Consider the following 136803-nt stretch of genomic DNA (forward strand, 5'->3'; position numbering starts at 1 on the left):
TTAAACACTCTGGCTATTTTGTTTTAACTCTGTCCGCAATAGTCTGACCACAGATAAATATACAAATCGTGCTTACTGAGGACTGCATTAATTTCTTACAGAAAATACTGTGTTCTCTTACAAGATGTTTCCCAGACCGTGAACAACTCGGGAACAGTAATTGATAGTTGGAGGAACTCACTGATTTGGTTTGTCGAAGGCCATCAGTTAAGGGAACGTACGACTCCAGCCCCTAAGGGGCGCTGTCTTCGCCCAACGACCAGCGAGACCCGCGGTCATATGAAAACGTTTGTGGGTGGCCTCGGCTCTCGGGACTGGAAGACGCAGGCGGAGTCCCCGCCCCACTCTGGGCGCACGCGCATGCGCCCGCCGGGCCCCGCCCCATGCCACTCCAGCTCCCACCTCCGTTCAGGTAGGGGGCAGTGTGCGGGGGAGGGGCGTCGCCTGGGGGCGGGGCTGGAGCGGGAGTCTCAAGTGTTGCGGCTCCTTTGTTGGAGGCCCAACTTCCAATCCAGCCGGGAGCAGTTTCTGAGGCTGCCGGTTCTGGGGTGGAGGCAATTGCTGGGTCCGGGAGCAGCACGCTCCCTCTCCTTTATGTCGCATGCGTCCAGGGGTCGCCCCTGCACTTGGGCCCCCGTCCATTCGCAGCCGGAGTCGGGTGTCCCGGGTAGCTTGAGGACACGGGGCTGGGCAGGTGCCGAGAGCCCGCCGCCTCGCTCCCTCCTCCCTGTTCTTGCCGCTTGGCCCCACCCCGCCTGGCCGAGCCACTCGGCGCCGGAAGCGAGGGGCCTCCGGGGCCTACGTGTGGCACCCTGCTCCGCTTGCGCCCACGCCTTCTGCTCCAATTGCTTTCCCAACCTAGCGGCAAAGCCGGGGGCGTGTTGCCGGGGCCCTGGGAAGCGGGGCGCATGGGCACTGTGCCTGGAGTCCGTCTCTGCGCCTTCCCGCCCACGGGGCGTCCGGTCACGGTCCCTGAAGCCCCAGCCTGCCAGACCGGAACCCAAACTGACGTCAAGGGTAAAGGCGACCAGAGGCATCTGAGTGGCACAACCAGGACCCCTGCCCCTAGTGGGGCTTTCGGTGTGCAACCGAAAGTGGGTCCTGAGCAGGGAACTTCCTTCCCCCGCCCCTTGCTTACGGTTCTGCAACTGTCAAGAAACAGTTACACCCTACCGTGTGCTAAGCATCAGGAGTTACAGGGCTTGAGGTCAGCTCCGGAAGACTTGAAAGTGAGGTTGTTGGGGGTAGGTGTCTGAGTGTGTGTGTGCGTGTGTAGAAACTAACCCAGAACCTAGTGCAGTGCCTCTCAACCAGTAAGTCCTAATAAACCTTCGCGGAATGAATGAGAAGGTAGGTGGATGAGGGAGCCGGGCTAGAGAGGGCAGCTCTACTCATCCCAACCCTGCCTCCCCTGAGCGCAAGCCGACAAAAATAATTAGGTTAAGCCTTTAATCACAGCTGGTTTCACGGGCAGGAGGACAGGGAAGAGCCGGGAAAGACAGCAATCCTGGGGACACACGGTGCTGGCCTGGCTCATGGACACTGCCTCCCTCTCGGACGCCCTCCGGGCCCCCACAGCGTGGGCGTCAGTAATCTCCTGTTTTCTTGTCTCCCTCAGGACACCGGGTTCCCTAGGAGCCGCCCCAGGCTTAATGATTGTCCAGAAGGTGCCTATAAAGGGAGGCTGGGTGGAGGAGGGAGCAGAAAAAGCCCAACTCAGCAGATCTGAGCACTTGAGAGACTCAATCAGGAGCCGTGGTCAGAGGCTCTGTGTCCCGGCCAGTAGGGCCTGCTCTTTCCCACCATGGCGGCCCGAGGCTACGGCTATTACCGCACTGTGATCTTCTCGGCCATGTTTGGAGGCTACAGCCTGTACTACTTCAACCGCAAGACCTTCTCTTTTGTCATGCCGTCGCTGGTGGAGGAGGTCCCTCTGGACAAGGATGACTTGGGTGAGCCCTGGCAGGGCAGGGAGGGGTGAGCCCAGGAACACAGGACCAGCAGGACAAGTTGGGTGTTTGTGCAGTGTGGTGGGTACAGGCATGTAGTGTGTGTGGAGTGTCTGCACAGCAGATGCCAGGGCACAGTGCATGTGCCGGATGAGGCGGCTCTGAGATCCATGTCTGTGGGCACAGGTAAAGGACTATGGGTATGGTCTAAGCATGTCTGAGGGCTGCTTATCTGGTGTGTGTGTGTGTGTGTGTGTGTGTGTGTGAATGTCCGCCTGTGACTAACATGTGTCCCCAGAGGCACTGTGTGTTAGAGGGATTCTGAGCACGGTTTCTGCATCTGTGTGGGTGCAGGCTAAGACCACAGGGTGAGTGCTGGCCACTGACATTGTGAGCACTGGGAACTGCGGAATTGGTGCAATGACTCCATGTGGCCTAGCAGGCTACCCTTCGGGAGGAATAAGGTCCCTGACTCTAATTCTAAGCCTTTTGCCCCATGTTCTGAGGTGGGGCAACAGAACTGCCAGAGAGCCTGGGTTGGCATCCACGGTGAGGGAGAAATCAGGCATATGAGAATCCCATGGAGGAGGGCTGTCCTGCCCCCTGACAGCTGCTGCTGGAACTCTCCAAGAGGCTGAAAAGTCATGGGTCAGCCTGGGGCTAGTGCTGATGGAGAGGCGGGAGGAGTAGCCTGGCTCCATGAATGAATGTCACTATTCCAACACAGGCCCCTCCTATTCCTCTTGGAAGGAACCAGTCTCACCCTGCCAGGCACCTCTACACACCTGACCCCATGCCTTCCTCCCCCCTCCTGTGCCTCTGCCCTGGCCCCTAACCCCCCAGGTGTCCTGCTCCCTGCTCCCCTCCCCTGCAGGGCTCATCACGAGCAGCCAGTCGGCAGCCTACGCCATCAGCAAGTTTGTGAGCGGGGTGCTCTCTGACCAGATGAGTGCTCGCTGGCTCTTTTCTTCCGGGCTTCTCCTGGTTGGCCTGGTCAACGTAGTCTTTTCCTGGAGCTCCGCAGTACCCGTCTTTGCTGCTCTCTGGTTCCTCAATGGCCTGGCACAGGGGCTGGGCTGGCCCCCATGTGGCAAGGTCCTGCGGAAGGTGAGTGTCTGCTTCCAAGCAGCCGGTTCACCTAAAGAGCATGTGGGCACCCTGGCACCTCCACCCGCAACCAGAGCAGGTTCCTCAGGCGTTCCAGTTCCAGCTCCAGTCCAGCTCCTCTTGCTTGTCAAGATATTTTAGGAGGCTGAACGTGGTGGGATCAGGTGGCAGATGAGGGAATTGGCCCTGCCAAGTAGAAGAGCCCTCTCCCTCATCCCTGTAATGTGAGCTTCTGGGTCTGCCCCACCTGACCCTCACCTTCAATATGGACTGTAGGCTGAGCAACTACTCTGTCCCCCTCTGCCCCACAGTGGTTTGAGCCATCTCAATTTGGCACTTGGTGGGCCGTCCTATCAACCAGCATGAACCTGGCTGGAGGGCTGGGCCCCATCCTGGCAACCATCCTCGCCCAGAGCTATAGCTGGCGCAGCACGCTGGCCCTGTCTGGGGCACTGTGTGTGGTTGTCTCCTTCCTCTGTCTCCTGCTCATCCACAATGAACCTGCTGATGTTGGACTCCGCAACCTGGACCCCACCCCCTCCAAGGGCAAGAAGGGTGAGTACGCACTAAAGCCGACCCCTAGGGAACCTTCATTCATCATTCGCCTGGCAGACTTTCATTGAGGACTGGCTGTATGCCGGGCCCTGTACTAGCTAATGGATGTCGGGATGGTGATGGAGAGTGGGTGAGGAGTAAATAAAACTCCATCCTGGGAGGCAGTTAAGTACCGGACAAGTGGCAGAGCCAACAAATGCTATGACTCATGTTATAGCCTAGTCCTTCCTTACAAGAGAGCCAGAGTTCCCTGTGTGGACAGCATCCTAAGCTTAAGTGGCTTGGGTGCTTTCCTCCATCCCCGCTGGTCCTCAGGTTCTCTTTCATTCGTTGAGACTTGCAGTGGAGAAGAGAGGGCAGAACAGTGGGTGAGGGGGACCTTCCTGCTGATCCTTGGCTATGTGGACGGACTCTGCCCCTATGGCTAGTTAATGTGTGGTGGGGGCAGGGCAGCCTGAGCAGCGTCCTGAAGCCTGGCCTCCTCCCACCCCCAGGCTCCCTGAAGGAGGAGAGTACCTTACAGCAGCTGCTGCTGACCCCCTACCTGTGGGTGCTCTCCACTGGCTACCTTGTGGTGTTTGGAGTAAAGACGTGCTGTACTGACTGGGGCCAGTTCTTCCTTATCCAGGAGAGAGGACAGTCAGCCCTCGTGGGTGAGACAAGTGTTGGGATGGGGCAGGCCTAGGGAGCAGGAGCCAATGCAGGGGATGGGAAATTCAGACCCGCTTCCCTTTATCCTTTCTTCTTTCCCTGAGGCTGGGCAGTACTCAGGCAGCTGTGGCCAGTCACCCTTGGGGACCTTGTACCTCTCTGGGTTTAAGTCAGTCTGGGGCAACCCCACGGTGTAACACCTTTCCACCCTTCCTTTCCCTCTTCCCACCACAACTCCCCACTGCAGGCAGCTCCTACATGAGTGCCCTGGAGGTTGGGGGCCTTGTAGGCAGCATCGCAGCTGGCTACCTGTCAGACCGGGCCATGGCCAAGGTGAGTGGGCAGAAGGGACAGGAAGGAGGAGGGTCCCTTTAAATCTTCCCAGCAGGACTGGGACAGGCACCAGAGAGGTAGGAGCCCTGGGGCACAGGCAGCTTGGCATATGCTGGTTTAGGTTGGGTGAGGTGGGAATGATTCCAGGCTACTCTTCTTTGCTGGGGATGTGGAGATGAGGCTCTTGGGGGAAAGGGTTTTAACTGATGTCAAGGAGAGCCAGAGTTTCTCTCCGCCTAGCTTCTCCACAGCCCCAGGGAAACTGGGGTTGGGGAAGGACTGGATGCAGTCTGCCACCGCGTGTCCCCAAGCCTGCCCCAAGTGGAGGAAGGGATGTTGTGGAGTTTGGCCTCAGAACATAATAAGCAGGTCCCAGGGCCTCCCAGAGCTGCCCTGGGCCAAGAACTGCAATGGGATTGCCAAAGACCTGTCAGCAGAGGTCTGCCGTGTCAGCGTCCAGGGGTGAGGGTTCTCTGCTGCTCCTGGGGCCTGATGTTGCTTGACTGTGTCCACAGGCACGGTTGTCCATGTACGGGAGCCCCCGCCATGGCTTGCTGCTGTTCATGATGGCTGGCATGACAGCGTCCATGTACCTCTTCCGGGTAACTGTGACCAGTGACTCCCCCAAGGTAAATAAACAGGGACTGGCCCACATCAGGGACAAGGATGAGAAAGCAAGGGCCACTGACTCTGTCTCCCTCTCCCTGGTCTTTCTCCGCTTCTGATTGCCCTTTTCAGTCGTTTGTACCTCCATTCCCCTCCTCTGTACTCTGATGCCCCTCCTTGACTCTGGGCCTGGTTTCTTCTCCTCTCTATGCTCCTCTAGGATGTTGCCTTCTGGACTCCGGCTCTTCACCCTCTCGCTGAGCTCACAGGCTTTACAGAGCATGAGGTGCCCTATCTTTATCTCTGGTTTTCTCTGGTTTCCTCTTGGTGTGTCTCACCTTTGTCCTACCGCCTCTGCCTTGCCCTTAGCCAATCCAGCTTGCACAGATCCTGAGGAGACAGCATCTCACTTGGAGGGATGGCTCCTGAACCTCCCTCCCCTACCTGCACAGGCCCGTGTTGGCTGAATGTGGCGCCCACTCCTCTAGCTCTGCAGTCAGCTGTGCTGGGAAGTGGTGTGTGTGGGAGTCACTTACTGTCTGCTTTTACTACAATTATTTGTTCCTGGGGCCAAGCATTCCTCTATCCAATGGCAGGGGTAGGTAGGCAGGAGGCTTTCTCAGACTTTAAATGCTACACTGCACTGCCCTTGCAGCTCTGGATCCTGGTGTTGGGAGCTGTGTTTGGTTTCTCCTCTTATGGCCCCATTGCCTTGTTCGGAGTTATAGCCAATGAGAGTGCCCCTCCCAACTTGTGTGGCACCTCCCATGCCATTGTGGGACTCATGGCCAATGGTAAGTGATACCCCCGCTGATGCCTCGCACACAAGCCAGCTAGGGGCTGGAACAAGCCCCATTGGCTCTATCCTCACAATGACTCAGGCTCTTCCCCTCCTCCCTGACAGTGGGCGGCTTTCTGGCTGGGTTGCCCTTCAGCACCATTGCGAAGCATTACAGCTGGAGCACGGCGTTCTGGGTGGCTGAAGTGATCTGTGCAGCCAGCACAGGTGCCTTCTTCCTTCTACGAAACATCCGCACCAAGATGGGCCGAGTGCCCAAGAAGGCTGAGTGAAGACAGTGCAGGCTCTGGAGCATCCTGTCCCACTTGTGGCCTCTCCCCTCCATGGGGGTGGGGGGAGGGAGGGGACTATCTGACTAGCACCTTTGACTTTCCCTTTCTGCTCCTTTTCCCTCACCCAAGTGGCGCTGTAAGTTATCAGTGGCTAATGAGGTCCCAGCTTCCCATCTGATCTCTATTTAAAAGACAACCTTTGTTCTTGGACTCCATTAGCTCCTATTTCCTGGCTTCAAAGAGGAAACCCCTGCACTCAGGGAGTCTCCTGTATCCTTCTCCCTCTCTTGGGCCCTGCCCTGTCCCCATCCCACCCCATCCTCACCTGAGGTGAGGCTCCTCCTGCCGCAGCAGGGCAGCAATGGCCCAGGACTTCTGCCCTGAGGCCTCTCAGCAGGGGGCAACTGCTCCTGCCAATACCTTGGACTCCATGGGAAGAGGGTCACTCTCACCAATACCCAGGGTACAGTAGGGGGGTATGGATGGGAGAGTAGAAAGACTTGTTATAGAAAATTAAAACTAGATTTGATACTAAACCCTGTCAGTGAGTCATTCTTTCAAAAAGGGTAGTACAGGGACTTCCCTGGTGGGGCAGTGGTTAAGACTCCGTGCTCCCAATGCAGGGGGCCCGGGTTCGATCCCTGGCCAAGGCACTAGATCCCACATGCATGCTGCAACTACGAGTTTGCATGCCACAACTAAGGAGCCCGCCTGCTGCAACTAAGACCTGGCACAACCAAATAGAGAAATAAATAAAATAAATATTTTTAAAAAAATAGAGTACTTCTCAAAAAAAAAAAAGTGGAGGTAATACAAGCCAGAGATAGATTTTTTGGGAAATACTCCCTTAATACCTGCTTTTTCCACCCCAGAAGAGAGAGACTTCATTCTCCTGGAAGGGAAAGCTAAAGTGTAGATGGACTCCTTTAAGCTCATGTCTCTACCGCCTTCAACTTCATACTGCGTAATTCAATGAACATTTTGAAGATGAAACTACTGGGTGCCAGGCAGGTTAAGTAATTTGATGGAGGGAGATAACAGTGTAGTCAGAAAGCCTGGGTTCAAACTCAGTCTGCTGTAACTAGCTTTGAGACTTTGAGGCAGACAGTTTGTACATTGCTTGCTGAAGCTCATCCGTAATAGAAACAGAAGGTACCCCCTGAGGTAAGGGAGAGGATTAAGTGAGATAAAGCAGTAAAACATGGCTGTAGGGCTTCCCTGGTGGCGCAGCGGTTGAGAATCTGCCTGCCGATGCAGGGGACACGGGTTAGAGCCCTGGTCTGGGAAGTTCCCACATGCCGCGGAGCGACTAGCTCCGTGAGCCACAATTACTGAGCCTGCGCGTCTGGAGCGTGCGCTCCGCAACAAGAGAGGCCGCGGTAGTGAGAGGCCCGCGCACTGCGATGAAGAGTGGCCCCCGCTTGCCACAACTAGAGAAAGCCCTCGCACAGAAACGAGGAGCCAACACAGCCATAAATAAACAAATAAATAAATAAAATTTGAAAAAAAAAAAAAAAAACATGGCTGTAAGCACTTGACAAATATTCCATCATCATTTCATTATCATCATCACCACCATACCCACCACCTAGGAAGTCAGTAGCGATTCTGGAACTAGGACCAAGGCTCCTGATTCAAAGTCCCATGTTCATTCATTCACTTAATGAACATATATTTGTTTTGTTTTCTACTAGAACATAGTATCTCATTTTCCCAGAATTCCCTTATCATTCCTGTCTCCCCTCCTGAGGCTTTTCCCCCAAACCATCAATTAGGATAGCAAACACTGAGATCAAAGGAATGTTTATTATAGCATTTATGGGCCTACCTCCTTCATAAATAATCTGTACAGAGTTGGGAAGTAGGACCATGACAGATACAGGAGGAAAGAGAGCATGGTATTAAGGCTCGGGCATCGGCACATGTCATCAGGCTCAGCAACCTCCCATTTTCAAGTGCACTAACAAATGCCGCTGGGCTCGCCATCGGAGTGGAAACAGCAGGACCCCTGTTGCAGGATCTCTCAAGAATATGCGGGGAGTGGGGGAGGGGTCCACTGCAGGTTCAGCCTAAGACCCAGGTCCAAAAGTTCCAGCCTTCTCTGCCACCTCCAGGGCTAACTTCAGGTTCTGGTCAAACAGCTCACACCTAGGCCAGACCCAGGAAGCACAAATAAGGACAAAGTGTGAGGCCTGGCTCTCTCCCCACCTTGGGTGCAGAGGCAGAGCCAGTGGAAACTCTGCTTGAAGAAAGACATAAACCCCAAGGAAAGTCTTTGGCTTCTCCAAAAAATAAGTAAGTAAAAGGCTAGTTACTTTTGTTTTATTTAAAAATAACTCTAGGGCTTCCCTGGTGGCGCAGTGGTTGAGACTCTGCCTGCCGATGCAGGGGACACGGGTTCGTGCCCCGGTCTGGGAGGATCCCACATGCCGCGGAGCGCCTGGGCCTGTGAGCCATGGCCGCTAAGCCTGTGCGTCCGGAGCCTGTGCTCCGCAGCGGGAGAGGCCACAACAGTGAGAGGCCCGTGTACCACAAAAAAAAGACAAAAAATAACCCCTATTACACTTCAAAATGACATTGGGGAAAAGCACACAGGGAGGGGGAACAAGGAGGCTTGGACCAGAATCTGGGAAGTGGGGCCACATACCTGATGGGCATTTCCAGGGAGTAAAATGGATTCTTCAGGGCAAAGTCTGAGTAAATCTCATAAATCTTTCGGAGAAGAGAATCTATCCCAGCCTGCCTAGGATCCGCCAGCACCACAAACTTTATCCCTGGAGAGGGACCAGTAATGATTACCAAAGGGTAGAGAATGCAGCAAATAATGCTGTCCTTTGTTTGTACAGCACTTTCATATGCCCACTTAAATGTTATCCTTATTGCTACATAAAGCACGAAAAGCAAGATTTTGAATCTACAGGTGAGAGCAGAGAAGTGAAATGACTTTGTTGCATCAGTTGCTGACTGAGTGACCAGGCTTTGGGTCCTAGCCCTGTCGCTTACTTCTGGCCTGGGGGCCCCTCAGCAGAAAGTGCCAGGCAAGGAACAAACTCAGGCAGTTTTCAATGATCTGCCTTCAGCGAGTGATGCAATGACAGTCACGATCCAAAGGTCATTTCCATTTCACATTCAAATTTCATTTTGGAACAACACACCTTCCAAAACGTGTGCAACATGAGATAACATTAAGGTGAGTTTTATCTGTGGACAGGATGATGCTCAGTGGCATGGACAAAACAGATTAAATATTGCCTTTAGATTCACAAAACAAGTAACTGTCTGTGCGGTTGTCCCAGAAAAGGCTGACCAACACTCCCTTGCTTACCAAACCCAACTTGGGCCAATCCGTTCTCCCAACCTGCCCCATCGCATCCCCTTGACCTATCTAGAGATGCGTACCTGTCAATGTCTGGAAGCAGTGCAGTTTGAATGTGTCTGTCTCCAGCATCTCAATGCCTGAGCTGCCCTGTTCAGGAGACAGCTGGGAGCCGATTGCGAACAGCCTATTTGCAAAGGAGGCAAAGTTGGGAATGCACCTCATTGCTATAAGGAAGAAGTGCTTCTCGAACTTTTCCGCTGAAATGACCCTTATCTTCTGAAGAGTTCAAATTACAGCTTGAGATAGTCAGAAGCAGCAGTGTGAACTGCCTGGCAGCAGTATCAAAATTACTTAAAATTTTATTTGAATTCTGCATGTATTCTACATTCATACTTTGCTACAAAACATTGTACATTGAAAACTTTGGGTGAAATTAACACTCTGGGACTATGTGCCACGTTTACTCACCCCGTGACTATGCATATCCAGCACATCTCATACCATAATTGACAGCAAGAAAAGATCTTAAAGATCATTTAGCTCAATTGCCTTACTTTAAAGATGAAGAAACTTAAGACTCAGAAAAGAGAAGGTGACTTAAGCAAACAAAATCACACCACTGCCAGCATTACCTACAGCCTAGTCATACTGGATCAATTCTTTTCATGACACAAGAACTGAGGATTTAGAAGGAGGAAGGTAAGCACCGCCGCTCAGGAAGTCTCTGAGTGCAGAAACACACTAATCCAGCCAGCCTATGAGCCAAGTGCAGAACGACAAAATCTAGGAAGGGTTGTGAGACTTACGAGTGGAACATGGAGGCCAGCATGAGCTTCTCATTGGAGGTGAGGCGAGGCCGGCCGAATCGAATGGACACCGGGTAGTTAGCAGGGTTGCCCAGGTACTCCAGCACCTCTTTCCCATCGGCCGTGTACTTGCCGCTCACATCCACACCATTGATGGCCAGCACTGCGTGGCCCACTGCAGAGCCGAGGCTAAGCGTCAACGAAGCCTCAGCTTGGAGATCCCATCAAGGCGACAATGGACCCGGCCCCAATTCCTCACCCCCTCCGCCCCCAGCCCAGAGACACCGGCCCACAACGGCGGCACCGGACCCCGCCCCCCAGGCCCGAGCCTAACCCACCCCGGATGCCGTCGCGCTGGCCGAAGGCAACCAGCACACGATCGTCATGCAGTTTGAGCAGCAGATCAAGCGGGTAACTGAAAGTTTTCTCAGCCTCGGCCCGTGGCGCGTAGCTGTCCAACTGGTAAATGAGGCCTCCAGCTTTGTTCACCACAAACACACTGAAAATCGCCATCGCTGCCGCCGCTACTGCGGGACTGCCTCCCCCTCCCGGCCCCGCCCCGGAACCGCAGCACAGGACCTGCCCCCGGCGCCCCGGCCGCTCGTTCCCTCTCGACCCGGGAGCGCGGCACGCTGCGGCGCTTGCGCACTTGGAGCACGCCTGGCTGTCAGTAACGCTGGGAGGTTAGCTGTCGGGATCTAGAAAATTGTTTTCCGTCCCTTTTCCCAGGTTTTTAGTGTCACGAAACAGTAACGTGTGACTGCCTCACAACTAGTCGCAAAGCGCAAAAGGTAGGGGCAGCCTCGCGTGCCTCCGGCTGCAGGGTAAGCTCGCACTGCCCGCAGCCAGTTCCGGGCCTGAGTCAGGCCTGCGCCTCCGGACTTCCTCCGCGCGGTCCCGCCCCTTACCCCGGAAGCACTCGCTGCAGGCGGAGGTTTCTGGGCTTCTTCGCTAGACACACTTCCTTTTCGTCAGACATCTTAGGGAGGCGAGGTGGTGGCAGTTGCTTTCCCGGCTTCGCTATGGTGAGAGCTCTGTTCGGGGACAGCCGGCGTGGTTTCGGGAGCCGGCGGTGCCGGCGCGCATTTGGGGCGGGATGGGAGGAGGGCCCCCAGAACTTCCGGGCCTCGTGTCGAGGCGGGCGGGCTATTGCTTCCTCCATGTGCTCCGTCAGTGGAGTCTGGGCGGGGGGGTGAGGTGGAGCGCAGGGGTAGGGGGAGCGTGGGGCTGCCTTGAGACCTGGCAGTATTCCCGCTTTTCTTCTGTAGCCGCCCAAGGATGACAAGAAGAAGAAAGATGCCGGAAAGTCGGCCAAGAAAGACAAAGACCCAGTGAACAAGTCTGGGGGTAAAGCCAAAAAGAAGGTAGGAGTCAGTCGCTTGAACGTTGAGGGAGGCTGCGGGCACCCGTCCCTTATCGATATATTAAGTGACACCTAGCAGATGGCTTGTAAGGTTGTGGGGTCTAGAGTCAGGTTATTACAGCTTATGCTCTCATCAGCATTCTGTTTTTTCGTTATTTGGAGAATGGGGTCATATACGCTGTTTAGAAATTAGATGTGTACAGAGCATTTATTTTGATACGCAGCACATAGTGTTATTTTAGTTGGTTCCGTGGGGCTCAGTCAGTATCTGAAAGTCTCAATAATAGGTTCCCCTCCCCCCCCCCGCCCCCAACCAGATGTGTCTTTGATGCCCTTAACGACGACCAGGGTCTCTTTTTGCTTTGAATTCTGGCTTTCTAATTATTTGAATCTTAATTTGCAGAGTTTCTGCAAATTCTGCATTTCATAGATTTCTGCAGGCCAAGGAATAGAGCCACTCTCTCAGTATAGCCGTACAACCAAGTAACAGTTCTTTGAGGCAGGTTGTTCCAGAGGAGGGAAGAATAGAGCACTGATTTTTTTTTTTTTTTTTTTGGTGAGCAGAAGTGGTCCAAAGGCAAAGTTCGGGACAAGCTCAATAACCTAGTCTTGTTTGACAAAGCAACATATGACAAACTCTGTAAAGAAGTTCCCAACTATAAGCTTATAACTCCAGCTGTCGTCTCTGAGAGACTGAAGATTCGTGGCTCCCTGGCCAGGGCAGCCTTGCAGGAGCTGCTTAGTAAAGGTGAGAGGGGTGTGTTGTACTGATTTGTATGCTTTTGCACCTTAAATTGGCCTGACCGTGCTAGCCATCTTAAATGCAATAGGTGGTTGTTAGTAATGTAATTCTAACATGTTATCTAGGTTATTGGTTAGTGCCCAATAATGGAAACAGTGATTTTCAAGTTATAGTAAAGTGCTGTGAAGGTGGCCATCCCAAGAGCAGGTGGTGAGTCCCTTGTTTTAAAAGGGTAAGTCAAATTAGATTATAACCAAGAAATGTAGGCATGCCTCCTAAACTCACGCTTAAAATTCAGCATTTCTCTTTTGGGATGGAATATAAAACAGATATTTCTAGTGTCTTATTAAGTATTTCATAGTACTATTGTGTGAAAACTTTATGCTTTCTTTCTAGGACTTATTAAACTGGTTTCAAAGCACAGAGCTCAAGTAATTTACACCAGAAATACTAAGGGTGGAGATGCTCCAGCTGCTGGTGAAGATGCATGAACAGGTGAGCAAGAACCCAGGGGTTCATGGTGTAGGAAGTATGCATCCCTTCACGAGGCTCTATAGTTCTGATTCTTGGATTTTTTTTTTTTTTTACAGGTCCCACTAGCTGTATATTTGGAAAAATAAAACTTTATTAAATCAAATAAATGGGCATGTCTGTTTCCTAAGAAAGGCAGTTACAAAGGATAATAGTAGGTATCGGCTTGTTGATTTGGCTTTGAGCATTATGGTGGTTGAAAATGTATTAGGAAACCATTAACTTTTCTTTTTATGTGACTGCTGTTTGTTTCTTGCTGCGGCTTCAGTTTTGAATTGATGCCTGAAAGGAAATGAAGGGTTAGCAGGACGAAGGGTGAGATCTCCAAGGGGGAGTGGGTTGGGGTCCTGACACTGGGCCCATACCTGGATTGCCAGCGGCGTCCATTATTCCAGACCCGGCCAAAAGAGGGCAGCCAGCCTGCACCGGTACTGGAGTTATGATCAAAGTTGGCCCCAACTCTGTCTGGTGGGAGTTTCTTCAATTTCTGTTTTTCCTCTACAATAAGCAGTTTTATTTGAGTAGGAAGACTTAAAGAACCCATCACTATTTCTGAATTAGTTAACTTACTTTCTTTGAGAAACTCTTCATAGGAGGGTCCTATTTGTTGGTTCCCAGAGCTACAGTCCTCATCTTGGACCATCCAGGGAGGTGTGGCACCTGGAAAAGGAAGACCCTTTAAGTAGAAATGAAAGCACTTAAAAAAAAGTTTTTAACCTTCAGGCTGTTGTGGAACATAGCTAGCTATAAGTTCCTACCTAATTGAAAATTATAAATGTTTATAAACAAAACCCAGGAATTCTGGACCATGGGAAGTTGAGGGGCCTAGGCTAATTTAAAAGGTGCTGATACTTAATAGCTGTATCAGTACAGCTGTATCAATATAGCAATACATGCCTGACAAACTACACACATTTGAAGTGTGCAATTTGAAATGTCTGGGATGAAATCACCACCACCATGTATCCTTGTGCCCCTTTAAAATATTTTCTAGCACACTTCCCTTATACCCCTCTTCCCAGGCAGCCACTGGTGTGCTTTCTGTTGCTATAGGTTTGCGTTTTCCGTAATGTTGTATAAATGGCATATATTATGTACCCTTGTGTACCTTTTAGCATAGTTACTTTGAGGTTTTTGTGTTACACGTGTTTTCAATCGTTCCTTCTTTGTTACTATTTTTTGAAGTGTTCATTGGCTGAGGCACATTGGGATTTTTTTTCAACTTTTAAAGAAGCTGCCAAACTGTTTTCCAAAGTAGTTACGCCAGTTTGCATCCCCACCAGCAGTGTATGAGAGCGCCTGCATATATAAATGGGCAGCCTTTAGCCGTTTTTAATTCTTTGGCCACGCCACGTGGCATATGGTATTGTTCCCTGACCAGGGATTAAATGCGTGCTCCCTGCATTGAGAGTGTGGAGCCTTAACCACTGGACCGCCAGGGAAGTCCTAGTTTCAGCCATTTTGATGAGCATCTTTTTATATGCCTTTATTGAGTGTTGAGAGAGGTTTTCATATATTGAGAATACACATCCTTCATCAGATGCTGCTTTACTTTGCTTTAGTTTGTTACGCTTTAGTTTGTTATGCTAAAGTTTGTAATCTTCCATTTTTCAAGCAAAGTACTTTTTCCCTTAGTTGAAATACAAGGAGACGAGTGGCTGTAGCATGGCTAATGCCATGGTGGGCAGTGTGTACGGTATAGAGACTTCTCTGGCCCTCAATTGCAACGAGTTTTATTTTTAAAATTTATTTTATTGAAGTATAGTTGATTTACAATGTTGTGTTAATTTCTGCTGTACAGCAAAGCGACTCAGTTATATATGTATTCTTTTTCATATTCTTTTCCATAACAGTTTATCACAGGATATTAAATATAGTTCCCTCTGCTATACAGTAGGACCTTGTTGTTTATACTCTTTATTTTCACTATTAAGTGTATTATTTTAAAAAACACTTTAACACACACTCATATAGTGGTTGAACAAAAACCCTTATAAGAATTACCATGTCAGGGGCTTCCCTGGTGGCGCAGTGGTTGAGAGTTTGCCTGCCGATGTAGGGGACACGGGTTCGTGCCCCGGTCTGGGAAGATCCCACATGCCACGGAGCGGCTGGGCCTCTGAGCCATGGCCGCTGAGCCTGCGCGTCTGGAGCCTGTGCTCCGCAACGGCAGAGGCCACAATAGTGAGGCCCGCGTACAGCAAAAAAAAAAAAAAAAAAAAGAATTACCATGTCTGACATTTTCTAAGTTTAAAACACCTTAGATCTGAAAGTTTAAAAAAAAAAAAATCCGGTAAACAGGTGAATGTACATCTGTTACTTTCCTGAGTTACTCAGACACATTTGACTTATGTGTCTTCGATACCCTTCTACCAGTGAAAAGGCCTAGAACTCAGGTGTGTCTCAAAGATCCCAAGTTGACTGACAGTGCTGTATCTTAATCAACTTTATTCTTTAAAAAAAAAAAAAGCTTCTTACAGTTTGAGAAATACTGCTGTGGGTCTTACCTGAGTGGATGTTACCAATTCCTGGTGTATCCTGTAGTTGGAAATGGGAAAAAATCATAAGAAAGCCAAGAGATGATAGGATACTCATAGCCTAGAGGAAGAAATTTTACTGGAGGTGGATGGAACCACTGCCATGACGCTAGTTCTGCACTGGGTTGATGTTAAATCTTACAGAGCACAGCAAATCACTGAAAGACAGTCTTGCCCTCACCAGACTCAAGGTCTTAGTAGCAGAGATGTCCAAAAATAAGTGCCTACTAGATGGTAGGTAAACGAAACCCTTTTCTTACAGAGCATACATACTACTGGGAAAGAGAAGTATGAATTACACAAATTACATTCACAGCTTTTTACATGGGGCTACATCCATTAATAACAGTTTTCCATGAAAAAGTGACATTCAAGCTAAGAGCTGAAGGAAGGTGAGGGTTAAGTAGATGGTGAGAGAAGGAAAGCACATCATTTAAGACAATGGCAATTACATGTTCAAAAGCAAGGAGGAGCACAGTGCAGCTGGAGGATAGAATGTAAGATAGCAGGTGATGCGATTATTTTCTGTTGTGTTTGGGACAAGATTGCAGTAGTAGGAATTGTTCCAAGGTGGAATAGAGACCAGCTTGTATTCAGGAGATAAAATAGGTGACATACTCATTGAGGGAATGTAAAAAATGAAAGGAGGAGATGAGGATCTGCATCTGCAGTTAATGGAGACACAGGAGTGGTGGCGTGGCTTCAGGTGCCTGTGGGGCATCTATAAATGTCCCGTATTGAGCTGGAACTGGATTCTGCACAGGATGAGATTTAGGAGTTGGTACTTCTATGTGGCAATTGGGGCAGTGTGTGGATAAGATCACCATGGAGGGTGATGAAAAAGTCTAAGAACATGATACTATGGGATAGGGCAGCAAGAGGGAAAAGCCTGCTAAGACAGGAAAGGCCAGAATACACAGAAAAGCCAGGAGAGGTGGGTGTCCTGGGAACTGAGGGGGCACTGGCCCTTTCCCAACTTTCGTATCCATTGTACCTGATGATGGCCAATGAATGTCAGCGGTTGTCCTGTCTCCATCCAGTCAAGCTCTGGGGCTGGTGGCAGGTCCACATAGGAGGGCTGCTGTGAGGTGGAGGCTACTTGGCTGAAAAAGACAAAGAGGAGCCAGGCTGGCAGACAAGGTCCTTGAGCCATGAGGATAGCAAAGATGAGATTTGTTCCCTTTTCCCAGCCAAAGTTACAGAATGTTCTAAGAGATGTCAGAATTCCCAATAAGAGGTTTCCTAACAGTCTTACCTGTTTGTCCCTTTCCAGCTTCCAGGTGCCGAAGAGCCCTCTTCCGGGTCTGGCACTGTCTGAGGCTGAGTTTGATTCAGGAAAAATAAATGTGTCTAGAATGCTTAAGAATTTGCCTAGGCCATGCTCCCACCCTCCAGAAGTAAACAAATTGACATACTGAGGGTACTGCCCATATCTTGCAAACTTCCCTCCCTCCCTCCCTGCCTCCCTTCCCCCAGCCTGGCCCACATCATCTCCACTGACAAAGGCCTGCACCCTGGTGGGCAGGTAAGGGAATTCAAGCCGAGCAGATAAAGCATGGAGTCCATGAATTCTCATAAGAAGAGCTGGTAGGTGAAATGTTGGACCTGGGAGAAGCAGGAATCAGTGGATTTGGATACTGCTCTGGCTCCTCCGAGGGAAACCAACCTCTAAGACAGACCGAACCACCTCCTGCCGGCTGTGCTCCACCTCACGGATCTGAGCTGCCATCTGTGGGAGAGAGGCTGCTTAGTACAAAATGGTGGTGGGGGGGGGGGCTGGGTCCTTCAGAGGCCTTTCCTTTAACTCACCTCTTTAATCACTTCATCCTCTTTTTCCTCATAGGAATCCAGACTTTTCACCATGGACTTCTTGAATCTAAAAAGAAAAAGGGCAAGTCCCGGTCAGTTGTGAAAAGATCCTCAGTAGATCATTTTTCTCTGAATTTTGGGTAGTGTCAAACTCCCAGAAACAAAATAGTACAATGAACACCCATGTACCTCTCCCCGAGATTCACTGTAAACATTTCGCCATACTGGCTCCAGTTTGCTTATAAACACATTGCCTTTCTGCCAAGAACATGAGACTTAATTCTAAATTTTTCAGCATCTCCTGGGAACAGGAACAGCCTATGAAACCATTACCATACTTAAGAGAATCAATTTCCCTTTATTGATGTCCAAATTGTCCCATATTTGGGGCAACAATATATTTGCAGTTGTTTTTATCCTACAATACAAAGGTATCCGAATAACACCAATGCTGCTATCAGCAATAAGACTACTAAGCAAAGCTCAAGGTTTCTTTGCAGTTCGTTAGTCCTCAGAAAACCTAAGGGTGTACAGTCAGGTTTTTGTGTTCAAATGCTACTTGAATTCTTACTCTTTCATCATTGTTATCAACTGATATATAATTAATATAACTGTCTTTGTTTGCCTAATTTTATTATTATTTTTTGAAACTATAACTAGAGGACATTTCTCTGTTTTTCACTCAGACTGTCTTGAGGACGTAACTAGACTGCATCACCACCCCCCGCCCCGATTGGAAGAAGGGTTCTTAGTACAGTGAATGTTAGATACGAACAGTTTGAAGGACTGGAACCAACAGTAACTGACAAAAACCAACTTCCATCTAAATCATCATGAAAATGTTTTAAGTTAGAAAGGGAGGGGGAGAAGGGGGCAAAAGGAGTTTGATTGAACAAGATCCTCACATTTCATCTAATACATTCAACCCTGGCTAGCGTATACCAAAATGGAAACTGGATTACTATAATAAAAACTTCTTCTACAGCACTCTGTGCACACCTGTGTTCCAAGCCCACCCCCATCCCCCTAATGCTTCCAAACTCAACTATATGATGAAGGAGCGTATAAATCTCTCTAATCCAGTCTTTGTTATAAGGCTGGTATGTCTGGGTATCAGCTCAGTAAACAAGGCAGCTGAGGTCTTCCAGGTCATCAGTAAAATCAAATAACTGATACCATACGTGATAGGGGGGCTGTTGGGATTCACTGTCTTCAGATGTTCTTCATACATTACACAAACACCTTCCATGCATTCATTCACAGATTCATAGCATAAGTTCTGCCTTCTGGCCTCTTGGTAGGCTGTACCAGCAAAATGGTGTGAGACATGTCGCCAAACTCTTGCAGCCGCTGCCGACTACTCTGCCGACGCCGCCACTGCACACGAGCTTATAGCCTTTTTGCCTAATTTTAATATGTAAAACGTTTATGTAGGGGAATGGCTCTATCAAGGTGCCCTGGCAGCCTTGCATGTATCCTTACAGGCAAAGCCTTGAACTGCAGCTTATCAGAGTTTTGGCTGAAGGTCTGCGTGATCCTCCTGGAACACAAGAGGACAGGAGGCCTGAAAGGAACTGCTAGGAGGCCATCTCCCACTCGTCTCCCTATCTCTCATGGGAGACCATTATGAAACAGTTTCTCATCAACTCTCAGTTCTGATGGGGTATGGGACTTTGTGCTCTCAGGTTTGAGCTGTAGATATAAAAGCACGTAGCTGCAGTCTAGACTTGGCTCCCCAGCAAAAGTATCGCACAGCTCACACTGCAGTCACCCAGCCCTATTTGTATCAGTATGGTCCTTTTTGGTGTGTTGGACAACCTGGGAAGCTGGCACTTCGGGCTTACTCTTTTCACTGCCTATGTAACAAACTGCCTGAATCTAAAAGTAGCTTACTGTGGGACTTTCCTGGTGGTCCAGTGGTTAAGAATCCCCCTTCCAATGCAGGGGACTTGGGTTTGATCCCTGGTCGGGGAACTAAGATCCCACATGCTGCAACTACTGAGTCCATACGTGCCACAACTAGAGTGCCCACGTGCTCTGGAGCCTGCACGCACCAGAACTAGAGAGAAGCCTGCGTGCTGCAATGAAGATCCTGCATGCCGGCACTAAGACCCGATGCAGCCAAATAAAAAGACTAATCTTTTAAAATAATGATTAGGACTTCCCTGGTGGCGCAGTGGTTAAGAATCCGCCTGCCAAAAAAAAAAAAAGAATCCGCCTGCCAATGCAGCGGACACGGGTTTGAGCCCTGGTCTGGGAAGATCCCACATGCCACGGAGCAACTAAGCCTGTGCACCACAACTACTGAGCCTGTGCTCTAGAGCCTGCGAGCCACAGCGACTGAAGCCTGCACACCTAAAGCCTGTGCTCCACAACAAGAGAAGCCACTACAGTGAGAAGCCCGTGCATGCACCGCAATGAACAGTAGCCCCCACTTGCCGCAACTAGAGAAAGTCTGCGTGCAGCAACAAAGACCAGACGCAGCCAAAAATAAATTTTTTTATTAAAAAAAAAGATTAAATAATAAAAGTGGCTCATTGTATCTTTACTGGTCAAATCAGTCAGGCTTGGCCTGGCCTTGTGTGAGCTTGAAATTTATAAAGCTCAAAAGTCAAATTATATTTAAATAAAAAGTTCAAAGAGTCCATCCTCATAATTCTCAATTATAACCTTTGCTGCTCAACTATCCTTTATTCACCCACCAAAAACCATATGGAGCTGAGCCAGGGTGTGAGGAGTGAGTGGCCTCAGTTTCTTATCTCCTCCCAGTCTGAACCACAGATTTTAAGGCAAGGTGGTGGGATTTAGGCATTTCTTATTTCCTCATTATTCTCCACATTGGGTAGAAAGAAATAACAAACACCATGTGTTTTCTTAACTTTGGCTTTGGGATCCCCTTGGGTTCCACACTCCACAATCTCAATATGGTCCCAATAAAAGTGATGATGTGAGGCTGCCTGAGTCCTCTTCCTGAGGCAGTCAGGGCTCACTCCCTCTCTGTGCTGTCCAGCTTCCTACAATCCGGTTCCTTGGGGTCCTCCGAGGCCAGTTAAAATAGAGTCCAAAACTATTAAAAGTGGGCACTGGGTGAGCACCAGTTTCTTGCACACTATAAAAAGCATCTTCTGCTCCTAAAGAACCTTAGTAGTTTCTGTGTCATACATTTAAGTAGTTGATTATGGTCAGCTTTAATTATACACTATCCTCTATTTGCTAAATACATTGTAAATCCCCCCCCAACTAGATTATAAACCTTTCAAGGACTCTGTCATATTTCTTTTGTGTCCAATATGGTGCCTAGGATAATGAGTGCTACAAAGACAATGGTTACTAATGAAGTCCTTACTAAACTTCCCAAGCAGTAGAAGAAGCTCCAGTACCTGACACAGGCCCAGAGAATCCACACTCTGCTACTTCATCATGTGAAGTAGTGACTTACCGTGCATAATCCTGGGGGGAGATCAAAAACTTCTCTTTCATCTGGAACTCAGCCTTGTTCTCCCACCAGAATCTGTTGGTTGCTTTCTTGTGCTCTGGACTGAGAATGGAAAGGACAAGTAATCTCAATGATAGACTGCAGAATATTACACAGATATCTAGGCATTAGATAAATAATGCAAACTGACATCTGGGTTTCTGTCTCTGTGCAAGGCTGAGAGAATACTGATAGTAGTCTCTTCAAGATCTCCAGTCTCCCCCTTCCAATAAAAATGTGAGAATCTGAGAGGAAGTGATGGGAGGGAACCTTGATTGAACCTGCCCAGCTGACTTTCCCAGCTAGACCACCAACACCACTGGGACCATGGCAGCCGTAAGCCCGCTACCTTCAAGGCTGGCAATGCCTACAAGATGACTCAATCAAATCACAAAAGCGTTCTTCCTCTCACCCACCCTAAATCCTCCCTCCCACAAACGTACACGACTGTTGTATGCGGCTCCCGGCCCGGAGCTCACCTGGCCAGATGCTCCAGCAGCCCCCCATGCAGCACGGTCAGGTTTCCGTGGCTCAGGTGTTTCCTCACCTCACAGCCGCAGCACAGGCACCAGCAGCACCGCTCGTGCTCGGGCACGTAACGCTCCACCTGAGCGGCGCGGACGGCCTTGCGGGCGGCCTCCACCTGCCGCGGAGAGGGTACCAAGGGGAAGAGGCTAAGTAGGACCCCGGCGGGACCCCCAGATCCCACCCCCTCGGGCCCTCACAGCCCCGCCCCCATTCCCGCCCCGTCCTGTCCAGGGTTTCCTCCAGCCTCGCGTCCGCACCTGAGGCAGAAGCCGCTCCAAAGCCACCTTCAGCTGCCGCTGGTGCTTGCGACTGTAGACGTGTCCGCGGCCGCAGAAGAAGGTCTGGCGGCAAACAGGGCAGCGCTCCGCCGGCGCCATCTACCCAGGACCAGGGAATCCGCAACGCGCAGCCTCTTCTTCGCCGTCTGGTGACCTCTGACCCCCTCAGGGGCGGGGCGAACCCAGCGGCCCCAGCGGCCCCCGCGGCCCCCAGCGGCCGGCAGGCGCCACTGCAAGTCCTACTACGGTTGCGCGGGTTTTTCTCTGGGAACCCTCATTGCGCACAAACCCAGCCCGTCGCCAGTACCGCCAAATGCAGTCTGGCTGGAAAAGGTGAGGGGAAGGAGCGCACGCGACAGTTAGGGGGGACCGCGCACGTATCTGGACACCGACAAGGACCCGTAGAGACAATGTAACATAATCGTAACTAGTATTTATAGGGTGCTCAGTGGGGGTCCAGAGCTTTACCTTAACTACCTCAGGTAATCTTCACACTAGCCCTGTGTGGTATCCTGTTATTACTGGCATTTTACAAGCGGGAAACTGAGGCGTGAAGGAGGAGGTAAGTTTGTGGAAGGTTGCACAGGTATAAAGCGGCAGAGGCATTGCCAGCAGGCTGTAGGGAACACAAGCTGAAGGCCTAATCTATGACCTGATCACGCTCATACCCCACAGGGGTGATCTGAACGTTGCTCCTGTAAAGCTGTAAAGGGAAAGCTATAAAGGGTGCAGTCACTGCTGAGGGTTAGCAGACGTGTTTAATCTGTAAACGTGCTAAACTAGTGGAACTTTATTCTCTACAAGCCATTTCTCCCAGAGTCAACAGCCTTCCTGTCTGTCCTGCTCCCTTAGCACCTAAGGTGAATTGCTCCCTCCCAGGGCTGAAATCCCCAGACTGTAATCTCCACCCTAGAACTCCCTCCAAAAAGCCTGGGGCCTGGCCCACACCTTAACTTATAGGATGTGCAAACAGAGCTGGCACAAAGTCCCCAGCTTCCCTTACATTTGTTACCTGTATTGGTGCATTAACCTGGATGGGTTACAATGTCTGTGGGCATATCCAGTCAACTCTACATAATTCAGACCCAGAAAGTAGCCAGACTCCCCTTCAGACCTTGACTTCCTGATGGAGCTTCCCTTTAGACTCAGGCCTTTGCCAGATGTGATGTATTTTGATGACCTTGCAGTTCTCAGTTCCTTGACCTCTCATCACTCCCCTGGACCTTGTCCACCAAAAATTGCTCCAGACTCTGAAGTTCTACTCTGACCACCGTCTTCCATCCTCCTGTGTGGACTTACCTTCCATCTGGTCTTTAACTGCAGGGAGACCTCCTTTCCTGAATATGAGTACTCTTATCCAGTCACTTGGAAAATTATTCATCATATGCCAGCTACTAAATGCTTTGCTCTAGGCCAGGTTTAAAAATTTAAAAAACCTTTAGAGTGTGGCCTCCAGGTCAGCAGCATCAGCATCTGGGAGCTTGTTAGAAATGCAAATTATTGGGCCCCACCCCAGAACTACTGAATAGGAAACTCCGGAGTGGGTCCCGGCAATCTGTGGTTTAATGAGCCCTTCAGGTGATTCTGATGCTCAGTCAAGTTTGAGAATCACTGGTCTAGGTCTGAGGTCCTCTTGACTTCGCTTTACCCATTGGATCCCAGGAATACTTCCACCACACTCTCACGGCAACATATTACTTCACTTGACCTACAAAGACCTCTCATTCTGTCACACCCCAACCATCCCATCTGTTTCCGTCATTTGTCCCAAAGCTGCTTTAGAGTAGTCTATACCATCTGCTTAAACGCCTAACTTTTCAGCCCTCTGCAATTTGGCTTTTGAAACTGTTTCCCTAAAGTCTTCCGTTACTGAGTATTCATTCGGCTGCCATCTGAACTAGACTGTGTGAATGGAACTCAATTTCTTCCTCTTCAGATCATCCCGTTTTCATGCTCCCAGTGAATGATAACCACTAAACTAAAGCCTGGAGTTTTGGGGTAAGTTATCTTTTTTTTAACTTATTTTAATTTATTTTTGGCTGTGTTGGGTCTTCGTTTCTGTGTGCAGGCTTTCTCTAGTTGCGGCGAGCGGGGGCTACTCTTCGTTGCGATGCGCGGGCTTCTCATTGCAGTGGCTTCTCTTGTTGCGGAGCATGGGCTCTAGGTGCACGGGCTTCACTTATTGTGTCTCGTGGGCTCTAGAGTGCAGGCTCAGTAGTTGTGGCGCACGGGCTTTGTTGCTCCGCGGCCTGTGGGATCTCCCAGACCAGGGAAGGGCTCGAATCGGTGTCCCCTGCATTGGCAGGCAGATTCTTAACCACTGCGCCATCAGGGAAGTCCCTACAGTAAGTTATCTTTGATTCTCCCTTTCACTTAGTCCCCACATCCACCCTGTGCAAGCTGTCTTACTGGATTTCTGAGATGTCTAAAATCTGTTCTCCACCTTTTATACTCATAGACCATACCTTATTTCATTTCCCTACCTTTCTTGCTTAGATTCATGTAAAATCTTTCTGACTGGTTTCCAGGTGTCTGGTGTATTTCACCTCCATTTATCCTCCACACGCTGGTCTTAAGGTAGTCTCTAAAATGACTTTCCTGATTAATTTAATGTCTCTAAGTTGCCTTCAGGAAATATCTAAATTTCACAACATGGATTTTACACTAAGTCTCCTAACCTCCTTTTCAGTCTTGTGTCCCACACTCCCCCACTCCCCCCCACCCTCCCCCCCCAGCTATTGCTCCTCCAGGCAATATTCCTGCAGTCCTGTTGCTCCTATGCACTTTAGCATCTCCAGCCCTTGGTTCCCTCTGCCTAGAATTTACTTCTTTCCAGCTCTGCCTGATAAGTTCTTTCTATTATATAGGGCTCTGAAATATGAACTAGAATGGAATTTCCACAAGGCTGGTGACTTTGTCTGGAACATGGTAAGCTCTCAATCTAGTCATAAGCTCTTAGATCAATTCATGATTGAATGAATGAAATGTCACCCCTTTTGTGAAGCCTACCAGAGTGGATCCTGCAGAATTAATTTTTCCATTCCAAGGTCCTTTGCCCATCATCTTGTCGTTTTGTTTAGTAGTCAGTTGAAAACTCAATAGTTAAAAAGCTCTTCAAGTGCAGGGACTGTGTCTTGATCATACCTGACTCAGTAGAACTAGCAGAAAGGGATCTTCTATGAATATTTGTCAAATTAAGTTAAAATCATCAAAACTCCAGACACCCTGGTGTTAACATGCCCATGGGGTGGGAGTCTGTGCTGGGAAGGAGCCTCAGAAGCATGCAGCTAACAGCCTGCTAATTATGTTGCAGGAAGGGGGACCGCTTCCAGGGCCCAAGAGTGGGCTCTTGTCTAACACTCGGAAATGAATTGTCTGAGGAGATACATGTACTGACGAAGCAGAAGACATTATTGGGAAGGGGCCCCCAGGTGGAGAGGAGCAGGGTAAGGGAACCCAGAACTGCTCTGCCACGTGGCTCGCAGTCTCATGTTTCATGGTAATGGGGTTAGTTTTCAGGGTTGTCTCTGGCCAATCATCTTTCTTGGCCTATATTTGGTCTGACTCAGGGTCCTTCCTGGTGGTGCATGCATCTCTCAGCCAAGATGGATTCCAGTGCAAAGGATTCTGAGAGCTTGGTAGGACAATATTATGGGCTGGCGTCTCCTCCCTCCTTTTGGCCCCTCCCAGATTCTCCTGGTTAGTTTTCAGTGGCAGCACCCTGTTCCTTATTGGGAACTCCTGTTGTGAGACAACTCATGCAAGTGGTTATCATTGTGCCTGGCCAAGGTGGGTGGTATCAGTCAATGGTTCCCTAACAATTAGAGTATCAAACTACAAAACAGGCTAGTGAATAGCTTTATTTATTTAAAAATTCTAAAAAGAAATTTCTTATTAAAAAAGAAAAAAAAAAACCTGTACCAAAGCTATAAATAAAAAGGGGGACTTCCTTGGTGGTCCAGTGGCTAAGACTCTGCACTCCCAATGCCTGGGGCCCAGGTTCAATCTCTGGTCAGGGAACTATATCCCACATGCTGCAACTAAGAGTCCGCATGCCGCAACTAAAGATCCTGCGTGCTGCAACTAAGGCCCAGCACAGCCAAATAAATACATATTTTTAAAATAAATAAATAAAAAGGGATTGGCCTCCATATCTTTTTGCCACCCGCCAATCCCCAAAGATGACTATTACTGATACCTGTTTTCTTTAAGACATTTTCTGTGTGTAGACAGCATACTTATATGTATATATATATATATATAGTTTCTGTCACATTTGGAATCATATCGAACATACTGTTCTGCTACTGTTTGTTTTTTTAGCCCTAAAAATGTATTATGAATATCTTTCTACACCAGTACTTTGAGTATGATTTAAATACTGTCTATATCCCCCTGATTCTCAAATGTATTTACGTCTTCAGCTCAGGCTTATCTTCTGAACTCCAGACTTACAACAATTATCAACTTGACATAACCACCCTGATGTCTCACACATTCTAAACACAAAACTGCTCAAACCTGCTGCCCCTTCTCATCATTCATCCAATCATTCAAACCAAAAACCTCAGAGTCATTATTTTCTCCTCCTACATCTAGTCAATACTGTTGACGTGTTGATTCTGCCTCCAAGCTATATCATCAAATCAGGCTGCTTCTCTCCATTTCTACTGCCACCTGGATTCTGCAGTCACCTCCCTACAGGCCTTCCTGCTTCCATGTTTGCCCCCTCCAAGCCACTTTCAATAAGTGGCTGAGCATCATTTAAAAAATAAAAGGGAGTTGGACTTCCCTGGTGGCACAGTGGTTAAGAATCCGCTTGCCAATGCAGGGGACATCACTTCCGGAGAAGAGCTAGCTGTTGTTTTCCAGACCTGGAAAAAAGACCCTGTACTAACTTCTCCTGTGAGAAGTCTTCCCCAGTTCCTCTCACGCTAATTGCCCTCTTCTCTGTGCTTCCAGAGAACAAGGAATCTGCCTGTTAGGGAAGTTACTAGTGACAAGTCCTAGCAAACAGAGCATTCTAACTACCTAATGGGCCCCATGCTAGGCTCTGGGGTTTGGACATGAACGGAACTTATTCCATTGTATCGTCCTCACTGGTTGCCAAGGTCACTGAGGATGAGCGCCTCTGGGACAGGGACTATATCTTTTTTTTTTTTTTTTCTGTGGTACACGGGCCTCTCACTGTTGTGGCCTCTCCTGTTGCGGAGCACAGGCTCCGGATGCGCAGGCTCAGTGGCCATGGCTCACGGGCCCAGCCCCTCCGCGGCATGTGGGATCTTCCCGGACCGGGGCACGAGCCCGTATCCCCTGCATCGGCAGGCGGACTCTCAACCACTGCGCCACCAGGGAAGCCCCAGGGACTATATCTTATACGTTGCTTGGTTTGGTGGTTTTCTACTTCATCAGCCTTAACACCCTAGGAATGGAGCAAATACTCTGTAAGACCGTCTTTACCACCCTGAAATGAACCATACTGATAAAATAACCTACCTACACATACAATTAAAAAAAAAAAATCAAGCTGTAATGCTCCAACGGTAATACAACAGAAAAATAAAGGGAGAGAAATGTATAAAAATGTATTCTAGTGGATAAACTATATATATTCTTTTTTATAAATTTATTTATTTATTTTTGGCTGTGTCGGGTCTTCGTTGCTGCACATGGCTGTGGTTGCATCGAGCGGGGGCTACTCTTCGTTGCGGTGCGCGGGCTTCTCATTGAGGTGGCTTCTCTTGTTGTGGAGCACGGGCTTTAGGCACGCGGGCTTCAGTAGTTGTGGCTCACGGGCTGTAGTGCGCAGGCTCAGTAGTTGTGGCACACAGGCTTAGTTGCTCCATGGCATGTGGGACCTTCCCAGACCAGGGCTCAAATCCATGTTCCCTGCATTGGCAGGTGGATTTTTAACCACTGCGCTGCCAGGGAAGTCCGATAAACTATATTTGAAAATATGAGAGTTAAAAATGTGTAGATACTTATTGTGAATAGCTTAAAGAGATGTCATTCAAATGATTATTGAAATACTTTAAAAAATGGATATAGAGCTATTCTGATTTTTTAATTTATTAATTAATTAGTTTGCGCCAGGTTTTAGCTGTGGCTCGCTGGCTCCTTAGTTGTAGCATGCATGTGGGATCTAGTTCCCTGACCAGGGATCAAACCCGGGCCCCCTGCATTGCAAGTGCAGAGTCTTAACCACTGTGCCACCAGGGCAGTCCTGAAAATACTTTTTTCTGTATATTGGCTACCTTGAAATAGCTAAGTATTTGTTTATACATGTAGAATCCTGATGATTACAACAAATACAAACAGACCAATACAGGCAAGTGGTATTGGTGAGTTAAATACCAGAGCAACTTTGCTGTCAGTGAAGTGATTTTCCGAAATGGCAAACAACTCTCAGAAAACTTCCAAACTAAAAAAAGTACAGTCTTCCTTCACTTTACATAAGAGTTGCATTCCTGGAAAATTTAGTACATAATAAAACAACACAACAAATACTTTCTGCTTAGGTGTAAAACCGGGTTAGGTTCTTGGCTCAGCTCATTCTCAATGGCCTTTGGTATGAGGCTCAGCTCTTTAAGGTGAGACACTGCCTCCTGCACTGACACTTGACACTCCTGGGCCTGCCAATCCCCCACATCCTTGCGGCAACCACAGGACCAGTGAGAGCCCCTGGCCTAGCGCTGCTTTGGGTGCATATTCCAGAATGAATGCAAAGCTGGAGCGGGTAGAGCAGAGGTGGCTCTGGTGATGGACAAGTGACCAGGGCGAGACTGCATGTCTGTTACCAAAAACGTGCAAACCAAGCAGATGAACCGGGGCCTTTCTTCAAAGGTAAAGATTTTGGTCAGATAGGGCATGGGCCATGCTTTTCAGGAATACCATGTTTCAGAGACTAGGGAGGAGGCAGTCTGATTTTATAGTGCTCTAGACTGCAAGGGATTAAGGGCTGAATAAGTGGACAGAAATGAAGGCAACTCCTTAAATAGCTATCACACTCAACTACCTGAGAAGAATAACAGTACCTACTCCTTAGGGCCTCTGTATGGATTAAACCTGCACATGCACTTAGAATGATGTCTGGTCCAGTTGTGAGCGCTCAATGTTAATATGCCAGTCACAGGACTACACACTTTCCATTGTCCTATTTAGTTCCCAAATCAAATCTGTGTGTACTTAGAAATGTTAAGAAAACTGTGCTAAAGAAGATATAGTGAGAGATGACAGGTCATCTGCTGAGTGGGAGCAGAGTGGAGAGTCAGAGATGGAGCAAGGTCCCGGCTCCCACTGAGAGTTGCCAAGTGCTGAAAGTAAATCCAGGCCATTACTAGTCCACCAGCATCCTGGAGGAAGGAGGCGGGTCCTAACTAGACATCACAAGAAGCAAAAAAACAGCTACCATTTATTTAGAACTGGGAGCCAGGTTTGGTATGAGGCACTCTACTCCATCCCCCCCCATCTCCGTGCTGGTACAGGTACAGTACTAAGAAAGAGCCATCAGGGACTTCCCTGGCGGTCCAGTGGTTAAGACTCCACGCTTCCATTGCAGGGGGTGCGGGTTCAATCCCTGATAGGGGAACTAAGATCCCACATGCCATGCTGTGTGTCCAAAAAAAATAAAAATAAAAATTTAAAAAAGAAAGAGCCATCATTATCTCATTTTCCTGATCAAGACACTCAAGCTTAAAGAGAAAGTGGCTGCCTGAGGCAGGTTCTTCTAGAACGAGGATGCAGGAGCAGCAAGCAGCTACATCAGAGCTGAGAGCCAGTGCCCTTCTTGAGACTCACACACCACCCACGGCTACCTCTGGGGAGTAGCGATGCCCCCCTGGGACAGTGTCTGTGGCTGGAGCCATGTTTCTGTACAGGCCTGTCGTGGGGTGAGGGAAGAGCAGGAGAGGGAACGAGAAGGGTCATCTCAGCCCTGTGGGAAACCCAGCAGGAACTTCAAGCACTGTGGGAATGGCCGTGGCATCCCGACACAGCTCTGAATCTCGTTCCTTCCTTACCTGTCCCCCTGGCTTCTCCCTATCCCTCAGGTTTGAGGCTGGCAGCTGGCCTTGCCCTGGACACGGTCTCCTGCAACCAGGGAAGCCACAGCAGCCCAGCTGTGATCTGCAGCCTCTAAGGACAAGTGCTCTGGTTTCTACTGAAACCGGAAGTATGGAAGGGCCATGCCTCTCAGCTCTGAGTTCCCACCCCTCACCCCCAATGCTTAAATGAGGGAAATGAGACTTAAGCCTGGCTACTCCTTTTCTCAAGAAATTCTTTCCTTTCACCTTTCTCACTGCTCCTTCATGGCCTCCTCCAAGCGTTTTTCCTTCAACTGTTCCATAGATGATGCGTTTCCCTAGGCCTCTCCTCTTTGTCCCCAACTGATTACATCCACTCGTTTGAGTGGGTAGTGATTAGGGGGGGCCTTTTGCGGGCCTGGCTGCTTTATGCTAGCATCTCCCAAGAAAAATGGGACCTAAAGAGGGTTGAGTGTTTTGTTCCTTTGAAGAAAGAAGAGCATGGGCTCCCTTTGCTGTGCACCAGGCAACTGCCCCACCCATCAGCTCTGAGGGCATCCCATTTCCAACCTCAGAGCCCACCTCCGCCCCCACTCCTGCCCCACCCTCGGACCACAGACACACCAGGATGCTGCAGATAACTTTAATAAGGCATGGGCTGACGGATGGTTTGTGGAACTAAAGGTCGAAGAGGGAGGGCATCACATCTGTAAGGAAAGAAGTCAAAGGGATCTATCTGCCGTTTGCAGACGCTGTTCCCTAAGCCTGGAAAGCTCTCTCACGGCAAATGATCTACTTTTACTCTCTCAAGGCCCAAATGCCACCTGGTCTCCAGGAGAAGAAAAAGCCCCCTTTGCAGAGAACCTTTTATACCATGCTTCTCACATTGTGTGGTTACCATTTCCCCAGGCTGCGGGGCTGTGAGTAGGGCCAGCTGCACCTTAGCTGTTTCTCCATCAACTCCCAGCACCTCAGGTTCCGTGCTTGTGCGTGGGGGGACCCGAGGCAGGCACCACCCCAGGGTCTCAGAACACTGCTGTCCTCTCCCCTTCCTACAGAAGGTGCCGCCCCCTCCCCGTGACCCCCCCATGTGACCCTGGCTCCTTCCCTGCACGCTCGGCCTTGGGTCAGAATCTTCAGGGCCCCTCCCCTCGGCCCCACGTGTGACGAGGCCTCACACCTGGCTGACTCATACACTGTTGGATAGTTTCCAGCTGAGTGGAGGCCAAGGCGCGGGCCTCCTCTGCAAAGCGGCGGTGTCCCTCATCGGTCAACTTCCAGAGGCAGGATCGGGGCCGTGTGCTGGCGCCACCCTGCATGCTGACCGGCACTTTCTCAAAGCTGTCTCGGAAACAGAGATTGTGACGCACGGTATTCTTCCAGCCTTCAGGAGCCGTCCGGAAAAAGGGGAAATGTTGTCTGCAGACAGGGAGGAATGGCAAGGAGAGGTGTGGTCTCTCTGGGAGATGCCTTACCCTGGAGAATGTTCTCCCCGGGGGCCAGGAGCCTCAGCCCTTCTCTCACGTCGGAGAAGGGCAAGCTGGCCCACGACGCACTCTGCCAACTAAGCATGTGTCAGACCTCCACCTGGCGCAGTGCTTGTGCAGAGCCTCACCTTACAGACCCAGTTCACTGCCCCCACTCCCTGGCTCGCTTTCCTCCCTCCCTCCGAGGGCTCAGGAGTTTGACTTGCAACAGGAACAGAGCAGAAATCAGGCCAACAAGCTCCTGTCAGAGGAGTCCTGGTCAAGGAGGACGCCTCTTGAGGATTAATGCTCTGCGACTCTTCTGACAATAGAGGGAAAAGGTCCGAGAAACTCGTCATACTCATGGGTACCCGACTCTCAAAGCTCAACGTAAATCCCTTCCCAGCCCGGCTTCCCCGGGTCCTTGGGGAACAGGCTGTGCCAGGCAGTTCAGTCCAAAGGGAAGGCATGTGAGAAACTGTTGGGGAAACCAGATTTTATACTGGGTGTTCTTGAGAGGGAAGATGGGAGAATTTATGACCTGGGTGATTTTATATGTTAAGGAACTAAGGTATAAAAAGATGGGAGTTTCTTAGATGTGAAAGGAGGTGGGGTGGATATCTTCCCGTCTATGTGAGGTGTGGACACACAGTCGGGGGCAACCCAGAACCAGTGCCTGGGAAAGGAGAAGCATCCTCTCAGACCCAGATGGGGGAACTGAAGCAGCAGCCCAGGGCCTGGAAGGTATCAGAGCAGGGCCCTGCCCCCTCCCCTTCGCCCTCCTCACAGGGCCCCCGGCACATACCGAGTGAAACTGTAGATCTGTTGCACGTTGAGGCCACAGGGGGAACTGTTTCTTAATGCCAGTGCAATTAGGTGGAAGTAATTGAGAGGGGGCCGGGACCACAGCCCTCCCTCCTGGCTGTTGGCTTGCCGAAGCCTCCGACTCTGGAGGGGGGCCCTTTTGTGAGGGGACGGGAGAGCCACAGAGGAGCTGTCATCCTGGTCCTCAGCCTCCTTCTCTTCTGTGAGCTAGAGGAGTACAGAGTAGGAACTGGTCCTGACTCCACAGCCTCTACTCCAGGGGTGCAGTGGCAGGAAGGGGTGGTGGTCTAGGGCCACCATCTGGGCTTCTCCCCAACCCAGGGGCACAGCTAATTTCGGAACCCATTAACCCTTCATTAACCCTAAGAAAACAGAAGTCTGCGCATCATCCCTGTGCCCACCCTGCCTACATCCCAAGTCCCTCCCACAGCCCAGAAATCCCTACCTCCCAGTTGCTGGGGGAAGAGGCAAACCGCTTCCGAGGGGGATACTGGTCTCCAGAAAGTGATGGCGACTCCACCACTGTGGCCTGTGGGCATTTGGCAAAGTCCTTTTCTTTTGTGGGTGGCTGAGGGGAAGGGACTATGCTTGTCAGATTCTTCCCCTTACTGGGTTCTCGGACCTCCAGCTTTCCAGGGGGGAACACGATGTTGGGGTCTACCCACATCCACAGGTTGGGCTCGAAATCTGGACCTGTGCAGAGAAAAAGGATATTGAGGGCCATGGGTCATGGGCTTTGGGTGTCCCGCCCAGGCCACAGGGCCATGTCAGAGAACTCACTCCCATCTACTCACCATCTTTATCAGGGTTGGGTTTTTTTTCCAGAGGTAGTTTTGGTGGCTCAACTATTCGGAGTTTATATCTGGCAACTAGCAAAAAGAAAAGAAGAGAGTCAAAACAACCTAGGATTTTCATTTCGGCCCCTTGAAGCTTCCCTGGGAGGTGGCTATGGGCCCTGCCTGCGAAGTTATGATGCCATATTCTACTGGTTTCCCCTTACCTCTCTGACCTTTTCATTCTCCTCTGCATTCTTCTCTTCTCACCCCACATTACAGCCCCTAAACCCTCTCATTAATGCCTGTTACTTTAGTCAGTCACCATCTATAAACTCAAGGCTTACAAATCTTTATCTCTAGCCCAGACTTCTCTGCTAGCCCTTAACTAGAACTGCCCATGGGATAACCCACAGGCATTTTGAACAACATTTCTAAAACTCAACTCCGTTTTCCTGCTCTTGCTCCGCATTCCTTGTTTCAGCATATGGCCCCATCTAACCAGCTGTCCAGGCTAGATACTTGGAAATCATTCTTTTTTTTTTTTTGCCGTACGCGGGCCTCTCACTGTTGTGGCCTCTCCCGTTGTGGAGCACAGGCTCTGGACGCGCAGGCGCAGCGGCCATGGATCACGGGCCCAGCCGCTCCGCACATGTGGGATCTTCCCGGACCGGGGCACGAACCCGCATCCCCTGCATCGGCAGGCGGACTCTCAACCACTGCGCCACCGGGGAAGCCCGGAAATCATTCTTGACTCCTCTTTCCCGTACAGCCACACCCAATCAATCACCAAGTTCTACCATCCTAGTCCAAGCCTATAACCTAAAAGGTCTGCTTATCTTCTTTAACTTACCGTATTGCAGTTTGAGTGATCTTCCCAAAATGTTAATCCAATCATGCCACCCTTCAGTGTAAAATCTTTTGATGGCTTTCCATTGCCTTTGGGCCAAATCTAAATTCCTGAGATAGTCTACAAGGCCCTGGCTCCTCATTAGTGTTGAGTCATTCCTCCCAGGCTCTCCACCCATCTCCAACAGACCACATCTAGATCCTCTGCCTTCCCATAAGCTGTTCCCTTTGCTGGAAACACTCTTCCCTCTGCCTGCTTGCCTAGTTAATTGCTACTCACCCATCAGGTCTCTGTTTAAACGTCTCTCTGAAGCAGGCCTTCTCTGACTACCTGTCCAAACACTCCCGTAGCACACATTTTATTGTAACTACCTGCTTAGTGTCTATCTCCAGGTCTGTCTCCTTCACTGCCTGGCGCATGGGAGGAGCTCAACTTAACTGGATGAATGAATACATGGTGGGCTTAGAGTAAATCAGGTATATATTAGAGCTAGCTGCTCGACATGAAGCTGGCTTCTGGTCCAGTTAGGGGGAACTATCATTGTCCCCATGAGTGTCCTCATATTACAGATGAATCTAGGTTTTTGTCTGGAAAATGATGATATACTTATTAGAGAGCTCAGTAATTAGAAAGGATGCCCATTACATTGTTAATGTTCAACACAGTATTCTAAAAAGGAAAAAGTAGTAAGAGATATAAGAAAGAAAAAGGCAAAACTATATTTATTTATAGAAAAAAACAGATTAACAGAAAACCCTACAAAATCGATATATAAATTATTAGAACCAATAAGAGTCCAGCAAGTTTGCTGGATATAAGACCAACATACTAATCACCACTGTTCCTCTATACCAGCATTAAGAAACTGGAAAATAATTTTTTTTTCCAAAAAGGTGCTGTTCACAATAGCAACCAAAGTTATAATGTATCTAGGGGTTAACTCATCAAAGAATGGACCTTTATGTGAAAAAGATGTACCTACTACTTAAGGACCTAAAAAACTTCAATAAACAAAGACATATAATACATATTATAAAGATGCCAATTATCCTCAAATTAACCTATACATTTAATGCAGATATTATAACACATAAAGATTGAAAGGTGAGCTTCCCTGGTGGCGCGGTGGTTGAGAGTCTGCCTGCCGATGCAGGGGACACGGGTTCGTGCCCCGGTCCGGGAAGATCCCACATGCCACGGAGCAGCTGGGCCCGTGAGCCATGGCCGCTGAGCCTGCGCGTCCGGAGCCTGTGCTCTGCAACGGGAGAGGCCACAATAGTGAGGGCCCCGTGTACCACACACACAAAAAAAGATTGAAAGGTTCTGCACAGTAAAACTCACAAGGGAAAAAAAAAATCAATAGACAATAAACCAGAAAAAAAATCATTTCCAGAACTCTCAATTCTCTGATAGACAGCTCCTACAAATCAAAAAATAAAAGGCTAAGACAAATCTATACATGGGAAAGATACGAATCAGTATTCAGAAGGAGGGGCTACCTGAAGATGCTGAGCCTTACTAGTAATAGGAACACAATAAAAGAATGATATAATACTTTACATCAAACTGACAAGAATTATAAAAAGAGGTAATACCAAGTGTTGGCAAAGATGCAGTGAAATAGGATCCTTTATTACATCTGAATAGCAACTGGTGCTGGTGAAGAATAATCAGGCAGCACTACAATTTACTGTCTAATCCTGGATGTGTCTATTCAAGTTAATAGAAGAATTTATATACTAATTTTCATTGCTACCATCATCTACCAAATTCTTGGCCACTCCCCCTCATTTAGAGGAATTTAGTTCCTGGCTCACTGTCACTAGTGCTACTCCTGCCTTAAATCTTGGCTATTTCAATAGATACATAGATGATTATCCTAATAACCTGGGCTCTAGTTTCTTGAACTCTTCTCCTCCCAGAATTCTGCCTTCCATCCTAATGTAGACAGTCCTCACTGTCATAACCTAAACCAATAACTGCAACCTCTCCATAACCTCATTTTTGCACCATGTAAAAATGCACCACCTCCTCTTTCCAGCCATCTCTTTTGATACCAACTGATAACCCCAATCCATTGATCTATGGCTTTGGAGCACTTGTTTGGTTGGATTTAATCAGGGTGTGGTTTGGCCAAGCAAGTGTTCCAAAGCCGTAGAGAGCCAAAGGAGTCAACGGTGTGTGCAAGAGAGTAAGCCTGTTTGGGGGATTCCAGGTTAGTTACAGAGAGGACATCCCCTCTAACTCTGCTCTTTGAGAGCAGGGAAAGGGTGATGGGACCAACAGATGGGTGATCTCAGTGGGATCAAAGGATAGTGCCTCTGTCCATCTCCCTCCCCTGCTGTCTCTGACACAGGTGGCCCCATGCCTCCTCAAGGACAGTGTTTGAAATTTATTTTGGCCTCGGGAGGCTTGTGGGATCTTAGTTTCCTAACCAGGGAGCAGTGAAAGCGCCAAGTCCTAATCATTGGACGGCCAGGGAATTCCTGTCTCCTCTCTTTTCTGTTATAAATTTCTGTCTCTGGACCATTATCATCATTCAAATATGCTGTTAATTCTCTCATCTTGTTAAAAACAAGAACTTCTTTTGTCCCCGCTTTCTGTGCCAGGCCACTACTCCATATTTTTGCTTTCCTTTGAGGAAGAACTCCTCGAAAGAATTGCCTATACTTTGTCTCCACTTCCTCTCCCTTCCACACTTAAACCCTTGCCAATCAGTCTTTCTTCTCCACCACTCCACCAAAACCACTATGATCAAGGCTGCACTCCACCAAAACCATATAATCAAGGCTCTGCTTTGCTAAATCCAATAGTCAGCCCACCTCTGACCTGATCTCTCACAGCAGTGTTCCTGTCCTGTGACCACTCCTTCTTTGAAACACTTTCTTCACTTGGTTTCCAGGAAACCACAATACCAGTTTTGATTCTTAATGGTCATTTCCTCAGTTTTTTCTTGGTTTATCTCCTCTCCAATCTCTTTAGAATGGAATGCCCCCCAGGGCTCATCCTTAGTTCTTCTCTAGCCTCACCCCTTAAATGCCAGGCGTGTACCAAAGACTCTCAAAATTTGTATCTGCATACCTCTCTCCAGAATTGCAGACTTATATATCCACCAGCTTACTCAACATTTCTACTTGGATATCTAAAAAATATCTCAAACTCAGCATGTTCAGAACAGAACTCCTGATTTTCCTCCCTAAATACCCTATCAGGAGCTTACCCCATCTCACTACAAGAAAACTCCATCCTTGCACTTGACCAGCCAAAAACTCTGGAGGAGTCATCCTCTAATCTCTCTTTTTCACACCACACATCCAATCCATCAAGCGAATCCACCTGGTTCTACCTTCTCACCACATCCTCTGCCACCACCCTGGTGGTGCAGTCTGCCATCAGCTCTTGTCTGGATTACTACAGCAGCCTCCTAACTAGTCTCCTGGCTTCCCAGTCGCTCTACATTTACAGTGTACCCTCAACCCAGCAGCCACAGTGATCTTTTCAGACTATAGATCATTCAGGATCAGCTACATAATTTGCAGGGTCCAGTGCAAAAGGAAAATGTGGGCCTCCTTGTTCAAAAATTATTAAAAATCTTAAGACAGTGAGAGCAGGACGTTAAACCAAGTATAGGCACTATGCAATAGCACAGGTCACTCACTAAGCTAGCCATCATGTCACTCCTCTGTTCCAGACCTTTCAACCATGCTCATCTTACTTGGAATCAACCCTAACGCCCTCAAAGGGGAAGACGGCTCTTCCTGATCTCCGCTCCACGACCCACACCCCCTGAACTCTCCTCTTCATTTACTTTGATCCAGCCTCACTGGCCTCTTTACCGGTTCCCCCAGACATATTCCTGAGGGTTTCTACACTGGCTATTTTTTCTGCCTGGGAAACTTTTCCTCTAAGTATCCTCCGGCTCACTATCTCACCTCCTTCAACTCTGCTCTTCTTGTATGTTCCCAATGAAGACCAACCTTCATATACAATGTTCCCAATGAAGACCAACCCTATTGAAAACTGTAGCTGCCACCACCTCCCAGCCCCCATTCCTGAGCCCTCTTACCATGTCCTTTTTTCCCCCATCTCAGTTATCACCTTATAACATACCGTTTATTTATTTGTTTGTTTGTTTATTTATTTTGATGTGGATTGCCTGGTGTGGCCCCAGTAGAATGTCAGCTCCATGAAGACTTGTCTGTTTTGTTCATGATGTATCACATGAGTGTCCAGAACAGTGCCTGGCAAATTGGAGGTGCTCAATAAATATTTCTTGAATCAGTGAAGATACAAGAATGTTTGTCAGCATTACTTATGGTTGCAAAGAGTTCCAATGGAGTTTTGTCTCCATCAGTAAGGAGAATTAAAATGCAAAAACTAATGTATGCAGATGATAGATTACCACACAGCAATCAGAAATGATGAATCAGGGCTTCTCTGGTGGCGCAGTGGTTGGGAGTCCGCCTGCCGATGCAGGGGACACGGGTTCATGCCCCGGTCCGGGAAGACCCCACATGCCGCGGAGCGGCTGGGCCCGTGAGCCATGGCCGCTGAGCCTGCGCGACCGGAGCCTGTGCTCCGCAGCGGGAGAGGCCACAACAGTGAGAGGCCCGCGTACCACAAAAAAAAAAAAAAAATGATGAACCAGATTTGCATTTAGCAACTGAAATAACTCTCAAAAACAATTTGAATGAGGAAAAAAAAAAAAGCAATGAGTTTATGTAAATTAAGGTCACCTATAAAAGCAAAATAATGCTAAACAGTTTTCAAAGATACACCTATCTAAAGACATTAAATGGATTAGCGTTGATACATGGGAGTGTGGGAGGTGACAAAAGTGGGTGGGGATTGAATGAGTTAATCCAAGTACTTTGCCCAAACAGATGGCAATCATGTACCATGAATGTAGGAGGTGATTACCTCAAATCTCAACACTTGAGGACCAAACAAAAAAAGTTTTTAAAAGACAACGGTCAACTATCCATTCAGCAAATATTGAGCACCTCTAGGTGTCAGACAATGTATTAAGAGGTGGTATACAGCCACGAACAAAACCGATTTTAAAAAGATTTTAAGAGAAAGATGAACGAAAACGTAGTGTGCCCCGATGGCGTAGGCGCCGCGATGAGAAGGCCGAGAAGAGGCCTAGAAAGTTCTGGGATTTAGCCGGGGCGGGTGGGGTAGGATTGAAAGGCCGTGTTCAGGCAGGACCCCTGCCCTCCCTGGGCTTTCCATCGAGGCGGGGACTCCATTGCCCGGAAAAAGTGGGGGCGGGGTGGGAGCTCCAGAGCTCAACAAAGGGGGCGCGGGGCCCCGAACGCGACAAAGTCACGGGGCTCGCGGGAGCGAGTGGCGAGCAAGTCAAAGGCCGGGGAGCTTCCGGCCCGGCGCGCCCACGAGCCTCCGACCCTCCGCGGCGCGCCCATCCCCCACGACCCCCCTCTCGGACACTCACGGTTTTGTTCCGCTAAGGGCAGGTGCGTAGTGGTGAAGGCCAGAAAGGACTCGTTCCCCATGTCCCAGTCCAGCAATCCCGGGACCTGGCCATGGAGGCTGGCCCAGAAGTCTAGGTGCTGGAGCTTCAGGTCCACGATTAGCTAGAGGAGGGAGAGCCGGCACAGGGTGGGAGAGTCTGGAGAGACTGAGGCTGAGGCCTGGGAGGCACTTCCTCAAATACCCGCGCTCTGATTGACTTGGGTCGGAGCCCGCTCAGGTGTGCCCAGTCCAGCTGACACCCTTGCTCTCGAGCCTCCACGGAGTGCTTCTTGCCACGTCTTTCTAAGCCCCCCCCGCCCCGCCGCTTTCATTTGGGAACCTTGGGGGTCCAGAAGGGAGGTACCCCAGGCCCTCTTTCCCCTCTACATTTGCACCAAGCTCTTTTATTTAGTAAATCAGTCTACCATTGAAGAATGATCCCGTGGTGGTATTAATAGCTACTTTCTAGAAGTGTGGAAGATTTCATGGTTTATCCAAGGTTACATCTGTAAGTACATGGTGGAGATAGGATTAAATGGTGATTTTTTTATTATTTTATTTTTTTGAATGGTGATATTTAAATTTTGTTTTTCATAATTTCAAATTTACAGAAAAGTCCCAAGAATACTATAAAAAAATCCAGTATACCTAAATCCTGTAACTCACCAATTACTAACATTTCATCACATTTTTGCTTTTGTCTCCATGTATGTAAGACATACATTATTTTTTCTGAACTGTTTGAGAGTAATTTGCAGATGTCATGTCCCTTTACCCACAAATACTTGAGTGTGTATTTCCTAAAAACATGGATATTGGTTTACATAACCAGAAAATCAGAAACAAGAAAATCATCAAAATTTAACAATGATTCAATACTATGTTTAATATACACATTCTATTCAGATTTCACCAATTGTCCCAATAGTGTCCTTTATTTAATTTGTTTTCTGGTCTAGAATCCAATTCAGGATCATGCAGGGCATTTAATATTTATGTCTCTTTAGTCTCTAATCTGGAGCAGTTTCTCAGACTTTTGTTTATTTCTTTATTTTTAATTTTTTTTGAATTTTATTTATTTAGTTTTTATACAGCAGGTTCTTATTAGTTATCTATTTTATACATATTAGAGTATACATGTCAATTCCAATCTCCTAATTCATCCCACCGCCCTCCCACCAGACTTTTAAATCTTTCATAACATTTACATTTTTGAAGAGTACAGGCCATTTATTTTGTAGAATGTCCCTAATTTCCTCATAATTAGATGTGTTTTTGGCAACAATACCAGAGAAGTGATGTTGTTTCCTTCTTAGTACATCACATCAAGAGGCCCATGATGTCAGTTTGACTCATTATTTGTGGTATCCATCATGTTTCTCAACTGTGAAGTTACCTTTTTTTTTCTTTTGTAATTAGTAAGCAATTTGTGGGGAGATACTTTAAAGTGATCTAAAATCCTGTTTCTCTTCAAGTTTGGACCCACAGATTCTAGCGTCTATTTACGATTCTTGCCTAACTCAATCATTACTATCATGGGCTTGAAATGATGATTTTTATTTTTATTTTTATTTTTATTTTTGACTGTGGGATCTTAGTTCCCCAACCAGGGATTGAACCCGGGGCCACCATAACGAAAGCACTGAGTCCTAACCACTGGACCGCCAGGGAATTCCCTGATTTTTCTAAATCAATCATTCCATTTATTTAGTTGGCATTCTATTGTAAAGAAGAGCTTTTCCTTATCTCATTTTGTTTATTTGTTATCAGTATGGACTCAAAGGATTGATTCTTTTTTTTTTTTTCAAAGGATTGATTCTTGTTTTACAGAGTGGATCATAATTCAGTACTGTAATTATTTGTTTTAATTCTTAACTTGTTCAGATTTGGCCAGAGGGTGAGGCAGCCCCCTCTGGTTCCTTTGTGCATACTGGGTTTTCCCATCAGAGCTCATCCACCCTATACTGTGTTGCCTGTTGCTTGTCTACTAGACCAGATTTTTTAAAAAATTATTTATTTATTTATCTTTGGCTTCGTTGGGTGTTTGTTTCTGCACATGGGCTTTCTCTAGTTGTGGCGAGCGGGGGCTACTCTTCGTTGTGGTGTGCGGGCTTCTCATTGCAGTGGCTTCTCTCGTTGCGGAGCACAGGCTCTAGGCGTGCGGGCTTCAGTAGTTGCAGCACACGGGCTTAGTTGCTCTGTGGCCTGTGGGATCTTCCTGGACCAAGGCTCGAACCTGTGTCCCCTGCACTGGCAGGTGGATTCTTACCCACCAAGCCACCAGGAAAGTCCCAACCAGAAATTTTGAGAGTAGTACCTGGTGCATAGGAGACCCTCAATAAATATTGTTTTAACTATGGTGAAAATAACAGCTTTCTTTTAAAAAACTTAGTGGGACTCTACCTTTAATATCAATAATAACTTTTATGACAATTTACCTAATTATAAAAATAATACATGTTTGATACATAAAACTTGGAAGTATAGAAAGCACAAAGAAAAAACAATAAAATAAAAATCATTCTTGTTATCAACCAGAGATGATAATAATTACATTCTGATGTATATTATTCCAATCTTTTTCCTTATGAGTGTTTCATTTTTGTCTTATAAAAATTGTTGTTGTAATGCATCCACCCTTTTGTAGCCCTTTTTATTTTTTTTTTATTTTTATTTAGTTTTCCTTTTATTTATTTTTTAGGCTATACTGTGTGGCATGCGGTATCTTAATTCCCCAACCAGGGATCGAACCTATGCCACCTGCGTTGGGAGCACAGAGTCTTAACCACTGGAGTGCCAGGGAAGTAAGTCCCCTATAGCCCTTTTTTGGTTGTTGTTGAATTTTATTTTATTTATTTATTTTTTGTACGGCAGGTTCTTATTAGTTATCTATTTTATACTTATTAGTGTATATATGTCAATCCCAATCTCCCAGTTCATCACAGCCCCACCCCCACCCCCATAGCCCTTTTAAAATTAGTGTATCGGGCTTCCTTGGTGGCGCAGTGGTTGAGAGTCCACCTGCCGATGCAGGGGACGCGGGTTCGTGCCCCGGTCCGGGAAGATCCCACATGCCGCGGAGCGGCTGGGCCAGTGAGCCATGGCCGTTGAGCCTGCGCGTCCGGAGCCTGTGCTCCGCAATGGGAGAGGCCACAACAGTGAGAGGCCCACATACCGCAAAAAAAAAAAAAAAAAAAAAAAAAAAAAGCTAAGTTAGTGTTCGTGGAATTAATAGATATTGTTGCTCTTCTCTTCCATTGCCTCCCTCTCCCGGGCTCCTGGATTACTCTAGAAAGGGATCATTAGACCATTGTTCCAGCATCTTCTAACTCTGTGTCATTTTTTATTGTTTTTGCAGAATTTTTGGCACTTTCCTAGCCCCTGCCTTCTCTTCAGGGGCTTGTTAATTCATTTTTTCATTGTGGATACTCAGTGGATCCACTGAGTATCCACTGTGTCCCAAGCACCGCAAAGGTACTTAGGCCCTTGGGAGCAAAGCGACAACTCCCAGGGAACATAAAGTCTGGTGGGGAGAAAATTGAATAATCACATAAACATAATAATAAACATAGTAATGCTATGAAAGATGGGATAGGAGAACCCAACCTAATGGGGGGTGGAGGTCAGAGAAGGCTTCCCTGGGGAAGCTGGCTTAACTATGCAAATAAAATGGAGTGGGCGTGGGGGCAGTCTTCAGAGCAGCCTGGGCTTAAGGAATAGTCTGTGCAAAGGCACTGAGGCAAGAGGAAACACAGGACATTAGAAGGCACACGGTGAGAGCCAGAGGGGCAGTTAGGGGAGAGACCCAGGGCTGTCTTTGAAGGTCACCTCAAAGATTTTGGTCTTTACCCTAAGAGCAAGGGAAAGATCCTTAGAAGGAATATATATTGGCGAGGACACAAGTGAATGAGGATGAGCCCTCCCCGTCTTTTCCCTCCATTACCCCGCAGTACCACTCTTGCCCCCTCCGGCAGGGTTCTTCCACCTCTGCTCTCTCCTCCTAGAGACTCTTTTGCCTATTTTCCACTCCCCTTGCCCCCAGTACCCTGTCCTTGGGTCTCACCCTAGTGGCCCTCTGTCTTTTCCTGGTCAGAGCCTCTCTTTCCCCCAGCGCTTCCCCTTGCCCTGCTGGTCCCCACAAAGGCCCTCAGGGCCCCACGTGATGCACCAGCCTCGGCCTCACCCCAACCCCAGGCCCCTGCTTGGGTGGCCTGCTCTGGAAGGTGCAAAACCCACAGCCCAGGTGTGAGTCTGAGAACCCTGACTCTTGGATTCTTTTTTATTTTTAATTAATTATTTATGGCTGTGTTGGGTCTTCGTTGCTGCTCACGGGCTTTCTCTAGTTGTGTCGAGCGGGGGCTACTCTTCATTGTGGTGCGTGGGCTTCTCATTGCAGTGGCTTCTCTTGTTGTGGAGCACGGGCTCTAGGCACACGGGCATCAGTAGTTGTGGCTCACAGGCTCAGTAGTTGTGGCTCGCGGGCCCAGTAGTTGTGGCTCACAGGCTTAGTGGCTCCGCGGCATGTGGGATCCTCCCGGACCAGGGCTCAAACCCGTGTCCCCTGCATTGGCAGGAAGATTCTTAACCACTGCACCACCAGGGAGGTCCCTGACTCTTGGATTCTTATCCCATCCACCCCTTCCTGCCTCCTGGGAAAAGCAGCTTTGGGGTTCCAGGGCAGAGAGAGGACTGGGAGCAGCTGCAGCCTGGACACAGATTCTGTAGGTTCACCCCAAAGTGGAGCACATTGAAGAGAAAAACACACAGCAACATGGCATCAGGTTTTATTGTAGGAACTAAATTCACTGAGGGAAGGAAAAATTCCCATCTGTCAGGGGTAGGGATTGGTTAAAGAGGTGAAGTGGGAGGAAAACCAATTCTGACACGAGTGGGATGAGGGGAATAATAGGGAGTGTTGGGCCAAGGTGAGGCCTTAGGGGACAAGGAGGGGGACAGAGGGAGGAAAGGGCTGCAGTGGAGAGGGGGCAGGGAGGGGAGTTGATGGCACCAGAGGAGCCAGAGCCTGGCACCTGTGGCCTGGGAGCAGGCAGTCTTTTCAGCAGAGGAGACAGGAGCAAAAGCAGAGCCCTGAGCCGGGGGAATGGACGGTGCCTTGGACTTCCTGGAGGAGCCTGCTGCCTGGTGCTGTCCTCCTCACTTTTGGGCGCCCAGTGCCAGGGCGATGATGAAGCCCAGAACCAGCAGGAACATGGCTACAGAGAGCAGCACCGTGATGACCACCATGCCCCCCGTCCGGGCCATTCCCAGCCCAATAGATTCTGCCTTCCTTCCTGTCAGAAGAGAGGAGGGAGGCCGTTGTGGTCAGGAGCGGCCCCCATCCTTCCCAAGGCTCCCAGCCTAGTCCCTCATCCATTCATCCAACCAGCCATCCCTTCACCCATTTATTCACCCAACCAACCAACGACTCGTTGGAGGGATCCAGACATCCATCAAAAACACATTTACGAAGCATCTCCTATGTCAGGCACTGAGGATACAGAAATTAATCAGACACAATCGCTACCCACAAAGTTTAGCGGTGTGGGCAGATGAGTCAACAGCCACTTAAAATGCCAAGGGCTCAGTGTGAAGATAGACGTAAGCAAAGGAGCTAAGGGAACACAGGGAGAGGCAGCTGCGGGATGGAGTGGGAGGGGCCTGGAAAGCCTTTGGAGGCCCTGAGATGTTACTTACGAGGAAGTGTGGACATTGGGACCTCTCTACTGGACTCAGTGGATGCCCCCTTCGTCACTACGTAGGAAATGCTTTTGTGGTGAGATTTGGGAGAGAGAGGAGAGAATCCTCAGTGAGTATCTGGGACTTAGGGTAAGAGGGAGCCCAGGCCTCCCCCTTCACAGCTATGCCTCCTGTTGTGCCCAGGAGAGGTGCATTCTTGACCCCTTTAGCTGTGTCCTCACTCTCCCCCATGCTGACCACCTCCCACAGCTAACACCAAAGTCAGGACCCAGCTTCTTTTCCTGTAGGCCCTCCCACAGATGCCCCAGGCCAGGGTCCGGTACTTACTAGTATTTGGTTCCTGGTACTAGGTTTGTCATCTGGTATGCACTGAGCCGGGTGACCGTGAAGCCAGACCCACTGTCCACCACGCTCACCAGCTCCCTGCGTCCGCGGCATGGAGGCACCACGAAGCTAGATTTCACCACTGGGCAGGAAATTGGGGGTGTGAGGCAGGGTCAAGTTTCTGGAGACCCCAAGGAGAAGGGCAGTATTTAGAGTATGGATGGCCCAAGAAGGGGGTCAATAGGAAGGAATGAGTGGGAGGAGGGATGCCGGGTGTCCTGGGAAGGGATCTCTGGGGACTAGGGTATGCCTGGGAGGGGGCAGCAGACCTTTGCTGTCATTGGCTCTCCGGACCATCAGTGTGGCATTGCCCCCTGTGAGGTGACAGGGGGGCAGGGCAACTAGCAGGCTTTCTGTCAGCGCTGGGGACAGCAGACCAGAGAGGCTTGAGATGTTGAAGTCGGCTGGGGGGCCAGGAGGGAATACAGGTGAGGGTCAATCCCCCTCTCATCAATAGATCTGCCCCCCACCCCTGGGGGTCCTCTCTGAGGATGAAGAGTCCTATTCTGCAGTCCGTTTGCAGAACACGAGTCTTTTGCCTGTGCGACCACCAGGTGGCAGGCTTGAGCTGCAGAAGCTAGGTGCTCCACCAAGCCGTTAGACCCTGGATGCCAGGAGGGGGCAGAGCCCAACCCCACCCATATCCATAGCCTTGGACTCTTCCCCACACCTCCCTGCCTCCTGGATCTGGGAGCAGGAGTGTGCCCTGGGCCCCAGTGACTGATGCCTGGTCACTGCCATCACCAGTCCCCCAACCCCAACTGGCCAGACCAGCCCTCTTTGAGAGCCCTGGAAGGCACAGTCCCTCCTCTCCAGACCCCTGAGCCCCTCCCCACCCCGGCCAGAGATGGCAGAAACCTGCAGCCCCGGGGGCCAGGACAGCCAGCAGAATCAGGATCAAGGACAAGGTCCGAACAGGCAGAGGAGATGCCATAGCTGGGAGCTGGGGTGGGTGCTGGCAGGCTGTGGCTTCCTAAGGAAAGTGAGGCCCTCCCCCGGGGGTGTCTGATTTTGTCCTGGGGGTGGGAGGGGCTAGAGGGGAATCCTGTCCAACCTGCCCCTTGGGCCCTACAGCCTCAGGGGAGGCCCCCAGACAGGTTTTTCAGGATGGGGAGCTAACCCTCAGGCCAAGAAGGGGGAGGCCCTGGCTGGATCTTGGTGGTTTAGTCACCTGCAGAGGGGCAGGGTAACTAAGGTGGGGGGAGGAAAACCCCCTTCTTCTGGGGCACCCACGTGTAATGGCATGAGTGTCCCTGCCTCACGTGCATCTGGAGCCCAGCCTGTAGAGGACCGTTCCCCTCAGGTGGTGCGGGGCTCTTCCTAGGAGGGCGACAAGTTCTGAGTTTGCCTTAGTGTGCAGGGAGAGGAGAATAACCCTGAGGGGCTCCTGAAAGGGCCTTGGTTGGGCAGGAATGGGAGAGAAGCTGAGAGAAACAGGCAGTAGGGGGTGGGGGCAGCAGAGCGAGGGGTTCCAGTTCTTGGCATCCACTGAGGCCCAGGCCCAGAGCTCTGGGAGAGGCAGAGGGGTATGGGTGCCGGGGAGCGCACAGGGCTTCCCATTCTTCTAGAGAGTGGGACCAAGGATGCCGGGGAGGACGTCCAGTGTTCGGAGAGGTGGGCACTGACCCACCTAGTGGGGGTGGGAGTGGGCACAGTCAGCCTTGGTCAGCAACCTTTGTGAATTGTTTGAGAGTAAAGAAGAGAGAGAGGGGCTTCCCTGGTGGCGCAGTGGTTAAGAATCCGCCTGCCAATGCAGGGGACACGGGTTCGAGCCCCGGTCCGGGAAGATCCCACATGCCGCGCAGCAACTAGGCCCATGCGCCACAACTACTGAGCCCGCGAGCCACAACTACTGAAGCCCGCATGCCTAGAGCCCATGCTCTGCAACAAGAGAAGCCACCGCACTGAGAAGCCCGCACACCACAACAAAGAATAGACCCTGCTCACTGCCACTAGAGAAAGCCCCACACAGCAATGAAGACCCAATGCGGCCAAAAATAAATAAAATAAATAAATTAAAAATAAATAAATAAGGGCTTCCCTGGTGGCGCAGTGGTTGAGAGTCCGCCTGCCGATGCAGGGGACGCGGGTTCGTGCCCCGGTCCGGTTCGTGCGGAGCGGCTGGGCCCGTGAGCCATGGCCGCTGAGCCTGCGCGTCCGGAGCCTGTGCTCCGCAACGGGAGAGGCCACAACAGTGAGAGGCCCGCGTACCGCAAAAAATAATAATAATAATAAATAAATAAATAAATAAATAAATAAAAAAGAAGAGAGACCTGGTAGGAGAAAATGAAAAAGAGACACAGCTTCTCTGATGGCACCATCCGTGTTAGAGACCATCAGTGTTAGAGAGACGTGAAGGAGGAATTGTGAGTGGAGAGAAGACAAGAGGAGAAGGCACCTACCCTGAGCCCCAGGCAGGGTCTTTGGTTGCTCCACACTTACCCTCACAGCCATCCTGGGTGGTAGATGTCATTGGCTACCTTTTGTGGATGTGGAAACTGAGACTCGGCAGTAGAACCACTTGTGGAACATGGAATACTTTGTCAGGAGAGGTCGTAGACCTCCTCAGAGAGTGTTATGTGTGTCTTTCTGCTCCAGGAGCCACTCTAGCTTCCCCAGTCCTGGAAGAGGGCCGGGGTCCCGGTAGGGAAGTAAGGGGCTGGTGGGGTTGTGTCCTTACCCCCACGGTGGGAAGGTAGACTCAAGGCCTGGGGTGTGAGCAGGTGGTGACAATAAAGATAGGACTCATGGACCCAAGCAGAGTAGGAGGGCCTCAGACCAGCGCTTCTCCAAATTTAATGTGCATATGAATCACCGCGGATCTTGTTAAGATGCAGTTTCTGATTCCGTGGGTCTGAGATGGAGCCTGAAATTCCGCACTTCTAACGAGCTTCCAGGTAACGTTGATTGATGCTAGTCTGGGAGACCCACACTTTGAGTCGCCAGATGCTCTGTATTGCCTCCCCCCTCCCACGCACACGCTCTGGATCCTGTGATGGAGATCAGGAGCAGGTGTTTTTCCCCAGTCTCCCAGGACAGGCTGCCTTTGGGTGAAGAACTAAATCCTGTTTTTCCTGCACCTTGGCTTTTGTCCCCTTTTAGATCAGATCTTATCACCGTTCTACAAACTGAAAGAGGATCTTTTGCACATTGAGAACTTTGGAGAGCGGGAACAGACTAAATGGTGGAATTCCAGGGGTGAAGGATCTTCTTAGTACTCTTCAAATCCCATCACCAACTGGGAGGATGTTTACACTTGGGCTTGGAAGAGACTCCTTCCCATTTCAGTCACAAACCAGGAGGAGAAAGGAGAAGAGGTTGGGTTTATTGCAGAGTGCGTCGTGTAGGGTCCACTCCTAAGCCCCCATCCCCATCTGAAATTATGAGGGGGATGGAGTTGGGTAGGGGAGGGCAGAGCTCTGACCAGATTTTAAAAGGATAAGAGGGGCCTGTGCCTTTAAACCCTCCTTTCTCCCTCCAATCCCCCCCCTTCCCCACCCCTGGCCCTCCCCAGGTTTCTGGAGGAGCTGAGAGTTGCGTCTTCTCCCTGCCCTGCCGAGCTGCTCACTGGCTGCTCTGGAGGCTGTGCTTTGCGGTTTCCATGGAAACCATTAGTTGCTAAGCAACTGGAGCATCATCTGTGCTGAGCTCTCGCATCTAATTATCCCATCATAGCAGCCGAGAAGGGTTTGGGGAGCTGAGAGAAGGGGGAGCTCAAGCGCAGGAGCAAGAGGATAACTCTTTTAGCAGAGCAGATTCATTGACAACGCTGAAGTCATTTAAAGCCACAGCACCCTCTTCCTCTGGAGGATTTCCTCATGGCTTGGAGAAAGGGAACCAGGGCCACAAATGCCTGGAGTCTCTCTCTTGGACCCACTCTTTCTAGGCTGTCTCCCCCTTGGATTCTTGATTCTCAACTCATTCAAGTTCCCTCCCCTGCCTCCTTCCTTCCAAATCCCCTAGTCAAGACAACAAACATTTATTAAATACCAGTTATGTCCCTGGAACTGTGCTAGGCACCAGGGATATGAAGGTAAGATAAAATTTTGCCCTCAAGGAGCTCCTGATCTCTCTATTCTGCCACAAAGATTAGCTCCTAAAACAGAACTATTCTTTCTAAACTGTGGTTCTTCCTTTCTTTCTTCCTTCCTTCCTTCCTTCTTTCTTTTTAAATTGAACTGTGGTAGTTTTGCAACCAAAAGAGCTCAGATCAGAACTCAGGTCTGTCTGATATACTTAATGGTTCTCCTTCCCTGATGCCACTCTTCTGCTTCCCAGTCAATTAGAAGAACATGTCCCCTTGGTTCCATGGGCATGTCAACTTCTGATGGGGACTACTGTCCTCCTGTTGAGGAGTGATACCATATGACTTTAGGTGAGTTACTTTGAACCTTAATTTTCTCACCTGTAAAACGGGAAGACTCATTCTTTCCCATCTATCTAGTAAGATATGACAGGTGTAAATATGCTCTAAAATAAAGGTGCAGAAGGAATGTTGAGATCATTGTCAGAATCTGTAGGAGCAGACTGGGGGAAACCTTGGCGACTTGGACCTGGGGGTAAGATGCAGTGCTCACCAAATGTTGTTCTGGTGGGAAATGTCAGAGCCTCTATCCTTGAAATACTAGGCTGGAAAAAGCTGTGAGAGTAAGAAAATCTCAGTTGTTCAGTGATGGAAGACAACTGGATGCTTCTTTATTTTTTTCTAATGTTGCCTATGATACAACCACTTGCCTCAAATCTTCCAGTTTTCTGACCTTGGCCGAGTTACCTACCTAACTTCTCTGAGCTGCAGTTTCCTCTTCTGTAGAAAGGGTATAAAGTCTGTCTCACCAGGATACTATGACTATCGCTCAAGCTAATTTATTTAAGAGTGCCTAGCACAGTATCTAGTTCAATTAATATTAATTTAAGTAATTTATCTTATCCTCTCCTTTTTATTAACCCTTGGTGCAGATGAAGACTAGAGGCTCAGAGGCAATAAATAATGTTCCCAAGGTTACAGAGTGAGCAAGAAATGAGGTGGGTTAGAATTCAGAATGTGTTTTCCAACCATGTCATTGAAGCAAAGGGAGATGGTTGGGCAGGAAAGGTAGTCTGAGAGGGGAGAGTGACTGAGAGGTGGACAAGCTGTTCCTTGGATACCACAAATGCCACAGGGGTACTAGGCATGCAGGAACTGCCTTCTCACACACTTATTCATTCAGTAAACATTTGTTGAATAACTCCTCTATGGTGGGTGCTATGCTAGGTGATGAGATACAGAGATAACAAGACATAATTCCTGTTCTCAAGTTGCTGAATTTTGGAGAGTTGCAGAGTTAGCCTTCCTAAGTGGGATATTCCAAATATCCCTAAGTGGGATATTCCAAAAAGAGGGAACAGCACATGAAAAGGCTCAGAAGTGAATTATCCTGACACCTCCTGGGAACTGTGAACCATACATCTTGGCTAGAAAGAAGTATTAAAGGATGGACATGGTGAGAGCACTAGCTACTTGGTTGGGTCACCAATGGCTTTGTATGCTATGCTAAGGAGCTTGGTTTTTATGCTGAAGAAAACAGAAAGCCTTTGAGGTGCTTTACTTGCTTAAAGATCATTCTAGAAACAGTGTGGAGAATGAATTGGCAGTGGGTAAAAGACTGGTACGTTGTGTCAGCGTTGGTCTATGTGGCCAATAGAATATGACGGAAGTGATGGTAGGTCACTTCTGAGAGTAGGTCCTAAAAGACATTGCATCTTCCTCCTTGCTCTCATGGATTGCTCACCCTGGAGGGCATGGGAGCACCTCCATGGGGAGGTCCACGTGGCAAGGGATTGAGGCCTCCTGCCAAGACCCAGAGAGGAATTGAGGCCTCCAACCGACAGCCAGTGAATGAGCGAGCTTGGAGACAGAGCCCGCAGCTCCAGTCAGTCCTTCAGATGACAGTGGCCCAGGTTGGCATCTTCACTGCAACTTCATGAGACACCCGGCTAAGTCTTTCCCAGATTCCTGATTCTCAGAATAAATGTTTGCTTTTATAAGCCACTAAATTTGGGGATAGGCTGTTATGCAGTAATAGATAAATAATACCAATATCTTGGGCAAGTTAGATGAAAATGACATTTGCTCCAGCACAGCGGGGAGGTCTGGGATGAAGAGAGGGAAGGCAGGCGATGGTTAAAATCATAAATGTAGAAAAGAGTCCTTGAAGAGAGTAGTGGAAGGGAAGGACAAGACAACCAAGGACAGGATTCTGGGAAACACAGTGTCTAGAGGACAGATGGAGGGCAAGGAGCTGATGAAGGAGGAATGAGCATTAGGAGGAGAACCAGTAGAAAGTGGATGGAAGGTTTTGCAAAGGAGGTGTCAAACGGTATGAAGGTCAGGATTGAAGGCAAGGACTGATAAATGTCCCTGAGCCTAGCATCTTGAGGGGTGTGTGTGTCCTTCAGAGCAGGTTTCTGCAGGTGAGGGGGGCAGAAGCCAGACTGTGAGAGTCCAGGGATAAGTGGGAGGCAGGAGAGTTAGAACTGTGTAGACTGCTCTTTGAAGAAGCTTGGCTGGGAAGCGAAGGAGACATAACTGGAGGGAATTGGGGGTACAGAAAAGTCTCACCTGTTTTGTTTCAAAGTTAAAGATACAGGAGAGAGGGAGGTATAATTTATGGGGAGGCTCCTGGAGGAGGGAGAAGATGGGACTCAGATCAGAGGTGGAGGCATTAGCCTTTGGCCGTAGGAATGACACTTTCCAGATAGAGAAGAATGGGGGCAATGGTGCAGAGAAATCTTATACTTTGCGTGGGGGAGGGGTTGTGTTGGGAAAGGTTGGGGGATGAGAGAAGTAAGTTAAGGGAGCTCCCTCCTGAATGTCTCTGCTTTCCCTGGGAAGTAGGATACTCAGTGGCGAGAAGGGTTTGGGGCCTAGCTGTTGTGGGAGAGGAAGACACAGCTACAAACAGCCCTGAGGAAGGCTGTGTTTGGAGGTGACAGCCCAGCTCAGCGTGAGGACTACTGGTCTTCAGGGGCACGGACTGTATTAGTTAGGGTTCTCCAGAGAAACAGCACCAACAGGATGTGTATATATAGACAGATTTATTTTAAGGAATTGGCTCATGCAATTGTGGAGGCTTGGCAAATCCAAAATCTGATGGGGGAGGCCGGCAGGCTGGAGACTCAGGAAAAGAGTTGCAGTTTTTGAGTCCAAAGGCAGTCTGTTGGCTGAATTCCTTCCTTCTCATGGGGAGAGGGTAGAGGTCATCTTTGTTCCATTAGGGCCTTCAACTGATTGGATGAGACCCACCCATATTATGGGGTAATATGCTTTACTCAAAATCTGCTGATTTAAATGTTAATCTCATCCAAAAAACACCTTCACAGAAACATCCAGAATAAAGTTTGACCAGATATCTGGACAACATGGCCCAGTCAGGTTGACACATAAAATTAACCATCCTACTGACCTTGACATTTTGGGAACTGTTCAAATTACTCAACAGCTAGAGCATAGAAATGATAAAACTGTCACATTGTACTGACTCAGGGTTTCCAAGGTAGGGAAAGTTGAGGGTATTGACAAGATTCAAGGGATGGAGAATAAGATCTAGGCTAGTTTTGAGAAGGAGTGATAGATGTGACAGGAAAGAGGACTGAGCGAGCGGGTGTTCAATGAGGTCAAGGTAGAGCAAAGGTGCGGGAGAGGTAGAGGAGCAGGAGTGGGGGCCATCTAGGTGGCTGCTAAGGAGACAAAGCCAAGATCCTCACTGCAGCTGGATGGGATCAAAATGTTGCTGGGAATTCCCTGGCGGTCCAGTGGTTAGGACTTGGCACTTTCACTGCGGAGGGCCTGGGTTCATTCCCTGGTCGGGGAACTAAGATCCCACAAGCCTCGCAGTGTAGCCAAAAAAAAAAAAAAAAAAAGTTGTGAGGCCGGCAGGGGCTGAAGACCCCAGTGTCTCCAGGGTCCAGGCAGATAACAAAAGTAGTAAAGCAAGGTGAGTGAGACTGGGCCAACTAGAAAGACTGTAGCAGCCCGAGTTCCATCTACCGGGCCACCCCATGCAGCTCTGGAAGAGTTGCCTTGTGGAAGGTGGGGACCTAGTATGGCCACGCCTCCTCGCTTTTTCACGAGAAGCCACAAATCTGAATTTTTTGGTAAAATGATCTTATTTTCAAATTTTAAACTAAATATATATTAGGAAAATGCACTTTGTGAACCAAACAATATACATCTTCGAGGCCAGCTTTGCCCTCGGATCCCCAGGTGTGTCATCTGGGACACGGTGTTGGAAGGATATTTGAGGCTGAGGGCATAGAGGCTGGAGGGTGTGGAAGCAGCAAGGGGTTCAGCACAGCCAGGACCCTGGGCAGGAGGGTTTGCTGTGGAAGGGGTGGGGTACAGAAGTGAAGGAGTAATCACCCTGTGATTTCCACAGACAGGAGGAATCTCCAACAGGGTTTGAGTAGGGAAGTCGCATAATTCAATCTAGTTGTAGAAAAACTACTGAAAGGGTAGGTGGAGCTTTGATTGCGGGGTAATTAAGCCTCTCCTTAGGCTGAAGGAGAACTAATCCGTACAAGAAATAATGATGGCCCGAATTAATTTATTCAATAAATGTTTATTAAATGCCTTTGCATCAGTCACTGTGCTAAGTGCTGGACATTGATGTGAATGAGACATTGTTCTCCCTGAAATTATGGTTCAGTGGGAGATACTGAAGAGGCCACTACTCATTGCATCAGGATTTTAGTAGAAGATGTAATAATAACAGCTGTTATTTACTGAGTGCTTACAACATGCCAGATGCTGTGCTAAATCCTTTATGTATATTTTCTTGCTTGATCCTCATGACAGCCTCTGTGATGTGAGTACTGTTATTATTGTCCTCATTTTATTAATGAGGAAACTAAGATCAGACTCGCCAAAGAGGCTCCTCACAGAAGTGGCAACTTACATGGGCTTGGGTAGTCCCGAAGGGCTTCCTGGAGGAAGTGGTGAATAAGTGAAGACCTGAAGTTTGAGTAGGAGTTAGCAGTGTGAAGGCAGGGGGGTGGGGGTGGGGGTGGGGGTGGAGAGGGGAAATTGTTTTAGGCTGTAAGGGACCAAGATTAGAGAACGGGCCCATAGGAAGGTTAGAGTGGATTTTGAGGGAGTCACTGGAGAAGTAGCTGGGACCAGATGAAAAGTCTTGTAAGCCCCTTTAAGCACTTAAATTTTTATCCTAAGGCTAAAAGGAAGCCCTTGAAGGGTTTTAAACTGGAGAGTGTTGTGATCAAATTTGTATCTTATAAAGATGGTTTTTGCTGCAATGCAGAGATTGTGCTGGGTGAACAGCTGGGAGGTATTTTGGATGTCTCTGACATGCTGTTGAGATAAGATTCCAGGCAAAAGATGATAGAAGAGGAGATTTGGGGGTGATGGTTTGGCTGGGAGGGCTGTGGAGGGGGGTGGAGAGCAGAGTTAAGGGTGCGTCCTGACTAGGGCAGCTGGGTGGATGATGGCACTGTCACTAGCTGGGCATGAGTGGGGGTGGGAGGAGCAGATTTGTGGGAAGGGGATGGAGATCACTGAACTTGCTGAGCTGAGGTGCCTGGAGGACACCCAGGTGGAGGTGTATGGAGGGTGGTCGGATGCCTGATCTGGAGCTCAGGGAGGTTGTCAGCTAGGTGTGACAGCTGCAGCCTTGGAGAGAAGTACAAGCCAAGTAAGAAGACAAGGTCAAGAACAGAGCCTGGGGAACAGCAACACTATGGGCAGAGGAAAAGAGGAGCCTGCAAAGGAGAATGAGAATCTTCCCTAAAAGAAAAAAAAGCGCCAGGAGGGAGTGGTGTCCCAGGTACCCAAAGAAGAATACTTTCAGTTTGTTCCATAGCAAACTGGTGCTCAGGGAATAAAGAGCCATGACGCGTACTCCTTGGATGTGGCAAGTAGGAGTCATGGAGATTGCTTCAGACTGGGGGAACAGGTGACTGAGTGGGACTGGGCTGGCAAGAGGGTGTTGAAGGCCTGCATGTCCGGGTGTAGTTGGGCCTGGGATTCGGTGAAGGGGTGGGAGACCGGACAGCCTGGGGAGGGCAGGTGTGAAGGCGGAGGACAAGGAAGATGCTCTTCTTCTCACCCCCGGGCAGTTCCTTAGACCCTCTTGGGTCCGGAGCCTATGACAGGAACAGGGAAGGAGGGTCAGGAGGGGTGTCCTGGATGTTGGTGGCATGTGGAGGAGATGGTGTGAACTGAAGCGGTAGAAGTGAGCTGATCTGGATCAGCCTTCCCTTCAGGCCTGAGGAGGAAGGAGCTCTATCCTCTGATCCCTCTCTACAGGGGTGTGGGGCAGGGACCTGGGATCTCCAGCTTGGTGACAAGGGACGTTTTGCCCCTCTTGGGGCCAGCCATCTCTTACACACACATGGACTTCCTGGTTAGGGAGTGGCTCAAGTCAGTCCCCAGAGAGAACGGGGAGCTGTTTCAAAGTAACCAGGTAGCCACTAGGAGGAACAGCAAGGTATGATGGAAGGGCACCAGCATCCTCTCGAATCTCATTGCACCCTCGTGGCGGGGAGGGGTGGTCGTCTTGGCATAAATGCCCAGGCCATAGCCCCAACCTCTGCCTTCTCCCACCTCCCCAGGTCCCGTTTAATGATGCATCAGGTATGGTGCGCTTTGCAAAACTGTTATTTGTATAGAAGCCTTAGGGAGAGGGAGGGAAGCCACGCCCTCCTCTTCCCCCCTCCAGCCACTTTACTTGCAGAGAAGAGACCTGCAGTCAAATACCAACCCCGGGTCCCTCTGGCTCACTAGCTCAGAGACTTGCAAACCGAGAGCTGCGGGTTCCCCAGCTCCCCACGTGGCCGCGCTGTGTCTCGCAGCATCTCCCGGAAATGGCCTGGCCTCTGAGCTTCCCACACTCCCACGGTCCTCTCCACCTCAGCCCTTCCTCCCCACTCCCCCAGCCCTGAGCTCAGAGCACGCCTTCACCTCCCACTTAGCCCAGAGTCTGGCCGCTGTGGCGTTTTTGCCTCAAGTCTCCCCAACTCTCTGTATCTCTCAGAATAGAATGAGAACCTCAAACTCGTCCATCCCCCGAAGCCCCCCGCCTGCCCCGACCTGTTCCGAGGGCACAGGAAAAAGCCGGGGAATGGGACACAGGCTCTGCCAGGTAGGCAGAGGGCTAGGAGGAAAGGAAACAGCTTTGGAGCAGATGGGCCTGGCTGCACCCCACTCTGGCTGTTGCTCACCAGCTTGGGACCTTGATCTCAGTTTCCTGCCTGTCAATGGAGGCGATAAACCTACCTCTGAGGGCCGTGCTGAGGACGAAATGAAACAAGTCCTGAGATGCCCAACACAGTGTTTGGCACATAGTAGGTGTTTAAAACAAGTTCCCTCCCCTGTCTTCACTTCGGGGCTCTGATGAAGAGGTAGAATGAAAGAAATTAGGGTCGATGGAGAGAGCTCTCCCAGAGTCAAGGAGGCACACTGGGGTGGGAGTACAGCTCTGCTTCACCCAGGGTGAGGGGAGGAGAGGGAGTGCCAGAGCCCTAGGCCCTCCAGTGCTTCTGTCCTCACTGCACTCCTTGGATTGGCCTTGGGACACCCCTGGGAAAGGCATTCCTTGTGGGTGAAGGAGGTCTGGTGGGGAGGACCTGGGGTGGGGGCACTGCCTCTGGGTCTTGAGCAACACCCCTCCCCGCTCCCCCAACTCATAATCCGATTTATATTCCTACTCCCTCCTCTGGACCCGTCACCATGGCAACAGTTTTCTCAGTTGCACTTCATCAGTTTCTCGGCAAATCTTTTTTTCTTCCCTGTCCATCTCTCTTTTTCTCCTCTATCAGTCTGCCTTTCTCCATACCCATGGTGCTCACCTTTCCTACTCAACTTCTCTGTTTCTCTCTTGCACTCCCTTTGTCCCTGCCTGCTTCTGTTCAAAGCTCTCTTTCTACACCTTCCCCCCTCATCTCTCCTTTCTGAAGTCCAAGATCGTAGCAACAAGCTAGAGTCTATTGGCTGGACAAGAGCTTGAGTTCCTTCTCACGTCAGGGCAGAAAAGTGGAGAGTCATGGAGGGACACAGTTTGGGCCCCAGTGGGCTCTGCACAGAGGTCAGTGATGCGAGAGTGGATTTAAGGTCTGGTCTATCTATTCCACTCTGATCAGGAAGCAGGGAATGGGGGGCAGAGAGGGAAAGCAGGATTGGGCAGTTTCTTCTCTAGTCCCAAGTCAGAATCAGCATGGCTAGGCTTCCCTGGTGGCGCAGTGGTTAAGAATCTGCCTGCCAATGCAGGGGACATGGGTTCAAGCCCTGGTCTGGGAAGATCCCACATGCCGCGGAGCAACTAAGCCCCTGCGCCACAACTACTGAGCCTGCGCTCTAGATCCCGTGAGCCACAACTACTGAGCCCACGTGCCACAACTACTGAAGCCCGCATGCCTAGAGCCCATGCTCCACAACAAGAGAAGCCACCACAATGAGAAGCCTGCGCACCTCAATGAAGAGTAGCCCCTGCTCACTGCAACTAGAGAAAGCCAGTGCGCAGCAACGAAGACCTAACACAGCCAAAATAAATAAATAAAATAAATAATTTTTTTTAAAAAAAAAGAAGAAGAAGGATCAGCATGGCTCCGGGGGGTCCTGCATGGCACTGTCCTTGGTTCACTCCCCAACTCATCATGGGGATGCCTACCATCCTGCCTACTTCAACAACTCTAAACATGAACCCATCTTCCGCAAAGCATCACCCCTCTTTACAGTACTTCCCTGTCACTACCCAGGGTAAAAACCTCAGTGCCACCTGCGACTCCTCTCTCTCTGTCATTCTCCATATGTAGCTAGAGTCCAAGGGGTATCAATTCTTCTTTTGAAGAGGAGAATATGCTTTTATCCCTTTGCCCTTTCATCTATACCACCTGAGACTGAGTGCCCAGCAAGTCATTCGAGGCTCACACTATAGTCCCATCCTCACCTGGGCCTCCTAGAAAGGTAGTCTCCTCTAAGAAAACAAACCCATCTGAAACATGATTTTCTTCTCACCCTCTTTTTCTACTTGATTTATTGAGCACCCATTATGTATTAGGCTCTTCATATATGTCATCTCATTTAATTTTCACAGTAATCTATGAAGTAGGTATTACCCCATTTTACAGGAGAAGGAATTGATGCTAGAGTGGTTAAAGTAAGTTGTCCAAGTTCTACAACTAGTAAGCAATAGAGCTAGGACTCAAGTCCAGATCTGTGGAGTTCCACAGTTAGTGCTTTGTTTTATTTTGTTGCTATACTAGTCTGCTTCCATGTGACTCTTCTACTCAAAAACATTCTGGTTCTGCGCCTTCTGACTTTCTTATTCTTCCACTAGGCTTTTGAGGTTCATTATGATCTGACCCATTCCACCGACAACACCATGTATCTTGCTACTTCTCAATATGCCATGGATTGGTATCAACCGGGAACATTCGTGTGCTTTAGGGTTTGCCCTCATCTCTGTCCTCTTAAATATTTCTGTTAATAGTGTATATGAAAATATAGTATCACATTTCACAGATATAAGCCTGGAGGGTTAGTAAACACTTTGAAAGACAGGGTAAGGATCCAAAAATCAGCTCCATGTATATAGAATGGTAGGAAAACCTAAGAAGATGAAATGGTCAGAGATCTGTGTAAGAGCTCAGCAACACACACAGACTAGACATGTCTTAGAAGCAGTTCAGGTAAAATAGAATTGGGGTATTAGTAAGTTCAGTCTGAGTCATCAGCATACCATGGTTGCCAAAAGTTCATCCAATTTTAAGCCATATTACTAGAGATACAGTTTTTGGAATAAAGGAGAGGATTGATAGTCCTGCTTTACTCTAAGTTGGCCACTTGTCTTCGTGGGCATAACTTTAGTGAACGGGGAATGTTTAGGCTAGAGAAGAGGAGAAGAGTCTGGAGTCATTAAAGCCCAGGTATGTGAAGGGCCAGGAGGTAGTTTATGGACTAACGAGTAGAGACCACAAGGAGATAAAATTCAGCTCCAAGGAAGGAAAAACAGATGTTCGTAAATGGAATGAGTTGCCCTGGGAGGTAGGAAGCTCCCCATTACTGGAGGTGTTTGTAAAGATGTTGAAACACTGCTTGCCAGGGATGTTATCAGAGCGTTGAGCATCAGAAAGAATTGGAACTAGGTAGTTGGTCTTTGAGACCCCTTCCCGCCAAGATCGATGACTTCTCCTGTTTCTGCTCCATCTGCGCCCCTCACTGGGGCCTCTGCGCTCCCCTGTCCCTGAGGTCAGTTTCCTGTTTCTCTTCCAGGTCTGCCTGAGGATGCAACCTGCACTGGGTGCATCAGCTCCACATCTTTTAATGATTTAGCATCTTTTATTGTTCTTTAATTGTCCCCATTTTATAAGCTCCTTGAGGGCAGGTGCCTTTATTATCTGTTACAGGATTAAAAACTTACTAACCACTGACTGTTCGCAGCCTTCCTCTGCCTTGCCTCCCCTCAGCCCCAAGATAATTTTATCCCTCACCTGTTGTTGGAAATCTTGTCGTGGCCTGCTCAGTTCCAGGGCTTTCGTAACATGAAACTGGGAGAACAAGAGGTGAGAGATAAGACCTAGAGGCCGGAGACAAGTAACGTTATTTTTGTGTTAGGGAGAATCTGGGTAATGGGTGAAGGAAAAAAGAAAATAATGAAACATAAGAGGCTAAGCTAATCTTTGTAATAAGGAGAAGATGGTGGGCAAAGAGAGACAGAAAAGCTTTCTTGACTACAGAGAACAGAGAGAGGCAGAGAGAGGGGCTGATTTAGCGTTCGCAGAGAGCGATTTAACTGTTGCAAGGTGCAGCAGAATAGAAGAGGAAAGGGAATTTGAATAAGATGTGCTGAGGGTTAAGAATTGGATCACTTTCAAGAGATACAAGTAAAAATTAGGATTCCTTTTCAAAATTACTTTTGACATTTGGGCTGTGGGACCCCAGAATATATTCAGGTTATACATCCTGTAACTTTCATAGGACCCAGCATGGTATCAGGGTGAAGGAACCCCAAGCAGTACCCAGTCCTTGCAGATAGAGCAGACATGGTCCTGAGGCTGTGGAATCCTGCAAAAAGGCAGAAACGTTAAGCTTACTCCCTTACTTCAGAGTTTGAGCTTTTAAAAACACTTCCTAATCTGGGATTTCAAGTTACAAATGCCCCAGGAGTTAGAATCGGTTACGGGTCTTGACAGATGGAGAAAATGAAGCCCAGGGAAGTTAATCAGCTTGCTCAAAGTCACAGAGCAGGTTTTAGGCCTGGTTGGGACTGGGAATATGCCTGGCCCAAGGCTCTGTCCACAATCCAGGGATGCCTTTTTAGGTTGAGCCAGAGACCTACGTGCATGTAAATAAGGTCATGGAAGGAGAGGAAAGGGGGGCTGGGAGACTGGGGGTTCTGAGCACCCCTCCCTCTGTTCAGAGCCCTGCACCAGGCTCTGGGGGACATCCAGATAAGAAGGCCAAGCCTGCCTTCCCAGATCTTATGGCCTCACAGGGAAATGAGCCAGACGCAGGAAGAAGTCCAATGGAAATTTGGAAGCGAGTGCTGCAGTGGTGTCGTGGAAAGTGTCTGGACTGGGAATTAGGAGACCTGGCACCTCTTCCAGCCATCACTCACCAGCCGTGTGATTTTAGGCCAGTCCTTTCACCACTCTGTGCCTCAGTTTCCTTACCTCTGAACATTCCATCTCTTCAAAATAAAAGCTTTATAGTGCTACATACAAGAGCAAGTTAAGGAAGTTGCATTAATATATTCTGGGGGTGCTGTCCCCCAATGCTCTCCTCTCCCAGCAAAATCTCAGAAAGGCTTTTGCCTTCAGTTGACGGCAAGAATTAAATGTTCCCAGGACTCAGAACTGGCAGGCAACCCAGGCACTGAGGAGTAGGAGGTGACTTGTGTGGCCTTCTCCAGGCCCTGCCTCTGACAGCCTCTCAGGGGCTTATGAACTCTGCCTTCCATCCCCAAGCCAACCAGAGCCACGTGATTGTTTTCCTCTCAACCAACCAAGCCTTCTATTTAATTGCTATCCTCTTGATAAAAAAGAGCCTGGAGATAAGCTCATCCAACCCCCTTGTTCTTTGAAGAAACTAAGGCCCAGAGATGAGGCTGACTAGGCCAAGGTCACATACTCTTGGCCAGTCTCCTTTCTTTTTTTCTTTTTAAACAACGTTTTTATTTATTTATTTATTTATTTATTTTGGCTGTGCTGGGTCTTAGCTGCGGCATACAGGATGTTCGTTGCGGCATGCGGACTTCTTAGTTGTGGCATGCATGTGGGATCTAGTTCCCTGATCAGGGATTGAACCCAGGCGCCCTGCATTGGGAGCGCAGAGTCTTACCCACTGGACCACCAGGGAAGTCCCCAGTCTCCTTTCTTTGGAGACTTGGAGAACTTATTAGATATGGATTGTTTGGGAATGCAGACTTAGCGATCTCTTGTAACATCTGGTGAGACCCCTTGCTGGAATCCTGTTCTATACTTAGACCTCCAGTTAGATGTACTGTCTGCCTGGACAGAACCACACCTTAGGCTGGAATGTCTCAGCTCAGATGGTGCTCGCTGCAGGAAACTTTCCCAGACTCCCAAGTCCCAGATAGATGTCTCTCCAAAGTGCTCTGCAAGCCTTCGTGACACTGAATTGAATCCGCCTGTTCATGTGTCTATCCCCAACTAGAGTGAGGTCAAGTGACTTCTGTGAAGTCAAGAACTACGTCTGTCTCATTCACCAACATATACCTATCATCTAGTCCAGTGCCTGGTACGTAGTAGGTCCTCAATAGATATTTTTTTAGTGAATAAGTGGGTGAGGTTGGTCAGAGAAGGATTCTTGGAGGAGTCAAGGAATCCAAGGACAGGATTGTTCTTGCTTGGGTGAGCTGCTTATGCGAAAGGAAGCCTTAGATAGAAGATAATTGGAAATGGGGAGAGGGAAGGAAGTGAGGCAACTGGGAAAAAAGAGAAAGGAACCCTTGAAGGTCATGGCCTTCGCTAACCTGGGAAGGCTTCTGGGTAGAGGGGAGGAAGGGTCTCAGCCCTGCCTGGGATAGGAGGAAATGGTTGTGAGCACCTAGAATCTCTCAAGAGACCCTATTTATGGGGGAGAAACTCAGAAGGCAGCTTGGCTAGAGGGGAGGGAAACTGATGGGGGACCGGGTAGCTGGTAGGAGCGTTGAAGCCTGGCTAGAGGTTTGCATTTGCTGCTGGGGTCTGGAGGGAATGGGAGTTCTGGGAAGCCTGGACACAGAGAGAAAAGAAGGTGAGGGGCAGCTTCCTTCTATTGCTCCCCTTCATTCGGTTGAGACCCTGGCAGGATAGAGCCTATATCTTCTATTCCTCCTCCAGGTGTCTGGGCACCTGGGACCCACAAGTAGGGTCCCTAGGACAAAGATCTGGAAGTGACTGTGGCAGCCTGATAAGTGGGGATGGCATGGTAGGGATTGTGGGAGCTCCACCAGCCTCCCCATAGGATTCTCTTTCTCTCCAAAGGTGCTATTCCTGCAGGAGTACTCTAGCTGCCTCCAAAGTTTTTCTTTCACCAATCCCCACCTGAGCGTAGCTTTTGCCAGAGACTGCTAAGCCAGATCTAACCACCAGGGGGCAAAAGAGCAGTCCTGTGGTCGGCGTCCCTCCACTTCCCCACCAGTACACCTGAAGGCCAAGATGGGCGGTGCCTCACCTGGCTCTCACAGGGAGCCTGGGAGCTCCGTTAACCCCTTCCTGCCTAGACTGAGGTACTGCCCTCAGGCATAGTCTTTCACGGCCGAACGGGGGGCAAATCTGATGGTGGAGGAAGTGCTGCCTAGGAGAGGGGCTAGGGTGGAAGTGAAGTCAGGGTTTCCGGCTACTCGGGCCCTTGTCGTAGCTGGAGCTGGGGGAGGCTAGCATTCTCTGCCTTGGTTGCGTAGCTACCCCCACAGATGTGTGAAGGAGCCCCCTGGAGGCCAAAGAGGCCCGGGCTGCGGTCACCTGCGCGGGCCTCCCAGGCGGGATGCGGAGGAGAATGCAGAAGCAGCCACAGAACCCAGGTTTCCGGGTTCCCTGCATCCTTCTATCTGTCAGGGCTCTTTGCAGCAACTAGTGGGGGTGGTAGCAGGAGGGTGGCCAAAGGGTGGAGGAAGAGGCACAGAGGGTTGGGGTGACAGGGGAGGGTATACAGTTAAGATGTGGCAGGAGAGCGGACTGGATTACGCAGCTCTCAGGTGCCGGGTTTTGTGTGTCGTTCTTCGAGCACCAGGCAGCCTTCTAGGGCTCTGACAAGCCCAAGTTCCGAGACTGCGTTCTGGGCCACAAGGTGTTAAACTGTGGGTGGGAGTAAGGTCGGGAGTCCCTCCCTTCTTCCCTCCCTCATAGCGTCACCACTTAGGAGTCCACCGGGCTGGCGCGCAAGGAGTTAAGTCTGCCCGCAATCTGCAAGACTGGAGCCGGGGAGGGGGAGGAGGGGGGAAAGGAGGGGGTAGAGAAGGAGAAGGGGGAAGCAGACTGCGGGGAGACAGCGCCAGGAACCCCCTCCCCAGGGACCTGGCCCCAGGGCCCCCAGCCCCAAAAGAGGCCCTGCCCTCCCCGGGGTCGTGCTCTCTCCCCCCGCCCTGCCCCCGCCCTCCAGCTTTGTGTCCCCAGGAGGGTGGGCTGCAGGATTTCCAGCCAAGCCTTGGCTGCCTGCTCAGTTTTTCCAAACCCTCCAGTCGGGGAAGGCGGGAGCCCTGTCAGGATAAGAGTCCCTCCCCCACTGCCCCTGTCGGCCCCCTCTCCCAGCCTCCCTTTTCCTGCCCCCGCATCTTTTCCAAACTCCTTTCGCTGTCCGACCCTGGCCCCTGCGCCCCCTATCCCCACCTCTACTGGCTCCCAAGTTCCAAGTTCAGGTTGGAAGGGGCCAACTGGGTCCCACAATTCTGGAGAGGCGCTGGTAAAACCATACTCCGCAGGCCAACCCCGAGACCTGCGGGGCGCCGGCCGTACTCCCAGCCTGGCGCCCGCCCCATCCCAGAAAGTGGCCCCAGGGACACCAGGGAGGGTGGCCCCGGGGTCTCCCGCCCTGGAATGGAGGCGGTGCTGGGGGAGCCGGCAGAGCAGCGCGGCAGGCTCTGTGCCGCTGGTGCCAGGCCCTGGGGCAGGCTTCGAGGAGGGGCAAAGTGTTCCGAGGGCTGGCACGGTTCTGTCCAGCAGGTCTATTATATAATAATCACCATCTATCAGGAAGCCAGGCAGCTGGAGTGAGTGGGGAAGCCAGGATGCCCAGATCCACTCCTTTTCCAGGGCCCAGGAAGGTGTCTCCATCAAGATGGGGGGTGTGGCAGCAGCCCAGAAGTGAAATGAAGTGGGGGTCGAGGGGCAAGTGAGGGTCGCTGGGCAGTCCGAAGGCGGCCCCACAAGCCCCGCCGCGAAGCTGACTGACAGTGCCCTGAGCCAATGATTGAAGTCGCTGTGAGGCTCAACGTTAACCCTTTCTTGGGTCCTTGTTTGCTTTTGGGGATAGAGTCCCTTTCCAGGAACTGTTCTCTAGTCCTGAATCCCACCTGCACGAGGTCGGTGATGAGTACCAGCCGGAAGATCCTTTCGTCCTAGTCACCCCAGGTAGTAATCTCAGATAATCTGCAGCCCTAGCTCCTCCGACCCCCTACCCCCACCCCAAAAGTAAACTGTATTACAAAATGTGGTTGTGTGTGTACACTCTGTGGTTCCAGAAACAGGCCCACGTAACGCTGGCACACCCACACTGCACCACGAACAGGCTATACCCATGCCCGAACTTCCACCGACACTCGACACTCGCTGACACACCTGTGACACTCCTCGTGACACAGTGACACACAGATAGGCGGCAACACACGGTGATTCCCCGAGTTCGCCAGTAGAGGGAGCCACTCCACTCCAGCAATGGGCCACCGGCCTCTCTCTCCCCCTCGCTCACTCCAGCGTTCCACCCAGAACTCGTGGCTGCCCAGAGCTCGGGCTCCGCATCCCAACCTGGGGGAATGAGTCACAGCTCCACCCGGGGGAGTGCTCTACATGGCTGCTCCACAGGACATGCCGAATACACTTGGTTGTGTGCCACAATTAACAGACCTCTTGCAACACAGCCATCACTCACCCCTACAAACATTGTTTTCTGGACCTGCTATGAACTGGGCATCGTGCCAAACGGATCATCACAAGCCCATGCGGTTTGTGTCATGTATGTAACGGGAAACTGACCCACATAACTGGGTGGACCCTTCCCTTCAACAAGCAATCCTGTTTGAGAAATGGCCTCCTTGTCTTGTGGCTCATCTTATAGCAGGACCCTGGGGAGGGGAGAGGAGATTAAACCCTACTTCCACGGGTCAGGTACTATCCTAGGCTCTGAGATCTTTCACACCAGAGCTCAGCCTCTCTGGGCTTCAGTTTTCTTTTCCTTTAAGTGGGGGTGATACCTATCTCACAGGGTTGTGATGATTCAGTCCCTAACCCAGCTTGGTCTTGGCACAGCAGTTAATGGGCAATTGGGGAAGTTTTGTTGATTGGCTCAAAGCACGATCAAGAGATAGTGTGTATGAAAATGCTTTGTAAACTTCTATGTTAGGCACCCATAGAGGTTATTATGTTATCTTCTTTCAGGGTTTCTCCCCCTTTTTCACCTGTGCCTCCCCAGACCTTGCCCAGTGCCCAGCTGCAGACACCATCAATCCATCAAGTGAGTATTTACTGAATCCCTACTATGAACCCAGCCCTTGAGTGCTGTGGGGAATATAGAGGCATAGGAGACATGGTTTGGGCCCTCAAGAATCTTTTGGGGCAACCAGACACACGCACAGGAGAATCAAGATAAAACATACAATTAGGTACTCAGTTGGGTGGAATAGATGTAGTAGGTGTCAAGAGAGAGGGAGGTCAGTGAGAGCTAGAGCTATCTAGGGACCATTGTGAGGAGGGGCAGGGGAGAGCTCAGAGGAACCAAATAGTATGAACAAAGGGGCTTGCTAGTGCCCTTCCATGGCTGCTATTGTTGGTATTAATCCTGGGTGGGTGGGGGTAGTGGGATACAGGGAAAGTGCCCTGGGATAAGGAGACCCAAACTCTAGTCCTGGGCTTACCACTTTCTAGCTGTGTAACCCTGAGGAAGTCCTTAACTAGTGCAAGCCTTTGTTTCCTCATCAGTGTCATGGGGCCATAACATCTTTCTCACAGGTTTGTGGCAAACACTGAAATAACATGTGAAATGCTTTTAAAACACTTTATAATTTTTTTCCATTGGATCTATTCTCCTATAGGGTCTTGTGTGTGTGTGTGTGTGTGTGTGTGTGTGTGGCACTTTGAGCTTAGGATAGAGTTCTTTGGGGAGAACAAAGGTTTTACTTCCACAAACATTTTCTTAGTATCCACTCTGCGCTGCTGAGGGTTGAAGTGAAAAAGTTCAGTCTACATCCTCAGGGTCTACTAGGAAAGAGAGATGAATAAAGTGAATAAAGAGATGTTCAGTGCATAATGAATGTGGGTGGATACAATGAAGAGGGGACCCAGTAGAGAGAGAGAGAGAGAGAGAGAGGGAGAGGGAGAGAGAGGGAGAGAGAGAGAGAGGGAGAGGGAGAGGGAGAGAGAGGGAGAGAGAGAGAGAGGGAGAGAGAAAGAGAGGGAGGGAGAGGGAGAGAGAGAGAGAGAGAGAGAGAGAGAGAGAGAGAGAGAGAGAGAGTGGGAGGGAGAGGGAGAGGGAGAGGGAGAGAAAGGGAGAGAGAGAGAGAGAGAGGGAGGGAGAGAGAGAGTGTGTGAGTGAGTGTTGGGGGTTGGGGGGAGTCAACTCCCACTGCTTCCAATCAGCGTAGATAGGAGGGTAGGTTTGTCAAACCTCTCCCCAGCCTGAGATGGTGTTAGCCCGTCTCCTCCCCAGTCCTCGGGAATGGGGTGGAGAGTGGCGTAGAAGCCCCCTCCCCGCCCCCGGGCCAACCTGCCTCCCGCTAGCCGGCCGGGCGCCTTACCGAGTCAGACCACTGGGAGGCTGGGGGAGCCGGGTTGGGCGAGGAGGCGAGCGAGATGGGGGAGCTCTTATTTTGACAGGGGCCTCTCCGGGCTCTGGTATGAAGGCAGAAGGAGGCAGCCAGAGAACCCCGATGCTTATTCAGGCTGGGGAGCGGAGCCGAGTGGAGGGGCGAGCGAGGCTCCGGCAGCGCAGGGGACCCCGGGGAGGCGGCGGCGAACGGCGGAGCCAGTGGCCGGACATGCCCCGGACTCGGGGCCGCTGCACCACCGCCGCTGCCCGGAGCCAGCCGGCCGGACGCCCGCACGCCTGGGTCCCCCGGCGCCGCGCCGCCCGGGGACTGCGACCCGGACCCTCGGCGTCCGACCAACAATAAGCGCCCAGACAGCCCCTCCCCGCCCCGCGCCCGCCGTCCCCGCGGGCCTCGGGAAAAGTGAAAGGAGGAGGCGAAGGAAGGAAGGAAGGAAGGAAGGAAGGGAGGAGGAGCAGGAGCCGGAGCCGTGAGGTTCGGGGCTGAGACCCCAGCCCTGAGCCCAGGGCCGGGCGGGGGTGCGCGCTCTCCCGCCGCTGCCCGGCGACCAAGACCATGCTCCGCGGTTGGAAAGCAGGAACCCAGGCGCCCAGCGACCCCTGGATACCCACTCCCGGGCCGGGCTGGTATTGAGATCAAGGCGTCCAGGATCAAAAGATCACCACCTGACCGCCCTCCTCCTCACCTCCAACTGGCGAGCAGGAGGACCCCAATCCACCCACCGACCCTGACCTGGTCATGGCGTCCGACTCCGGCCTGGCGTGAGGACCCCCGACCCGCGCGAGGTGAGGGGAGGGCTGGGGCCGAGGGCGAAAGTCATGCCAGGCCAGCAGAGGCGTGAGGAGGGAGATCCAGTTCGAACTGGGGAGGGGGAACACAATCTGATTGTCTCTGGCCCTCTGGCACGCACCCCCAGGCTGTTTAAGGGGTCGGGGACGCCCCCAGGATTAGTGGAGGCCACTCTTGGGCCCCCAATCAGGTTGGCAGCCCCAGCGCACAGAGGGGAGGGCTTAGGGGCAGCCAGGGGACCCTGCCACCCTAGCACAGAGAACAAGGCCGGCCTTGGGCCAGCTGGAGCAGCAACTCTGCCCTGGGGGCTTCTGGGAGATGTAGTCCCCCTCACAGGCTCACCAACCCCTTGGGTCTCAGCACCCCAGCACTCCTCTCCTGGCTGATAGGAGCTTCCATAAGGAGGTACGTGGGGACTGGAGATTGCTGGGGGTCACCCTCTGCCCCCAAGCACTGCCTAGGAGCAGCGGGGGCTGTGACTGGAGGAGTCTCCCCTGCCTAGGATTCTGAGTGATGTGGGCTTGGCAGGGGGTGGGGGGGGTGGGGGGGCAGTCACACAGTTCCTTGGAGGTGTCTCTGCCTTGCTAAGCGGAGACAGCCCCTGCCTTGGTCTGGGGGAGCTCTTGGGGGAGGAATGTGAGGAAGAGAGGGGAGGCTTAGGGCTTCTTGCTTGGCTGGACTATGTCCTGTCCCAGGGCTGCTTGAATTTGAGGTCTACTCTCCCCTTCTCCCTCTGGGGAGCTGAGGAGAGTGTCCCTTACAGTCTGGGAGTCTGGAGGGTGTCCCTCTGGAGCAGTGAAGCCAGGATTGGCTTCTGTCTGTCTGTCCAGCTTCCTTCCTTCCGGGTTTTTCTGACACCCCCTCCTCCCTCCTCCTCCTGTCTGTCTGCTGCTTGGGGTGTGGGTCTGTGTCTGTGTCTGGGGGCCTCTGCTGCAGGGAGGAAAAGTGTTGCTCTGGGAGAGGTGAGCTGGCATGTGACAGAGCCCCGGGAAAGGGGCTTGGAGGCCCCCTTGATCTTTGGCCTTGGTTTCCTGTTTTACCTAGGAAAGCTGTCTTCGCACAGTATCTGCTGTAACCCTACTGATGCCTCTGGGCAGCTCTCTGAATGAGACCCGCAGGGTGGGTGGGCTTCCACTCCCCTTGCTCTCCTCCCTCCTCAGCCTCTCCAAGGTGCAGCTACTTTTTCTGGGCTGGGGCTGCCTGGCTTGTCTGCTGCCCCCCAGCACTAGCTTGGCTGCCTTCTCTGGGTCAGGACCATGATTTCATGGCCCCAGGGGAAGAGCATGTTCAGGCCCTGTCTTTCTGGTATCAGCTCTGAGGTGCCTGCTGATAGGAGCTTCAGGACAGGATGAGAATGGGAGAGAAAGGAAGGTAAGGGAATGGGGGGGGTTCTGGTATCAGGACGGAAGGTGCTGCCCTCCCTCAGCTGATCAGGTTCTGTGGCCTTGGAGAACCAGGCCTGGAAGCTCACCCTTCTGGCCACTTGCCTCTGGAGGTGTTCTGCTTACCTGTGTTGCTTCTGATTGGGGGGGGGGGGGGCAGGGGTTAATGCTGGAAGGGGTGCTCCTGAAGGGGAGAATACCTATATAACCTTGGATCCAGTGTGACTCTTGTGCTCGGGGTAGCAGGGGCCTCACGCTAGAGATGGTTTCTGGAGGTCCGTATGGAGGCTCCGAGTCTCTAATTACTGAGGTTGAGGGTCCAGGTGGGAAGAGATTACAGAGTCCTGGAGAAGGATTAGTGTTGGTGGTCCACAATTGATCACAGCAGTGGTAATGTGCGACCTAGTGAACTTGCTTATTGAGTCTGTGTTGGGCACCCGTGATTCCCTTTGGGTAGTGTCTGCCTCCCAACTTCTGGGTATTTCAGTTAAGCAGGAGCCCTGGGCCGTAGACTCAACTTCCATGAAGAGGCAGGGCAATAGCCTTCTGGGCAGAGGCCTAGTGGGTGGCAGTGTCGACTCAGCAAGGGCTGGAATGCCTGGCACCTGCTTTAGATTAAAGGAGATGCCTGCAAAGGGGGCTGCCTGCCTGTAGGGGGAGGGGCCGGGATGGAGCTGCGTGGAGCCCAGGAGTGGGGTGGAAGGAAAGGAGCAGGGTTGCAGGCAGCAGCAGCTCTGGCAGGAGTGGAGGGAGCCAGAAGTCACCCAGCTCAGCAGCCCCTCCTCCAGGGAGTCTAAGACAGGAGCTGGGGGCCGCTGCACTGCCTCTGGCGCCACCGGCTGAAGTTCTGTCCCAGCGCCCTGGGGGGGCAGCTGTGGGGAGCCAGGGTGTCTGAGTGTCCAGTCTGCCCAGGACTGGAGGAGGCCTGCAAGGAGGTAGGGGGCACTTCGGGGTTCTTTTTGGCCTGATGCCATGTTTACTCTTCTGGGGGCTCCTTGGTTGCTGGTAGTGAGGCACTCCAAGAGCCTGGGCACCCAGGGGTGACGGGGAAACGGCATCCTTTCCCTGTGCCAGGAACCCTGGGCACTGCTTGCTTGCTGACCTCGGGGGAGGGGGCAGAGGGGATGGCACCGTGGGAAAGTGGGCAGCCGTGGGAGCCAAGCGGGTACAGGCTGGGTGCTGCGGGCAGGGAGCCTCTGCCAGGCCTGCTCTCCCTGGGGTGGGGCTGGCTGTTCCAGGGACTGGCTCAACCTGTTGAGCACCTGGCTGCTCTAGCTTGGCATCTGTGCCCCTGCCTGCCAGCTCCACCAGCTGCCCACCTGTAAGCCACACTGTGGGGGCTGCCTCCAGGGATCTGGGGCGAGGAGACTCTGGCCAAGGGGCCAGGATGAAGCTGGTAGAGGCTCCTCCAGGGGCGCTAAGTTTCCCCAGGTCCCACCCTCTAACTACCATAGCTTGGGCTGGAGCCAGTTGGAGGGCCAGGTAGCCAGAGGCTAGGAGCTGAGGGGCAAGGGGAAGAAAGCTGCAGCACTAGAGGTGCTGCATGTCCCTTGGATGGGCCTCCCTGAAGGCAGCCTGGAGTTAAGGCCTGGCATTTCCTCTGCTGGGTGCCAGGGCCAGGCCTCCAGGGCCCCACCCCCAGCCTGGCTTGACCTCCCCTCCCTGGGAGAGAGCTGCCGACTTTCCCTGGAGGTTGGGGGAGGGGCAGTAAGGGCATCCTGGTGCCCTGGGAGGAGAGGGGTGACTTCCTGGATGTGGGGGTCTGTTGTAGTGCCTCAGCCTCCCGAAGAGCTCCCCTCTCTGGGAACCCAGGTAGGAAGCTCTGGCTTCCCAGGGAGATGTCCCCCACCCTGCCCTGAGTGTGGGTGGTCCTGGGTCCCCTGGAAGGCCCTTGCTGTCCTCCCACACCCTCTGACCCCTAGCTTTAGGCCTGCCTTGGGGCTCTGCTAGCTGGCGGGGAAGGGGAGCCAGCTACCACTCTGTAGGGGGGAAGGTGGCCACCACCACCCACCCACGGGTCGGGGAAGGGCCCAGGTAGGTTCCTTCGCCTTCTTTCTTCTCCAGTCAGTGGCTAAAGTGGAGGCCTCTCCTTTTCTGCCTCCTTTCCACCCCAGGCCCTCCCTGCCTGGCCCTGGGCCACCTGCCCCTCCTAACCTTGGTGTCTGGCCTAGTCCCCATGCCCAGGGGCTGGGATGCCCTCTGTCCAAGTCCCTCTTCCAATGGGCTGGTGGCCCTGCGCTGGCCTGTCTTCCCCCTCCCCTTCACTCTCCACCCTCCAGCCTCAACTGAGAATGGCCCTGAATCCAGCATTTCCAGCGTTTCGAAACCAGGATTGTTTTGAAATCCCTGAGTACTTCTCCACCCCACTGCTCTGACTCCCCTCCTCCCCACTGGCCCAGAATTTAGTCCTCTAATCTGACTTCATGTGTGTGTGTGTGTGTGTGTGTGTGTGTGTGTGTGTGAGTTTGTGTGCTAGCACATGGCCATGTGCATACTACTCTGTGTGTGTGCTTGTGTATCCCAGTGTGGGTCTGTCTTCTGTCTGTCAGTAGTTCTGTGTGACTGGCTGATGTCATTTGTGTTTCCCGAGCTCTCTTTGGCCTTCTCTGAGTATGGGAGCCTCTACGGGTCTTAAGGAGTCATTTTGGGGGAGTTTGGGTTATTTTAAAGAGGTATCCTGGATGTGTGTCTTTGGGGGTTGTGTCTGTTTCTCAGATACACGTCTGGGAGTATCTGAGGAGTATGTGTGCTCGGGATTGTGTCTCTGATGCATGTGCGTGTGTGCGTACGTGCGTGCACTCAGTGCGCTCCGCTTCTGTTGCCGCCTCTATCCTCCTCCCTCAGAACATGTCTGGGGCGCGTAGCCACAGGTCTCCCCATAGCTCCCTGGGACATGGAGTTCTCTGTCCTTTGATAGGGAGGTTTCTTGGAGCGAGGCCAAGGCTTCTGGCAGTTCTGTGGTCCTTGGAGAGAAATTGTGCAGTGGGGAGACTTTGGGATAAACTGTCCCCAAGGCTGGGCTCTCTTCCTCTGCCCTTCACGGACACCCGGCACCTTAAGGGATCCCAATACTCCCAGTCCATCCTCTTCTTGTCCTGGTGATATCGTGGGGACTGTCACAGGGCAGCCCAGTGCTCTCCAGAAAGGGCTGGGGAAAGGGAGTTAACCCTCTACCCTTGGGGTCACTTGCTTCATTGGGGACAAGAAACAGCCAGCCACATCAGACCTGGGAGCTTGGTGGCTAAAGTTCAGAAAAGTTGACTTTGCTAGCTAGGGGCAGACAGCAAAACAAGACAAGACACTCATATTTCCAGCCTGAGCAGAAGACAGAGGGGCCTGGAACGCTGGGGCGGGGGTGGGTGGTGATGTGCCACCCCAGAAATATGAAGCGTTGGTTGTGAGGCCAGCTACCATTGTAGCCTTGACCCTGGGAAGTCCTTCTTGATGTCTGACCTTAATCGTGTTTTACAGGAGGGGGGTGGGGATTGCTAAGGGGAGCTTTCTGTCTTTTTTTGCCAAAGCAAGAGTTGTGTTAGTAGAGTTATGTGTGCATGGGATGCGGGCCCTTGGAATCCCTGATGCCTCGCTGTGACTCAGTTTCCCACCCTGGGATCTCAGGCTATAATTGAATACTTGAAGCACTTGTAGCAAATCAGTGAAGAAGAGGGTTGGGGCAGGGGCTGTTTGTCGGAGTCAAGGGCCTATGGAGACAGCAGCATGCAGTGGGCAGAGAGAAAGGTTGTCTGTTTATAAACCCCCTTCCCATGGCCTCTGGTCCCAGGACTCAGTGGGCGGAAGGGAGGGGTAGAGGCACAGGTTGGCACAGTGCTCAGTGACCCAGCAGGGGGAGGGCCTTGGCGAGGAATTTTCAGTTTGTTTCTCAATCTCTGTCTCTGAGACACGCACACACACATCACTGCAGACACCTTCAGGAGATGAGCCCAGAAGAGTCACCCAGGTGGCTGCAGGGCGGGGCAGTACCAGATGGGGCCTCGTGGTACCATGTTCTGGCAGACACCCTGTGCTTGCCCCCTAGAACTGGAAGTTGAGCCCAGCAGGACCTTCCCCAACTCCCCTGTCATGTGCCTGGGAGCACCACAGGCTGGAGAGGGTTAAGTCTGGTTGGCAGGGACACCCCCCCACCCAGTGCAGTGAGAGAGAGGGAGGGGTGGTTAGCAGCTTGCTCTAGTTGGCGTCTCTCCCAGAATTCTTCGGAAAAGAACTCCCCTTTGACCCCCAGTACAAACTGAGCCCAGCCACCAGCCTCCCTCCCGCCTGCCTGTGGGAGCTTCACCCAGCCCCCTCCTACTGAACTACTAAGCCTGATTCTCTCACCCTAGGCCCTCCCAGCCAAGCCCGGTCCCCAGGGGCATCTTCAGGGGACAGGAGAGACCACATGGGGACACAGGACCCACACCATTCTTCTCCTTGACACAGGATAACCCCAGGGTGGCTGGTGCTGGAAGCTGGGGTCCTCAGGCCTCCCCATCCATCCCTCCACCCGGGTCCTCAGGCCAGGCCGTGGGAGTCCTCCCCCCTCTCCCTGTGGGCTGAGCTCTGAGGGAGCTCTAAGGCATCTCTAGCGCCTTCTCCTTTCCTGCTTGCAGGGGAGGGAGGGGGAGCTGTGCGGTGGGGCCGCTGGGTCAGGCCTGGCTCCAAGCCAATCCACAGAAGTCGTGGAGGGGGGGTGGTGTCCAAGTAGCTCAGGGACTTCCTGGAGCTGCAGGCCCGTCTGTGTGTACAAGCTTAGTGGTGTGCATGCTGGGGGTGGGGCTGGGGCTCTGGGAGGAGCAGGGGTAGAGATTGCTGGCCTGGGGCTTCTAGCTGTGACCCTCTCTCCACAGGGAGCCCCAGCCCAGATCACACCCTTGAGCCTGAGCCCGACACGCATTATCCTGAGGTGAGAGGTCTGTGTGCTTATGTGTGTCCTCACAGCCTCCTCGCTCAGCTCTGTCTGCCTCTGCCGTTGCCTCCTGCTTGGCTTTTTGTCTCGGGCGCCCTCCTCCTGGCTCTCTGCCCCCACTTCTCCTTTCATTCTCCTCCCCCCAGAGGAGAGGGTGCTGACTGCCTACAACCTGGAACCCGGTAGGGGATGGGGGCGGGGCCGGGACAGGAAGGGTTAAAGCGCCACAGCTGCTGCTCCAGTGAAAGTCCCAGCCAGGGTGGGTGGTGGGGAGCCCCAGCCTGGTCACCCCTGGAGGGCAAGATACGGTTTCCTTCCCGGGCATCCCAAGTTCTTGCTCCCCTTCGCCTGCTGGCTTTGGCCTCAGCTGGCTGAGTCAAAGCCAGGGTGGCTACCGGCCACAGTAATGTGGTTTCTGCCCTGGCCCCTAGACACACACACAGACACACAGACACACACACACACAGACACACGCACACACAGAGGCACACACAGAGACACACACGCTTTCTCCCTACTGCCACCCCCACCCCCTCCCTCCCTCCCTCCCTCCCCTCCTTCCTTACTTAGCAACAACTCCCTGAATTCACAACAAACACGCCTGCCTGTAGGCTCCTGGTCTGACTAGGGAAAGCTGGAGAAAGCGGAGGGCTGCGAGGAGGCACTTCTCCTAGACTGTCCCCAGGAGGGAGGGGCTTCGAGTCCCCCCACCCTCCCTGCTGGAGGCCACCACCCCTCAGGGACGCAGAGGAAGTGATCCTGCTCCCAACTCAGGCAATGAAAAAAGTGGGGGGCAGTGCCAGGTGTGGCTGAGCAGGTGCGGGGTGGGGGGGGCAGGGCTGGGACTCCACTCGTCACTAGTGAGTCCCACTTGACCTTTGACCCCCACCTGGAGACTCTTCCTGCCTCTGGGCCTCTCAGCAGGGGCCTGTGCTGTTGTCATGGTAACTTGCCTAGCTCCTTCCCCAGACTCTTAGGGACCAGGATGGGTGACGATGTAACAGATTGGGGGTAGTTGGGGCTGGGGTGGCCCAAGAACTCTGCTCTCAGAACCCTAGTGGGCCAGGCACCTGTGTTGAGGGGGTGGGGAGTGGTGGCCTCTCTGATCTCTTCCCTGGGCAGGAACTGTGGCCTCTAGCTAGGACCTGGTGTGCATTGGGGTTGGAGGGAGTATGGAATGAGGGGGTGAGGCACCATTCTTTCATCATAGCACAGAGGGCTGCTACCAGGGTGAACGTGTATTGTGAAATGGTTAATAGCCCAGCTGCTGGAGTGTCTGAGTTCAAATCCTGACTCTTCTAATTTTGGACTGTGTGCCTCAGGCAAATTACTCAACTTCTCTGGGCCTCGGTTTTCTTATCTGTAAAGTGGGGATAACAAGAGAACTTTCTTGTAGAGTACTAAATTAGAGGATTAAATTAAATAATGCATGTGAAGCCTTCAGGACAGCTTGATGTTACAGAGTAAATGCTCAATAAATATTAGAGATCCTCCTCGTTGTTATTATTAGTCACAGCTCTTCATAGGAACTCATGGTCCTCCTGGGGGCTTTAGCAGGGGAAGAATTGATGGGGGTGGGGAGAGTATGGACGGTGGGGAAGAGACAGCCTTTCCAACACTTCAGACTCCTAGATTCTAATACCCATCCAGACTCACCTTCTTGCTGCCTCAGTTTCCCCACTGAGGGGAAACTAACATCTTGGTTGCAAGTTTGCCGAATAGCCACGCGCCTGGAGAGGGGTCTGAGGTCTTAGGGCCTGTCTCCCTCCACATCTCCCAGCACTTCTCAGGGCTGAGCCCTCCCTCCCCCATGCTATTAGCTCAGATCAGCTGCAACACCCCTCCCACCATCCCATCCCCTGATGCTCTGTTCCTTCACCAGGCTGAACAGCCATTAAGACACTCTGTTCTTAAATGGCTTAGATGGCTGCCTCCTCTCTTTCCTGGCCTAAGGGGTCAGGGACCTTCTTTGGGGAGAAAAGTAGCAGCGTGGGGCTGTTACATGGATGGCAGCTGTTAGGCCTGCCTTGGGGCCCAGGGTCCACTGGATTCCCTGTACCCTGTCTGGGCATCTTCTCTGAGCATGGCATGGCAGTGCCCAGGCCTGTGATACGTATAGAAGCCCAGATGGGCATGCCTGGCACCTGCTGCACACAGATGGGCAGAAGCCCATCCTGAAGCCCAGAGGAGGGGTGGGGTCATATCAGCATCCAGAGGACACCCCCAGAATCCTTTCCTCTGCGGCGTGGGTGAGTGTGGGCAGGGCTGGGTAAAGCTCTGTTTCAACCCTGTGTGCCCTGGGGCAGGCCAGGGGAGAATGCTGAGTGACTCTGGGTGAGCAAGGCTCCGAAAGGCCCCGGGATGAGAGTCGGATGATGGAGGGGCTAAGGCTTGGGAACTTCTGGGTGAGGAGCCCAGCACTGGGCAGCAGGGATGGTGTGCCCACAAAGAGGGAAGCTCTGCAGATAAGTGGTTTGGTCTTCTGGGAAGTGCGTGTCCAAATCTCTGGAGAAAGTGGATTCAGATGTGGCAGAGTGCCTGGGATACGAGGGCTCTTGGGTACCTTCTCTGGCCTGGTACCAAGGTGGGTGGGCTGGAGCCCCTGGGTCTACTGACCATCTCCTTCTGGGAACAGAGGGAACACCTCCCTTCCATGGGCCTGGGAATGAGAGCTCAGTGTTGGCCTGGGCCATGCCTCACTGCTGGGCTGGCCATGCTGCTTTTGCCCAGCCCCTGGGGCCTGTTCCTTGGGCAGGCTGGGGCTATTTTTGGGATCGGGCTGGGGCTCTGGGGCTGGTTTCAGATGTTCCAATGTGAACAGGAGAAAATGGGAACAGATGGCTGGAGGGTTCCAATCAGCAGGTCCTGCTGGGAGCAGGTTATTTTTAGGGCCTTGTTAACCCTTTGGGGGCTGTGGAGCCACCCTGAGAGGGACAGCCCTCTCTAGTTGAGAAGAGCACAGGTCTTCTCTCTGGACCTCTACTTTCAGAACTGCTTGTCCCAGTTGCTCTTCTTTTCCTCTCAGACCCTCCACTCTTTAAAGAGGCCCATGGCAAGAAAGTAGGCTCCAGCTTCTGCCCAGCCCAGACCCTGCACGGAGACTGCCAAGGAGTAGGTCGGGGAGAGGGGTGGCTGGTGGAGGGGATGGGACTTGGGCCACTGTTGAAAGGAAACTCCCCTTTGCTTTTCTCCTGGGCTTTTGAGACAGCCCTGAGGCTAAGAGAGTGGATAACTGCTCTCTGGGTTCATGCTCTGGGTTTGAGTGTATGTCGATAAACCCAGTGATGCCCAGGGGAGTGCTAGCTGAGGGAGCTGGCCTCTGTGACGACAGAGAAAAAGCCAAGTTTTTGTACTTGATACCACTGGGATGATGCCCATGGGCCCCGATCCCTTGGATACTCAAGAGCAAATATCTCGAGAGTGCCATCTTTAAAATGCCAAAAATCTCGAGATTTGGCATCTTTACCAAATGCCCACGGATTTGGGTGCCATGTAGGGTGTAAAGAAGGGGACATCATGGCCAGAGGTGGTTTGTTGAGGGCCAAGTATGTCACAGGCATTCTGTTGGATGGTTTCACTACTAGTATCTCACTCGATGTATTGATCCTCATTTTGCAGATGAGGAAACTGAGGCTCAGAGGGCTGAAGGGATGGACAAGGTCCCGTCGCTCAGAAGGGGTGGGATGTGATTGGCATCCTTGTTGGCCTGACTGCAAACCCGGTTCTCATTCCACTGCATCACTCACACTGCCAGTGTCCCAGCCCCAGAGGGCGAGGCTGACAGGACTGGGCCTCCTCAGGGAGCAGGTCTATGGAATGAGTGTAGGAACGGAGGCCTGGGGTCAGGGGACCCTGCCTGGCACTGCTCTCACAATCCCTTAAGCCCTTCTTGCCTGAGGGTGCCAGGACTGACACCAGAAACCCCATTTGGCCTTCCTGTCTTCCCTGCCGGAGGATCACAGGCATACATCCTGTCTCATCAGCCCCCACCCCCACCCGTCCTGGCCCACATGCCCCTGCTTCCTGTAGGGTCACAGCAGTCTGGATGTCAATGTGGGCAGAGCCCGAGGGCCCTCCAGCTGCTGCTGGTGCCAAGAGTTTGGGCCAGGCCTGCGAAGTGAGGGCTGGGAGGATGCCTCTGACGCTGGCAGTACCTGGGGGAGAGAGCAGAGCGGGCAGGCGGGCTCTGGGTGAGGTCCCGCGCCCCATGGTGCACTGCCTGTGCCAGCAGTCTGCCCACACTCGCAACTCCCACAATGGCCCCATTGTTCCCAGCCGCCAGGCAGTCAGGCAGTTTGGAGGAGGTTCCTGGGCCACCCCTAATCCCCCCCCCCCAAAAAAAGGGCCAGATTAACCCCTTGGAGGATAGAGGCCAGGTGAGGGCCCCACAGGGAGCTACCCTGCCCATTCCTCCCTTCTGGGAATCCAGGCTTGAGACGCCACCTGCCAACACGTGTACCCAGCGACAGGGCATCTGGGGAGATCGGGGTTTCCCACAGGGTGGGGAGTAGCACCTAGACCCTCTCCCACCCCCAGGGTGGTGTAGGTGCCAGGGGGCAGGAAGTGCCAGTGGGGTGGCAGGCGGAGACCAGATATATTTGGGCCGGTGGGGCTAATTCCAGCCACCGCTGCCTGCCCTACTGGCTCCTGAGCTCCTTTCCTTCCTGTGAAACCAGAGCTGGGTTGGGCCTAGCTCAGGATTTCGGTGGATTTAAAGAGGCAGCACCACCCCTGCCAGCCTGGCTTCCTCTCCCCTTCCCGAGGTAGGGTCTGGGGCAGAGAGAGGACTGGAGAGCTGCTTGCTCCTCCCTTGCCCCAGGCTAACCCCTAGCCCTTGCCCCTGCAGGGGTACCAGGCTTTGGGCACTCCCTTCTCCCAGAGCTTTGGGTGGGTGGGGTGGGCGGGAGTGGGCTGTGGTTTCCTGTGTTGGCTGTTTGTGCCTGGCCCAGAGTGCCCGCTGCCTGCCTGGGCTTCCTGCCCTGTCTTGTTTCCTTGTGCCCCCCCTCCCCCTCCCCCCGGGGAAGGCAGCAGCCAGAGATTGGGCCGTAGCATTTGGGGGCACCCTACTGCCAGGCCGTGACTGCTTCCCAAGGCCTGGCCACTTGGGCACTGGCTACGGGAGCCAAGTGAGGTGACCTCTGGCTTGTCTAGGCAATGCCACTTGGTCTGGTGGTTTCCAGAAGGGTAGAATCCCCACCAGAAGCACCCTGTTCCAGGACCCCAGACTGCAAGGTCTGGGGCCAGGAGTTCCCATGTCCCAGCAGGGTTAGGGTTGCCTTGACATCACCCTGGGGCTGCAGGTGGGGTAGGGCTGGAAACTCCCAGACAAAATGGTTGATTTGCATGGTCTCCTTTGGCAGGAGGTGGGCGGAAGTGGGGAGAGCTGCTAGGAACCAGGGTGAGGGGAAGGCCCCCCAAGCCTGGAAGTCCCCACACAGAGGGTCCCAGAGCAACACCTTGGTTCTTTTTTTTTTTTTTTTTTTTTTTTTTTTTTTTTATGCGTTACGCGGGCCTCTCACTGTTGTGGCCTCTCCCGTTGCGGAGGACAGGCTCCGGACGCGCAGGCTCAGCGGCCATGGCTCACGGGCCCAGCCGCTCCGCGGCATGTGGGATCCTCCCAGACCGGGGCACGAACCCGTGTCCCCTGCATCGGCAGGCGGACTCTCAACCACTGCGCCACCAGGGAAGCCCCAACACCTTGGTTCTTGAGCAGATTTCCTGCTGGGCTCTGAATCCTTGACCTCCCCACCCGGCTGAGTCACCACCTCAGGAAGAGGAAGTGACCTGGGTGGTAGAGGAGAGCTTCTAGGGACCAAGGAGTCCCGACACCCAAGAGAAAGGGGACTTGGGACCTTGTTGTCTTGAGTGCTGCCTCTCCCCGAGTCAGAGGCTGAGGATCCCACCACTAATACTCCCAGCAGGTTCCTGTTCTTTCAGCTACCACAGGGTCCTAGCAGCCCACTTCCTCTCCAGAGGTGTCTGCCCACTGCGTGTGGAAGCATGGACCCTCCAAGCGTGTTCTCACTGCCTCTTTGGGATGGTTCTGAGCTGGGCAATAAGACTGGTGGGTTGGCTGGTGAACCAAGGAGAGGCTCCCAAGGTGGGGGCAGCTGGAAGTAGGCAGGTTGCCCGTTGAAGCCTTCCTGGTCTCCCTCCCCCAGCTGAGGTCAGGCGCACTTTAACCCTTAGGTCACTGCCCTCCACCCCCAACCCCGCACCCCACGTTGCACCAGGAGGGCAATATCTCAGGCAGGCTTTGTCTCAGCAGCCTCCTGGGCTCCATTCTCATAGGTCTGCCCCTGGCCTCTTCACTCAGGTGACTGGCACCTGCTCCCTGTTTGTGAGCACATGTCACTGCTCTTCCGTACCCCCTAAGAGGCAACCACAGCGCTGTGTTCCCAGAGCTCCATCCCTGTCCTTTCACCCACCTCGGGGGCTCCTGGCCTGGTGCCAGGAAGCCCCTTTACTGTTTGTTTAAAAACTGCACCCACCAGGAATCAGTTTTCCTGCTTCCCATCCCCAAGGTTTTCCAGGTCTCTTCCGGGGACTGTGAGTGCTAGAGGAGGACGGGGATCTCTGGGATCTGGGGCAGACCCCTGAGGGGCAAAGGGGGGAGGTGTGAGATGGGAAAGTCCTGACTCATCTGTACTTGACTCAGCTCGTCCTGCCGCTGGGTGGGAGCGAGGGGGTGGAGTCCTAGAGGGGAGGGCAACTCCAAGATTCTTCTGGAGAAGAGGCTCACCTGACGGGGTACCCTGGAGAGGACTAATTTTCTAACAGCCCCTTCCCAAATTATTAGATGTCCCGATATTTGAAGCTGTAAACAGAGGAAAGTGGGTGGCCTTTGCCCTGCCCCAACCCCCCGGAGGCTGGGTCCGGTGACCTGCGGCGTGTGGGAAGCCCATCTGTCTGGTGCAGGCTCAGATGAGCTGTCATGACTTGAGGGGATGACACTGCAGTGTAGAGGAAACACCACGGGAATGAGGTCTTGGTGCTGCCATGTAACGGTCATGTGACCCAGAGGCCTGTCACTTCCTTTTCCCAGATCTCAGTTTCCTCACAGTGAAATGGGGATAATAATGCTGTCGTGGCAGATGACTGGTAGTTTTGAGGATCAGCAAGGTGGTGAAGGTGGAAGCCTGGGACCCATGTCAGCCCCATAGGCCTGCCCCTAAGCCCAGGTGCCCTCCAGCTCTCCCCACCTCAGTCCCCCCAACCGCCCCCCACCACCGCACCCGACCCCGCGTGATGCAGGAGATGGGGGCTGGCAGCAGGCTGCTTCCCAGCCAGGCCCTGGACTTTGGAATCTTCCCCTGAGGAGCCTCCCTCCCTAGAGACAGAGCTGGGGTGGGGGAAGGCCAATGTGCCCTGGGGTTAAATTAGGGTTAGACTCCCACAGGGTCACTGGTGTGCCCCCCACCCCCAGGTCCCAGCCCAGCCTCCGGCAGCTCGGCAGGGAATGTGGGCAGGGAATGTGGGCCGGTGTCTGGCTGGGCCTGTCACCGGGACAAAGCTTCTGGCCCAAGACTCCTCCTCTCCCCCCACCCCTTTCTGGGATCTGCGCGGGGAGGGGGGGAACAGGGCTGGGGGCGGTCGGGTGAGGCTTCTGTGTTTGTGTAAGTCTGTTTGTTGGTGTATCTATGGCCCCGTGTGTGTGTTTCTTTGTGACTACCGGGCTCAACTTTCTATGGCTCCCTTGTGGCCGGGCCTCAGTCTTTTCATCTGTTCAGTGAGTCGATGCGCTCCCTCTCTGCCCTCTGGCCGCCTCTGGAAACATGCCCTAGGCTGCTTCTGTGCTCCTGCTTCGGCCAGCGCCTCCCTCGCCCTCCCGCACACCTCCGCGGGCCGGCGTGAGCGCGCCTCTAGTTTCCTGGGCTCCGTGCGTGTCTTTGTCTCCCCGTCCACGTGTGAGCTGCGAGGGTGTGTGAGTCAGAGTTTGGGTGCTGGTGGGTCCCAGCGCCCCTGCCTGGCGGCGCCTAGCCCTGGACCGAACCTCGGCCCCGCCGTGGCGCGCGCCAGGCCCCTCGCCGCACTTGGCCGTGGGTCTGTCCGGGCGGCGCGTGCGGGGCCGGGAGAGGCACGCTGCAGTCCTGCCCGTCGCCCGCTCCCCGGCTCGCTGGCTCGCTGGCTCTCTCGCTCGCTCGCTCGCTCGGCCTCTCCGCTCTGGCTCTGCCGAAGGGGGCGGGGTGGGGTGCTGGGGCGGGGGGAGGGGAGGCTCCTGCATTCTTGCGGTCGGGGAGGAATCTGAGCCAGCGTTACTGGTCTCCAGAAGAGCCCAGCTGCAGCCCCGGGGCCCCGCCAGCCCTCTCGCTGCCCGCCCGGGCCTGCTGGGATGGGCACGGGCTAGGCCTCGAGCTGGGGGCGGGGCATCGCCCCTACCCGCGGCCCCCTTTCCGCCTGGGCGCCCAGGGGCAGGGCTCAGAGCTGGGGGCGGGGCGCCAGGGGGTCCCCCGCCCCCCGGGTGAGGGGCGTGCCTGGGGGCGGGAGTCCCCCCAACCCCCTGGGGCCTGGCAGACCTCGCGGCCGCCCCAAGTGGGCACTTTTGCAACCCATCCTTTTAGTGAATTCTGCCCCTGTGGCCCGGGGGGGGGGGGGGGGGGGGGGGCCTTGCTAGAGACTGCAAGCTCCCTGAGGGTAAGGTGCGGGAGGAATGGGGATAGGAGCGGCCACTAGGATCCAGACCCCGACTAGTAATCCTTCCTTGCCATTCACACCCTACCCTGCCCAGTTCCCTAGTCCCAGGGCTGTTGGGTCCTCCCGTCTCCCCTCCCCTTCTCACACCCCCTCCCCAAGTCACAAGTTTTCTCTTTGGGGCTTGTTGCTGCAGTCCCTGCTCCAGTACCGAGTACCTGGCTGGGCCCTGGGCACGCACAGGGGCCGTAGCCCCACTGTGTGTGGGAACCATGAGGATCCTGGCTAACAAGACAAGGTGTGTGGGTGTCGCGGAGGGCGGGATATGTGTGTGGAGTGAGGGGAAGGGAAGGGCCCAGTGGTGATGGGACTGAACTATGCAGGCTTGGAGAGCGAGACCCCCTGAGTACCTGGCTTCCAGGCCACCGGCGGGCTAAAGGGGGGTCAGAATGGGAAGGCCTGCCCCGAGGCAGGAGCCCACAGCTTTAGTGCCTGGGCCCAGGGGACAGAGGGGAATGGCAACCAGCTAAGCCTGCTGTTCTAGTCCCTTCCAGCCCTTTCCTCTTAAAAACGGTTTGAGCAGACCCCTGCCCACCCCACTGTCGGGTCCGATGGCGCCCTCTGGCCTCAGTCTAGCTGGGGGTGGGAGCTGGAGGGAGGGGCGGTGCCTGCCTCCCTCCCCTTCTCTAGGAGAAGCCGGCAGACAGGGCCAGGCGGCAGCAGCAGGACAGCAGAGCTGAAATAAATCTGAGCTGGTGTGGAATGAGGGGGGATAAATATCCTCTCCCGTGATGTGATCTTTCCAGCGGCTATTAATAGGTCTCCGGGGAGGGGGAGGCGGTGGGGGGAGCGGGCTGGAGCTTAAAGGGCCCGCAGCCTAGGCTGCAGGAATCCTTGGCTTCAGTCTGCTTTGCACACTAGTCCCCTCCCCATTTTTTTTCCTGCTCCTGCCTGCTGGCCAGGCATACTAGTAGACCCCCTTGAGGCATTCCCCTCCTGCTCTGGGGAGCTGTCTGGACCAGTGGGTACCACTCTCTGGTGTGCTTTCCCCACTTCCCCAGGGGAATGGGGCTGGGGCAGGAGCAGTGACCCTCAGGTCCTGTGCCCCTTCCATGCTGGTGTTGGGACACATATGGCAGTTGAGGTTGGGGACCTTGGAAAGAGTCTGAAGACGGCAAACCCTTGACAAGAGGATGCTTAAGTGTTGGCCAGGTGCTAGTGGAGGGGGGTTGCCATGGAGGCTTGCAGTCTGTTGGATGCCGGGGGCTGGGGGTGGGTTGGATTCTGCCAATGTGAGGCCCTGGTTTTTGTTTGAATTGTGGGGATTGGAGGGTGGAGGGGGTTGCCCCATCTTCACTGCCCAAGGTGGAGAGGGGAATCAGCCCTTCTCTGAGGAGCCGTGGAGGGGGGTAGGGGATAGCTGGTGGTCTTAAGATGCCACTCAGCCCCCACCTCCCCTACCACTAGGTGAGGCAGGATGGGGCGATTAAAATCCAGGCATGCTACACCCCTAGCAGGATTAACTTTTCATGTCTCTTCCACCTTCTCCAGGTTACCCCACCCTAGGAGGAGAGAAGCTCCAGGGAGCCCGCCACTGTCCCCCCGCGGCCACTGCCCCCCTGCCCCAGCCAAGCCAATGCACCCAGAAAATAAGTTGACCAATCATGGCAAGACAGGGAATGGCGGGGCCCAATCCCAGCACCAGAATGTGAACCAAGGACCCACCTGCAACCTGGGCTCGAAGGGCGTGGGGGCGGGGAACCATGGGGCCAAGGCCAACCAGATCTCACCTAGCAACTCAAGTCTGAAGAACCCCCAAGCAGGGGTGCCCCCTTTCAGCTCGCTCAAGGGCAAAGTGAAGAGGGAGCGGAGCGTGTCTGTGGACTCCGGAGAGCAGCGAGAGGCTGGGACACCGTCCCTGGATTCGGAGGCCAAAGGTATCCCATTTCCTGATCCCCAAGACCCCAGCATCTTCCACAGCCCTAGACTCACACTGGGAGACCATCTTTCTAGCCCCCTTGCCTAATCCTCAACCCCCACTCCTCTCCAGCATTTATGCCTGGGACACGTTTCTCTTACCCCCATTATACCCACCCATCTGGTCATTCTCTCAGGATTGGATGGAGATGTCTCATCCTTAGGTGCCACCCATGGAGGGGCCACATAGAGTGATGGGGCCTCTGGTCGGTCAGTCTCATGCCTCTCCTGCTTTCCCACCAGAGACCCCAGAGCGGGAGAGGGAGGTGCTCTGGGGTGAGGAGCAGACCCTCACACTTCCCAGGAACCTCCTGGTATCCTGGCTGGTGGGAGCTATGGTGTAGGCACTGGGGCCTGGAAGAGGAGCAGCAGTTTCCCCCTCCCCCCCCCCAGCCCTAATTAGAACCAGTTGTGGTTGGGGATTATGCTGGGCTTGGTGCTGGGTGGGGGAGGGGAGGCAGGCAGCAGGGCTGTAGAGAGAAATCAGAAACAAATGGTGTCGTGGTGGGGGCCAAGGGCTGGCAAAGGGCCCACCATGGCCGGGGCAGTGCCCCCTGGGGTGGGGCATCTGGGAGACGGGGCTTGGGAAGGATCCCGGGGTCTCTGGGTGCTCAGGCTGACCCCTGCCTGCCTGGGCAGAAGTGGCACCCCGGAGCAAGCGTCGCTGTGTGCTGGAGCGGAAGCAGCCATACAGCGGGGACGAATGGTGCTCAGGACCGGACAGCGAGGAGGATGACAAGCCCGTTGGGGCCACCCACAGTGAGTGCCCATCACTGCCACGGTGCTGTGGCCTATGGTGCCCCCAGAGGATAGCTGCCCTGAGGGAACTTCCCTCTCCTCATCTAGGGCTTTAGAAGGCCCAGCCTGGGAAGAGGGAGCAAAGGGTCAGGAGCCCAGGCTCCTCCTCTCCCATCTCACATCTCTGACTCAGTCCCTCCCTGCACTGTGACAGCTCCGTTGCTGCCTTCCAGGTGCTCAGTGGCCCCCTCTCCCTGGGGACCAGGGTGGGGTAGGTTGAACCTCAGGTGGCCTCTCCTGGCCACATCTACACCTCCTCCCGTGAATTCTTGGCCTATGCTGCCACCTACTGGTTATTAGAGGGAGGGCGGTGAGGGTCCAGCATCACTGGGAGCTGGACAGCTGGCTCGGCTGCGCAAAGCTGTGCTAAGCCTGGGTGTGAGCTGACATTGCCTGTGTCTCTGGTGCCATTCCCTACCCTCTAATTGACTCCTGGCAAGTGCCCGGAGCGCATCACCAGGACAAGGAGTGGGTGTGGGTGGATGCCCACCCCTCTCATTCTTGCATTGATCATTATTTATTTGGGCCTGGCACTAGTGATGGGGGAGAAACGGACATACTCCTGCCCTTGGGAAGCCCATACACATTGATTTGATGCTTTCCCTCCAAGCTTATGTCTGTGTGTGGGGGGAAACAACTTAATGCGTAAGAAACTAACCAGAGAATGTTAAATTGTGAACTTGTCAGAGAATGTTAAATTGTGAACTTGTCGAAAACCAGACTGTAGAAAGAAGGAAGAAAAAAATATGCAGGATACTTTTTGCTACTTTGTTTTATTTAATCCTTATAACAGCCTTGTGAGGTAGGTGTTACTATGAGGCAGAGGAGGAAACAGACTCAGCAGATGTTTGTGGAAAGAGCAGATCATGTCCGTGGAGGTGGTGTATGGGATCAAATACTGAAGCCTCTGCAGCTGGCTGGCACTTTCAAGGTCATCTGGTCCCAGCCACCCCCCACCCCCACCCCAGGGGACTCACTGGTGGTCCACAAGCCCCTGGCCAAACCCTTCAGTGATAGATGGGGGTGGTCACTGCTTCCCAGGACAGACCCTCCTCAATTCACTTTTATAACACTAGACTGTACCATTGTAGAAACATGAAAACACAGGGAAATCAAAGAAGAAGTTGTTAACGTCCCATACCTGATACCAAGGCAAGCACTTACTGTTTTAGTTATATTGCCATTAGATTCTCGAAGGGTTCTTGATGGTAGGGCAGTATAATATAGAAGTTAAGAGCACAGACTCTGCAGTCAGACTGCCTTGGTTTATATCCTGGGTCTTCCACTTATTATCTGTGTAAATTTGGGAAAGGGCCTCAGTTTCCTCATCTGTAAAAATAACCTTTTCCTCTTAGCATTGTTGTGAGGAGTCAATGAGTTGAGACATGTAGCACACTTAGAACAGTGTTAGCTTTTTTTTTTTTTCTGGCTGCAGTGGGTCTTTGTTGCTGCACGTGGGCTTTCTCTAGTTGAGGTGAGCAGGGGCTACTGTTCGCTGCGGTGCGCGGGCTTCTCATTGTGGTGGCTTCTCTTGTTGCGGAGCATGGGCTCTAGGCTCATGGGCTTCAGTAGTTGTGGCACGTGGGCTCAGTAGTTGTGGCTTGCGGGCTCTAGAGCACAGGCTCGGTAGTTGTGGTGCACGGGCTCAGTTGCTCCGCGGCATGTGGGATCTTCCCGGACGAGGGCTCGAACCCGTGTCCCCTGCATTGGCAGGCAGATTCTTAACCACTGCGCCACCAGGGAAGTCCCCAGTGTTTAGTTTTTATTGTTATCATTGTACTAGAAGTTATTTTATTGAAATAAAGCCTGCCTCTCTCCCCATAACTCATCCCTAGGAGTCCTAGTTCTGTGTATTGAATGTGTACCTTCCTCTTCCCCAGGGCAGCCCTCACACACTGAGGTCAGCTCTCAAGTTCCCCTCCCCCCCCAAACTTCTGGCTTTGTTATTCTATGTAAAACTGGAGAGACAGGGTCCAGAGCAGGGCCGTTAAGGAGGTAGGAGTGTCAGAGAAGATTTCTTCAAGAAGAGGAGCCTGCCAGTGGGCCTGCGGGAAGGTGGCTGCTGCCCCAGCTCAAGGAAGACAACTTGGGGCAGTAGGTGCTCGCACTTACTGTCTGCAGGCCAGGCACTTGATGGCAAAGTTCCACCCACTCACTAGACCTACGAATGACCAAGCGTAGATCTTTTGTAGGCGAGGACTTACAGTCAGGGCTGTGTGACCATGGAACAAAACCTCGCTCGGTGCCGAGGATGGCCAGTCTACCCTGGCAGTGAACCCAGTATGTCAGGCTTTTGTAACTCTCTGTTTTCTAAACAGTTTTTTAGTTTGTGACATGGTTGTGAACTTGCTGTAAAAATAGATTTCTTTGACCAGCCCCTCCCTCTCCTGCAGGGCTGGAGTTAGTGTTTCCATTTTACAGATGAAGGAACTGAGGCTTAGAGAGAGGAAGCATCTTGTTCATAAGGTTGCAGAACAGTTAGTGGTAGGGCTAGAATGAAAACCATTCAGCGTTTGAATCATCAGCTGTACAAGCTCTTTGCCTTCTCCCCTCACCTGGCCAACGTGCATACACACGCACAGACCATGGCGAGGGGTCGGAGCAGGGCCACGCTCGGGGCTCTGCAGCCCCTGCCTGGTGCAGACCCTGGCTCTGCACTGCCTGGCTGTGTCACCTTGGGTGAGTAACGCCATCCCTCTGAGGCTGTCAGGTGGAGTATATGACAAGTGGAGTGTACGACAGCTTCCTCCCAGGGATGTGACAATTAGATGGACTCACATCCGTAAGCATCCGTCAGGGTGCCAAGCATGCGGGAGCCTATTCATAAGGGTCCCGTTTTCCCTCTCCCTCCTCTCCACGTGGTCTGCACAATTTCCATCCTTTTCAAAGGTCTAGGGCAAGTATAGAAACTAGACTAGTGAAAACGCCCGATTGGGGCCCCAGATGACCCTGTGGGCACGAGCTATGAAGCAGTGAGCCTCTCTGTCCCTGGGCATCTCTGGGATCGTACGGTAGCGGCAGGGCGGTGGGCGGCTGTCCCCCCACTGGATCTCCTCTCTAAATCTGGGCCTCTTTCCCTCTCCTCTCCTGTGCAGATTGTAATGTAGCAGACCCAGCCATGGCGGCCCCACAGCTGGGTCCTGGCCAAGCCGCCCAACTGCCCCTCAGTGAGAGCAGCGCACCAGGCCCCCCGCATGGGCCCCCGCCAGGCCTCCGGCCCGATGCCCCCGGGGGTGGAGGCGGGGGTGTCCCGGGAAAGCCTCCCTCACAGTTTGTGTATGTCTTCACCACCCACCTGGCCAACACGTAAGTGCCTCAGCCCTTGTTTGCCTAGCACCCCTCAGCCTGGGGTCCTGAGTGAGTGCCTGCAGGGGGCCAGGGTTGGCTTGGGTTGGGCTGGGTGAGGTTGAGGGCTCCCTCCTGCCCGCCTCTCTGAGCTGTCTGTGCCCGACCCTCCTGTGTAGGGCTGCGGAGGCAGTGCTGCAGGGCCGGGCCGACTCCATCCTCGCCTACCACCAGCAGAACGTGCCCCGTGCCAAGCTGGACCAGGTGAGTGTGTCACCTGGCCTGGGCATGGTGCTCTGTGAGCAGCGGATTGGCCAGTGCATCCCCTTACCTGTCACGTGCTCTGCCTTTGTCCTCTTGCAGGTCCCCAAAGTGGCACCCACCCCAGAACCGCTACCCCTGAGCACGCCATCAACAGGCACCCCTCAGTCCCAGCCTCCTCCACTGCCGCCACCGCCACCCCCAGCCCCAGGCAGCGCCCCCCCTGCTCTGCCTTCCGAGGGGCCTCCTGAGGACACCAGTCAGGACCTGACACCCAACTCAGTGGGAGCTGCCAGCACGGGTGGTGGCACTGGGGGTACCCACCCTAATACCCCTACAGCTTCCACCGCCAACAACCCGCTGCCTCCTGGAGGAGAGCCCAGCAGCGCTCCTGGCCCTGCCCTGCTTGGGGAGGCCCCCACTGGCAATGGGCAGCGGAGCCTGGTGGGCTCAGAGGGCCTGTCCAAGGAGCAGCTGGAGCATCGGGAGCGTTCCCTCCAGACGCTTCGAGACATTGAACGGCTGCTGCTCCGCAGCGGGGAGACTGAGCCCTTCCTCAAGGGGCCCCCTGGAGGAGCAGGCGAGGGGGGACCACCAGCACAAGCTCCTCCTGCCCCCCAGCAGCCACCCACGGCCCCGGCCAGCGGGCTGAAGAAGTACGAGGAGCCCCTGCAGTCCATGATTTCGCAGACACAGAGCCTCGGGGGCCCCCCGCTGGAGCATGACGTGCCTGGGCACCCCCCGGGTGGGGACATGGGGCAGCAGGTGAGCATGGTGATGCAGAGGCTGGGCCAGGACAGCTTGACACCTGAGCAGGTGGCGTGGCGCAAGCTGCAGGAAGAGTACTACGAGGAGAAACGGCGGAAGGAGGAGCAGATCGGGCTGCATGGGGGCCGCACACTGCAGGACATGATGGGCATGGGGGGCATGATGGTGAGGGGACCACCGCCTCCCTACCACAGCAAGCCTGGCGATCAGTGGCCCCCCGGGATGGGAGCCCAGCTGCGGGGGCCCATGGATGTCCAAGATCCCATGCAGCTCCGGGGTGGACCACCCTTCCCCGGTCCCCGTTTCCCAGGCAACCAGATGCAACGGGTGTCTGGGTTTGGGGGCATACAGGGTATGCCCATGGAGGTGCCCATGAATGCCATGCAGAGGCCTGTGAGGCCGGGTATGGGCTGGACTGAAGACTTGCCCCCTATGGGGGGGCCTGGCAATTTTGCCCAGAACGCGGTGCCCTACCCAGGCGGGCAGGGTGAAGCCGAGCGATTTATGACCCCTCGGGTTCGTGAGGAGCTGCTGCGGCACCAGCTGCTGGAGAAGCGGTCGATGGGCATGCAGCGCCCCCTGGGCATGGCCGGCAGCGGCATGGGGCAGGGCATGGAGGTGGAACGGATGATGCAGGCGCACCGGCAGATGGATCCGGCCATGTTTCCCGGGCAGATAGCTGGCGGCGAGGGCCTGGCGGGCACTCCCATGGGCATGGAGTTTGGTGGAGGTCGGGGCCTCCTGAGTCCCCCCGTGGGGCAGTCTGGGCTGCGGGAGGTGGACCCGCCCGTGGGGCCAGGCAACCTCAACATGAACATGAACGTGAACATGAACATGAACATGAACCTGAACGTGCAGATGACCCCACAGCAGCAGATGTTGATGTCGCAGAAGATGCGGGGCCCCGGGGACGCGATGGGGCCGCAGGGCCTGAGTCCTGAGGAGGTGGCCCGGGTGCGGGCCCAGGGCGGCGGCGGCATGATGGGCGGCCCGCAGATGCCCTCGCAGTTTCCCAGCCAGGGCCAGCAGGGCTTCTCGGGGGGCCAGGGACCCTACCAAGCCATGCCCCAGGAAATGGGCAATGCTCAAGACATGTTCAGCCCCGACCAGAGCTCGATGCCCATGGCAAACGTGGGTACCACCCGGCTCAGCCACATGCCTCTGCCTCCTGCGTCCAATCCTCCCGGCGCTGTGCACTCAGCCCCAAACCGGGGGCTGGGCAGACGGCCTTCAGACCTCACCATCAGTATTAATCAGATGGGCTCGCCGGGCATGGGGCATCTGAAGTCGCCCACCCTTAGCCAGGTACACTCACCCCTGGTCACCTCGCCCTCCGCCAACCTCAAGTCACCCCAGACTCCCTCACAGATGGTGCCCTTGCCTTCGGCCAACCCGCCAGGACCTCTCAAGTCACCCCAGGTCCTCAGCTCCTCTCTCAGCGTCCGTTCGCCTACCGGCTCGCCCAGCAGGCTTAAGTCTCCCTCCATGGCGGTGCCTTCTCCAGGCTGGGTCGCCTCGCCCAAGACAGCCATGCCCAGCCCCGGCGTCCCCCAGAACAAGCAGCCGCCCCTGAACATGAACTCCTCCGGCACCCTGGGCAACGTGGAACAGAGTGAGTCAACGGGGCCGGGCAAGTGGGCCCTGGCCTCTGGCGCAGGGAGCCTCTCCGGTGGGGGTGTTCTTGCTGGGCCAGGGGAGTGAGTTAAGGCACCTGTGCCAGGGCCCAGAGGTAGACGGCTCTGCCCGAGGGGCAGACGCTGGCAGCTGTGTGTGCGCTTTCACAGGGAGCACCGCGTTCATCTCCCAGGCATTTCAAGGGGGTCATATTTGGGATCTCCCCACTGCCTGGGGCCATGAGGCTGCAGGAACTTCTTGGAGACCGGTGGGCTGTAGTGACAGTGGGGGGCCTGTGTTGAGTGCGACATCTGTGCCTGGAGGGGTCAGGTGGAGATTTGGCAGCTGACCTCTTCCTAAGCCCCCAGTGTGAGCAGCCAAATTCATCTTCCCCTCCCCAGTCACCCCCTGCTCTTTCTGTCTCCCCACTTCTGTAGGTGCCCTCCCGCCTAGCGGCCCCCGGAGCAGCTCCTCAGCGCCTCCCGCCAACCCTCCCAGCGGCCTCATGAACCCCAGCCTGCCATTCACTTCCTCCCCAGACCCCACGCCTTCCCAGAACCCCCTGTCACTGATGATGTCCCAGATGTCCAAGTACGCCATGCCCAGCTCCACCCCGCTCTACCACAATGCCATCAAGACCATCGCCACCTCAGACGACGAGCTGCTGCCCGACCGGCCCCTGCTCCCCCCGCCACCACCACCGCAGGGCTCTGGGCCAGGTGCGGGTACAGGGAGGGGCCGCGGGGAGAAGAGCTGATGCAGGCACTGGGAGTGGGAAGAGTTGCCACGGCCAGCGGCTGCCCCTGCGGTCCTGCTGGCTTTTTTGTGCTTCCAAAGAGCTCTGGGCGGCGGGGCGGGGCGGGGTGGGGGTGGGGGTGTCCCAGGACACAGTTCCCATTCGTTGTCGCTCAGTGAAGCCAAGCCCGGAAAGCTGGAGTGGTCTTTCCACCTACTGATGTGTCCCTGGCCGGATGGGCCAGAGCTTGGGCCTCTTGGCTTCTCACCTAAGTGCCTGGAGTCCCTTCCCTCGCAGCTAGGGCAGGCCAACGGTGAAAGCCCTCAGCCCTGGTACCAGCCTGGCTGGGGAGTGGGGAAGGACTGAGTTCTGCACCCTTCCCCAGCTGGGTGCACACGGTTCCTGACCCCCGTTTCTCTTCCCCTGCAGGGATCAGCAATAACCAGCCCACCCAGATGCACCTGAACTCGGCTGCTGCCCAGAGCCCCATGGGCATGAACCTGCCAGGCCAGCAGCCCCTGTCCCATGACCCCCCACCTACCATGTTGCCCTCCCCCACCCCTCTGGGCTCCAACATTCCACTGCACCCCAATGCACAGGGGACAGGAGGGCCCCCTCAGAACTCGATGATGATGGCTCCAGGGGGCCCAGACTCCCTGAATGCCCCCTGCGGCCCTGTGCCCAACTCCTCCCAGATGCTGCCCTTCCCCCCTCGGCTGCAGCAGCCCCACGGTGCCATGGCCCCTAGTGGGGGCGGGGGCGGGGGACCCGGCCTGCAGCAGCACTATCCTTCAGGCATGGCCCTGCCCCCAGAGGACCTGCCCAGCCAGCCGCCAGGCCCCCTGCCCCCCCAGCAGCACCTGATGGGCAAAAGCATGGCCGGCCGCATGGGCGACGCATACCCCCCGGGCGTGCTCCCGGGGGTGGCGTCAGTGCTGAACGACCCTGAGCTGAGCGAGGTGATCCGGCCCACCCCGACGGGGATCCCCGAGTTCGACTTGTCCAGGATCATCCCCTCGGAGAAGCCAAGCAGCACCCTCCAGTACTTCCCCAAGAGCGAGAACCAGCCCCCCAAGGCCCAGCCCCCCAATCTGCATCTCATGAACCTGCAGAACATGATGGCGGAGCAGACCCCCTCCCGGCCCCCCAACCTCCCGGGCCAGCAGGGCGTCCAGCGGGGGCTCAACATGTCCATGTGCCACCCCGGACAGATGTCCTTGCTGGGCAGGACAGGTGTGCCCTCACAGCAGGGCATGGTGCCCCATGGCCTGCACCAGGGGGTCATGGCCCCTCCGCAAGGCCTCATGACGCAGCAGAATTTCATGCTGTTGAAGCAGCGGGGAGTGGGCGGTGAGGTCTACAGCCAGCCCCCCCACATGCTGCCCCCGCAGGGCTCTCTCATGGGTCCCCCGCCCCAGCAGAACCTCATGGTGTCCCACCCGCTGCGTCAGCGCAGTGCGTCTCTGGACGGCCCGATGGGCTACCTCCCGGCGCCGGGCGGCATGGCCCACCTGCCCTTCTAGCAGTCCCCGCGGGGGGCTGGAGCTGGGGCGGCACTGCAAATAGGATAACCTTAAGAAAGTTTCTTCCCCTTCGGTGTTGGGATGGCCTGGGTCAAGGGGTGGGGTGGAGGGGGTGGGAGGGGGCTTGTGTGGGGAGTGGCATTTGTGGAAACCAGATGTGCTGGCAGCTTAGGGGGAAGTGGCAGAGAGGGGTGGGGGATCTGGGATGGGGGTTGGTCCCATTTCGGCCGCCAGGACTGCCCCTCCCCCACCCCACCACCCCCGGTCCTACGGAGCCTCGATTTTCTCTCTTTCTCTGCTTCCGCCCTCTTCAGCTTTGCTTTCAGAGCCCTGTATCTAATCCTTGGCAGGGAGTGGAAGGAGAGGAGAGGTCTCTCCCTCTCCCTCCCCTTCCTGCTTCTGTCTCCTCCGGGAGCTTCACTTTCCTCCTCTTGGTTTCTCTGCCCCCACCCCCCCGTTTTTCCTTCTGTCTTCTCCTGCCTCAGTTCCTCTCCCTGATGATGTGGCTGACCCCCTCTCCCACCCCAACCTGCAGGCGGCTGGCCAGGTGGGCAGGCGCCAGCCGTAGCTGTAAATAGAGCGCTGCGCTTTTGTGCCGGTTTGTGCGTGTGCTGTATTTCTGTGTTTTGATAGAAGTCACACAAAAAAAAGGATAAAAGAAACCCTTCCCCCCTTTTTCAAGTGATTGCCCCTTCCATTCCCCTGGACCCAGGGGCACGCAGTCTGACACACCTACCCGCTGTGGCAGTGTCTCTGGGTCAATAAAGGATACCATTCCGGTCCCGTCCCCCAATGGTGAAATGACGTAGCTACACCCACACCTAAACTGAGGTCAGACCACCTAGGCGTCCACCTGGTGAGCCCCAGCAGGGCTGAGACCCCCCAGGGCAGCAGCCTGTCTGCTGCTGAGTGATTCAGGAGAACGCGTGCATGTGCATGTGTGTTTGCCCCACAGAGGTGACACGGGGCCCTGGCTTCCTAGCTGTGGATGTCTGCTGTCCCCTGCTGCTACATCTTAGCCAGAACTTGAAGTCCTTGGTCCCCAGTCTGGGATGAAGGCAAGGAGGACGAGGCGGAGACTGTGTGGCCCCCTCGTGTGGAGCCGTGGAGGGGTGGCCTGGGGGGCCGGGTGGTCCTTTGCCCGCTGCAGTGGCTCTGGGCCAGGTAGCCCCCAGGGCCATGACTCTTCCAGAGGCTACCACTTACTTCCTATCACCAAAGGAGGAAAGGAAAAGGGTTTGGCGGAGTCTGTCTGTCTCCCTCCAGCCTCCACCCGCTGAGGATGGAATAGAGAGAGTGTTGGATTCCGAGCAGGAGGGCGTCTTCCCGCTTCTCTCTGCCTGGCCGATCACTGGCAAGGTCCCTCTGCCCAGAGCTCAGGGCTCTGTGCCCACCCAGGCGCAGCCACTGCCTTCCCCTCAGCCCCTGGCTCTTTCCCATACGAGCTCCCCACCCGCCTCTGGTCAGAGCTGAAGCCATACACGATTGGGTGTTTTGCCCCCCTCAGCCCCAGGAGTAAAACACTTCTCCTTTTCTCACTTCCTTTCCTGCCTTGTGAGGTGGCAGGGCAGCTACCTGGCTGAGGCCTTTTGTACCCCACCTCCAGGGCCAAGGGCCATTTCTAGACAAGGTGTCTTCTGCCGTGGCCCCGTCCCCAGCCTTCCTGACCTGAGGGCCTGGTCTCCCATTGGCAGCTGTGATACAAAGGGAATTTGTCCCCAGTTCTCCCCGTCTGGTGCTGTCCTCAGTACCCTGTCAGCCAGGTCAAGTGCTTCCTCTGGGGCTGGCTGCGAGCTCCTGCCTCCCCCAGCCCCTCCCAGGGGCCAGGGCCTGGTCCCCCGTGTTCAGGGGCCACCTGTCCTCAGTCCTGCCAGACACGTTCCCACCCTGTCTCAACCCGGGCTTCGTGCCCTTGAGTCCCCCACCCATGACCCAATACTCCCAAACCGACTCTTAAGTGTTTCCTGCGCAGAGGAGAGACGGGTCAGACTGAAAAGGGCCCGATGCCCTCCCCCTTCCCCGCTCCTCCCACCTCTGCCACCAGACTAGCTTTCCAAGGTGAATTCCACAGGCCAGCTACTTCCCTCCATCCATGGCCACACCCCCAGCCATTTTGTACCATTATATAAATATATATATAAATATAAATATATAAATACAATATGTGAAGACATCTTCTTGGTTTTTATTTTGAAACAATTTTTAGGCTTGTTCCGGGGGTCTCTGTGCTGCCTGTACTGTATTGACCTGTTTTATAGGTGCCTTTTTATTAAAAAGAGAAAATTAAAAATCCAGTTTCTTGCTGTCTTGCTTCCGTGTCTGGCTCCTCCGCTGCCCAGCTTACTATTGGATGCTGGGAGGAAAAAGGGGCCCCGGGGGTTCCCTGGTGTTCCACGGTGAAGACCTAGTCCCCTGGGTCACAGCTCTGATCTCCCCTGTGGCGGCCTCTTAGGGACCGGGGCTGACTGGCTTGAGTGGGCCTGGGCAACCGATGTGCGCCCTCAGCAGCTACAGGGGTCCCTGATGTCCCATTCTAGGCAGACCAGAGGCTGGGGAGGAGGCAGGGAGAGACCTCCCCGGGCAGGGGGCAGGCAGGCGCGGAGCAGCTTCCTCTGGTTCCATCTGAGTAGTATCCTCTCGGGGCAGGGCCCAGCTTCCTGGAGCCTGGGGACTTCCCTGCCTAGGCCTGCTTGTCACAGTGCCCAGCCCAAGGGGATGCCTCGCGGCTCTTGCTGAGGCCCAGAGAGATGGCCTGGCCTGCAGGCAGGGGGCTGGATGAGATGACCCCCAGGGACCCCTTAGGTCTCTTTCCTCGGGAGGTCTCCATCTCTGCTCCGTGGTCAGATTCTCTCTGTGGCTCCAGGAGTTTCCCCTGGCTGTGTAGTTTGCGGGGAGAGGGACAGGGAAGAACGCAGGGAAGACATCTGGCTTTGGTTAATACTTGTTCATCCCTGGAGCTGGGGAAGGAGAATCTTTCCTTTCCTTGGTTGGGCTCCTCTCTGCTGACCTTAGTCCTTCTCTAGGATGCTGGCTGGTCTCTGAGGGCACCTGGAGTCTGCCTCAGGCTGCAGACCTCCCAGGGCCCAGTGACATGGGGCTGGCCTGGCACCATTTTGGTCAGAGCCAGGGGCAGCCACCTGGACCGGGTCATCCTGAACTTCCTGCTTGGTCAAGATGCTGCAGGCCTGGTGACCTGAAAGAATGTCTGTGCTTAGTAGGCACTGAGACATGTTAAGGCTCCGCTCTGTTGCTAGCTGGCCTTTCCTCAGCCTTAACGTCCATCCATGCCCTGGTGCTCAGCTGCTTGTTACTTTTGGCAGGTGAGTTGGGAGGAGAGGTGGGTGGTTGTGGAGGTCAGTGGTCCATAAGATGATGGAGTATGTTCTGGAAGGGGAATGACTTTCCCTATCGACAGGGGCAGAAGGAAAATTTCTTTCTTGAGCTTTGGATGGTTAGGATGAGAGAAGGTAAGTGTGGACCTCTCAGCCCAAAGTGACGCAGACGAGCACAGGTATCCTTTGCTTTGCCCTTGGGCTGCTTTCCCCTCCCTGGACCCCAGCCTAGACCCGGGGCTGGGAGAAGAGCTGGCGGGGTTGTCCTGGAAAGAGGGGTTGTTTCCTCCAGCTGCCCCATATGAGGACACTGGCCAAGGCGAGCTCTTAGGATCCCAGATCTTGTTGGAAGGAGTTCGAGCATCTCTGCCTGCCCCAAGGAAAGCAGAAACAAGGGGGGGCTGGGACCTAGAAGGTGGTGAGGGAGGTGGCATTCTCTGACTCCGAGAGGCTACTCTTGTGCCAACTAGGGAGGAACTGGCAAAGAGAGGCGGGGCCGGCACAGCCCAGCTTGGTCAGAAGCCGCGACAGGTCACTGCGGAACTTCACGCCGGCAAACGTGTAGAGCATGGGATTGAGGCAGCAGTGGGCCAGGCCCAGGAACTCACTCATGGTGATGGCCACGGAGAGATAGCCATTGAACTCACAGCTACTGCCCAGGGCCTTCAGCCTCGTCAGGGTGTCCAGGAAGATAACAACGTGGTAGGGTGACCAGCAGAGAAAGAAGACACTTGTCACAAGGATGGCCACCCTGACCGCCTTCTGCCGCTGAGGACGCCGCTGGGCCTGGCACAGCCTGTGCACCACCCCGACATAGCACCAGGTCATCACCAGCATCGGCAGCAGGAATCCTCCGATGTGATAGAGGAAGCGGGAGGTGAACCAGGCATTGGTTTCGGCCTGGTTCTCCTGGGGGAAGGTGCAGTGTGGTAGAGAGTCGTTGTAATGGGGTTGACTGACCTTGGCGAAGAGGATCTCTGGCAAGGCAAAGAAGACGCCCGCCAGCCAGATGGTTGCACAGGTGATGTGGATGGAGAGGAGGCGACGGTGGCGGTAGGTGTGGACGGCGTGGACGATGGCCAGGTAGCGGTCCACGGCGATGCAGGCCAGGAGCAGGCTGCTGCAGTAGAAGTTGACCTTGTGCAGAGAAATCACGGTTTTGCAGAGGAAGCTGCCCAGGACCCAGCCCACGGAGCCCTCGGCCACAGCGAAGGGCAGGATGAAGACCAGCAGGAGGTCGGCCACCGCCAGGTGGAACAGGAAGGTCTCGGTTGAGCTGCGCGTTTGCCGGTGCCGCTCCAGGATGACCAACACCAGGATGTTGCCCATCATACCCAGGAGGAAGATGAGGCCATAGGCCACGGGCACGAACACGGCCTTGAAGGAGGTCAGCAGGGGCCCCTCAGCTGTGGAGCAGAGGTGATTTTCCATTGTGTGGGTCTCCGTACTGTCATTGTAGCTGCCTAATTCCTTGTACTGCAAGGGCAAGGAGACAGGAGGGTGGGAACTGAGAACCAGTCTTTCCTCTCAGAGAGGGACCCAGACCCCCTGGTAGAGTAATCCTATCCCCCCAGGCTAACTGCTTTTGTCCCTGCACTCCCAGTCTGCCCACGGACCAAATCCCAGTTTCCCTTCGTGTTCCTCAAACAAATCACGTTGTCTTTTCCAACTTCAGTTTTGGTCTGTAAACATCCCTCACTGGGTAGTGACAAAGATGAAAGGAGATATGTGGTGTGGATGTGCTTCATAAACTCTGAAGGGCTGGGCACCTGTAAGTCGTTTCTCATTTGCGAGGCCTCAGGTGTGGAAGGATGCAGCTTCAGGGGCTGGAATCAGGGCTTCCATTTGGGGGAATGGATCTGGTTAGGACAAAGAGCCATCTCTTCCGATTCTGAACAGAACAGAGGGCACTCAGACCTAGGATCCTGCTGAAGGGGTGGATGCTGGTATGGCCTGCTGGCTTGCTCTCAGTTTGTCCCCTCGTTCCTTCAGTATATCTGAAATTGTAGTAAGAGCCTCTTTTTTGTTTAATCGGCACAGCAAGCCCAAGGCCTGTGATATTCCGGTTTCACCCACGTCTCGCCAGAGATCAGGTCTGCTTGAATCCACGCTGATGTAACTCCCACCACGACACAGCACTGCCTGGCTGCCCTGCCTGCTACTCCCTGTCACCAGCAAACGCCTCACTCTGCTCCCTTCTCCGCGAGGGGAGGGGGAGGGGGGAGGGAGGAGGCTTCCAAGTGAAGGGGATGTGCCCACTCTGTCTCCGGAAGCTCACTCCTCCCTTGCCTCCCCCTCCCCCCCCCAGCCCTCCCCACCCCAGCACTCAGGTTGTTTACCCAGCTAACCGCAAAGGAAGGCAGGGTGCCTGTTTTCATACCTTTCACTCACAGCTGCCCCCCTGCACCTGCTCCTCACCTCCCAGCTCTGTTCTTCCCACCCCCTCCCCTAACCATACACCTCTCCACAGCGTTTCAAAACCATTTATAACCAGCTTATGTGGCTTCAAAAAGGCACTTCTGTAAACGATGAGCCCCAGGGAGAGAGAGGATGGGAGAGGGTACCGGGCACCCAGGCTCAGGGTGGTCCCACCCTGCCCTCCTTCCTGGAGAGCGAGGGTCCCACACAAGCAGGGGGTGGTTGTACTGTTACCCAGGGCCCCAGCTGTGGGTCATACACTTGTTCTCCATGGTGGGAAGACCCATTCCCCAACCTGGGCCTTTCCTTCCGGTTCCTGAGAGAAGCGGGTGGGAGGATACATTAGTGCAGTGGCAGAGTCATAGGCTGGCCCGACCCCAGCATCCCTCTGCCATAGCCCAAGTCTAGCCCTTCTTCACCCTAATGCTCAGGACTACTGTCTCCCCATGGGTCCCATTCTCACCGACTTCTCCACTCTTATCCATCTCCTGCACAGAGGACAGGATGAGTTTTTCAACCCACGAATACCATCACATCAGTGTCCTGCTTAAAATCTTTTGCCGGTTCCCTGTTACCTCTAAGCAGTGGTTTTCTTTTCTTTTTGTCTTTATCTTTTTTTTTTTCAATTTCATAGAATTAAAAAAAAATTATCGCAGTAGAGTTGATTTAAAATGTTGTGTTAGTCATATTTAAAAGCAAAGCCAGTTATAAGGAAAAGTCATGTTTGGGATCAAGTTCATCAATAGAAGATTTGAGGAAGCCAACCTCAGGGCATTCACACAGCAGAATACAACGCAGCGCTCAAAAAGAAGTGAGGTTTACCTGCGCGTTCTCTTAGGAAGAGATGTTTCCCATACATTACTAAATTTCAGAACTGATTGTGAGGCCTCCCATACAGCATAAGTCCATGGACTTTCTTTGCAGGTTTTACTGGGGTTGGGGGGCGGCGGTGGGAAGGGAGGGAGCCTCTGGTCCTCCCGTCTTTAAACCAGACACCCTTGTCTCATGTGGTGTTTCACACGTAGGCTTTTGTTTATGAAAATGGTTCTGCTTTCACTGGAAGACCATGGACTTGCAGGGTGAGGTGTAAACTCCTCTACTGGGCCTTTACATGTTTGCAAACTGTATATTCCCCTGACCTTTCAAACCTTCTCTTCCACTTTATCGCTTTATCTCTCTCCTTCAGGTTCATCATCCTCCTGGCTGCCTGCCCCCGTCACGCTGACACAATCCTGTCTCTAAAACTCTTCCTTTCGCCCAGCAGTCCTTTCTTCCCAAGTCTGCCTATTGCTGTGCTTCCTTCAAGGCCCCACTCAATCCCACCTTCCTATGTCCTTCCTAACTCTTCTGCTTGGAATTACATTCTCTCTTCTTCCATCACGTGTGCCTTTATTACCTCACTCAGGGTTGGGATGTCGGTGGCCTCATTGGATGGTGAGCTCCCGGGGGCAGGTCTCCTGTGTCTCCCTTACAAGGCCATGTGTTTTACACATGCCAGACACGATGCAGATGTGTGCTGCACCACTTGGAGAGCAGTTTCCCAGATAAGGCCAGGGGACCTCGTATTCTGGGACTCTGGGGAAGTTCCTCCCTGCGCCTCAGCAGACTCAGACACTCCTTCCCACCCTTCTTCAGTTTTTGCCTCTTCCCAATGCTCTTGACAGCCTAGAGCCTATCTTGGGTTCTCTAACCATATTGGGAGTTATTTCCAACATCGTCATTGAATACAACCATTTGATTCATCCTGGAATTCAGCAGGAGTTAAACGGGAAGGCAGTGAGATGAGCTGTTTTCACGCAGAGCAAAGCAATTGAGACAGAAGGAGAAGAGATGCAGGGTTTGGTGCAGTCAGCGGGGCTGGACTCCATGTACCTTGTGGTGGGAGCCTGGCCCTCCCACTGCCCAGCGGAGGGCTTAGGTGCAGCCAGCCTGTCTGGTCCAGAACCACTCAAGACCTGCCCCCTAAAGCATTCCGGTTGATTGGTTTGCTGCTCATTTAAAGTCAACACAGTGAGACAAGTCCCTAGGAGCCCAGAGCCCCCGTCTCCTGAGAACCAGGCTTAGAGGAGGGTTGCGAGTGGGGGACTGTCTTTCCCTTCTTGCCAAGAGGTCACGGTTCGGCAGAGCGCTCAGGCAGAGAGGAGAAGACAGAGGAAGCTGGTTTGAGGAGTGCTGAGAGATGGCGATGCCTCTCAGCAGGAGGTGTCAAACAGACATCCTGGGGCCTCGGGAGTGGGAGTGGCACGTGTTAAAGCCACTTCCCACAGCCAGGGGATCCCGCACACCCGCCCTTCCTCAAATCATGGAGATAGGTAATGGAGCAAGGTCAGCTCTGGCCCAGCGGGAAGTTAGGGATCAGGAATCCTGAATGCTGTGGGGAGTGGGCGCGGAAGGGAGCCCCCCAAGACTCACACCCAGAGGGAGCTCAGGGTGGGCCATCTGGCCGAGCGCTCACTCATCCTTTGCTAGGAGAAGCTGCAGGAAGCCACGGTCACTCTGACGGCAGCGTGACCCTGTATAGACTCAGACATGTGACTGCTGGGGCCACAACAGCATGTGGCATAAGCAGGTACCCAGTGGACAGTAGCCTGACAGAGGCCAGGGACCCAGGCCTCAAAGAAGGCAAGAAAACACGATGACTGGGATGAAGCTATGCAGAGGGCAGGAGTGGGGACTAGAACATTCTGTGTCCTGGTATTGAGGTGCCAGGAGAAGGGACGATGGGGGGAGAGATCAAAGTGCTTGGAATTACAAATATTTCTCTTCCTACCCCCACTCCACCCCTCTGCCCCTCCCTTCTTTCCTTCCTCAGGAGCCTCTGTAGGACCCAGGCCCCTCCCTGGATAATTAAGTCCTCCAAGCCCCATCTGACTTCAAATAATGAGGCTGTCTCACTGCCCTGCAGTGGCCGGTGTGAAGCTCAGCAAACGTTTGCTGATGGGGGTCTGTGTCAGCAGGTGGGCAGCGGGTGTCTAGGACCTTCCTCAGGGGTCTGTCCTGGATCCTCTCCTCTTTTTCACTCTCTACCCTGTCTTGGGTGATACGGCTGGGGGAGGCTTTCAGACAGTGCAGAGTTCTCTACAACCTGGAACTACAGGCCCAAACTGACCAGATGGAACTGGTAAAGAAAAATGTAGAGACCTAGATGGGGTTTAAAACTTCAACTCTTCAGGGACAGGTTGGAGAAGACCTGACTTAACAACTGTTTGTGAGAAAAAGACCTGAGAGCTTGTTGACTGCAAGCTTCAAATGAGTCAACAGGGTGGCGTGGCTGCCAGCAGGGCTTTGTTGCCTCATCTAGGTGAACAGAAACCTGTAGGTGGGCACCTGCCACCAACCCAGTTTGTTTGGGCTGGACAAGGGTGACCAGTTCTTAAGGGGTCTGGAAATCCTCACCCTGGGGGGAAGTTTCCGGGTCCCGGGCTGTGGTGTCCAGGAAAGAGAAGACTTGAGTCCAGGAGAGCTGGCTCCTTCAAGGACTGGAAAGAGCTCCCATGGCGAGAAGGCAGGATGGGCTTATTGTGTGAGGTCCTAGCAGGTAGAGCAGGAGAAATGGGCAGAGGTTGGGATTGGGGGTGTTTCAGTCAAAGGACAAAGAACCTTCTAACAGGCAGAACTGTCGAACCATGGGTTGGGGCCCTTGGGAGGAAGAGGAATGTTTGAGACCAAGTGTGTGTGGGAAGGGATTCCTGCTCTGGAAAGGAAGCTGGGCCCTGCCCTCAGATGCCCCTTGCTCACAGCTCCCAGGTGCTCCGAGTCTCTGGCTGTCATGCCCTGCCCTGCGCTGTTCTGGTTCTCAGTGTCACCTTCATCTAGCTCAGCACCTGGGCGGGAGCCGTTGCTTCTCCAGCCTGTCTGTCCTGCACTGAGTGAATGGCCCAGCCTGACTTGCTTCTCAGCCCCCAGGAGGGAGGCAGGGCTGCTGAGTGCTTGGCTCATCCAGGCCCAACTCCGGGGCTCCAGGGGCCTGAGTCATACTAGCTGCAAGAGGCGTCTACACACAGATGCGGTTCATCACTCCGGCTATAGGGGACACACACAGGCTCCGTCTCCTTTTATGTCTCTGGCTGGATATTCCCAACCCAGAGTCAGGAGTCGTGAGTAGGACCAGCCAGGGCATCTCTCATTCCAGCTTTCTGTGGCTTGAGGGGTGCGGGGATCTGGAAGAAGGAGGCTGGGCTGAGGGGCGAGGGCGGAGGACTTTGTCCCTTCCCCACGCTTCCTTTAGAGGGCCCACACCCCCTAAAGACCATCTGAGACTCTGGCTGGCCAGATTTGTCACATCTCCCCCGTCTCCCCGCCCCCACCCCTCAGGAGCGAGCCCGCCAGGCTCCTCTTCCATCTCCAACCCAAGGGTTTTGGCCATTAGGAACATGGCACTACTCTGGGTGTGGTTCTGGAGGGAGACTTTAAGCTACCCCTACCTCTGCACTGAGTCTTTAGGTTTCAAGGGGTCCCCCTTGGCATCCCAGATCAATTTGCACTTTGGGGACAGAGCCACACAGTCCGAAGGACAGGTAGACAGGTCTCTTAGATGTGTATGGCAACCTCTTGAAGCCATCTCCCGGGTCAGTACTGATTTGAAATATTTTGTCCCATCGTTCCTGAAAGACCTTGTGTCCTGATTCTCAGTCCTAAATTCACGGTCACTTTTTCTGCCATTGTGCCAGAGGAGTGGTTCAGCCACAGTCTGTGTCCTCACTGAAGGCAAGAATTCCTGATGGAGACTGTGGTCTCTGTGCCTGAGCCCAGACTTGCCCCAACACTGACCCCTCCCCAGGCTAGCCCTGGGTCTCTCCCTCATCTCTGACCCTTCCAATCCCCCCCAGTTGGGGCTTCTTCCACTGGGGTTCCTCTGGGACTTTTGACCTGGTTTGGGAGGGGGTGAGCCTCCCTTCCCCCAAGGTAAACCCCAGAAACAGCCTGAGCTGGTTTTGGTTCCTCTTCTTCACACCTCCTTGATGAAATGGGACAGTGCATATGAATGGCCTTCCCGTCCTGTGATGCGCTGATCACGCTGAAGTCATAGTCGGTGGGGGGTCATCCCTGGGGAGGGGTCAGGGGAAGCCAGGCCCTGGGGCTGGACCACCTTCACCCTGCTCTATAGCAGCTTCTCCTCCTGGCTGGTGTGCAGGGTGGGGCTGGAGGTGCAGTTTATGACCGACCCCTGTAGGTACCCCAGGTCCTAGGTCTGTCAAGAGGAGGCGGCATGCTTTCAGATCCAGGTTCCTATGGACAGAGGCTTTTCTAGGTCTGCCTTCCCAGCAGGATGGGTCCCTGGCATGCCCACCCCAGGGACCTGGCTCCTAGTTTCTGGTACTTAGCCATCTAGAGTTTTTCTGTTTGGATCCTCCGTTCATGGGAATTAGCAACCCATCTCAAGAAAAGGGACATTTTAAACAGTTGATCTTAGAATGCAAGAGGAGGGAGGGAAGATAGGATGCCCAACACTTGGTTTATGGCCAAGAGCCCCCAGTTCTTAACCCAGCATTGGAGTCTAGAACCCAGTGTTCTAGGACACTGAACTGATACTTGCTTTGGACCAGGAGAGGGAGAGGAATAGGAAGCAAAATAGTAGAACTGAGACTAACTCCAGAGAGAAATGGGGAGTTGAGACACTTAGCGGAGCAGCACAAATCAGTACATACTCATTGCGAAGCTACTGCATACAAGACTCTTCTGCCGCCCCGCCACGCCAGGGCCCCTGTGCTGGGAGATACCGTCAGGGAGACTGTCAAAACTGCTCGAGGTCCTGCTGTGAGTGGCGGGGGGTGGGTGGTGGAGAGAGAGGGTCTGGACTTCTGAGGGGGCAACAGCCCTGGAGAGAGAGTGTATGGGAGGTGAGTGCAGGCGGGATGAGGTGCCGGGGGCTGGCTTGAAGAAAGGTCCAGGGCCCGGATGGTCCTAGGACTCCTGGCTCCTGGCCCGACCCTGTTGGAGGGGGTTCAGGCCTGCAGGGATGCCTGGGCTGAGACCACTCATTTGAGGTGTGACATGAAGTGAGTCACCGCTCTCTCTCCCCGGGCTGCAGGTTTTCTTTGGTATGTGGGACATGCCCGGCTGTCCCCCTGCCGCCACCTGTCTCTAGTAGGTCACGCAGTGGAGTGAGGCGTGCAGTTAGGGGAACTCTTGAGGTTTCTCAGAAGCCAGAACTGGCCGGGTCTCGAGTTGGTTACTGTGATATCCAACTGGGTCAGGGCTCGTGGTCAGCTTGAAGCTTCGGGTAGAGGAAGATGCCTGGTAACCTAGTCAGGTGAGGCCAGGGGCCAGGGCTGGGGGCCAGGGTGGGAGCACATTGCCTCGTCAGGGTTGTGGGGTTTTAGTCTGATTGGACTCAGGGCCAGCTTTACGGGTGTGAGTCCCGTACAGTCACGCAGGGCCCAGCACTTAGAAGAGCCCTGTGCTTGGTTTAGTGCTCTGCTGTCTCTATCTTGAAATTCTTAACAGAGGCCCTGCACGTTCATTTTGCATTGGGTCCCACAAATTAAGTAGCAGGTCTGATTAGACTGATGGTTGCGGCTCTGCTTTTATCGGAGGGTTGGATCTGAGAAGACAGACTTTGGGTACTTATCCCTTCCCCCACCTCCCCATGCTCTGCTTACGCTTCCAAGTCTTGGGATCTGGGCAAGTGAGAGGCAGACTTTTCCGAGCAAGTCTGGGAACACAGCTGGTGGAGTTACAGTATAGACTCCAGCCAGGGGAGCTAGAGGGAGTCGGAGACCATCTCAGGGTGAGTTTAGGGCCAGGAGAGCTGGCAGGTATAGGAGAAAAGGTTTGGACCTTTAGAAAAGGATCCAGCCCAGAATTTAGCTCAGAGAGACGTTCTTTTCCCAGCAGTGCCCTTGGCCATGGGGGAAAGGGAGTGAAGACTACAAGGAAGTTTCCCTAAGATGCTTACAAGCAGCCCTCTGCTGCCCTCACACAGGAGCCTTGGGTCTCTGGTTGAGCTGCTCCTTACATACACCTTCTGGGGACCCAGTAACAGCCAAGCCAACTGGGTTACTCTGCTTCACGGGACAGTCTTGGGTGGGTGGCAGACAGTGACGCTGGGGACTATTTTCTTAGCCCACCGAAAAATACCTAATCTCTAGAGAGCCCAGTCCTCTGAGGGAGGCCACAATGTGCTCAGAGACGCTTCTAGGATTAACACCAAGTTCTTCCACTAACTTGATACCAGCTTGGCACCCCCTACCTCCTGACCCCAGCCCACTGGGGTCCTCTCCCCTGCTGACCATCTCCTTGGGTTTAGCACGTAATCATTGTCTACGAGCTTCTGGTGAGTAATTTTTTTTTCTTCTTGGCTAGCCCGTAAGCTATTTAAGTGCCAAGAACAGGCTCTCACCTTCTCTATCTAAGAGAGAATGTCGTGCCCCGATGACAGAATCGTAGAGCGAGAGATGAATAAACATACACTGATTGGCCAACTAGCAATGCCAGCCTCCTGATATGAAGAAAACCTCCAAAGTACTTTCCCATCTACCCCGTATTCCAGCCGTACGAGATGAGGAGAGGACCCTCTACTGAAGAATGGAGAGGCAAAGTGACTCGTTCTAGGTCCTAGAGCACGTCAGGGAGGATGCAGGACCTGAACCCATACTTCCAATCCCCTCTAAATAAAGGATGTCTATTTAAGGCAGCAGCTCTATTTTCCATGGAATGAGAAATCAAACCTTAAAAGGCAGGCGCCGATGGGCCTGTCTAGATCCTGCCTATCCGCAGTGGGAGAGGACTGCATGTCTCCCCTCTTCCTTGGGCCCCGGGTGCAGGATATTTAGAATTCCTGGGCGACCGTAAGCCACCTGTCCCTACTCACCAGGTCCTCCAGGTTGTAGTTCATGAGGTCCATGTCCAGGGTTAGGGGGTAGTTCATGGTTGTAGCCGTATGTCACCAGACTGGCCACAGCCTGATGTTGAGAACTTCTCCGCCTGCTGACTATAGAGAGGTGGCAGCCGTCAGCTGCAAATTTAAACAAATGAACTGCGTGCTGTCTCCTGGGGCTGCGTAGGACCCGAGGCCTGTCTCACAACTCATCATTTTTTTTTTTTTTTTTCCACTGGGTCTTTTGTGTTTTTTTGAAGAAAAAGGGAAAATCCCCACAGCATCAGTGCCAGTCAAGCATTTCGGCTTCTTTCCCAGCAATAGTTGTCTCAGTTGGGGCTTGTAACTGGTTTAAAGGCTGCCGCTCGCTTCTCCTCCCTGTATCTCCACCAGCCTCCCAACAGGGAGTTGTGCCTTGTAATGAAAACCACCACATTGGTTGGGGGGCTCTGAGGGAAACTCCACATAGAAGGGGAGCAGGAGGTGAGCTCTTCCAGGCCCTCTCCTCCAAGCCTCCTCCAAACCCTCATCTGTCTCTCCACTAGGGCAACCCAGCCCCCAGTGTGCCCAGGGCTGAAAGTCCCTTGTCCTGGGAAACCCCTCGGTCCGAGGCAGACTGGGATACCCTACTTGCATTATCCTTTTGCCCAGGCAGGGGCAAAACCCCTTCCCTTTCTAGCTCAAGTTCAGAAGAGATAGGTTAGAAGTTTTCAAAGGGAGCAACACTAAAACATTGCTGGAAGACAAAAACAAAATTACCCAAATCACCAAGCACAAAAATATAGTCACAGAAGAGTCATCTTCTGGCTCAGAAATAATGATGTTCTAGCTATAAATGAACTCGGTTGGCACATAAATGGTTAACGTCATAGACTACCCAGCTAGAGTAGATTTTTACATGGGAGGACCCTGAGGCCCAGAGAGGCAGAGTGACGTCCTCAGGACCCACAGCTAGCCAGTGGCAGAGCCAGGACTGAACCCAGGCTTCCTGACTCCATATTCAGTGTCTCCCCTATCCCACCAGGCTGCTACTCTTACAGGCTCAACGGAACCCTTTTCCTTTCCCTCACCTCTGCCCTGTCTGTGGACCCCTACCTTTAAGAAGCTCAATGTAGACACCGATCGACTTCCCCTCCAAGTCTCATCTTCGTGCTTTTCCTTCCAGGAGAGGTCCACAATGATACAAAAACAGCGAGTGCACACACAGAGACGCCCACACGTGATGGGCTCTTTCCCTGCCCCACCTCATCCTCCCCTGCCTGCCAAATGACCATTGGCTGGGATTCTCCCCTTTCTAGTGCCCTCCGTCTCCTTCTCCTCCATGTTCATCTTCCCCTTTTCTCTCCCCCACTTCACCCCAACAGGTACATCTTTCTTGGGTTTCCACAGCTTGAGGAGTTTTCAGCCTGTATTTGTACTGTTGAGGTCTTTCTTTCCTCAATCTCCATTCACTGCCTTCAGCAACAGCTTTCAAGGAGGAAGAATTTCAGGAAAAGGGGCCAGAGGTCCCTTCTGCACTTCCAGTCCGGAAACCTGCAGGAGGAAGCTGCCCCGGTGTTTCTTGTGTAATCCCCATTCTTCCAGCCCCACCCACCCCAACATCCCTGCCCTTCCAATCGACTGATATACTCAATTTAGCTTTTGCTACTCTAAGGACATTGATCAGGAAAGAAGATAGTACGGAGAATCACGTAGGAATTGGAAGGGAATTTGAAAGAGCAACCATTCTTTCCTCATTCCCCCCTTCCCCTACTCCCAGCAAATTCAAGATTCCTGTCACTACGTCCTCATCAGATGGTCACCCAGTATTAGTCAAACATCACCAAGGGTGAGAAATTTGTTTCTTTCAAGAGGTCGTGTTTTAATGCAGTTTGATTTAATCAACCCATTCTTTGACCTCTGGGTGATTTCTGATTAATGGTCTAGATATAATCTGACTAGGACAAAATATAGGAAGAGAAGATTTTCCCTGTTCAAGGTTCCATACTTATATAACTGTAATTAAAGTGGTCTTTCCTGTGGGCTCCCATTCCCCTTGACAACATACTTAACAAATTTCATTTTGATGGTTTGAATCCATCATCTCAGCTTCTAAGGGGAAACTTTTGAAATCCTGATTCAGTCCTCTGTTGCTGTGATACCAACTTAGATAAGCCTGCTATCCTTGGGTCTATCCAAGTCTTGATGGAAAATATTGACAGAACAACGCTAGAAACAGAACCCTACTTCATGCCATTAGAAACCTACTTTTCTCAAAGGTCAGAGAAGACTTCATGGAAGAAGGAGGACATGAGCTGGACATTAAAGGTTTGGATAGAGTGACCTGATATGCCTGGAGGGGAAGGTGCAAGGTAGGGGGCGTGGGAGATGATGAAGACTGCATGAAAAGGTGTGTGGAAAGAATTACTCAAGATGTGATGGGTATGGTGACGGTGTTGTTGTTGATGATGATGATGGGGGGCGTGGGCAGCAGCAAGAAGATGGAGGAGGTTGGAGTGTACACTGGACAAGGTAGGAATTGCTCTCGTGGCCTTCTCCTCTCTTACTCGTCCTGTGGGTGTCCATTCACCTTGATGTGTGGCAGGTCCAGAAGAGGGGTTTGGGAGGAGGCGCAGGACTGCCCCTCGGGTGCAGCAGAGGCTTTGGCTGTGGTTGCAGCTATGACGCTGGGGGCAGCAAGGCATCTGTTGGCTTCTCAGTGGCTGACCTGGGTCTTATGGAGAAGAGAAACCTGCGATGTCACCTGAACTCCTCTCTAGTCCCTTAACTTCCTGGTGCTTCTTGCATCGTGGGCCCATTCAGATGCCCCTTCCTGTCTCTCCAGACGCTGGGACATACTGCAGGTTCCCAGGGCCCACTTGTCCCAGCCACTGACCTTTGATGGTCAACTGGGTTTGCCCTAAATGGGTAAATACCACCCGACTATGAGTTCTAATGTTGCCTTAGAAGGTTCAGAGAGTAACTGCCTCTGGTAGAAAAGATGATCTTAAGGTCTTCAAAGCCATAAAGCCAGACTAGCCCCGCAGAATAGAGAGGGAAATGCCCAGCCTGTGACCCCTTGACTTTAAGGATGAGATGGCAGGGGTTCCACCTGTGTGTGAGGGGGACATTTCCAGAGAAGGCAGCCCACATTTTATTTCAACTTGTTTATATTTCTTCCGTGTGGGATCCCAATCCCCACCCCATGGGCAGCCTACCCGAGGCAGAGCTGTTTGAGAACATCGAAAGCCCGACCACCGGTGGTTCTGACGAGGGTAGATTTATGTCTGCCTTAGGCAAGATGGTGGCTTAGTATCAGCCCAGGTGGATGTTTCTCAGTAATTGTGCTTCACAGTTCACGCGTTAAGTTTCTCTTTATTTCAGATACTAGATACAGTCACTTGTCTTGGAGTTCATTTCCTACATTCCACAGAAAAGTTCAGTTGTTCTGCAGAGTGTTCGGGGTGCAGGGAAAGGGCTGGGGTTTCCCCCCTATTCTCTCACTACCCTGAGATGTTCACTCTCTCTGACCTGGACAGAGATCTTGTTCCCTTCTTCCTCTGGGTCTTCCTCAGCTGTTCAGAACAGCGCTCCACAGGTCCCCACCTAGTGAGTCAGCCCAAGGAAGTGTTGGGTATCTTTCTAGGATAAGAGAATAACAACATTCGTATAGTATTTACCAATCTACAAAGTCGCACACTTTTTATATTTAATTTTTCTTAATCTTTGTACTTAATTTCACATTTAACTCTATTTAATCCTCAAAACTCGTTATGCAGGAGGTATTGGCATCACCCATGGCCAAATTTGCAGGGGGCGGGGCTGGAGGATGAGGAAACAGAGGCTCAGTTGCTCCCTCATGAGTACAGGGAGAGTGATGGCAGAGTCAGGGTCTGAAGCCAAACCCGGGGGTCTCTCTACCAGACCACGTGACCTTCTCTCAGAGATTCAGTTTTGCAAAGGACGGGCACTTACCTGGCTATCTGAGGGGAAAACTCTGCCTAAACCCTTTATGGGCTTTTTATCCGACACTTACTATGTGCCGTGAACCGCTAAGCTCTTCACACACATCACTTCCTATGGTCCTCTGAACAGTCTTTATGTGCTATGTATTTTTATCACGTTATCACACACGTGGAAACTGAGCTTCAGGCAGTAGTGGGAAGTAGCTGTAAGTGTTAACAGGTCTCTCAGTCACCAGTGACCCAAAAGCACAATAAAAATGAACACAGGAAGTGGGGTGGTAAAGGTTCTCAGTGTTGGAGCCAGCACCCACGCATAGCTCCTCTCTCATTAGGTAACAGGTAGGAGTCCTGCGGGGAGGAAATGAGCTGCAGGTGCATCAAGGTTGCCTCAAGGTTCTAGGGGCCGTGAGTGTGTCTGGGAACCTCCGGCCTGTGGCGGGTTGTGTGGTCAGGATTAGAGAGTGAGTGAGGTTCCTGGATCCGGTGCTTGAATGTTGAGTACGGCTGAGCCCCAGCCAGAGGGGTGATGTGAAGATCGAGGGAGGTGGGATTCAGGCTCTGCCCTTGGAGGACTTTGTCCAGCAGAGAAGGCAGAACAGACCCATGTACCCAAGTCTGCACACTCATATACACATGTAACTTGAGAACATTTTCAAAGCAACATGCACGCATGTATTTGAACCCAGTGCGGGCCGAGTCCAGCAGTGTGGAAGACACACAGAGTAGGAAGGATATACCCAGCGTTCCTTTACACATAATCCTGTACGTGAATGTACCGTATAGACAGTGGAAAGTAAGCCAGGTTTTATAGCAAAAGGCCTGGACTGGAGGCCCAGCATTTCTGTTTTTCAACAAGCCTGCTTTTAGACCAGACCTGCCTAGATATTCCGAGACACATCAAACACAGAATGCCGAACAGGGCATCCTTAGGAAAGCGGTTCTCGAATGTTAGGCCTCAGAATCACCTGGAGGGCTTGTTAAACAGATGACTGGGCCCCCCCTCAGGTTTTCTGATTCCCAAGGTCTGGGGTGGGACCTGAGAATCTGAACTCCTAACAAGTGACCAGGTGATGGTGATATTGCTGGCCTTGCAGCCACACTTTGAGAACCACTGCCCTGGGCAACACAGCACTGGTACGCGGAGAGCACTGACCCTGACCCAGCCCAAGCCAGCCAGCAAACTCTCAGCCTCTCCACACAAACCCTGCCACAGCTGAGGCTTCTCTACAGCAACTCACCTCACACAACCGGCACCACAACCCACAGCTGCTTTCCCTCAGAACACCGGCTTCCCTGGGCCCCAAGGTGACCCAGCTGAAATTCAGATCATGGCTTCCATCTCTGGCCCTTCTCTTGTCCATCTCGGCCTCCATGATAATTGGTGAAGCTTAAGTTCTGCTGGCTAACCTTCAGCACACCGTGTAACCCAGTCACTTTGACCGTGGCCCATAGTATGAAATAGGTCTTACATCACAGCCTCGTTGGCGTGTGTACACACACACACACACGTTCCCCACATAATACTTATTCTTTACTTATTCTTAGTATGTGTGACGTACTCATATTTTCTACCCTTCCTTTCTTCCTCCCCTGCTCCCTCTGGGTCTCTGCCTCTGTCTCTGCCTTTGTCCCTGTCTGTCTGTCTCTCTTTCTTTTTTTCTTCAGTGGAAGTCACTCCACCAAATTGCTTTCGTGCATCCACAAGTAAGTCCAATCCCTGGGTATATAAATTACAAATAAAACTTCTCTGAGCCTTAGCTTCCTAATCTGTACACTTGTAAAATGCCTGTACTGCCAATGCTGCTACTGTTTGTCTTGAATAACATCATGTATGTAAAAGTCTTTTTTTCCAAATAGAAATACTCCAATAGGTACAGAGTGCTATTAAACACACACACATACACAAACCCACACCCATACACACCACACTTTTTTTTTTTTTTTTTTTGTGGTACGCGGGCCTCTCACTGTTGCGGCCTCTCCCGTTGCGGAGCACAGGCTCCGGACGCGCAGGCCCAGCGGCCATGGGTCACGGGCCCAGCCGCTCCGCGGCATGTGGGATCCTCCCGGACCGGGGCACGAACCCGCGTCCCCTGCATCGGCAGGCGGACTCTCAACCACTGCGCCACCAGGGAAGCCCCTACACACCACACTTTTAAAAGGGGCTTGGAAAGGAAGGAAGTTCAGACAGGACTCTGAGGGAAGGGAACAGGGAATGACTGAGCCCCAGCAGAGGTCTGCAGGTGGTACAAGCATATCTTGGGGAGAGGATTGTGGGCAGTTTTTCTGGACTGGAGCAGAGGAAGATGTGGGACAAGGACAAGAGGCTGGGAAGGTGGATTCTGAGGGGCACAGAGAGCCTCTCTGGGCATTTGGATCACAGATGGGGCAACTGGGAAACGCGATAGATCCTTTAGCAACAGAACTTCACAATGAAGATAGAATTAAAGGAAGTTTGTTCATTTCAACTTCAAAAAAACACTTATTAATTGCCTACTCCATGCCAGGGTGTAGCAGTGAACAAGACAGACTAGCCTTGCAGATGTCTCTGGTGAGGATGGGCAATGGGTCCTCGTATAACTTAATTATTCCTTAAGCCTCCATTACATTCCAAGCACTGAACCAGATGCTGGGAAAAATAATAAGCAACAATCCTACACATGACTCCCGCCCTATCATAGCTTACACTCTGGAGAGGAGGTAGGCAGTAAACCAATCAACTATTTGCTTAGCAGTAATGATAACTTATAAAAATCTGTAAGTTCTATGAAGAAAAGGAACAGGATTCCCAGAGAGAAAACAATAATGTGAAATCAATCTCCACAAACTAATAACCACAATCATAATACTCCCAGATTAATTTACAGTTTATAAAGTTCTTTCCCATGCTTTGTCTCAGCAGGACCTCATCTCAAGCCTGTGGAAAAAGCCAGCCAGGAGTTCTTCACCTCTTTTTTTTTTTTTTTTTTTTTTGATGTTCTGCTCTTTTCAATCATTTTATTCCTTATCTTTTTCTTTTATAAATTTATTTATTTTACCTATTTATTTTTCTTATTTATCTTTGGCTGCGTTGGGTCTTCGTTGCTGAGCGCAGGCTTTAGCTGCAGCGAGTGGGGGCTACTCTTCGTTGCCGTGCACGGGCTTCTCATTGTGGTGGCTTCTCTTGTTGCGGAGCATGGGCTCTAGGTGCGCAGGCTTCAGTAGTTGCGGCACGCGGGCTCAGTAGTTGTGGCTCGCAGGCTCAGTAGTTGTGGCTCGCAGGCTCAGTAGTTGTGGCACAGGGGCTTAGTTGCTCTGTGGCATGCGGGATCTTCCCGGACCAGGGCTCGAACCCATGTCCCCTGCATTGGCAGGCAGATTCTTAACACTGCGCCACCAGGGAAGCCCCTCTTCACCTCTTTTATTTGTGAGAAAACCAAGGCTCAGCCGATCTCATGAGTTGCATGAGTCTTTCCAGTAGAAAAGGAAGTTCAGTCAGTTCTTCTGACTCCGGACCCAGTGCTCTGCCCTCCAAGGAGGAAGAGATGAACTGGCCCCCAGTGGGGCAGTTAGCCTGCTTGTTCTAGAGCAGATGTAAAGTGGCAAAATGTTCATCTCCAGGTGTAAAGAACAAATTTATGATTACCAAAGGGGGAAGGGTGGATGGGATGAATTGGGAGATTGGGATTGACATATATACACTATTGATACTAAGGAGAACCTACTGTACAGCACAGGGAACTCTACTCAATGCTCTGTGGTGACCTCAATGGGAAGGAAATCTAAAGAAGAGTGGATATATGTATACATACAGCTGATTCACTTTGCTGTACAGCAGAAACTAACACAACATTGTAAAGCGACTATACTCCGATAAAAGTTTTTTAAAAAGTTCATCTCCCCTACGTCCACGGCCTCAGAGCCTCTACGTGAGGCTAGAGAGAAGAACTAAGGTCGGCGAGGGGGTGGGTTAGGGGCCTGGCCTTGGGTGAGTCAGAGCGGGGCGGGCAGGACAGAGCAAACTTGAAGGCCAAAGGCAGGAAATGCGAAGCAGGACTGTGAGATGGCATTGTCAAATCATCTGCACCATCTCCATCTCTGTCTCCGTCTCCGGCAGTGAAAGTGAGCCGGGCCCAGGGCGGAGGTGAAGGGCCAACGAAACTCACCACCGCGTTCACCTCCGTGACTGGGGACACAGTGAGGCAGGCCCACCTGCCGTATCAGCACCTTGATCACAGAACTCATCAGAGCGAGGTTTCCAAATGACTCGGCCCTGCTGCCCCAGGAAGGAAGCCTTCTGGGCTGCTGCGTGGGGGCCGCTGGTTGTGGGCCAGGCACTTGAAAGAGAGTAAACGATGACACAGCAGTGGAGGACAGGGCTGCTGACACTGTGGTTCCAGCTCTGGAGAGGAGGCCGGGAGAGGCTGAGATAGAGCAGCCACCTGGCCTTACCCACCAAAGGGGGATGCTGGGGAAACCCCATAATGGCTCCCTGTGAGCGAGGAAACAAGCACCAGATTCTGTAACTTGGCAGTTTCGGTCCCTGTAATCTGGCCCAAATGTACCGTTTTTCAGGTAATAACTACTTATAGAATGGCCACTCTATTTCTAAACCTCTGTCCTCCTGCTTCCCCTCAGGTACATCATCCTCCAGCCACCCAGACTCCTATAGTTTCCCCGCTTCCTCTTCCCGCCCCTTCCTGCCTTTACCTTTTGCTTACGGTGTTTCCTGAAATCTCAGCAGCCCTTCCCCCATATCTCCGCTGGACCAAAACTTGAATCTCCTCAAGGCCCATCTCAGTGCCCCTCCTCCACAAAGATTCTCCTAAATCAGAGTAATTTTTTCCTCCCTTGAACTCGATCTAGCGCTTTACCTACATTTCTTACGTTTTATCTGGCATTGTAGTTATTTATGTACTATATACTCTCCTATTAGGCTACGAGAGCCTTTGGTGACCAAGTCCTTGATGATTCATTTCCCGCCTCTCCCCGAGAGCTTTGTACCTAGTAGGTGCTCAGTAATTGTCTTTGACTGACTCACTGAATGAAGGAATGAAGAGGGAATGGGAGAGGGGCCAGTGGAGGAGAGGTAGGAAGTCTGGGTAGGGCCCAGGGGAGGTTGGCTTGCCCTGAGGCTTTCTGTGGGCTGAGCCTGCAGAGCTTAACCTGGGACTGCCAGCCAGGTCAGGAGAAAGAACTCCGGCTTTTGAATCTCAGTCATCAGTAGCCGTATGACCTTGGGAAAGCCTCTGTCTTCTTCCTCATGTGTAAGTGATCTAATACCTATCTCAAAAGCTTATTGTGAGGACAGATATGTGATCAATACAGGAAAACCCCCAATGCCTAGTAGTGTTCGATAAATTTGCTGACCAGTTAGCCAAGTGAGAGGGTTTGTTTTAGCTGCTTGTTTTAGGTGGGGTGGGTGGATGCGGCATTTGCCCTACTCCTCTTTGTAGCAGAGACATCTGCACACTGATCCTGCGAGATTATAACCCAGCACAGTGCCAGGCACACCGCATGGAGTCAGCAGTCCACAGAGGTTTGATGAATGATGGATGAACACTGCATGATAACTGAGTCAATAGCCTCTGGAATCTAAAATCCTCCTGGGGCTTCCCTGGTGGCGCAGTGGTTAAGAATCCACCTGCCAATGCAGGAGACACGGGTTCGAGCCCTGGTCTGGGAATATCCCACATGCCGCGGAGCAGCTAAGCCCGTGTACCACAACTACTGAGCCTGTGCTCTCCAACCTGCAAGCCACAACTACTGAGCCCACGTGCCACAACTACTGAAGCCAGCATGCCTAGAGCCCGTGCTCTGCAACAAGAGAAGCCGCAGCAATGAGAAGCCCGCACACCACAACGAAGAGTAGCCCCTGCTCGATGCAACTAGAGAAAAGCCCGCACGCAGCAACGAAGACCCAATGCAGCCGAAAATAAATAAATAAAATAAAAAAATTTTAAAACTACCTAAATAAATAAAATCCTCCTTCTGGAAACTAAAGGAGCATAAGCTGTGGCTGTTACTGTTGTTCTGCTTCAGGCAGAGGAGTTCTTATCCTCCGGGTGGTGGATCCAGCCCTGTGATCCTCCAGGGCCCCTGGCTAGATGCCGAGGAGAGGCTGTAGAGGCAGAGGTGGGAGAGAGGCTCAGCTTGTGCGCGACGGAAATCACCCTAGCTCGACAGCAGACCCAGAAACGCAACGGCGCTTTTTTGTCCTTGTCAGGCCTGGGGTGGGGAAGAGAAAGCCACAAGGCACTGAGCCTTACAAATCAGCCCAGTGCCCAGATAATGGACCCTGGCCAAGGCTGCATAGCTGTGGAACTCACTGTCCTGGAGATTGGCCCGGGAGGCTGAGCCCTGGTCAGCAGCAAAGAGACGGCTCCTTGAGCTGGGCAGTGGGCAAAGAGGGTGGCTGGGGAGGTGCCTGGGGATAGGGTAGAATGAGCCCAAACTGGCCTTGACAACTTCCATTGCACTCATTTCCTCCTGTGAGATGAGCAGAGTTTGGAACACATCATAGAAGGTTCTCGGACCAGGGGCACAGAAGGCTGATGAGGGGCTCCTTTCCATAATCTGAGGCTAGTGCACCGGGATGTGTCATGTGTGGATGCACCCTGGAGAGAAACCGGCCTCACTGATGTCTAGAGGTTGCTGAGCTGCAGGAATTCGCGGTCAGAGGACCATTGTGGAACCGCACAACCCAGACTGGGGCTGGAACCCAATTGCACCTCAGCTGTGACTCGAACCCAGCCAAATCTCAGACTGGGAGTTGAACCCACTGCCTTTTTTTTTTTTTTTTTTTTTTTTTTTAATTGTGGTACGCGGGTCTCTCACTGTTGCGGCCTCTTCCGTTGCGGAGCACAGGCTCCGGACGCGCAGGCTCAGCAGCCATGGCTCACGGGCCCAGCCGCTCCGCGGCACGGGGGATCCTCCCAGACCGGGGCGTGAGCCCGTGTCCCCTGCATCGGCAGGCGGACTCTCAACCACTGCGCCACCAGGGAAGCCCGAACCCACTGTCTTTTAATTGAAATCACACACCTGGTCTCGGACTTAATGAAACTCAGGTTCTTTACGTCTCAGCGCAGAAGGAATTCAGCGAGAAGCAAAGTGATAGGTAAGAAGCAGATTTATTGAAAGAGAGACACACTCCATAGACAGAGCATGTGCCATCTCAGAAGGTGAGAGGCCTTTTAGATACACATGCCTTAGGCATAACGTGGTCTGTCTCAGGAGGTGAGAGTGGCCCTGAAATATGGGGTGGTTAGCTTTAATGGGCTGGGTAATTTCACAGGCTAACGAGCGGGAGGATTATTCCAATTATTTTGAGAAGGGGTGGGGATTTCCAGGAATTGGGCTACTGCCCACTTTTTGGCCTTTTATGGTCAGCCTCAGAACTGTTATGGCGCCTCTGGGCGTGTCACTTAGCATATGCTAATGTATTACAATGAGCATATGTATAATGACACTCAAGGTGTACTGGGAGTGGAATCTTCCGCCATCTTGGGCCTAATCAGTTCTTACCAGTTTTTGTCGTATCCTCAACAGCTAGCCATTCCTTTTTTTTTTTTTTTTTTTTGCGGTGCGCGGGCCTCTCACTGTTGTGGCCCCCTCCCATTGCGGAGCAGAGGCTCCGGACGCGCAGGCTCAGTGGCCATGGCCCACGGGCCCAGCCGCTCCGCTCCCAGACCGGGGCACAAACCCGAGTCCCCTGCATCGGCAGGCGGACTCTCAACCACTGCGCCACCAGGGAAGCCCCTAGCCATTCTTTTAAACGTTGAGCCCTGTCCCCTTCCCTACTGTCTCACTTGGGAGGCCACAGTCTCTCCCCAGTTTTTTTTTCTCTGGGTGGACTAAATCTGTGTGGATCCCGCTTTCAGAGGGCCCATGTACTCTTCCCCCCCCGCCCCACGCTGGGGGTCTCTGAGGGGAGGTTTTAGAGCCCTGCTGGAGACAGGGAGAAGGGAAGAGGGTGTCCTCACCCAGCCACCCCAAAACTGGCTGAGGACTTTGGGAGTGTGTCCCTGGGGCCATATCCTCAGGGGCAGGGGCTCTCCAGGTCTCTCTCCAGCCCCCCCACAACTGTGTTTAGGGGAAGCCCCCTGGAGCCTGGCAGGGGGAAGAAGCGGAGATTTGTTGCTTTGTGAAGCCTCTCCTTACGGACCAGACTGTTTTTTTCTAAAGAGGCTTCTTCTAGACTTATTATTTTTTTTCAATCTAATTACACAGTATAAGAACATGTTATTTTTGTAAATTATTTACAGAAAAAGCCCTTTGGTAGAGACCAACAATGTGCTCCTCCTCCCCACGGATAACCACAGTGGCAAGGTCAGTGTCCTCTCCAGACCTATTCCAGGCACCGTCAAAAAGGTAAGGTATTGCTTTGCTTCACTTTTCTGTAAAGGATGTCATGTTGTTCCTACTTCAGTACTGTAAGTCAAAGTCTTGTTTTAGAGGCAATATTACATGTAATTGGAAAATAGCAGGAAAAATCCGTCATAATGTTACAGTGAGAACTAATGCAAATTTTGTGCACCATCTTTTTTCTTACACACAAATTGCAAATTTGTAATCGTAGTATCCATGTGATTTTGTAGCCTGCCTTTTCATTGAGCATGCTCTCATAAACATTGTTTGGAGGCTTTTTTTTTTTTTTTCCCACCACTCCACATGGCTTGTCAGATCTTAGTTCCCTGACCGGGGGTTAAACCTGGGATCACTGCAGTGGAAGCGCCGACTCTTAACCACTGGACTGCCAGGGAATTCCCTGTTTGGAGGTTTTTAGCATGAAATGTGAATGCTTAAAATTGTTCTTTTCCTGACTCTTACTGTTTCCAAAATGATAAAAGAATAGCCAGAGCTATTAGTTAAATGTATTCACAATTATTGTCAGGAGTGTACTATATGCCAGGTTTTGTTCTAGGCTCCAAGGATGTAGCAGTGAGCAAAATAGACAAAGATCCCTGTCCTCCAGTCTACATAGAGCTTACTTTCTAAAGGTGAAAGACAGATAATAGGCAAAATAAATTAGAAAATTAGATAGCGTATTAGATAAATATGTATATGAGAAAGGCATATGTGCTATTAAAAATGGTGAAGCAGGAAAGGAGGACAGGGAGGGCTGAAGCTGTCGGGAAATACCTAACATTTAGAAGGCGACTTTTGGGTGAAGATTTGAAGGTTACAGGAGTAAGCCAAGAGCATAACTTGGGGTAAAAATGTTCCAAGCCTCAGTTAGCAAGCACAAAGATTCTGAAGTGTGGGAACGTGCAAGGAGGCCAGTCTGACTGCAGCAAAGCGAGCAAAGTGCTGTGTAAAGAAGATGACAGCAGAGATGGTGGGACCAGATTACATAAGGTCTCAGAGGTCCTGTAAGGACTTTGGCTTTTACTGTAAAGCAGGAAGTACTGGAGGCAGAAGAGTGTCATAATATGACATTGGTTAAAGTAGGCTCACTTTGGATGCTGCATTAAGAATAGACTCGAGGGGGGACTTCCCTAGCGGCACAGTGGTTAAGAATCCGCCTGTCAATGCAGGGGACACGGGTTCGATCCCTAGCCTGGGAAGATCCCACACGCCGCGGAGCAGCTAAGTCTGTGTGCCACAACTACTGAAGCCCATGCACTCTAGGGCCTGCGTGCCGCGACTACTGATCCTGCATGCCACAACTACTGAAGCCCGCGCACCTAGAGCCGGTGCTCCGCAACAAGAGAAGCCACCGCAGTGAGAAGCCCGCGCATTACAACGAAGAGTAGCCCCCACTCACTGCAACTAGAGAAGAGCCCGCACGCAGCAACGAAGACCCAACACAGCCAAAGGGGAAAAAAAAAAAAGTTCAAACATCAAAATAAATAACATTAAAAAAAAAAAAGAATAGACTCAAGGGGAATAAAAATGGAAGCAGGGAAACCAAGAAGCTATTTCATCAGTCCAGGTAAGAGACGACGGTGACCTGAACCAGTGTGGTTACAATGAAGGTGGAGAAGTGAGCAGATTCCAGGTGTATTCTGAAGGAAGCCCTGACATAATTTGCTAATGGACAACACCAAGAACTTTGGCCTGAGCAGCTAGCAGGATGCAGTTGCCAGTAACTGAGATAGAGAAAACCTGGGAAAAAGCAGGTTTAGGGAGGGAGATGAAGAGTTTAGTTTAGGGCATGTGAGGCTTAAAATAACTATTAGATGTCCAAGGAGAGTTGTCCATCAGGCAGTTAGATATTCAAATATAGATATCAGAGGAGAGAAAGGAGCTCGAGATGTAAATTTGGAACAAACCAGGTAGAAGTGAGAGTAGGCAGAGACGAGATGAAGGATTGTGGCCTAAGGCACAAGGTTCAGAGATGAGGGAAATGCATTCATTCATTTATTTCTCACAACAACGCTCTGAGGAAATTACTGTTATTGTCATCATTTTATAAGTGATGAAATTCAGGCTTAAAGTGGTTAAACAACTTGCCAAAAGTCACATAGCCAGTAAGCAGCAGGACTGAGATTTGAACCAGCCAGTCTGGTTCCAGTTACCATACACTTAACCTCTAGTTTATATGGGTGGGTTCTATTCATGATCACAATTTACAGGTGGTGAAACTGAGTCTTAGGCTAAGTAATTTGCTAATACTGGTGGCAGAGCTGGGATAGGAACTCTCTCATTGACTCTCTGCTTTGAGAGATCTCTGCTTTTTTAATCAGTCTGCCATATGACCTGAACAACTTTCTGGAGGTGGGGAGAAAGCCTTCTGCATCTCTCAAGTTATAGCCCTTAAACAACTGCCTTTCCTCCTCACACACAAGAATTTTCTTTTTTCTTTTTTTTAAAATAAATTTATTTATTTTTGGCTGCATTGGGTCTTCGTTGCTGTGCTCAGGCTTTCTCTAGTTGCAGCGAGTGGGGGCTACTCTTTGTTGCGGTGTGCAGGCTTCTCATTTCAGGGACTTCTCTTGTTGCAGAGCACAGGCTCTAGGCGCGCAGGCTTCAGTAGTTGTGGCACACGGGCTTAGTTGCTCCGCGGCATGTGGGATCTTCCCAGACCAGGGCTCGAACCTGTGTCCCCTGCATTGGCAGGCAGATTCTTTTTTTTTGCAGTACGCGGGCCTCTCACTGTTGCGGCCTCTCCCGTTGCGGAGCACAGGCTCCGGACGCACAGGCTCAGCAGCCATGGCTCATGGGCCCAGCTGCTCCGCGGCATGTGGGATCTTCCCGGACCGGGGCACGAACCCGTGTCCCCTGCATAGGCAGGCGGACTCTCAACCACTGCGCCACCAGGGAAGCCCGGCAGGCAGATTCTTAACCACTGCTCCACCAAGGAAGTCCCCAGAAGAATTTTTTGACTTGTCACCGTGCTTGGAAAAATGGGATGCTAGGTCTAGCTGCCAAGGCAGCCTCAGCCTCTCTGACCCTTCCCCTCCCCCTTCTCCTGGTCAGGAAGCCCGTGGTTGGATGTGATTCCTGACTTCCTAAAGCTTAGGTCTTAAGGTGGTCCTATGGAATGGTTCTGTGTGGCCATCAGCAAGTTGCTTCCCTTCCCAGCCTCAGTTTCCTCTTCAGTAAAACAAGGGGATTAGGTCAGGACAGTGGTTCCCAAGCTGGCTGTGTACCTGATTCACCCATCTCAGGATTGTTTAGAGCCTGTAGTGCCCACAACAGACCTATTGAATCAGACTCTTCAGGAGTGAGGCCCAGGCATGTGTGTGGTACTTCCAACGTACCCCTGATTAGGACACCCTGGGTGAGACGATCTTGAAGGCCTCCTCTCAGTTGTGTGTGCTGTGGTTCTAGAGCCTCTCTCATCTTGGACTGTGCTTCTCTGATGTCTCTCAGGGCCCAGAGCAAGGTGCAACTCTGAGTAGAGGGCAGGGAACTTTTTTTTTTTTTTAACATTAATTTATTTGGCTGTGCCAGGTCTTAGTTGCAGCACGTGGGATCTTCCTTGCAGCATGCGGGATCTTATTTGCAGCATGTGGGATCTAGTTCCCCGACCAGGGATTGAACCTGGGCCCCCTGCATTGGGAGCACAGTCTTAGCCACTGGACCATCAGAGAAGTCCTAGAGGGCAGGCAACTTGAGTTCTCATTGCAGCCAGACCAGTAACTGAGCTCTAACAGGTTGCTTCCCCTCTCTGGACCTCAGTTTCCCCATCAGCAAGGAGAGTTTATGGGGGTGGGGTAGAGTTGCCCTAGATTCGTTCACCCAGCAAGTGTTCACTGAGCACCTACTTGACTCTTTGCCAAGCTCTACGATTCACTGGGTCTGAGTCTAAATCTCACAGAAAGGGAGTATCATAGCGGGTGAGGGTGGGAGGAGGGCTGCTGCCAGGCAAATTGTCCCAGTTGCCTAGACTTCCAGGCATGGATGCCATAGGTTCCCTTTTAGCAGGGTGAAGGTCCCCTCTTCCTAAACCCTCTTCCTGGCCCTGGCAGCTCCAGCTGGTCTCCACAGCAACAAGCAAGCCTGCTGGGCTCAGGAAGGGAGAGTATGCAAAACTGGTCAAATGAAAATCATTAGCTTTTCTAGATAATCTCAGTAACAAGCTCTAAAATATTAAACAATCCCCGCTTAAAATAGCATAACTACAACCTAGTAAGATCAACGTGTGGGCCCCAGCCCCATAGCAGCATCACCTGAGAGCTTGCTAGAAATCCAGAATCCTAGCCTCTGCCTGGGGCCTGCTGACTCAGACTCTGCTTTTTAAGAAGATTCCCAGGTGATGGTGCGCACGTCAAAGTTTGAGAAGCACTAAACTAAAAAGAAAATCGCCTCAGAAAACCCCTTGATGAGAAATGTGTGTGAGACCAGCATGAGGACAAGCACATGAATTCCCTGAGAGACAGCACATAGCACGCCATGTTCCTGGATGGGGCGACTCAGTGGTGTGAAGATGTCTATTCCTATGAGCGCAGAATGTGTAAAAGTGATTTGTGAAGTTCATCTGAAAGAATGGCCAAGAATAGCTTTTTTTATTTTTTAAGTAAATAAAAATAATGAGATGGGATTTGCCCTATCAGAGAGAAATGGTAGTAAGTAAGAATTCAGGTTCTGGAGGAAGTAGACCTGGGTTTGAATGTGACTCCACCACTTCCTGGACATGTCACTGTTGTAGAATGAATTGTGGTTCCCCCCCGCCCCATTCACATGTTGAAGCTTTCACCCCCAAATGTGACTGTACTTGGAAAGAGATCTGTCGCTCTCTCTTTGACTGAGAACAAAGGAAAGGTCATGAGAGAACACAGCAAGAAGGAGGTCATCAGCAAGCTAGGCAGAGAGCCCTCACCAGAAACCGAGCCCTCACCAGAAACCAAGCCCTGCCAGAACCTTGATCTTGAACTTTCCAGCCTCCAGAACTGTGAGAAAATAAATTTCTGTAGCTTAGGCCACACAGTCTGCAGTGTTTTGTTGCGGCAGCCTGAATGGACAAATATAGTCACCTTGGGAAATATTCCTAACGTCTAGTAGCCTCAGTTTCCTCATCCAGGAGAGTGGGAACAAGAATACCATTTATAGCATCATTTTGAGTATTAAATGGAATAATACTCAATAATAAATGGATTCAAAGCACTTAGCCCAATGCTTAGCCCTTAACTAACTTCAAGAAATAAAAAGTACAATGATAACAACTGTGCCACTGGGGCAAAAATTCAGAGAAAGACTGTTGGAACCGAGTAGACAACACAAAAACATACTTCAGCATTTATATAAGCTCCAGGAGAGAGGAGAGGGACTGTATTTTTATTCACCATTGTTTCATTCCCCCCATGCAGCACAAGTATAGCACATAGTAGATGCTTTAAAATATTTGTTGACTGCCTGAATTAGAATTTAACATTATACATGCTGAAGGAAGACTCATAAATCATTGGTGACAGAAAAGACTATTCTTTGAATGATGCTGGGAAAATTGCTGATTTGGAATAAAATAGATTTTATCATTAAATTTTGTAAAGGGGATTTCAAACCATGACCCACGGTAAGAAATATGTGAGACATCTCAGCCCAGTAAATACACTCAAATATAAATTCATAATTAAAGCAAAAGATCATAAAACAGTATTTATCCTTATTATGTCAGATGGACTCTGATCTAATCTATTCTACTCCATTCCACTCCTATCTTATCCTATTAGAAAGGAAATTCTTGTCCCTACCCAGTAGACTGATCTCACAATACTAATGGTAGCGATCGGCAGTTTGAAAAGTACTACCTTATGAAAGTAATTTCCAATTTGAAAAAGAAAAAGAAATTATAGATAAATAATATGAAGTCTTGAAGTGAGAAAGGACTTGAGATTAAAAAACAATGGGAAAAAAAAAAAACAATGGGAAAAAGCTCGCAGAGGCAAATGTCAACAGGTTTGACTATTTAAATATTTATTTATTTATTTGGCTGTGTCGGATCTTAGCTGCGGCACCTGGGATCTTTTGTTGTGACGTGTGAGCTCTCCATTGGGCGCTTGGGCTTCTCTCTAGTTGTGGTGCACGGGCTCCAGAGTGCGTGGACTTAGTTGCCCCATGGCATGTGGGATCTCAGTTCCCTGACCAGGAATCAAACCCGGGTCCCCTGCATTGGAAGGTGGATTCTAAACACTGGACCACCAGGGAAGTCCCGGTTTGACTATTTACGCCTTTGGAACATCTGTTGGAGGGATTGCGTGTGGAAGAGGCAGCCGTGACTGAAACAGGACATGGCCATGATGTGAGGGGAAGAGGCCATTCATCCCTGACACTTCTTTCTTCCTCACACTCGACTGCCTCTGAGCATCAGCAAGAACTGAGGATGCAGCCTTCATCTGTGCCCTTTTCTCCCTCCTACAGCCCCAACTTAGTCCAGCCACCATTATCTCGCACCTGAACTGCCGCCACCACCTCCTAACTGGTCTCCCCACTTCCACTCGGCACCCCACCATCCTATCTCCTCACAGCAACGAGAGTGAGATATTTAAAGTATAAATTAAATCACTCCCTTCTTAACACTCTTCACGTACGTACAATCCAAACGCCTGGATGTGGCCTCAAAGCTCGATGGAGCCTGGCCCCTGCCCACCTCCACCTCATCCTTGGCTTCTTCTCATTCCTCATAACTCAGCCTCGGTTACCTTCACACAAACCAAAGTAGGCCCCTCCTCAGCGATTTTTTCCCCAAATGTGTAAATATTTGCTATTTTTTTGCTCCTTTCTTTATTGTCCAACTCCCCTTATAGTCTAAGTTCCTTGAGGGCACAGACCACTCAGTCTTCTTGACTGCATCATCCTCGACACCCAGCACAGGGTCTGGCCTATAGTAAGTGCTCAATAAATATTCACTGAATGGAGTACATGCTAAGACCAGAGCAAGAGGGGCTTCAACTTTGGGCCTGTGCTTTAGAGGGCCCTGCTCTGGCCCTCCCGTAGTTCTGCCCTTCCCTGTAGGGAGGAGAGAAAATGTGCCCACTGGGTGGTTTCTCCCCACAAATACATATAGTACCTGGGATCCTAGAATTCCTTTCCCATCTCCCTTCAGCCCTCTTCCAGGGCCTGCGTGGGCCTCTTTCCTGGGCCCATCATCCCAAGGACAGGTTGGGTTGTTTATGTGTGCATCCCTAGGCCTGAAAGGTGGCCAAAAGTGACTGAAATTTCGGTGTGTAGTGGAACTTGAGGTGTTGGTTGAGGTAGCCGCAGGCACGCCCGCAAGGCCCTGTGCGGGATGGGCTGGAGGGGTAGGGTTAAAAGAGGGAGATGCCAGCTCTGCCTGCACCCCGACATTCTGGAGAGAAACTCTAAGGAGTCCAGGAATTCTAAATTAGAGCTAGGCCTTCCTGGTTGTTCTGAAGGTATATTTGTCAAGGTAGGAGGATAGACTATATATATATATATTTTTTAATTTCTTTTATTGAAGTACAGTTGATTTACAATGCTGTGTTTATTACTGCTGTACAGCAAAGTGATTCAGTTATACATATATATTCTTTTCCATGTGGTTTATCACAGGATATTGAATCTAGTTCCCTGTGCTATACAGTAGGACCTTGTTGTTTATTCATTCTATATATAATACTTTGCATCTACTAATCCCAAACTCTCAATCCATACCTCCCCTACCCTCCTACCCCTTGACAATCACAAGTCTGTTCTCTGTGCCTGTGAGTCTGTTTCTGTTGTGTAGATAAGTTCATTTGTGTCGTATTTTAGATTCTACATATAAGTGATATCATATGGTACTTGTCTTTTTCTTTCTGACTTCCTTCACTTAGTATGATAATCTCTAGGTCCAGAAAATAGACTATATTTTATCTAATAATCTCTTAGCTGGGCTTATAACTTTTATTTATTTATTTTTCTTTTCAAATTATTCCTATGAGAATTTTATTCTTTTAAATTGAAGTATAGTTAATTTACAATGTTGTGTTAGTTTCAAGTGTACAGCAAAGTGATTCAGTTTTACATATATATATTCTTTTACAGATTCTTTTCCATTATAGGTTATTACAAGATAGAGTATAGTTCCCTGTGTTGACTTATAACTTTTAAATATTAGATATATGGTCTATGAGCGCTCCTTCCCATGGATAGGGAGTGGGGACACACACAGACTCTGAGAGTTGGAGCTCCCACGGAAACTTGACCCTAAAATCTCTGAAGCCTTGATAGGAAAGGTTGGGGAGGAATGAAAATCTGTCATTTCAAAGCTGATGTTAGTCCATTTTCATTCTAGGGAAACCGCTTAAGAGGACTTTTACTTATGCAAATGTAGAGCAAAGCTACTCTTTTGAAAAGGAGATGCCTGTGGCCCAATGGCCCAGGAGCATCACTTCTGGTCAAACAATGGCAGTAAGCCTTTGTTGTAGCCAGAAAGGCATCTCTTCAGATTCTGTTTCCAAAAAAAAAAAAAATTATATAAAATATACTTTATACAGTAATATTAAATGAACGCTCATCATGTGTCAGATACTGTGATAAACACTTTACACGATTATCTCATTCAGTCTTCATAATACCCAATATTATCATCTTCATTCTATAAATAGGGAAGCTGAGGTTCATAGAAGTTGTACAGTTAGCAAGCAGCAAAGCTGGGATTTGAACCTTCATCTGACTCTAGAGATGGCACCACCTCTGTCAACCTCTGGAATCATTAATGATCCTCTAATGTGGAACGCCCAGACTAGAAGGGCATCCTCAAGACTGACTCAGACTGGAGCAGAACAGAAGCCATCACTTTGTGTGAAGTGTGTGCCAATCAGAGTCATCTTTTCAGTTCTGACTGATGGCAGTCAGAACTACCATCAGTTCCGACTTCTGAACTGTTTCTTGACCAAAGAGGGAGAGGGAGGAACCACTTTACAACGAGGGCACAAAGATACAGCAGGCAGGAAGGAGCCAAGGCCCTTTCTCCCTCTGGGCCAGGCCAGGAAGAGTTGAGCTCCACCCAGGTGATCAAGCCACGTTCAGAAGGGTGATGTTGAGAATAGCCCCAAGGTGATGCTGAGATAGCTAGAGTGTCTCACAGAAACTTAGGGCCCACTAGACAGGGGCCAGTGGCCAGAGTGAATTGCTGGGGTGAGCCACTTTGGAGAGCCAGAGGAAATCTGAAAACAGCTCCCACTAGCAGCCTGGACAGGGCTGCCCCCTTGATGCAGACTGGGGGCTGGACACTGTATTGGAGACCTGTGGGTCCAACATGGAAGGATGTCCTTGTCCTTGACTGTGGAGGCCTGTAGGACTCAAGAGAACTTTTGCTTGTAGATTTAGCTTTTTTTAAATTTAAACGTTTCAAACCACATGGTTAGCAGAGTGCAAATGCTGCCTGCCTCCTATCCAATCCCCTTGCACTTTCTGGGAGTCCAGGTGAGGGTTTGAGCAGAGAAAGTGTAAGAACTCCGTCCTCTCCCACCCCTCCTCCAGGGAAGGAGCCCTGCCTATTTGCTGCAGCTCAGTGGTTACACTTTTATCGATGCTTCTTAACATTGTGTTGTAAGCTGCTTGTTCATATTTAGCTTGTGGTTGACCTAAACAGCCAGATCTTTTTCATACAAACTGCCGTCAGGCCAGCTTTTCCCAGCCTGTGCTTCTAGTATTTGTGCAACTGATCAAAAAAAAAAAAAAAGCAAAATGTAAATGCAGGCCATTTCACTTTTAATTTTGTTTGAATCTGGTCTCCTGAAATAACGTAAATATTTTATTCTGTCACCTTTTATAGTAATATCTTGGCAGCTTTGTATCATCTGCGAAACTGATGAGCACCGATTACTTTGTAGTTAATGAAAATTAACTACAAAAAGTTCATTAGTAATTAATGAAAATGCAAAATAGGACAAAACAGAATCTTGTAGCGTAGCATATCATGACAATGGGGGTTCCCAAAGTGTGGTCTGCGAACGCTGAGACCCTTTCAGAGGGTCTATGAGATCAAAACTATTTTCATAAAAATGCTAAAATGTCTTTATCCCTCTCATTCTATTGTGAACAGACTGTGGAATTTTTCAGAGGCTACATGACATATGATACTATGCAGAAGTAGTTATGAGAATTCAGCTGTTCTCTATGAGCCAGACATTACAGAGGTTTGCAAAACTGTAGAACGAAACGACTCTTTTCTCACTATTATTTTTTCTTTTTGGAAGATATACTCATTGTTAATAAAATGGTTATATAATATAAAATAGAGAAACAACAAGAACCTATAGGGAATTATATTCAATATTTTGTAATAACCTATAATGGAAAAGAATCTGAAAAAGAATAAATATATACATATATATAACTGCATCACTTTACTGTACACCTGAAACTAACACAACATTGTAAATCAACTATACTTCAATAAAACAAAACTAAAAATCTAAAAAAAATTTTTAAAAACTTTACATAGCATACAACAGGTTTATTTTATTTTAAAAGCAGTTAAAACATTTAACATGTTTTATTAATTTTAATTTCCAATACAATAATATTAACAGATATAATCCACATAAACAAAAGTTCTGAGGATCCTCAATAATTTTTTTAAAATTTATTTATTTATTTATTTATTTTTGGCTGTGTTGGGTCTTTGTTGCTGTGCCCGGGCTTTCTCTAGTTGCGGCGAGCAGGGGCTACTCTTCGTTGCAGTGCACGGGCTTCTCATTGCAGTGGTTTCTCTTGTTGTGGAGCATAGGCTCTAGGTGCGCCGGCTTCAGCAGTTGTGGTGCGCGGGCTCAGTAGTTGTGGCTCGCGGGGTCTGGAGCGCAGGCTCAGTTGTGGCACATGGGCTTCGTTGCTCCGCGGCATGTGGGATCTTCCCCGACCAGGGGTCAAACCCATGTTCCCTGCATTGGCAGGCGGATTCTTAACCACTGTGCCACCAGGGAAGCTCCCCCCACCCCCACCCCCAATAATTTTAACTGTAAAGATCCTGAGACTACAAAGTTCAAAACCACAATGGTAGAGATATTCCTCTAGGCTGATAGCTAGCCCTTACTCTATGAGTTGTCACAATAATGTGAAGATTCTCAGAATTTCTCTAGCACTTTTCTTCTAAGACAGAGGCAGTATAGTCAGGCCGGCACTGGAGATTAAAGAGACTGGAGCTCTAATACTGGCTCTGTCACTAACCAGCTGTATGATCCTGGGTAAAACCCTTCACTTCTCTAGAGAATAGTTTCCACATCTGTAAAATTAGGAGCTGTATGGGATCGACCTCTAGGGTCAATTTTTTAAAAATTAAAGCACTTTTATCAACCTCTTTGTGGGAGGGAGGAAGGGGCAGGTAGGTATTTGTTCCTCATTTTACAACAAATACCTACAACAGGGAAGTTAAGATCCAAAGATGTTAAAGAGAAAGACACGTCCTAAGCTGGTATCAGATTCAGGATTGAATCCGAGGTCCTTGTCTTCTGGACTAAGACTTGATCCACTCAATTAGTAATATTAAGAATAATAGTATTTGCATGTATACAGCATTAAAAAATAAATTTTTTTTTTTTTTTTTTTTTTGCGGTACGCGGGCCTCTCACTGTTGTGGCCTCTCCTGTTGCGGAGCACAGGCTCTGGACGCGCAGGCTCAGCGGCCATGGCTCACGGGCCCAGCCGCTCCGCAGCATGTGGGATCTTCCCGGACCGGGGCACGAATCCGCGTCCCCTGCATCGGCAGGCGGACTCTCAACCACTGCGCCACCAGGGAAGCCCTAAATTCATATTTTGAAACAACTCCAAATTTCAAAAAGTTGGACAGGGGGAAAGAAGAACTTTATAATTTTCATGACTATGGGAGCCAGCCTCCGTCGTGATCCCCAGTAATCCTTACCTCATGGTATTTGCAGCCTTGGGTAGTCTCCACCCACATTCAATAGTGCTGACCTGTGTGACACATAGGATATTGGTCAGTAAGTTGAAGTATAGGGTATGACTTTGAGACTATGTCATAAAAGACAATGCAGCTTCCACCTTGCTCTTTCTTAGATTGCTCTAGGGAAAGCCCACCACAATGTTTTGAGGACACGTGCGTCCCTGTGGAGGGTCACATGTGATGAGGAACTGAGTCTTCCTGCCAACAAGCAGCACCAACTTGCATTCATGTGGAATGCAAAGGAGGTCAGAGGTCTTTGCAGACTAGACTATGACGGAGGTTGGAGAGTTGGTAGAGCCCTTGGGTAGAGCAGTAAAGGTGTGCTGCTGGCCCTGCGAACTAAAAGAAAACTGCATCGGGTGATCTCTTCTAAAAGGTATAGGGTAAAAAGCTCTAGCCAAATCAATAGCAAACCAAGTGCCATGGGATATGTTGATTTGCTTTAGCAAAGAAATCATACCTGGAACAGCAGATGTCATTGGGTCACACAGTTTGGATCATCCATTGTCATTCTCCAAGTTCCATTGGGCTTCGGACAGACAAATAGATGATTTGAGTGGGGAATATGGTAGGAATAACTACCTCTGTACCTCTCAAGACCACGTTGGTGGTACTAATCTCTTCAATCCTTCCAGAAATGCGATATGTTTTTGGTTTCCTATTTCAGTAAGTGCACACAGTTCTAGTGACTGCCATGTGGCCTTTTCTATAATGAGAACCTTTCCTCCCTGGGTCAGGGAAATATCTAACAGTTGCTGAATATATCTACCCAGACACCTATCTAAGCTGCAATATGTATCCTTCTATGTGTTCTGGGACTGAGGAAATAATAATGGGATGGGTTCTGGGAACCACTGGGCATGCCATGAGATAGAGCCAAGCCAAAACTCCGAAGATCATCTGACTTCCCTAAGCCCCTACTTTGACAGTGGACCACAGTGACATTTTGAGTCTCCAGGGATTAGCATCGGTTCAGAGCCAATATTCCATAATCCCCTAAAAATCTGGTTATCTCCTCTTCCTAATGCACAGTCGCCCTGGTAAATGGCTGCAGGTCCCTTCAGGGGAAAGGGTTGGCAGAAGATTTACAGTATGACTTTTTGGCAATAGAACAGGTTCCTTCCTCAAGTGGTCCCAGTCTTCCCTTCATTCCAGCGAGTCAGGGTTTATGAACTGGCTCCAATTTAAGAACTAGTTGAAGGGCTCTTGCTCTGTTGTCAGAAGTCAGACTTCTGTTCACTACAAGTAGAACTTTCCCACTCACACAAACCAAGTAAGACTTCAGTAGGCTGCCTGTCCATTTCTGTCCCAGGGACACTCTGATCAGTTAGCTGGTGCCAAAGCTCTGTTATCCAAATCACTGTGATGCCTGCTTTGGCTCTGCTGCCCATTAAAGTAACTACACTAACTTGTCTTGGTTACTAAATGCCTTCACTTTGCTCCTGATACCCTGATATCCCATCATTTCCATTGCATTAATTCAGGGAGCCCATTTTGATAACTGCATTTCCACCACCATGCCCTGCCTTTAGAGAATAGCCACTATAGAGCTCTTCAAGTTGCTGGTGCTCTTCTCACCAATGCATGTCTCAAAATCCTGGTGAAGGAAGTATCCTCTGGATCCTACCAAGGAATAGTGTTCATTGGTTTTACATTTTAAATCTACTCTAGTATTCTGAATACCTTCCTCTTCTGTACTAGAAGTTCCGACATCTCAGCTTCATTCAGTGCAAAGCCCTTTTTGGGTTTAATCAAACTGTTAGAGCCATTCCCAGCCGACACGAGCAAATACATTAAATCCAGAATCTCTGCTTAGTGCACCCATGTTAACACATTCAGCCCAGTCCCAATTATATTCCTTCCATCCTGATCCAACACCTTTGGGATCCATCCTCATGCATATTCTCTGGGTTTCCGTCAACATACATTGGCATTGGAGGGGGTCTTGATGAAAGGTAAAGAGTATTGTTTGTACTATTGTTATAACTTTCAGTAAGGGTGAAATTATGTCAAAACAGAAAAGCGAAACAATATATAAACTGACAGACTTTCAATATGCTTTTGATGTGTGTGGTGCTTCCTCATGGGTCACACTAGCCCCTGCTATCACTTGAATCAGGTCACAGATCTAATAGAGGTGGGTGGGGTTAGGTTCCTAGGAGGAAGAGCAGTCCCCTGTGAGGCAAATACTTCAGGGGAGATCATTACAGGTTCTTCAGGTAAGGGAAGAGTAACTTCATTTTTATTGCTGAAGGAAGGTCAGCAGAATTTAGAGTTTAAGGACTTCAGTTTCATCAGAATCTGTCCATATGTCCCTATCCTAAGATTCAGGGTCTCACTCCTTCCCAATCAATGTCTTATGTTAACATGAGACCCTGCTTGGTTATGAATTCAATTTGTATTGAAATTCAGTTCCCTGCAAGTAAAAATTGAGGGTTTGGTTATCAGAAATCTTGACTCTGAGGCTACAAGAGATAAAAGTTTCTTCTAGGGCAGTCAGAGAAGTTTTTTTGGTCCCTTTCCCAGATTTAGGGCTGGGAATTTAAAGGCCTAAACTTATTATTTTCTTTCTCCAAACTCTCCAGCATACTTAGAAGCAACCAACAGAGCTCACTGTTTGTACTAAAATGTTCTAGGGCTACAAATATTTGGTTACTCAAAGGCCTGCCTTCTGTAGGCATTTATCACAGTGAACATTATCTACAAGTGAGAATTCGACTGTTGTGCCACTGAATGCCATGGAATACCCATGGCCCCCTTTGCCACTGGCAATAATCATTAATGCATTTAAATTTAATCAGATCAGAAAACCGATTCCAGATTCCCTTCCTTAAGAGTCTACTTCCCTGAGATCACAGCCAGAACCAGTAAGCGTATCCATCAGGAAAGCTTAACCACCGTGAATTATGAGATGAGGAGTTTACTGTGGAAATCAGAGATTACACAGTTTTGGAAGGAGCTGGAGAAGTGAAGGGCCAACAGAGAAGTCAGAGGATCCGGAAAGGAGTCACCAATATGGGAAGCCAAGCATATCCAGCTGACATGGGACTGTGATGGGAAAGCTCGTGAAACTGCCACCTCTGTGGGCCCACCAGCAAGTGTCTGGAGGTGGGCCCGGGGCCACTGTTGGTCAGCAGGGTCAACAATTGGGAAGCGTCTCTGGACAGTAAGGAGAGCAAAGCAAGGACAAACTTGAGGTCATTAACACTTCTGTTTCCAACAGTTACCACATCTAACCACAAGGACCTTCAGAGAGTCGTATTTGCTGCTTTTATTTCTGCTTTCCAGATCGCATGCACATTCCTTCATTTGACTAATTCTAGCCTGAAACCATCCGGGGAACAGGATTCTGGCAAACATAGCTCCAGCTGAACCAAGTTTTCACAGTGCAGAACCACTATAGTAACGTGCAATGTGTGAGCCTGGACTGGATCCTGGACTGGAGAAAACCAACCCATAAAAGACATTTTGGGGACATTGGGATTTTTTTTTTAAGGAAGACTGCTGTTTTATAAATGTATTGTTTGTTTATTTATTCATTTATGTATGGCTGCACTGGGTCTTCGTTGCTGCATGCAAGCTTTCTCCAGTTGCGGCGAGCAGGGGCTACTCTTCGTTACGGTGCGCACCTTCTCATTGCGGTGAATTCTCTTGTTGCAGAGCACGGGCTCTAGGCGCTCGGGCTTCAGTAGTTGTAGCTTGCGGGCTCAGTAGTTGTGGCTAACGGGCTCTAGAGTGCAGGCTCAGTAGTTGTGGTGCATGGGCTTAGTTTCTCCACGGCATGTGGAATCTTCCCAGACCAGGGCTTGAACCCTTGTCCCCTGCATTGGCAGGCAGATTCTTAACCAGTGTGCCACCAGGGAAGCCCTGGGATGATTTTTATATGGAACAGCTATTAGATGATTAAAAGGGATTAATGGGGTTTTTTTTGGCTGTGCCGCGTGGTTTGAGGGGATCTTAGTTCCCCAACCAGGAATTGAACCTGGGGCTGTGGCAGTGAAAGCCCGGAATCCTAACCACTAGGCCACCAGGGAACTCCAATAAAAGGGATTATTGTTAATTTTTGTGCTTGATCATGACACTGTGGTTGTGTAAGAGAATGTTATTCTTAGGAGTTAAGTGCTTAAATATTTAGGGGTGAAGTTCCCAATGTTCTAGCATTTATTTTTTTTATTACTTATTAAGTGAATATGGTAAAATATAGGTGGTGGATCTGCAGATGTTTCAACTCTTCTGTGTATCTGAAATTTTTTTTTTTTTTTTTTTTTTTTTTTTTTTTTTTTTTTTGCGGTACGCGGGCCTCTCACTGTTGTGGCCTCTCCCGTTGCGGAGCACAGGCTCCGGATGCGCAGGCTCAGCGACCACAGCTCACGGGCCCAGCCGCTCTGCGGCATGTGGGATCTTCCCGGACCGGGGCACGAACCCGTGTCCCCTGCATCGGCAGGCGGACTCTCAACCACTGCGCCACCAGGGAAGCCCCTGAAATTTTTAAGAATAAAGTAATAGGGAAGAGACAAGACTGCTATGGTGATTACTTCCTCTAGAAGCCTTTCCTGCCCACCTCCCCCTTCTCCTCCAAGCTGGTTATGTTCATTCTTTTACTCTGCAACACCCAAGATGTAGCTCTGAGGCATTTATCACACTGTATGTTAATTTCTTGTTTTCTCTTCTCTCTCCCCCTCTAAACTCTGAAGTCTTTAGAGGACACCAGTGTCTCTCGTCTCTAACTCTAACCCTTCTTCCTGTACCTGGCACAGAGTAGGTGCTCCATTAATCCTTGTTCAGTCAAGAACAGAAGAAAGTCTATTTTATACATATTAATACAATTAAAAAAAAAAGAACAGAAGAAAGTCTAGTTGAGGAATTTCCTTCAGGGATACCACCAAATTAGGGTTCAAGTGAATTTAAGGAAAGCAAGGTTTTTAGTTTTAAAATTTTTTGTTTCAAATTACAAAAGTAATACATGCAAATAAAAATAATAGAGAATTAAAGTGAAAATGAAATTATTGTTTTATTCCTGTCATATATATATACTCCAACCCGGGAGTCAAGAGTTTAGAATGTATCCTTCCAGAACTATTTCTATGCAATTATAAACACACACACACACACACACACACACACACCAAAACAAATGTTTGGTGACTTATTTTTTCTTTTCTTTTTTAAAAAAATAATTAATTAATTAACTTTTATTTTTGGCTGCGTTGGGTCTTCGTTGCTGCACACAGG

At 51.6% G+C, this 136803-nt stretch overlaps 8 protein-coding genes and 1 long non-coding RNA gene across 24 annotated transcripts; 4 read left to right on the forward strand and 5 right to left on the reverse strand.

The window, feature by feature from the left end:
* Positions 1-331: 331 nt before the first annotated feature.
* Positions 332-6809, forward strand: SLC37A4 (solute carrier family 37 member 4). Of its 8 annotated transcripts, none has more exons than XM_032640255.1 (9): positions 332-412; positions 1619-1952; positions 2824-3056; positions 3368-3611; positions 4106-4264; positions 4510-4595; positions 5111-5224; positions 5857-5995; positions 6106-6808. In XM_032640255.1, exons 2-9 carry the CDS (start codon positions 1805-1807, stop codon positions 6270-6272), a joined length of 1290 nt encoding a protein of 429 aa, XP_032496146.1. In that variant the 5' UTR covers positions 332-412; positions 1619-1804; the 3' UTR covers positions 6273-6808. The 8 variants fall into 8 exon arrangements, with proteins under 8 accessions (XP_032496146.1, XP_032496148.1, XP_032496151.1 ...); XM_032640257.1 differs by lacking the exon at positions 332-412 and adding an exon at positions 617-1017; XM_032640260.1 differs by lacking the exon at positions 332-412 and adding an exon at positions 1063-1207.
* A 1250-nt stretch (positions 6810-8059) lies between these two features.
* Positions 8060-11295, reverse strand: TRAPPC4 (trafficking protein particle complex 4). Its single transcript, XM_032640267.1, has 5 exons — positions 10736-11295; positions 10398-10572; positions 9672-9775; positions 8920-9046; positions 8060-8420 (listed from the first exon to the last, which is right to left on the reverse strand). The coding sequence occupies exons 1-5, from the start codon at positions 10908-10910 to the stop codon at positions 8342-8344; spliced, it is 660 nt and encodes a 219-aa protein (XP_032496158.1). The 5' UTR covers positions 10911-11295; the 3' UTR covers positions 8060-8341.
* Positions 11288-13139, forward strand: RPS25 (ribosomal protein S25). The gene is made up of 5 exons (XM_032640268.1): positions 11288-11422; positions 11666-11761; positions 12325-12508; positions 12899-12997; positions 13093-13139. Exons 1-4 carry the CDS (start codon positions 11420-11422, stop codon positions 12991-12993), a joined length of 378 nt encoding a protein of 125 aa, XP_032496159.1. The 5' UTR covers positions 11288-11419; the 3' UTR covers positions 12994-12997; positions 13093-13139.
* Positions 13095-21818, reverse strand: CCDC84 (coiled-coil domain containing 84). Of its 4 annotated transcripts, XM_032640266.1 has the most exons (11): positions 21640-21818; positions 21334-21497; positions 20819-20917; positions 17380-17446; positions 17237-17299; positions 16826-16890; positions 16565-16673; positions 15541-15571; positions 13604-13693; positions 13399-13531; positions 13095-13315 (listed from the first exon to the last, which is right to left on the reverse strand). In XM_032640266.1, the coding sequence occupies exons 1-11, from the start codon at positions 21757-21759 to the stop codon at positions 13252-13254; spliced, it is 1005 nt and encodes a 334-aa protein (XP_032496157.1). In that variant the 5' UTR covers positions 21760-21818; the 3' UTR covers positions 13095-13251. The 4 variants fall into 4 exon arrangements, with proteins under 4 accessions (XP_032496157.1, XP_032496155.1, XP_032496156.1 ...); XM_032640264.1 differs by having other exon boundaries at positions 13118-13315; positions 16565-16890; positions 17209-17299; positions 21640-21815; XM_032640265.1 differs by having other exon boundaries at positions 13197-13531; positions 21640-21794.
* A 1813-nt stretch (positions 21819-23631) lies between these two features.
* LOC116758466 lies at positions 23632-41838 on the forward strand. Its single transcript, XR_004351175.1, has 3 exons — positions 23632-23658; positions 24528-24588; positions 41772-41838. It is a non-coding gene; the product is annotated as an uncharacterized LOC116758466 (long non-coding RNA).
* On the reverse strand, positions 30360-39126 carry FOXR1 (forkhead box R1). Its single transcript, XM_032641286.1, has 6 exons — positions 39051-39126; positions 32767-32841; positions 32418-32665; positions 31953-32179; positions 30862-31100; positions 30360-30388 (listed from the first exon to the last, which is right to left on the reverse strand). Exons 1-6 carry the CDS (start codon positions 39109-39111, stop codon positions 30360-30362), a joined length of 879 nt encoding a protein of 292 aa, XP_032497177.1. The 5' UTR covers positions 39112-39126.
* Positions 41839-43838: 2000 nt separating the features above from the next.
* On the reverse strand, positions 43839-46134 carry UPK2 (uroplakin 2). 2 transcript variants are annotated; one of them, XM_032640793.1, is made up of 5 exons: positions 46010-46134; positions 45421-45555; positions 45095-45233; positions 44765-44835; positions 43839-44361 (listed from the first exon to the last, which is right to left on the reverse strand). In XM_032640793.1, the coding sequence occupies exons 1-5, from the start codon at positions 46083-46085 to the stop codon at positions 44225-44227; spliced, it is 558 nt and encodes a 185-aa protein (XP_032496684.1). In that variant the 5' UTR covers positions 46086-46134; the 3' UTR covers positions 43839-44224. The 2 variants fall into 2 exon arrangements, with proteins under 2 accessions (XP_032496684.1, XP_032496685.1); XM_032640794.1 differs by having other exon boundaries at positions 43839-44283; positions 46010-46114.
* Positions 46135-67222: 21088 nt separating this feature from the next.
* BCL9L (BCL9 like) lies at positions 67223-96080 on the forward strand. 5 transcript variants are annotated; one of them, XM_032639491.1, is made up of 10 exons: positions 67223-67904; positions 74135-74190; positions 83021-83122; positions 84376-84761; positions 85441-85560; positions 88695-88905; positions 89064-89148; positions 89248-91525; positions 91965-92246; positions 92693-96080. In XM_032639491.1, the coding sequence occupies exons 3-10, from the start codon at positions 83097-83099 to the stop codon at positions 93784-93786; spliced, it is 4482 nt and encodes a 1493-aa protein (XP_032495382.1). In that variant the 5' UTR covers positions 67223-67904; positions 74135-74190; positions 83021-83096; the 3' UTR covers positions 93787-96080. The 5 variants fall into 5 exon arrangements, with proteins under 5 accessions (XP_032495382.1, XP_032495384.1, XP_032495387.1 ...); XM_032639492.1 differs by lacking the exon at positions 67223-67904 and adding an exon at positions 68585-68870; XM_032639493.1 differs by lacking the exon at positions 74135-74190.
* Positions 96081-96237: 157 nt separating this feature from the next.
* Positions 96238-107480, reverse strand: CXCR5 (C-X-C motif chemokine receptor 5). The gene is made up of 2 exons (XM_032639497.1): positions 107350-107480; positions 96238-98594 (listed from the first exon to the last, which is right to left on the reverse strand). The coding sequence occupies exons 1-2, from the start codon at positions 107404-107406 to the stop codon at positions 97527-97529; spliced, it is 1125 nt and encodes a 374-aa protein (XP_032495388.1). The 5' UTR covers positions 107407-107480; the 3' UTR covers positions 96238-97526.
* Between the last annotated feature and the right edge of the window lie 29323 nt (positions 107481-136803).

The sequence above is a fragment of the Phocoena sinus genome, chromosome 8 (genome assembly GCF_008692025.1).
Source record: "Phocoena sinus isolate mPhoSin1 chromosome 8, mPhoSin1.pri, whole genome shotgun sequence".
In the NCBI taxonomy this organism is placed as follows: domain Eukaryota; kingdom Metazoa; phylum Chordata; class Mammalia; order Artiodactyla; family Phocoenidae; genus Phocoena; species Phocoena sinus.

What these genes read in the sequence shown, in the direction of transcription:
- SLC37A4 (XM_032640255.1), top strand. Translation starts at nt 1,805, where the DNA reads ATGGCGGCCCGAGGCTACGGCTATTACCGCACTGTGATCTTCTCGGCC. An exon ending in CCCCTCCAAGGGCAAGAAGG is followed by an intron (nt 3,612 to 4,105) that starts GTGAGTACGCAC and finishes TCCCACCCCCAG; the next exon opens with GCTCCCTGAAGGAGGAGAGT. An exon ending in CAGACCGGGCCATGGCCAAG is followed by an intron (nt 4,596 to 5,110) that starts GTGAGTGGGCAG and finishes CTGTGTCCACAG; the next exon opens with GCACGGTTGTCCATGTACGG.
- TRAPPC4 (XM_032640267.1), bottom strand. Translation starts at nt 10,910, where the DNA reads ATGGCGATTTTCAGTGTGTTTGTGGTGAACAAAGCTGGAGGCCTCATT. An exon ending in CTGCTTCCAGACATTGACAG is followed by an intron (nt 9,047 to 9,671) that starts GTACGCATCTCT and finishes GTCCCTCTCCAG; the next exon opens with GGATAAAGTTTGTGGTGCTG. An exon ending in TCCCTGGAAATGCCCATCAG is followed by an intron (nt 8,421 to 8,919) that starts GTATGTGGCCCC and finishes GGTCTGGCCTAG; the next exon opens with GTGTGAGCTGTTTGACCAGA.
- RPS25 (XM_032640268.1), top strand. An exon ending in GGGGTAAAGCCAAAAAGAAG is followed by an intron (nt 11,762 to 12,324) that starts GTAGGAGTCAGT and finishes TTTGGTGAGCAG; the next exon opens with AAGTGGTCCAAAGGCAAAGT. An exon ending in GCAGGAGCTGCTTAGTAAAG is followed by an intron (nt 12,509 to 12,898) that starts GTGAGAGGGGTG and finishes CTTTCTTTCTAG; the next exon opens with GACTTATTAAACTGGTTTCA.
- CCDC84 (XM_032640263.1), bottom strand. Translation starts at nt 21,759, where the DNA reads ATGGCGCCGGCGGAGCGCTGCCCTGTTTGCCGCCAGACCTTCTTCTGC. An exon ending in AGCTGGAAAGGGACAAACAG is followed by an intron (nt 16,674 to 16,825) that starts GTAAGACTGTTA and finishes TGTCTTTTTCAG; the next exon opens with CCAAGTAGCCTCCACCTCAC. An exon ending in CATTCATTGGCCATCATCAG is followed by an intron (nt 15,572 to 16,564) that starts GTACAATGGATA and finishes TTCCAACTACAG; the next exon opens with GATACACCAGGAATTGGTAA.
- FOXR1 (XM_032641286.1), bottom strand. Translation starts at nt 39,111, where the DNA reads ATGGGGAACGAGTCCTTTCTGGCCTTCACCACTACGCACCTGCCCTTA. An exon ending in CAGATCTACAGTTTCACTCG is followed by an intron (nt 31,101 to 31,952) that starts GTATGTGCCGGG and finishes CCCTGTCTGCAG; the next exon opens with ACAACATTTCCCCTTTTTCC. An exon ending in ACAGTGTATGAGTCAGCCAG is followed by an intron (nt 30,389 to 30,861) that starts GTGTGAGGCCTC and finishes CTTTCCTTACAG; the next exon opens with ATGTGATGCCCTCCCTCTTC.
- UPK2 (XM_032640793.1), bottom strand. Translation starts at nt 46,085, where the DNA reads ATGGCATCTCCTCTGCCTGTTCGGACCTTGTCCTTGATCCTGATTCTG. An exon ending in GAGAGCCAATGACAGCAAAG is followed by an intron (nt 45,234 to 45,420) that starts GTCTGCTGCCCC and finishes TTTCCTGCCCAG; the next exon opens with TGGTGAAATCTAGCTTCGTG. An exon ending in GTACCAGGAACCAAATACTA is followed by an intron (nt 44,836 to 45,094) that starts GTAAGTACCGGA and finishes TCACCACAAAAG; the next exon opens with CATTTCCTACGTAGTGACGA.
- BCL9L (XM_032639491.1), top strand. Translation starts at nt 83,097, where the DNA reads ATGAGGATCCTGGCTAACAAGACAAG. An exon ending in GCCCGTTGGGGCCACCCACA is followed by an intron (nt 85,561 to 88,694) that starts GTGAGTGCCCAT and finishes TCTCCTGTGCAG; the next exon opens with ATTGTAATGTAGCAGACCCA. An exon ending in ACCACCCACCTGGCCAACAC is followed by an intron (nt 88,906 to 89,063) that starts GTAAGTGCCTCA and finishes CCTCCTGTGTAG; the next exon opens with GGCTGCGGAGGCAGTGCTGC.
- CXCR5 (XM_032639497.1), bottom strand. Translation starts at nt 107,406, where the DNA reads ATGAACTACCCCCTAACCCTGGACATGGACCTCATGAACTACAACCTG. An exon ending in ACTACAACCTGGAGGACCTG is followed by an intron (nt 98,595 to 107,349) that starts GTGAGTAGGGAC and finishes TTGCCCTTGCAG; the next exon opens with TACAAGGAATTAGGCAGCTA.